The sequence below is a fragment of the Abramis brama genome (genome assembly GCF_963993115.1).
Source record: "Abramis brama genome assembly, chromosome: 2".
Classification (NCBI taxonomy): domain Eukaryota; kingdom Metazoa; phylum Chordata; class Actinopteri; order Cypriniformes; family Leuciscidae; genus Abramis; species Abramis brama.
This window is the reverse complement of record NC_139964.1, coordinates 66,580,004-66,724,182: the sequence shown is the minus strand read 5'-3', so window position 1 is coordinate 66,724,182 and position 144,179 is coordinate 66,580,004. Positions and strand designations below refer to the sequence as shown.

At 37.1% G+C, this 144,179-nt stretch overlaps 5 protein-coding genes and 1 long non-coding RNA gene across 10 annotated transcripts; 4 read left to right on the top strand and 2 right to left on the bottom strand.

The window, feature by feature from the left end:
- The first annotated feature begins 18,197 nt into the window (after nt 1-18,197).
- On the top strand, nt 18,198-29,000 carry LOC311075294 (sodium/potassium-transporting ATPase subunit alpha-1). Of its 2 annotated transcripts, XM_084102577.1 has the most exons (22): nt 18,198-18,304; nt 18,453-18,566; nt 18,678-18,737; nt 19,450-19,653; nt 19,754-19,867; nt 19,951-20,085; nt 20,924-21,041; nt 22,340-22,608; nt 22,731-23,039; nt 23,189-23,323; nt 23,403-23,595; nt 23,674-23,849; nt 24,112-24,248; nt 24,336-24,486; nt 24,579-24,747; nt 24,835-24,989; nt 25,747-25,870; nt 27,660-27,805; nt 28,175-28,305; nt 28,396-28,497; nt 28,590-28,681; nt 28,864-29,000. In XM_084102577.1, exons 1-22 carry the CDS (start codon nt 18,293-18,295, stop codon nt 28,890-28,892), a joined length of 3,075 nt encoding a protein of 1,024 aa, XP_083958703.1. In that variant the 5' UTR covers nt 18,198-18,292; the 3' UTR covers nt 28,893-29,000. The 2 variants fall into 2 exon arrangements, with proteins under 2 accessions (XP_083958703.1, XP_083958704.1); XM_084102578.1 differs by lacking the exons at nt 18,198-18,304; nt 18,453-18,566; nt 18,678-18,737; ... (6 more) ...; nt 23,189-23,323; nt 23,403-23,595 and having other exon boundaries at nt 23,684-23,823.
- Nucleotides 29,001-31,412: 2,412 nt separating this feature from the next.
- On the top strand, nt 31,413-41,706 carry LOC311075285 (sodium/potassium-transporting ATPase subunit alpha-1-like). The gene is made up of 22 exons (XM_084102566.1): nt 31,413-31,656; nt 35,504-35,623; nt 35,719-35,778; nt 35,892-36,095; nt 36,197-36,310; nt 36,393-36,527; nt 36,609-36,726; nt 36,810-37,078; nt 37,205-37,513; nt 37,897-38,031; nt 38,111-38,309; nt 38,392-38,567; nt 38,632-38,768; nt 38,856-39,006; nt 39,342-39,510; nt 39,594-39,748; nt 39,839-39,962; nt 40,091-40,236; nt 40,319-40,449; nt 40,525-40,626; nt 40,992-41,083; nt 41,464-41,706. Exons 1-22 carry the CDS (start codon nt 31,645-31,647, stop codon nt 41,490-41,492), a joined length of 3,087 nt encoding a protein of 1,028 aa, XP_083958692.1. The 5' UTR covers nt 31,413-31,644; the 3' UTR covers nt 41,493-41,706.
- A 28,820-nt stretch (nt 41,707-70,526) lies between these two features.
- On the top strand, nt 70,527-94,087 carry LOC311075304 (sodium/potassium-transporting ATPase subunit alpha-1-like). Of its 2 annotated transcripts, none has more exons than XM_084102599.1 (22): nt 70,527-70,606; nt 70,937-71,050; nt 71,299-71,358; nt 71,735-71,938; nt 72,254-72,367; nt 72,459-72,593; nt 72,666-72,783; nt 72,874-73,142; nt 73,295-73,603; nt 73,740-73,874; nt 73,958-74,150; nt 74,270-74,445; nt 74,587-74,723; nt 74,840-74,990; nt 75,081-75,249; nt 75,337-75,491; nt 75,569-75,692; nt 75,806-75,951; nt 76,076-76,206; nt 76,338-76,439; nt 76,575-76,666; nt 76,791-77,001. In XM_084102599.1, the coding sequence occupies exons 1-22, from the start codon at nt 70,595-70,597 to the stop codon at nt 76,817-76,819; spliced, it is 3,075 nt and encodes a 1,024-aa protein (XP_083958725.1). In that variant the 5' UTR covers nt 70,527-70,594; the 3' UTR covers nt 76,820-77,001. The 2 variants fall into 2 exon arrangements, with proteins under 2 accessions (XP_083958725.1, XP_083958724.1); XM_084102598.1 differs by lacking the exons at nt 70,527-70,606; nt 70,937-71,050; nt 71,299-71,358; ... (17 more) ...; nt 76,575-76,666; nt 76,791-77,001 and adding exons at nt 88,151-88,238; nt 88,411-88,524; nt 88,705-88,764; ... (17 more) ...; nt 93,717-93,808; nt 93,958-94,087.
- LOC311075337 lies at nt 71,810-72,398 on the bottom strand. Its single transcript, XR_014604475.1, has 3 exons — nt 72,260-72,398; nt 72,050-72,147; nt 71,810-71,947 (listed from the first exon to the last, which is right to left on the bottom strand). It is a non-coding gene; the product is annotated as an uncharacterized lncRNA (long non-coding RNA).
- A 14,193-nt stretch (nt 94,088-108,280) lies between the features above and the next one.
- Nucleotides 108,281-125,829, bottom strand: LOC311075314 (CD48 antigen-like). Of its 3 annotated transcripts, XM_084102620.1 has the most exons (10): nt 125,604-125,819; nt 121,688-121,984; nt 120,898-121,155; nt 116,249-116,359; nt 112,406-112,429; nt 112,106-112,138; nt 110,447-110,479; nt 110,160-110,195; nt 109,524-109,845; nt 108,281-109,289 (listed from the first exon to the last, which is right to left on the bottom strand). In XM_084102620.1, the coding sequence occupies exons 1-9, from the start codon at nt 125,668-125,670 to the stop codon at nt 109,538-109,540; spliced, it is 1,167 nt and encodes a 388-aa protein (XP_083958746.1). In that variant the 5' UTR covers nt 125,671-125,819; the 3' UTR covers nt 108,281-109,289; nt 109,524-109,537. The 3 variants fall into 3 exon arrangements, with proteins under 3 accessions (XP_083958746.1, XP_083958747.1, XP_083958748.1); XM_084102621.1 differs by lacking the exon at nt 110,447-110,479 and having other exon boundaries at nt 125,604-125,829; XM_084102622.1 differs by lacking the exons at nt 110,160-110,195; nt 110,447-110,479.
- A 15,674-nt stretch (nt 125,830-141,503) lies between these two features.
- LOC311077411 (uncharacterized protein) lies at nt 141,504-143,039 on the top strand. The gene is made up of 5 exons (XM_084105866.1): nt 141,504-141,625; nt 141,711-141,771; nt 141,840-142,058; nt 142,252-142,435; nt 142,511-143,039. Exons 1-4 carry the CDS (start codon nt 141,525-141,527, stop codon nt 142,345-142,347), a joined length of 477 nt encoding a protein of 158 aa, XP_083961992.1. The 5' UTR covers nt 141,504-141,524; the 3' UTR covers nt 142,348-142,435; nt 142,511-143,039.
- The last annotated feature ends 1,140 nt before the right edge of the window (nt 143,040-144,179 follow it).

The following is a 144,179-nucleotide window of genomic DNA, read 5'->3' as shown; positions in this document are numbered from 1 at the left end:
GACTGTCGTCATATATTTAAAGAAACGCATCTTTGCTTTGTATATGGAACAGATTATGACGCTGAAAGGGGATTTGAATCCAGCTTTGCAGATTACTTTATAATGGTAAAGGTTGGGATTTGAATTACATTATTCTGGACAAAGTCCAGACTAGAAAGCTTTTTAAAAAGGCCTGGGATGCGTGCGAGATTATTCTTCCGTCACATGTCCTGAAGCCACTTTCGTTTTCTCTTCAAGAGACAATCACGACACGGAGAACCACAGATCAATGATAAGCCAAACATAAACCACAGCCCTTTTTTTTCTTTTTTTAGATTCCCTAAAGGATGAGCCGATAGAAGCCGCGGGTCAAAAGGTCTCTCGCTGACAAAGCTCCCACAGATGGGAAATGACTTCAGAGACATGACACGATATTTACTTCCTTTATCTCCTTCACCGAGTCCCGAGAGGCACATTAAGCCAGAATCACAAAGAGTTCACATGTGTGTTTTTGACTGCGAATACAGTATAAATGTCACTGAAAGGAAATTCTGCTGCTGATAATTCTGTGCATTCATGTGTTTCCATCCCCTATAGGGCTGGGTAAAAAATATAGATTTCTTGATTTTAATCGATTCTCATTTTTACGAACCGATATCGATTCTTAAATCCCAAGAATCGATTAGTCATCCTGTTTTCAGTTGATGAATGAATGGAACATTGTAGCGCGCATCCCATCCAATAAATCACAATAATCTTTGTGCTTTGTTACTAGTGATATGAAACAAAGTCTCAGATTTCAAATTACGTCCATTTTCTTACGAAATTCCAAAACATAAATGCCGTTTTGGCGCTGTGGCGTGAGATCGCTCTGGCTCAGCTCAGGAGAAGCACATGATCTTCTCTTCCGCCTTAATAACACCAGTTACCGCGCGAAATAAACATGAATGAGCATCTGAAAGTGTGTTAAAAGATAACTTATTGAAGTCCGTATCATGTGACATGGAATCGCTCAATCAGTGTTTCAACCGTGGAAAGACGTCAGTAAAACGGCTTGTAAACAATGTCATGTAACGTCACATTTACCTCAGAAAAACCATATCCAGTGACCATAAACTCGTTAGTCAGCGAGAAATATTAACTCTAGAGAGGAGCATTTTGCTAAATATATGCACCATATTACATATTCATTATAATGTTCTTCAATATTTAATGCATGTTTGAATAAATCTAGCAAGTTTTATGACAGCCACCATTTAAATGTTTACATTTCATATAATTTTATTATTATAAAAATAAATAAAAGTGTAATTTAAGTTTGTATACAAATCAGTTCATTTTTACCTTCAACATTATAGTAGGCTAATGAAGCCTATAGGCTACAACTGACTCCCATAGTTTACAGCATTAGTTCAGAGATTTGTTAAGAGATTTTAAATTTGTACCTGATATCCAAAATAATCAATATTGAATCGAATCTGAATCGAAATCGAATCGAATTGTGAAATTTGTGCCAATACCCAGCCCTAATCCCCTATATCAGAATCTGCCCTTGTTAGTGGTATTTAAAATAATTAGTATTTTATCTAGTGTAAATTGAATTATGGATATCAAGAATTCATTTCCAGAGAATGAATAAAAGTCAAAACGGCTTTGCCATATCTCGTGTCTCATAGACTCCGCCCATCATTTTGACTGACAGTTGACGAAGCTAGTCTGTGTTGAGCTCTCAGATTCACTGACTGACACCACTGACCTTAAGCTTCTCTTTTAGATCTTCTAATCAACCGAATATTCTCCAAATATGCAGCACTATTCTCATTCACACAGCTGTGATATTGCACAGCTAGCTGGTCATATGAAATATTGATTTGAGTGCAATTGATCTTATTATGTGAGAAGAGACTTTTCCATACTTCCACAGCCGTTGTGTTTATTAGACAAACATTTAGAGTGCATCAATATTTTGTTCATTCTTTTAGAAGAAAAAGTCATTTTTAAAAATGCATAAAAGTACATCTGACAGTGCAACTGATCATATTGTGTGGGAAGAAAGAGTGTGGAGTGATACGAGAGACTTTTCCATACTTCTTTATGTTTTACATCACAGCCGTTGTGTTTATTAGACACACATTTGGAGTGCATGCATCAATATTTTGTTCATTCTTTTAGAAGAATCTAGATTTTAACTTTTAGTACAATAGACGAGCTGAATTTCACTAAAACCACAAGAGTCCAATTTTTGATTTTCGGTCTTTAAGATGAGCTTAGGACTCAGACAAACAGTCTGATTGTAGAATGTCTATTTTTTGCCAGCAGGGTTATTTCATGCTATCGTTCCAGATGAAGATATGCAGTGAGAACAGCTGCAGGACAGACGTGCTGAACAGTGAATGTGATCGCAGGGAAAGAGTCAAAAAACACTTTGAGAAAGTAGCAACACAAAATGACTAACAAGTGCCCGTTAAGAAAAAAGCGGCACAACTGATTATTACGATGCATTCTTCACTTTTAACATGCATTTATTTATAGAACAGCTGAAAACTACCATAATAAGTGGTGTTTGCTGAGGCATCACATTTACTTCTCATAGTTAGGCTTATGAAAACTAAAGAGATGATAGTGGACTTTAGAAAGAAGGCAGTTCGGCACCTTCCCCTCTCCATCAATGATCAGGTTGTTGAAAGGGTCTTCTTGGGCACCACCATTCACCAGTCCCTCTCATGGGACCTGAGATTTGGGGTTAGCCAGAAAGGCATGACTCATTTCTACCGAGCCGTCATAGAAGGCGTGCTGACCTTCTCTATCCTGTCCTGGTACGGTAATGCGACCGGTCAGGGTAAGCAACAGCTAGAGAAAGTAGTGAGCAGAGCCTCCAAGATCATTGGCTGTAGTCTGCCTACCATAGCCTCACACTACGACTCCAGAATTATTAAGAAGGCGAGAAACATCACCACTGACCCCATCACCCAGCACATTACTTGCTCACTCTACTGCCCTCGGGGAAGAGGTACAGAAGCATCATCAGCAGAACATCACGCTTCAGAGATAGTACCTATCCCCAAGCCATACGTTATTTAAACATGGTCTGAAGCTAGAACATTGAATGCTTACATTAAATTAAGTTCATGAACTAGTTGGATGTTTTCCACCCCACCACTCACCCTTACTTACCCCAGTCTTAACTCCTCATGCTTTATGAGTATTTGCCTTGTGCCTTTTGCACCAAGCACTTATGGACTGGTTCATAACCCGCTGGCACACTTAATGTGCAATATGTGTAGTTCATGTCTGTGTATTTGATGTTACTGGGGGCCATATGTGAGGTATATGTGTGGAATATGTTACTGTGTCAGTGTATTGTTGTTAATTAAGGGTATATGTGAGCATACCAAGACAAATTCCTATCAACTGTAATGTTGAAATGGCTAAATCAATTTTGAACTTGAACTTGATTTGAACAAACCACCTTAGAAACATGATCAAATAAACATGGCTTTTTCAACGTAAAGTTAAAGGGTTAGTTCACCCACAAATAAAAGTATCCATCATTTACTCGCCCTCAAGCCAGGTGTATATGACTTTCTTCTTTCAGCCAAACACAATCGGAGTTATATTAAAAAATGTCCCGGCTCTTCCCAGCTTTATAATTGGAGTGAATTCATTAAAGTAATCCATACGACTCCAGGCCTTCTGAAGCCAAGAAAAAAATATCCATATTTATAACATTATAAACTATAATCTATAATCTTTTTGCACCATATCTTGGTTTTTGGAAGCATTACTAATAATTTGGGTGAAATTTTGGTTTCTTGTCAAATATTAAAGCCCCACTGAAGTGCCTTGGTACGCGCAGCTTTGTTTGATGTGTTAAAAAAAAAAGAAAAAAACCCACCTTCCCTTTAAAACCTCACTTATCGGGCTTATGCTACTCTGATTAATGCCTGAACTTCGTATTTTGAGCACTTCTTGCGTTGTTTTTGCCTCTTCTTGATGACTCGCTTAATTTAGTCCTAATTTGTAAGTCGCTTTGGATAAAAGCGTCTGCTAAATGACTAAATGTAAATGTAAATGTAAATGTAATTTCCACTGAAACGGGAAGCTAAGGCGGGGCATGTTGAATGGCTCCTCCCCCTTTTCTAATAGCCAATAGCGTTTAGTTTACCTCACAGACTGACAGCACCATGGAAGCAAATCCGAGCGCTGATGATACGCTGGATTCAATTGTAGAGTTGTGAATAAATTCTAGCCATTTCATTCTTAACCAACGTACAGTTGGAAAACTCAAGTGTTTGAGCAACCGAACACACACTCCAACCCATATTGCTCTGTGACGTGTTAACACCTGGTTATTTATAGCATAGGGAGCGGAGCTTTAGATTCTAGAGAGCATTTGATTGGACAGAAGATGTGATGAGAAGCTGAAGACCACAGTGATGTCATAAAAATCCATCAATTTTAGAGGAAACTGTAAGACTAAGTTTTGAATGCTTACATCTCCTAAATGTGAATTTTGTCATTGGTTTGGAACATGCCAGCTTATTAATATCCTTAAGGCTAACATATTCATACTAAAAGCTAAAAAACATACATTTTGATTTCAGGGGGCCTTTAAACATGCTGACAAATGTCTATCGAACTGAACGCGCATCTCACATGTCACTTTGAATCTGTCGCTAAATGCACAAGAAGCAATGTAAGGTCGTTTTGCAGAAACATTGATCGCCACAGGGACGTTTGTCCAGTGAGCCTGCAATTCCTTCGTGAATAACTGAGATAATGCATTAGCCACTGAACTGTGTCCTCTGTATTAGAGGCTGATTTCCCCTTCCCGGTCCCCGAATGCATGACAGGAGACCGAGGCCCTCCATGCGGATCTAATCTATGAACATTAGCATGTTTGGGCATTGCAGCGTGGGAAAGTTCAATATGAACTTGTTTTAGCAGCAAAGCTGTTCAGACTTTCCGTCACAGTGGCCGTACTCTCGAGGAAATCACTGTTCAGATTGCTCGTCTTGTGTCGCGGCGTAATTTGAAAAGACATTTGAGCCTCATGGATTGTGCGCAATAATCTCAGGCATGCACAGGTTGCCTAGCAACAGCTCTCTCTCTCTCTCTCTCTCTCTCTCTCTCTCTCTCTCTCTCTTTGGCATAGTGTGATCTTGATGGCTCTCCACTGCACCTCTTAAATAAATAAAAAACAATCAAATGTTCTTTTTGTGATCATAACCAGAGAAGGAAAAATAGCTAACTGGAAAAATAAACTAACTGGATATGGAACCGTGGGGTTTAAGATTTGATGCTAAAGTCTGCATTCAAAAGTCTAATAGCTATTTCAATATGAACTCATTTCATGCCAAAAGATCTGAGCTGCTTTTTAGCTCCTATACTCGTACTGTATGACAACTATTGACTTTTGAAATTACATTAGAGCAAATCATCATATCAGAATGATTTCTGAAGGATCATGTGACACTGAAGACTAGAGTAATGATGCTGAAAATTCAGCTTTGATCACTGGATATAAATTATATTTTACTATATATTCACATAGAAAACAGCTGATTTACATTGCAATACTATTTCAAAATTTTTACTGTATTTTTGATCAAATAAATGCAGCTTTGGTGAGCTTTCAGAAACATTAAAAACCTTACCAAACCTGTTCATGAAGTGTATAAATGCACTCTTGTAATCATTGTGTTTGCCTATATTTAGACTCATCCTCCTCTTGTTCACCCATCGCTGTGTATTTCAGAGCATATCATATATTCTTCATCTGCAGGACTCAGTGAGCGAGGGGATTTCAGGCACATATTAATCTGTTACTGTGAATATGCATCCATGGTGTTGTTCTCTGTGATCAGTGACCGCAGGAGTCTCTGTTAATCGTGGTGTTAGGAGTATTAACACACCAGCGCATCAGTGTTTGATCAGTCACATTAAAATGAACCATAATCTGATTACACGTGATTATCAGTGAACCGACGACACGGTCGATCCTGTCGAGACGGTGTCACTTTATTTCTTGAGGAGTCTTTAAAGTCAACATGAAATCTAGATTGACTTCCTTTATACATGTTCTTGGTCTCATTAATATTTATTTGAGTATCAATATAATTTGTGTTCTGCCTTTTGGTATGGAAATCCTACTTTTTACGTTTCAAACATTTTCATTTAGCATTATTACACTTTTATCCAAAGACACTTATTCATGTTATCAGTGTGTGCATCAGGGTTATTATCGTCAACAAAACTAAAACCATTAAAGTCTCCCTGTAGTCAATCATTTTACCGCTTAAAACTCATCTTGGAGCACCAAAATGACATAATTAAACGATTTTTCCTTAAAAATAAAATATCTTGAATGTAACTCGAGACCCTTGCCTCATTTAGTATATGTGGATCTATGAATATGCAAATGAGCCGAGTTAGGGTTAGAAATAGAAAATACTCAGCAATGGTGTCAACTTATGAATTTACACATGGTTTGTCTTAAAGCATATTAAAAACACCACATAGACACATAAACAACATTAAAAGCTGGATTTTCACCACAGGGGGACTACATTTTGAAAATGTATATAAAAAAATTAAAAAAAGTTTTATATATATATATATATACCATTAACTGAAATAAAATATCATTAAAAAAGTGCTTATCTCATTTCAAGGTCTAGTTGCCAATGCAACATTTCTCATTTTCATTTAATTTAACTTGATGTAATAAAATAACTGAAATAAAAAAATAATATAAACTAAATAGACATATTTAAAAAACACAAAAATTATTAGAATGACAAAAGTGTACAGTAAAATTAATAAAAATGAAGCTAAAATTAAAAATCTAAAAATACAAAAGTAAAAATCTATGTAATCTATAATCTTTTGTATGAATATAAACTATATCTCAATGGTGGCAAAATAACACTGATGTCTGTGTATTAAAACCTTGTTGTTGAGGATCAGGACCAATCAATTCCTAATGGATAAAATCAATCCCACCCTATTATTTTCTTTTTGTCTAATATCCTATTCCGAACAGGACGTCGCATTACTGGTTGCAAATGTGGTTTCTATTTTTAGATCCAAAGTTGAATTGTGTAGACTAGAGCCTCCAAACTCTGAGAGTCAACATTCTCCCAGTGTCCTTTTCCCCGGTCACACACACACACACGCACACGCACACGCACACACACACACACACATGTTAATAGACTACCATCTGTTTGGAGGTGAATGCGTGTCCTGGAATGTGTCAGGGATTATCTTCTGAAACTGTTAATGCATCGCTGGCCTTCCCGTAACTTTAGCTGTTTGGAAATGACATTGTGCAATGACAACTGGCAGGTTAGTCTGAAACCCTCCAGCACAAGTAAAGGAGTGAATGAACAAGCACAAGAGAAGAAGAGAAGTGTGCCGGACCAGAGGAATGACCTCTGCAGATCCGGAGCGTCTGTGAGGAACTTCTCCTCCTCTTCCTCACGCTCTCTGGAGCTCCTCTTCCTCACGCGGGACTGATGAGTGTTTCACTGGGACTTACAGAGACAGTGTAGCAAGCGAAGGTCGTGTCCTGTCTTAGCTGTTTATTCTAAAATTATAATTATATATATATATATATATATATATAAAGATAATTTCCCAAGATCAACTGATCTGAGCTGTTCCATTTATTTATATATATATATATTAAAAAAATCATACATTTATAATACACTTTATTATAAACTGTATATATACACTCACCTAAAGGATTATTAGGAACACCATACTAATACTGTGTTTGACCCCCTTTCGCCTTCAGAACTGCCTTAATTCTACGTGGCATTGATTCAACAAGGTGCTGAAAGCATTCTTTAGAAATGTTGGCCCATATTGATAGGATAGCATCTTGCAGTTGATGGAGATTTGTGGGATGCACATCCAGGACACGAAGCTCCCGTTCCACCACATCCCAAAGATGCTCTATTGGGTTGAGATCTGGTGACAGTGGGGGCCATTTTAGTACAGTGAACTCATTGTCATGTTCAAGAAACCAATTTGAATGATTCAAGCTTTGTGACATGGTGCATTATCCTGCTGGAAGTAGCCATCAGAGGATGGGTACATGGTGGTCATAAAGGGATGGACATGGTCAGAAACAATGCTCAGGTAGGCCGTGGCATTTAAACGATGCCCAATTGGCACTAAGGGGTCTAAAGTGTGCCAAGAAAACATCCCCCACACCATTATACCACCACCACCAGCCTGCACAGTGGTAACAAGGCATGATGGATCCATGTTTTCATTCTGTTTACGCCAAATTCTGACTCTACCATCTGAATGTCTCAACAGAAATCGAGACTCATTAGACCAGGCAACATTTTTCCAGTCTTCAACTGTCCAATTTTGGTGAGCTCGTGCAAATTGTAGCCTCTTTTTCCTATTTGTAGTGGAGATGAGTGGTACCCGGTGGGGTCTTCTGCTGTTGTAGCCCATCCGCCTCAAGGTTGTGCGTGTTGTGGCTTCACAAATGCTTTGCTGCATACCTCGGTTGTAACGAGTGGTTATTTCAGTCAAAGTTGCTCTTCTATCAGCTTGAATCAGTCGGCCCATTCTCCTCTGACCTCTAGCATCAACAAGGCATTTTCGCCCACAGGACTGCCGCATACGGGATGTTTTTCCCTTTTCACACCATTCTTTGTAAACCCTAGAAATGGTTGTGCGTGAAAATCCCAGTAACTGAGCAGATTGTGAAATACTCAGACTGGCCCGTCTGGCACCAACAACCATGCCACGCTCAAAATTGCTTAAATCACCTTTCTTTCCCATTCTGACATTCAGTTTGGAGTTCAGGAGATTGTCTTGACCAGGACCACACCCCTAAATGCATTGAAGCAACTGCCATGTGATTGGTTGATTAGATAATTGCATTAATGAGAAATTGAACAGGTGTTCCTAATAATCCTTTAGGTGAGTGTATATTACAAATGTTGTTCAATTTATAAAAAAAATTATATATTTATAATTTTTTATGTGGACAGGAGCTCAGATCAGGGTTGTTATTGTTAAATAAAACTGAAACTATTAAAAATGTTGTTACTTGAAATGAAATAAACATTAACTGAAATAAAATAACATATTAACAAACTTTAATAAAACATTACATAAAATTAAAATGAAAATCTGATATCTAAAAATAGAAACTATTTATTGTCATTATAAAATATTAATAAAAACTGTAATAATATCAAAATAACACTGGCTCAGATCAGTTGATCTTGAGGTTTTTGTATTTTGTTTTTTATTATTTTTAATTTATTTTCTTTTGTTGTCGGCTGTTTCTCATTAGATTCATTAAGAGAAATAAAAACAGACTGTATACATTTATAATGTACTCTATTATAGACTGTATTCATTTCTAATATAGTTATTTATGTTACATTTATATTTTTTTTTAACATATATAACTTTAATGTAGATAGTGGGTATTGAGACATTATTTTTTAAAAATGAGATTATAGTGTCTGTGGTCTTTTTGTCTTTATCTCTCCATTACTGTCACTCCTGTCTTGGATAAAAGTGTGATTTTTCTTTTCTATGGGATAATACACAATATTTGTTTTGTCAAAACCACACAGGCAAGCCTAAGCAAGTTGAACGGCTCACCTTTTGTATCTTTTGTTTGCTCTAGTCTTCATATTGTGGCCTTGTGTTTGTTCATTAAAAGCTTTGCCTCGCCTTGGCGTGTTTGAAGCTCGATGATGTCATAAGTACATGTTTTACTAAGTACATGTTCCTGGAACAACATTCCAGTCGACCAATCAGATTTGAGGGACAAGTTTACAGTTTATGTCAAGTTTAGGCTTTAAACCAGGGCTAGGGGCTTCTACATCATTCCACTCTGATTCTAGGGATAAATTATGTGTAGGGTTAGGGATAGGGTTAGGACTAATTTCCAGGACAGGAATGTTGTTCCAGGATCAAAAATATGTGTTGAACCAGGAACATGTCTTACTTGCCAAAATCACGGTGACTACAAACACACACACACACACACACACACACACACACACACACACACACACACACATGCATTTCCCCTTCGCTTTACTCGTTTGTTTCCTCAGTAAGTCATTCAGTAACTTCAGAGTAAATCACCGAATGCAGATTATGCCAACTATTACATAAGAAGTGTCCACTCCCCCAGCTGACCGAACGTTCTGGTAAAGTTATGAACAAACGTTTGGAATGTGCACATTCATAACCAAGAAAAAGCATTTTTAAAACATTTAAAAAACTGGAGGTTTTGATATAACTTAATGGGAACGTTAGCACTGGACATATTTTGTCAGCTGGGATCTGTTCCCAAACGAGCCAGCTTGTTTCTCAGCCCTTGCCAAGCTGAGAGACTAAAGTTAGCTATTTCTCTCCGAGTTTATGAATAAAGCTGTTTTTAAGCACAAGGCTCTTTAAATGTTGAGCTACCTTTGTTCCGATTGTAAATCTGCCATGCTGTTGGGCATTGAGCGTTGTTTGTAGATGCTGTTTTTGTGGCAAAATGAGCAGTTTGTAAAACAGGAATGCCCGTCCAGCGAATAAATCCATCTTTTGAGTCTTATGAAGTGGTCAGACTTGACGTCTGTGTTATTCTGAGAGCACTTGCTAGCCAAAGCTGCCCTAACCGACTCTGAAAACGCACAATAAATGCTTTCCATGCATATCTGTGGTGCTCTGGATCTGCACCGTCTAGTGTCGAAACCTAAAAGTGCTTTCAGCATTGGCTGATTTAAGACACTGTCTGTTACAATAACCTTTTTATCATGTCACAGGGCTTATACGTCTGTAAAATTATATATATATATATATATATATATATATATATATATGGAGTGATTATGTCTAGCATGATCCTGCGTGCACCCGCAGCATAATAATACTTTCACTGTTTTGAGTTTATACATGTGTTCTTCCTTCTTTTGTAATTCTGCTTTCTTGCTGTTTATAGGTAAGCAAAGATGTCTCGAGGGCAAAACTGCTCAAGAGTGAAGCGTAATGAGTGGTGCACATACATTAGCTGGCTAAAGCATACAATAGAAGGATGGAATAATTAATAATATAAATATTAATAAAATACTTTTCAAATTAAATGATTGTACTAGATTTTAGTTCGATAATGTTTTTATATTTAATATTTTGTATTTTTAGGGGATTTTGTGGTACTACATTATATTTATGCAGTAGTTATAATCCATTTATTCACTGTTTGAGCATAGATCTGAAAAATGAAATTTCCAACTTAAACTGTCAATGATTTTGAATGCTTTGAAGAATTAAATTTGGTGTCTTTTTAAAGACACTTGTCAAATGATTGCTCAAGTGAAGTTTTAAGTTTTAAAAAGAGAACTTTAAAAGGTTATACATTTTAAAAAAATGTTGTAAAAAAATGCACAAAAAAATCTAATAAAAAAATTAAAAATTAAAAAATGTAAATAATATATTTTGCAAAACATGTTTTACCTAAAATTGCAATTGAAAAGTTCCGATGCAATTTGTAATCAAGCTGTTTTAACAGGTGTGTGTGTATATGTGTGTATGTCTGTATATATATATATATATATCAAAAACACAGTAAAAACATTAATATTGTGAAAAATTATTACAATTTAAAACAGCTGTTTTCTATGTGAATATACAGTAAAGTGTAATTTATTCCTGTGATCAAAGCTGAATTTTCAGCATCATTACTCCAGTCTTCAGTGTCACATGATCCTTCAGAAATCAATCTAATATGATGATTTGATGCTCAAGAAATATTTATGATTATTATCAATGTTGAAAACATTTGATCCCATGAAAACATCCTTTGATGAAGAAAGTTCCAATGAACAGCATTTATTCGAAATTTAATCTTTTGTAACATTACTGTCACATCTAATCTGTTTAATATATATATATATATATATATTCATTGTTAACAAAGTGGTTGTAAAGTTTTGAGTTCATTCACATAAGTGAACTCTGGCTAATTTGTGTTCCTGTAGACCAAACCGCAGGGAGTCTGATATCCTCATTCCCGTGTGAACTGATGAACATGTTTATGATCATTGTGTTCTTCGGCCAGGTGTCAAACACATATCCAAACCAATATATGAGGGTTTGCTGTGTGGAGGACTTAGACAAGTCAAGAAGTTCTGGATGAGATCAATCATTAATGGTGCTTGTAGGCCTAATGCTAATAACTGCTTATAGGGTTACACTTTAATTTTATGGTCCACTTTAGACATTTTATAAGTAACTTTGCAACTAGCAGTCATTAGAGTATTAGTAGACTGTTAAGTTAGGGTTAGGGTAAATAGAATATATAGTTGCAAAGTTACTTTGAGTCAGTATTGAGGAGCATCAAAATAAAGAGTTAGCAGATATTAAGCAGAAAGTCTACAAATACTCTAATGACTAATAGTTGACATGTAGTTGCAAAGTTACTTATAGTTAGTAGAGGGCCATCGAAATTAAACTTCATGTTAATCGCTATCAGGGCTAAAACAATTTCACCAGAGAACTTTGTCAAGCCCTTATGGGACAATGTTTCACAAAGAGTTTCGGTAGAGTGCTTTTCCATGACCCTGTGTGACATATAGTGTTTGTTGTGTCAACCTGCGAGATCTTTACTTTCACTGTCCATTCTGCGTTCAGATGTTCGTGTTACTCTTTTCTACGTTTCTGCTTTCTCCTGCTGTTTATAGGTAAGCAAAGACGTCTCGAGGGCAGAACTGTTCAAGGTTCACGGGCAAAGCGTAATGGGCGTCATGCAAATAAATGAGCAGTACAGAGTACAGATATTTAAAAGTTTAATGACAGATAATAAATAATGGAAATGGTAACATATTAACAGACATTTTAGTTTTATGTCTTATGTAAGTTGATTCATGCAGCTTGCTTTTTTGCACATGCATTTTCTTTTCCTTTTTATTGTTGTAATTGTTGATATTGTTATTCTGATTTTAAGTAAGTAACTTTGGGCAGTTTTCTTCCCCATAATGTTACACTTCCGTTCAAATGTTTTGGGGTCGGTAAGATTTTTTAAAGTCCCCCTGTGGTGAAAATCCAGTTTTTAATGTTGTTTATGTGTCTATGTGGTGTTTTTAATATGCTTTAAGACAAACCATGTGTAAATTCATAAGTCGACAGCATTGCTGAGTATTTTCTCCTTAAAACTGCAGTGAACCAAAGACAGTCTCAAAAACACGCTTTGAAATCGCTGGTGTTTCTGACGTCACAAACTACCTTGTAACCAATCAGATCAACGTGTGATCGCCAACCAGTGGATCTCTGAGCTGAGTGAGTGAGTGGAGGCGGGGCTCATTTGCATATTCATAGAACCTCGAATACTCAATGAGGCAAGGGTGTCGAGTTACATTCAAGATATTTTAATGCATGAAGAATTTTTTTCAAGGAAAGAACGTTTAAATATGTCATTTTGGTGATCAAAGATGAGTTTTAAGGGATAAAATTATTGACTACAGGGGGATTTTAAAATTAAATTGAAATTATTTCAATTGAATTGAAATCTCTCCTGCTCACCAAGGCTGCTTTTATTTGATCAAAAATAGAGTAAAAACAGTGGAATAATAATCAAATTTAAAATAACTGTGCAGCCATTACTTCGTGTCACGTGATCCTTCAAAAATCATTCTAATATGCTGATTAGCAATTTTGTAACATTTTAAATATGTTTACTGAAACCTTTGAGCAATTTAATGCATCCTTGCTGAATAAAAGTATTAATTTCTTTCCCAAACTCCCCAAACTTTTGTAGTTTCTGGTTAACGTTTTTGGGCTTATTTTTGAGTCACAACACAAGGCATTTTAATTGTTTTGCTTAAAGGATATAATTACTGAAAAGATGTTTGTTTGCAGCAAGAGGCCAGATGTAATTTAGCCTTGTGCAACATATGTTTCATGCAAGTTTATGCAACAATGAACCAGATAAAATACTATCTATCTTCATCACTAAAAATAATTTGTTTGACTCTTCTGGAGGATTTTCTAAGGGTAAGTTACTCTCTCCTCTTCTGTGTTTACACTCGCAGCGCTCAATCCCTCACAATTAGTGTCTATTTCTTGCTTTAGGCGTGTGTATAATGAGAGGATGAGAAGTGCAGCGGATGAATGTAGGTGTCTTCCCTGGAAAAGAAGAGTGGAAAATTCTGTTCAGGAACAAAGTGGGCAGATAGAGGTGGGGGGGGTGACGTCTGGTAACCTGAACCCTGGAGACACAAATCTTAGGTAAAGCTACGGTCTCTGAGAGGGAACAATGCTCTCTCACATGCGACAAGCCTCGCTCACACAATATCCCTTATATGTGAGCGAGCTGAGTGATCCGTGTCTCCGGGGACGGAGCACAGTGAAAGGACATCATGTGCTGAGTTTCTCCGAGTGTGATTACTGGTGCCTAGAATGGTCCTTTTAAAGGAGTAGCTTACTCCAAAAATCACAATTCTGTCACCAGTGCTCATCGTGCAATAGAAAAAATGTGTCAGCCGGTTGAGTGTGACCCAAACAAATCATTCATGAGACTAAAACATGTTATTAAAGGGTATTTGTTAGGCAGAAAGCAGAGTTTAGTTGTTTACGGTTGCTGAACACTGCTAATTTAGCCAGCAGTTAAAGGGTTAGTTCACCCAAAAATTTAAATTCTGTCAGTAATTACTCATGTCGTTCCAAACCTGTAAGACTTTCGTTCATTTTCGGAACACAAATGAAGATCTGTTTGATGAAATCTGAGAGCTTTCGTAACACGAGAATGAACCTCATTGGTTCTTGCGGAAGCTCAAACGTGATGCGTAACACGAGAATGAACCTCACTGGTTCTTGCGGAAGCTCAAACGTGATGCGTAACACGAGAATGAACCTCATTGGTTCCTGCGGAAGCTCAAACGTGATGCGTAACACGAGAATGAACCTCATTGGTTCCTGCGGAAGCTCAAACGTGATGCGTAACACGAGAATGAACCTCATTGGTTCCTGCAGAAGCTCAACCGTGATGCGTAACACGAGAATGAACCTCATTGGTTCCTGCAGAAGCTCAACCGTGATGCGTAACACGAGAATGAACCTCATTGGTTCCTGCAGAAGCTCAACCGTGATGCGTAACACGAGAATGAACCTCATTGGTTCCTGCAGAAGCTCAACCGTGATGCGTAACACGAGAATGAACCTCATTGGTTCTTGCTGAAGCTCAAACGTGATGCGTAACACGAGAATTAACCTCATTGGTTCTTGCGGAAGCTCAAACGTGATGCGTAACACGAGAATGAACCTCATTGGTTCTTGCTGAAGCTCAAACGTGATGCGTAACACGAGAATGAACCTCATTGGTTCTTGCAGAAGCTCAAACGTGATGCGTTACAAGAGAATGAACCTCATTGGTTCTTGCAGAAGCTCAACCGTGATGCGTAACACGAGAATGAACCTCATTGGTTCCTGCAGAAGCTCAACCGTGATGCGTAACACGAGAATGAACCTCATTGGTTCTTGCAGAAGCTCAACCGTGATGCGTAACACGAGAATGAACCTCATTGGTTCCTGCAGAAGCTCAACTGTGATGCGTAACACGAGAATGAACCTCATTGGTTCCTGCAGAAGCTCAACCGTGATGCGTAACACGAGAATGAACCTCATTGGTTCTTGCTGAAGCTCAAACGTGATGCGTAACACGAGAATGAACCTCATTGGTTCTTGCCAAACCTCAAACGTGCTGCGTAACACGAGAATGAACCTCATTGGTTCTTGCCAAACCTCAAACGTGCTGCGTAACACGAGAATGAACCTCATTCATTTTTGCACGTCAAGCATCCATGCATATGAATTTCTTTCTTGTGCTGAACACAAACGAAGACATTCTGAAAAATATGGGTCACCAAACAGATGATGGGCCCCACTGACTTCCATAGTGAGTAAATGATGACAGAATTTGTATTTTTGGGTGAACTATCCCTTTAAATATTTCATGAATGCTATGGAATACAGACCTAAGGTCTCTTTTAATAAAGCCGCTGAATTGTGGGGACATACTAGAAGTGACATACTGCTTTCTGCAGTGTTCTTCACAGAGAGCCGTGCGAACCAGAGACACTGCCTTCTTTCACAGTTGTCATGTTTACTATTCTCTCTCGTTCTCTCTCTCTCTCAGTGTCTGACATTTCCCTCCACACTCACAGCTGCGTGCCTGAGAGAGACACTCCACACGGCTTATTGCACATTGATGAGCAGAAGAGTGCACTTACAACGCTGACATTCAAATTGTGAAAATAAAGAAGTGGCAGAGAGACTGGAATCTCTCAATTTGGGGTGACACACGTGTGTTTGTGTGTGTGTGTGTGTGTGTGTGTGTGGTTCAGGTAAACCCTACATTATGAGGACAAAATGTCCCCACAAATATGGCAATATCCAAAATCCTTGTCCTTGTGGGGACATTTTTTGATCCCCATGAGGAAAACAGAATAATAAATAATACGTTTGGTCGATGTTTTTTGAAAATGTAAAAATGCAGAAGGTTTTCTATGAGGGGTCGGGTCAGTGTAAGAGGAGAGAATATACAGTTTGTACAATATAAAAACCATTACGTCTATGGAAAGTACCTATTAATTAAACATGAAAACATAATGTGTGTGTGTGTGTGTGTGTTGCACTCTCCACCTGTTGATGGAAATTGACAGCTTTGTCATCCTGAAATAATGGCCATGATGTGTGTGTTTTTTTTTTTTTTTTGGTCGAGCATTATATTATATTATATTATATTATATTATATTATATTATATTATATTATATTATATTATATTATATTATATTATATTATGTTATATTATATTATATTATGGTTTGCATCTCACGAATTCCATAATAATCAAATAACATGAAGCACCTTTCATTTGTAAAGTAATTAATTTACTGTTACATCACATTATATTTTTGTATGGGCCAGACATTATAGCATTAGATGGCCTTTGAGCAACGAGTGCCAGAGTGCTGTAATCACGTGTGCCAGAGAGATACAGTAGCCCTTCCCCCTTCACAGAATGAGCCACTTCAACACATCATCCTTTCTTTTAGTCAATAATCCCTGTGTCAGACACACCAATCATGGGATGAAGCACTGGAACCGGATCGCTAAATAATAGTTTTCGCTGTTTACGGGTATATTATTAGCTGTTACCTGATTTGATCCAGGCATTACTGTTTTCAAAGACTAGTGCACTAGTTAATATTGTATATTCTCGATTATTCAGCTCTTCTAAGTCACAGACCGCCTACTTTAGTATATAATGTTTCCTTTCGGACTGCTTCTTTAAAACAGGTTAGGTATCTATTTTAAAGCCCCATTTCATGATCCAATCAAGTTAATGAGTGCCAGACCTATAAGGAAAAAAAATATTAAAATGTAACCACTAAAATGGATTTCTGCGACTGTCAGAAAGGCTGATCGTCACTGTTGACTTTCCCACAACCCTGTTTTCACCTTGAATAACTGCACACTTCATCCCTTTCTTCCTAAAGCATGCTGTCATTAACAGGCTCCAGCTGCTCCTGGTTTTCCTGGACTATTTACCAAACAAATGGATGCAAACTCAAAAGGAAATGAGCAAACCATGCTCACTGACATATAAGTGGTGCTAAGCTGTTGAAAAGCATAAATATGGACTCAACATAATCCACTGTTGACAGAGAAAAGATAGCGAGCCGTTTACAAAACACAGACAAAGCCTATGCAAAACTCAAATTCAGAATTCTTGAGATACGTTTGTGGCCGTGTGCAAACGTAGTTTGATCTATCAGATTTATTACTGGGTGTTGAATGCCAACGGACACAATTTACTCAGTCATTCATCACTTACCTTGGAAATGGAGCAGTGGCCAAAGGTCATAAAAATAAGATGGTGCCTAATCATCGGCAAATAAATGATTCATGCTGAAGACAAATCAGTGCACAGGGAAGGTTTTTTAAATACTAGTAAATACTAGTAAATTGTTGTGTAAACTACCACAGGTCTTGTAATTATTATAGATTATTATAGTTCCTCATCTTGGTGTCAATGACATGACCTACCTGTTTGGATGAAGGTTGAATAAATGTTAAAGCTCGATGACAGCAGCCAAACTCCTCCCTAATCCCCTCAAAACTCCTCCTTGAAACAGGTGAGTTGGTGGGGTATAAATTTTGTGAACCTGGCTAGGACACACAGGAGCTTTTTGTCTCCGGAGAGGCTATCAGGAGAACGACGACATCTAAAATCCATAAGCTTTAGATTTTGATTTGGAATAAACGAGGAAAATGGGGCTTGGCGTGAGTGGACCATTTTTATTATTCTGCCAGTTTGCTTTCCTGCTCTTGTTGCTCCATTTGTTGTGTTTTTTTATTTTATCTCATGCTCTGCTTTTTTTAAATCAGAAATGTGTTTATTGCTTATGCAAAGTATTGTTATTCTTGATAGACGGGGAATGATAAGTACAAATTGGCGGCTACTTCAGAGGATGGAGCCAAAATGCCAAAAAAGGGGAAAAAAAAGCAGAAGGACATGGACGATCTTAAAAAAGAAGTGGATCTGGTGTGTATATAAGTGCATTTAGAAAATACACATTGCATTAACATACTTTTAACACTCCATTTAATCATAATGGGAGGAACTGAGATTTCAAGGCTCTTTTCATTTCCACAGGATGACCACAAGTTGACGCTGGACGAGCTTCACCGCAAATACGGCACTGACCTGACCAGGGTGAGTTTAGTGACACTTTTGGGAAATCTTATTGCATCTAAAATAATTCATATGCATCGTTTATCTTATTAAATGAGCATAAATGATTATTGTTATCATCTACCTTTAAAAAGAACAGCTAGTAAAAAAAAAAAATCATTGAAATGATGTAATATTAAGCTCTATTCTGTCAAATCAAAGCGCTTTTACTCAAACATTTTTATATATATATATATATATATATAGTCGTCTATATGACGTCTGTGTAAGATGTTAACCAGATCACAGAAGACATGTTCAAGGCAAAACAGTAGATTGTTATGTATTGGAAACAGTAGATTATATGTATTGGAAACAGAAGATTATAAATTGTAATGGAAAACTTCTAATTCAAGCACTTTCAACTTATGTAACTATGGATCTGAAACCTATGTGCCTAATATTATTCGAGCTGTCCTAAGCAAACCCGGACATATAGGGCAGCGGGTGGTGTCCGACTGTTAGCTCCGCCCCTACCTGGACCAAACCCTCTGCCCTACCTTGACCTTCACTTCACTCCAACGCCTCAAGGACAGCATGCCCCTTTCAGTTATTACACAAAATCTACCTGGAGTCTCATATTTATGTTCATTTATTTTATTTTAGTTTTTTATAAAATCCACAGCTTCTGTTTTGAGTTTGCTTACCCTACGACAACTCATTGACTCGTTTTTAAAAAAATCATTTTTGGCAGGGCTTGTCTTCTTCCCGTGCAAAGGAGATCTTAGCTCGTGATGGGCCGAATGCACTGACCCCACCTCCTACGACTCCAGAATGGGTCAAGTTCTGCAAACAACTCTTTGGAGGGTTCTCAACGCTGCTGTGGATTGGTGCGATCCTTTGTTTCCTGGCATATGGAATCCAGGCTGCCTCCGAAGACGAACCCGCAAATGACAATGTACTATGGAGCAAAAATGGTCTTCTCTTAGTTATGCATAAATAGTTAATATCTCAACAAACATAAATTCTTTGTAGAATAATTAGAATAATTTTTGCAGCTTTACCTGGGGATTGTGCTTGCTGGTGTTGTCATAATCACGGGATGCTTCTCATACTACCAAGAAGCCAAGAGCTCTAAGATTATGGAATCTTTTAAGAACCTTGTTCCTCAGGTACTGGAATTCAAAAATTATTCTGATAGACATTTTTGCTCTCACAAAAAAACTAGTCGTTTTAATACATTCTGGTTTTGTAGCAAGCCCTGGTTGTGCGTGATGGAGAGAAAAAGAACATCAATGCTGAGGAGGTCGTCGCTGGAGATCTTGTGGAGGTCAAAGGTGGAGACCGAATCCCAGCTGATCTTCGTATCATCTCTGCACATGGATGCAAGGTAAGACCTGAAGCTCATTAGAACGGCAGAAGTAATATACTCCTATACTGTTGAAAAGACTGGCATAGATATGTTGTGTTTTGAATGCTGGACGCCAGAATGCTGGTCGCCAGCAACCAGACTTCTTAAGTAGCGTAACCAGAACGATTTTTTGTCTAACTGGTTGCTAGTAGGGATGCACGGATATAAAATTTTTGTCTGATACCGATAACCGATAATTCTTTATATTTGAAAGCCGATAATCGTTATATTGGCCGATAAATCTAAATCCAAATTTTTATATAGTTTTTTAGAGCCTGAAGTCTCACCATTAAAAGCCATGTCCCAAGCACACAATTATAATGTTCTTATTATAATTTTATGTAGCCTATATGACAGACTTGCGGTGCACAGAAATTTATTTTCCTTCTTTGAAGTGATTCCAATCATATTTCAAGCAATTCACATTAAACCATCATGGCGAACAGTGCGGATCTGAAGTGTTTCAGCTAAAGGAAATAATCCATTGTTTACCAGCTTTGATATATCAGCCAAATTTTCTTATTGGGCCGATAACGATAACATATACATCGGCGGATACCGATATGGTGGCTGATATATTGTGCATCCCTAGTTACTATGCAAGTCAACCAAGGTTTTGTTGGTGAACAGGTTGTCTATGCTGGTCTACCAGCTAGACCAGGGGTGTCCAAACCTGCTCCTGGTGGGCCAATGTTTTACAGAGGTAACACAGCATTAGACACCCCTGAGCTAGACCAACACCAAACCAGTGCTAACCAGCATAAACAAGCCTGGACCAACATGGATATTCATGTAAATCTTCCTTCCTTCTGTGCAGGTGGACAACTCTTCACTCACTGGTGAATCTGAACCCCAGACTCGTGCTCCTGACTTCTCCAATGAAAATCCCCTGGAAACCAGAAACATTGCATTCTTCTCCACCAACTGTGTTGAAGGTACAATGATAAGACAGCTAAAGTTTGTTGGATAACAAAAACAATGACAGAAATATATAGCTGCAAGCAGCAATTAAGGGGGTTCAGTCACTTTAAGGCCTTTAAGCACATGCGTATAAAGGTATTATGTTTTATTTTTCATAGATGGAAAATACCATTTAAAGCCAAAACAGGGAATTTACTAAGAAAATATATGTTTTTAAAGCTTTTTAACAGTTATCGAGGTTGAGCCAAAACCCTAGGACTAGTTCGCTAAAGTAGGTTTTTGAAATAATCTCCAATATTTAACGAACAATTCGATTGACAGTGGTTGTTCTTGATGGAAAGTTGTTCTACCAGTTCTACCATGTGGTATGAATGTCGTGGGTATGTGTGAAAATGGTGTGATATACAATCCAGAGGCGCCCACAATCCCCTCTGATGGCCGATTTCTTTCACATTTCTCACAGTCCTCTAGGGCCGTGAGTCAAACAGGCCCAGAGAGTTTCGTTCCAATCGGAACCAAAACATTAACAGACAAGGACAAAACATTAACCTTGTCTGACAGATGCTCAAACATCATTGGCCGACGGTCGCCATGTTTTTGAGATACGCAAATGTCCTCATAGACAACTGCGGCACCTTGGACAAAGACACCGCATGCCAGTTTTCAATTGTTCTGACAGTTGTGTAGCTATTGTCATTTTGGGGGTTTTATTTTATTTTATAGTGCCACAAAGTGGTCAGTCGCTGCGTCCTTTTTCACATGACCACAAACTGAGCCCATACATAGGTGTACCAAGATTGGTGAAATGATCTCATTCCGTTCAAGAGGGATAGCCGTTTTAGTAAAAGTAGCCATGGACGTGAAGCGAAATTTCGATAAAAAAAAAAAAAAGATTTACAATCAGACTCCAGAGAATCTTTATGCACTGATTTGGTTCTGATTGGGCGTAAAACCTAGGACTAATTCGCAAAAATAGGTTATTCTAAAAATTTCGCCATGGTGTCAATCGAATCTGGATTCGGGGATCAAGGATTATAGTGATATAAGACAAAAGCCTGAGACAAAATGTTTAGGAGTAATGAGCCATTCCGTACTTTTGATCAGGCTGATTGGGGCAAGCTTTGGTGACGTTGTAGATGGGGTAAGTACTACTATCCCTCAAAGTTTCAAGTCTCTACAACTTATGGTTTGGTCTGCCCGATCACTTTTAGGGGAGAATACTGAACCTTGGAAATTCTAACAATACATTTGGGTTTCAGTGCGATGTGCTTGAACCCCTTATTATGTAATTAAAAGTTACAATATTCAATAGGTACTGCCAGAGGGATTGTCATCAACACCGGTGACCGCACCGTCATGGGTCGTATTGCCACTCTTGCCTCCAGCCTGGATGGTGGAAAAACACCTATTGCTAAAGAGATCGAGCACTTCATCCACATAATCACTGGTGTAGCTGTCTTCCTGGGCGTGTCCTTCTTCATTCTTTCTCTGATTCTTGGATATGGTTGGTTGGAAGCTGTCATCTTCCTGATTGGAATCATTGTCGCTAATGTACCTGAAGGTCTTCTTGCCACTGTAACTGTAAGTCAGGGTGCTTCTTTCATTATGCTTCTTGTTTAGTCAACTGTATCTACTTTTCAAATTCTTTTCTAGAACACTTGAGCCAAAAATGATTGCTGAATTTGTAACTTCATATACTGTAGGTGTGTCTAACTCTGACCGCCAAACGAATGGCAAAGAAGAACTGCCTGGTGAAGAATCTGGAAGCTGTGGAGACTCTTGGCTCGACCTCCACCATCTGCTCTGACAAGACTGGAACTTTGACCCAGAACCGAATGACCGTCGCTCACATGTGGTTTGACAACCAGATTCATGAAGCAGACACCACAGAGAACCAGAGTGGAACCTCTTTTGACAAGAGCTCTGCTACTTGGTCTGCTCTTGCACGTGTTGCTGGCTTGTGCAATCGTGCTGTCTTCCTTGCTGATCAGAGCCATCTCCCAATTCTTAAGGTGTGCTTGAGTTTCTCAATATTTATAACTTTAGGATATTTAGGGAAATATCTAGATGTTTTACCATTAGAGTGACTTTTAGAGGTCCAGCAGTAAATATATGTTTGTAAAGACTCTATTAGTAAAATAACTTAATCAATCTTTTGCAGCGAGAAACAGCTGGTGATGCCTCTGAGTCTGCCTTGTTGAAGTGTATTGAGCTGTGCTGTGGTTCAGTCACTGAAATGAGAGAGAAGTACACAAAGATTGCTGAAATCCCTTTCAACTCCACCAACAAATACCAGGTATTTTTGTTGATGTATTCTTTGGAGATTTGCAGATTTGGCTGGTCGCCCTAACAACACCTAATCTGCTTTTTTCCAGCTCTCAATCCACAAGAATACCAATTCCTCAGAGTCTAAGCACCTGATGGTAATGAAGGGAGCACCTGAGAGAATCTTGGATCGATGCTCCTCCATTTTGATTCAAGGAAAAGAGCAGGCTTTGGATGATGAAATGAAAGATTCATTCCAAAATGCTTATGTAGAACTCGGAGGTCTTGGAGAAAGAGTGCTGGGTAAAGCCACCTTATGAAGTTCCATGTGCCATAAAAAACTATGACTATGCACACTAGTGATTGTGTTCTTTCTCAAAGGCTTCTGCCACTATAGCCTCCCTGATGACCAGTTTCCTGAGGGTTTTGCATTTGATGCTGATGAAGTGAACTTCCCCACTGAGAACCTGTGTTTTGTTGGCCTTATATCCATGATCGATCCTCCTCGTGCTGCTGTACCAGATGCTGTGGGCAAGTGCAGGAGTGCTGGAATCAAGGTGTTGCTTCACCTTGATTCAAGACTGATGGCTTGATTATATTGTACCTGTATTAAAGTAAATTAATCAGATGATCAAGCATTATATCTTCTATCGCAGGTTACTTGTGACCATCCAATTACAGCTAAGGCTATTGTAAAGGGTCTTGAATCAAGATGTTGTTCTTGATTCAAGATCAACAGTTTGAATATGTTGCACCTTTGCGCTCTTGTTGCAATGACATTCAGTTAATCAAATGTTAATTCAGAATCTTCTATTACAGGTTATCATGGTTACTGGTGACCATCCAATTACAGCTAAAGCTATTGCAAAGGGTGTTGGTATCATCTCAGAAGGCAACGAGACTGTGGAAGACATTGCTGCTCGTTTGAATATCCCTGTTGGAGAGGTTAATCCAAGGTAAACTCGCCATCTCAAACAAAAACTTTATGGACAACACATTTTAAATTTGCTGTAGATGTCTGCTAATGCAAAGTGTGCCTCTAGAGATGCTAAGGCCTGTGTGGTCCATGGTGGAGAACTGAAGAATATGAGTGAAGACGAGTTGGATGATATCCTGAAACATCATACAGAAATTGTGTTCGCCAGAACTTCTCCTCAACAAAAGCTGATCATTGTGGAAGGTTTTCAGCGACAGGTACCGTCCGAGAGTTATCTATACAATCCTAGTTGATGCTAGATGATTTTACCCAGCAGGGACCATTTTAATGGATTTTTTTCTCTTATCAGGGTGCCATTGTAGCCGTAACCGGTGATGGCGTCAATGATTCTCCTGCTCTGAAGAAGGCTGACATTGGTGTGGCTATGGGTATTGCTGGATCTGATGTTTCCAAACAGGCTGCTGACATGATCCTTCTGGACGACAACTTTGCCTCAATTGTCACAGGAGTAGAAGAAGGTATGACATGTTATTGGAAACTTAATTGACTGAGGAATTATTATGGTTTCTTTAAGACTTATTTCTAAAATGTGTCTTCAATTTTAGGACGTTTGATCTTTGACAACTTGAAGAAGTCCATTGCCTACACCCTGACCAGTAACATCCCTGAAATCTCACCTTTCCTCTTGTTCATCATTGCTAATATTCCTCTACCTTTGGGCACAGTCACCATTCTCTGCATTGACCTGGGAACAGACATGGTAGGTGAAAGGACACTTTTTTTGTGTGTAGAATATTGTACAGTATGAGAATTAGGGGTGTCAAGCATTGAAGGTGCATATACAACTGTTGTATAGATTAGTTTTCCACTTCTTCTTTGGGTTGGCAGCCTTAGAGCCATATGGTAAAACATATTAAAATTTGGTGAACTGATTGATCATTTGGATGAGAGTTGACCTGAGCTGGATGATGACATGACTGTTTTCTGCAGTCGAACTGAACTAATTTCTTAATTGATGAACTTTACAGATATTGAACTGAACTGAATCAACACTGAACTGACTTCTGATGAACAATGATACTATTGTCTAGCTACTTTACAGCAGAATTTAATTCTATTTGCATCATTGATCGTTATTTTCCTGTTCATCACTATAAACAATCAGGGCTGCGTTTCTCAAAAGCATTGTGGGCTCAGTTGATCGAAGAGACTTAACCATGTTAAGTTAACTTAATCAACAGCTCAACGTTTGACACACATTTTTGCTAATAACTTGTTATTCTATGTTATTCTATTTCTTCTGATTCATTGGATCATGGTTTCCACCATCTTTAAAAGAAACCAACTTACAGATCTTCCCCAACTTTTTCTCAGATAATCGTATGGTGATGCCAATGAATAGCATCCCAACTAGGAAATGTGGCCTTATCTTGGCAATGCATGGATGCATAAAATGAAACCTTGTAATTGTCATGGCACTTGCATTGCATTTGATTTGTTTTTTAATGTTTCCACAGGTTCCTGCTATCTCATTGGCCTACGAAACTGCTGAAAGTGACATCATGAAGAGACAACCCAGAAACGCTCAAACAGATAAACTGGTGAATGAGAGGCTAATCAGTATGGCCTACGGTCAAATCGGTAAGAGCATGGTTATTCTAAGCAGATGTTTATACCTGTTAGCTCTATGTTCATTCATTGACCTGGTTTTAAACAAGAACTTTATTGTTCTTAAATAATGTTAACTATTTTACTCTAACCATAGCATTTAAATGAATTATCATGGATGCTCAACATACAAAATATCACCAATAAGCAAAACACACCTTTGATGGTACTAATGCATTGCAGCAGTCTTTGTTACTTATTAAGGGTGTGTTCACACTTTGCATGTTTGGTTCGATTAAAACGAACCCTGGTGCGATTGCTGTGTTAGTGCTGTTCATCTGAATAAGTGTGAACGAACCGTGGTGCGCACCAAACAAGAGGGCCGAGACGCTGAAAAGATGGGTCTCGCTCCACTTCCAAACGAACTCTGGTGCGGTTCGACTGAAATATGAACGCAACACGGATCAAATGTCACAAGGACCCTAACAAGGACAGAATGCTCAAGCATACCTGTTTTTTCTCGTCATAGTCGTGATGTTGCCCATCACAGTTCAGTACAGGCATTAGAACCGCGTCTCATGTGTGATGGAGGGATTCCTGGCGCTGTTTTGATGCCTTTACACATTTTATAAGCTCTCAGCTGGTCAGAATACCATCAATTGAAGGCTACGCACATACAACAAGCACATTTAGCCCAGCACACAGCATTGTTTTGGATGTTCGGTAAGTTCCGTCTCGAAATATACGACATCCCTATGCCTTTAGGTTCAGTATCTTTAGGTTCAACGTTAAAATGCCAATGTGAACGCTAGGCAGACCAGGACTAAATGTTTTTTTGGTCCGGACCAAACAAACCAAGCGAACCAAACTACACGTGTGAACATACCCTAAAGCAATAATCCCCAAGAAGCAGTGGTTTACAGTGAATTTATGGCGTTGTGAGCAGAGCCGGACAGTAACTGAGTACATTTACTTGAGTAAAGTACTTAAGTACAATTTTGAGGGATCTGTACTTTACTCGAGTATCATTTTTGGGGAGTACTCATGACTTTACTCAAGTACATTTGAGAGGAAAATATTGTACTCTTTACTCCACTACATTTCTATCCGTAACTGTGAGTACCCGTTACTTCTTCTAAAAAAAAAAAAATCGCATCCCGGGAATGTGCCAAGCCGTGGCCCCACCTCGCCAGACTATTTCAATTTTCTGAACAAGTTAATGATAGTTTTCGCTTCAAGTGTTTGCTGTGTTTACCAATGTAAGCACTGTGGCAGCAGTAATGCAATATTTAGAAAATGTACTCTTGTACTCTTGATACTCAGGTACTTTTAAAAACAAGTACTTTAGTACTTTTACTTAAGTAGACATCTGACTGTAGTACTTTTACTTGTACTTGAGTAAAATTTAGCAAGGGGTATCTGTACTTTTACTCAAGTAATGTAGCTGTGTACTCTGTCCGCCTCTGGTTGTGAGGCACGGCGCGGAGCGAAGCTTAGCTGTTCTAAATTCACTGTAAACCACGGCTTCATGAAGCACAACCAGGAAGAGTGGCTATATCTTTAGCACATACAAATTGTCAACGAAACTTCGTAATTGTTAATTATGAACAGCGCCACCTACTGTTTTTTTAAAAAAATCCTAAATAACTTAATTAAAATGAAATGCACTACAATTTCAAAAATAAATGCTAAGTATTACATAAATGCATACAACAAACAAACATTTGCAAATTTGCATTTAATTGCAGGTTATATACAATTACTTTAATCTATTGTCAGACCCTCCTAATTTAAATTTTAATGTCATCATACATATTTTTAGGTATGATGCAAGCAGTTGCAGGGTTCTTTGCCTACTTTGTAATTCTTGCCGAGAACGGATTCCTGCCCTCCGATTTAATAGGAATTCGAGTCAACTGGGATGATAAGTATCTCAACGACCTGGAAGACAGCTATGGCCAGCAATGGGTAGGTGTCACAGCTCTATAAATCAAAAACTTGTATTAAACAACAAATGCAGACATCCCACCAAGCAAAAACGAATTTCCGATAATACCAGGTGAAAATGGTAATATTTCTTGGCTGACCAATTGTGATTGGATCACCAAAAACGCACCTTACCCAGACCGCAACATAGTTTCGTCCAGATACGGCCTGGATCTGTGTCGACACTATGTTGCTGTCTTGGTAATACTAGATGGAAACAGGGCTTCTCTCTCTCATGCTCGATTTCAGGGATCTTGTATATAATTTGCAATATATCAATATGCGAGATGGGATGTCTGCAAATGTGAATTATCAATCATGTTAATATTGCTCATCTGTTTATATTCCTAGACGTATGAGCGCAGAAAGATTGTAGAGTTCACGTGCCATACGGCATTCTTTGCCAGTATTGTGATTGTGCAGTGGGCTGATCTAATCATCTGTAAAACCAGAAGGAATTCCATTGTACAGCAGGGAATGAGGTATGTAAACAAAGGGTCCAGACATAAACGTGTGTAATATGTGTTATTTTAAAAGGCCATGCCATAATGTTCACCACTTTTCTTTCATAGAAACAAAATCCTTATCTTTGGACTGTTTGAAGAAACTGCTCTGGCAGCGTTCCTGTCCTATTGCCCAGGCATGGACGTTGCTTTGAGAATGTATCCTCTCAAGTAGGTTTTTTTTCAAATTGTAATCTTTATTTTTTATAACATATAGCACTGTGGAAAACCATTAACCACCTAACATTGTTATTATGATTTAGACCATGTTGGTGGTTCTGTGCCTTCCCATACTCGCTGCTCATCTTCGTATATGATGAAGCTAGAAGATATATCCTTAGGCGGAGCCCAGGAGGTAATAACAGACTTCGACATTGATATCAACTATGTTTGCTTTCATTTTAAAGCTAAAGTATCTGTTAACGCTGGATTTTAAATGGGACTTCTGATAACTTTCCTAACAGCGTTTTGTTGTTTTTCAGTGCTTTGAGAGATTAAGAATGAACTGGCTCTAATATCTGTGCTGTTTTGTTTCAGGCTGGGTGGAAAAAGAAACATACTACTGAAACAAGAAGACTTTATGTCGCAAACATATGCAAGAAGACATTCGTTTTGATATTTCCAAAATGATACAGAATCTGGTCATTTTCAATCAATAAACCTGTGAACTTACATTGAGTTTGGTTTTGTGTCTTCAATGTGCTCTATGAATCTGAAAAGATGCAGATGAAGTGTTGATTTATATGAGCAAGATAGCATGATTTCACCCACTCATTTTCTTTTTATAGTTCTTGGTAACCTAAGAGTATTGACTGTGAGCATTGTGTCTCTACTTTTTAAAATAAAGGTCCCAAAAGGGTTTTTTCACAGTGATGCAATAGAAGAACTGGTTTTGGTTCACCAAAGAACCTTTCAGTCAACAGTTCTTAAAAGATCCATTTTTTCTTACACTCTTAAAAATAAAGGTTCTTATGGAGCCCCTAAAATATTTGTCAATGCTTTTGCATTCTCTCGCAAACCGTTTTGCGCTCCCCCGAGAAACTTTGTGTTCCCTCGCAAAAAAAACTTTTGTGCACTGCCGAGAAACTTTGCTTTTACTCGCAAAGACGTAAAGATAGAACGCAAAAGCACTGACTTATTATTTCTCTTCCCATCTTTTTTTTTTTTTCATCACCATGTCCCTTTAGGCGCTCCGTAGTAATGAAGAACCATTAACATCCATGGAATCTTTCCATTCCATAAAAAGTTCTAATTTTTTAAAAAGGTTCTTTAGATTTTTAAAATGCTCTTCACACTTAGAAAAAAAAGGTTCTTTTTAGAACTGATCGCTGAAAGGTTCTTTGTGGAACCAAAAATTATTGTTCTATGGATCACTGCACTTTATGGTTAAGCATAAAAAACATTTAAGACATTTAAACATAAAAGAGTTAAGCATAAAAAACATTTTAATAAACTAAAGGACCTTTTTTCCACTATAAAGAAACGTTAGTGGTTCCATGGATGTTAAAGGTTCTTCATGGAACCAACGATGCCAATAAAGAACATTTATTTTTAAGAGTGTACAAATCACTGAAGCCAACAATCAAATAATGAACCTCACAGAGACATAAAATGTAAAACCAGAAAAATCACATTCCTGATAGGAAAATTGCTTTAATCACTTTATTGATTAATTAAACTACTGTATGTCTTCTTCAGGTGTAAAAACACCAACGGTAGTGGCTGTCTCTAGTAACTGTAATCAGTTTAATTTAAGAACAATAGAAACTGATGCAATATTCCATCATGATTAAAAACACTTGTGATGATGACATCATTGGGCTTACTAGTGATTTATCTCAATCTGACACATTTCAAAACTCCTCTCTCAGAGAAGCAAATGCTCAGTTTCAACACATTAATGCTCAATACCAATTTATCTAAAAGCAAAAGTTAACTAAGCAACAAGAATTTCAAATATGCGTTATTGACATTTCAGAAAAGAAACAAAGGCACAGCACGTGATCAGGCGCATCAGAATTCACTACTATCACTAGAGGGCGTACTTCTAGTCTAAAATTAGGGGGTGACATGATAGTTTCCATGACAACACATTTATAGGCTAGAGCCCACAGCTTGTAAATAAAATTCAAGATATTTTTAGCTCCCCTACTTTGAAGGTGCAGTCTCCAACAGGCGCCATTTCAACCGGTCAATTTCCATCATCAACACACGCTATACATGTGTTTAATGAGCATAATCCCTCTAATGAAGATAATCCTGAAAAACATACATAATGACCATGAAATAAGATCAAAAATAGCCTGACAAATTGAGCTCAAATTAGTGTATGGTATCTTAATACTATATTAACCCATATAAATGAGTAAATGCAACAACATTCACATTATTTACAGTGAACACAAGCTTTTTAATTTGCTAAATGTATTTTTCTAACAAAATTGCACTAGTATGTAGGTTATAAGACAATGAAAAACCAAGCAAGTCGTGATTTTTAGACTGATTAACACCATGAACATGATTACATTCGCTTTTCTAAGCACATACCACAAGTAGAAGGCCATGTTAATAGTTTAACAGTAAATAGTTCAATACTTTTTAACTGATAATAGTAAATAGTTTAATACTTTTAAACACATTTTAAAACCAGGTTTGCATGCAACCATGTAGTGATTAAAGAGATGAAAAATCATAGATAAACTGGATTGTAGATGGTCTGGTACATGCTGGTAGACCATCTCAGACCTGCAGTAAACCAGCTAGGTGGTTAAACTGGTTTTCTGAACATGACCAGCTAGAAAGCATGTTGTAAAACACAGCTATAATCTCAAACTGGATTTTCTAACAGGGTTGTAACTTTCAAGAGATTTCAAGGGGCTTCTTATAAGTACTTATATACTACCGACATTTCATAAAGATAAGATCAAACAAAAAGAGTATCTTCACTCTGATATGGAGAAGAGATTCATGAGCATTTTTTCAACGCGATCAAAGTTCAGAGGTAAAAGTCTGACACAATCCCCCAGGCCAGATCTAGCCTCCCCTGCAGACCACGCCCCTTTCCTCCGCGTTACCATGACAATCCGGGCAGACGTCACAGTGAAAAACCCCACTGTATATATAAGCATTGAATGTTCAGAGACTGTAACGCGGCTTGGATGCGTGTCCGGGTTGAACGACAAGTCCAGCGGTGACCAAGGAAAAACAGCCCAGAAAAAAAGGAAACGGGATTGGGGACTTTTAATTTGTTGTTTTTAAAGAAAACTTGGATTTTTCTTTTGGAAACTCAGGTGGTCGTTTTTAACCAAAAGAAGCAAAATGGGACGAGGAGTAAGTGTGAACGTGTTTTGTCGTTTAATGTTTAAAGGCTGTTTTGGAATTTCCGTGTTCAAACAGGTTGTTTCAAAGTAATTCGAATGTTTTGGTAAAGAGTTCCAAATGGCTTCCCAGAGCGCGAGACTTCCGCAGTTCGAATATTCAAATTAGTTGGTTTAAATGAATGAAATGTGCGCGAGGGTTCGTCTAAACCATATAAAGTCTGTATTCTCGGATGGAGCAACAGGTTTTAAGTCTGTGGCTTTAAAAGAGAGTCAAGCACCCCTTTAAGACTTTCTTGGTTCAGTACAAAGATTTCAGGAATGTAGCAGACAAACTTCCTCCTATATGGCCGCGATGTTGCATGGCCTGTTTGTCGAAGCAGATAAAGTCAGTCTCGTGACTTTTATATTGCTGAGCTAATAAGAGAACAGCTAAGTGTAACCCTTATGTTTAGCAGCTCTGAGAAAAATCTTCAGCTTTTTACCTTTACTGTACATCTAGCTTGGCCGACAACGTGTTTCTGACTAACGAAACCTCGAGATACATTGTAACAATTCAACCGCGCGTAAACCTAGAAATGGAACGCCGCGTTTAGTTTAAATATTCGGTGTAGATACATTGTTTCAAAATCTTGACATACATCCACTTCAGAGTCTAAATATCCCTTTAAAACGTTCCAGATGAAAGAGGTGTGTATTTAAAAAAATACTCGACATTTTTAATTCAAGAAAACACTAACACGTGTATTGCTCGTTTTAAACTACCCGTATACTGAAAGTCTCAATGTATCGTTTAACCATAAAATATGACTATTCATGCAACTCCTACACAAGATAAACAGTTAACTCCTTTTACCACGTAAAAAAATGTAGTAGTTAAATGTAGTAGTTTCGTCAAACTACTACATTTAAAACTACGAGATAGTTTAAAAACCTCTAAATGACGAAACGCGACGCGTAGTTTAACTATTTGAAGTACAAATGTAATGGCGTGATGTTGTGGTTCATGTTTTGTCTCTGACCGTACAGTAATGCCAAGTAAACCATGCCACATTTGAGGGTGTAGCTGACACGATAAAGTTGTCTCGTTAGTGGACTAGTTCTCACCTTTATCTCAAGCTGAGTAGGTTCAACAAATGCTTGACTTAAAATAAATGGGGGCATCGTTTTTGTGTGTCTTGCAATCAAGGTAAATGGATATTAATCGCTGTAAAATATCTCATATGCTTAAATTTCCATTTCTCTTTTCACATTCAGTCATAGTCTTATGATTTGCTTCCTGTGGGGTTCATTAACTCCTAATATGATTCCAGTATGCAGTGGCATTGCATAAGAGCTGAATACCACTCCCTAATGTGAGGCTCTGAGCACCAGTGTAAATGTAAATTATGTATTCAGTCCCAGGATGCTTCATGTGTTGGAGAGCAAACGGCCATCCGCATGTTTCATCTGGGTTTGGTGCATTGAGCTACGCCCCCAGCCCCATTAAATCCCACCGCAATGGGGCAGATGTCTCGCCTCTGCAGACACAGGGTTGTTGTCTTTGTGTACAAAAGACCGAAATGAAATAACAGCATTTAGTCTATTTTGCGATGTGGGTCATATTGAAATAAGAATGTGAATTGACATATATATATATATATATATATATATATATATATATATATATATATATATATATATATATATGTGCTAATTTAACCTTTTAAAGTACTGTAGATGGCATTGTATGGTAGTACCAAAAACATATGCCATGTTACTGTATTCATATACATAGTATTTAAACTATACTGTACGGTACTTTGAAGTTAGGGTAAAGTATTGTTTCATACATAAATGTTAGTATACGGTGTGTTTTAAGACCAACATCAGGTGTTGACCACAGCTGTGTAGTCGCTCTCCCGAGTGTGTATATAAGCTAAGACTGACATTCTGTCTCCCAAGGGTTTAACATTCTTTCCATTCATCGGTCACTCTGTGTTAGTGAGACCTTTTGTCATTGACAATCCTATCTGACAGAGGCTGCCGACCCCGACAGGCTGTCTCATGGCCCCCTTACCTTTTTTGGTACTCTGAGTATAGTAACATGCGTTAAACTCCATTCTAAAACGTTGTTTTTCCTCCACGAATGGAGAAAGAATGCATAGATGTTTATCTTGACATTTTAAAACTGCATTGGGGTCCAACAGTCTCAGACTACATTGAAAATCTGTAATTTGCCACTTTTTAGAATTTTGAAAATGTTAATATCTTTAGGCGACTAGTTAAATGAGTGTCATTGACCGTGTGATCCTTCAATGTTCTTCATTCATTGAAAATCAAGATGCGCTTTGGAACGTCTCAAATCATGCATGATCATCAGGTTTTATTAATGAATGTATAATACCATAAATGGTCACATTTTTGAGAGAATTTTCTATTTATTCTGAAGTTTACAGTTTTTTTTTATATTTTATTTTTATGCTAAAAAATATAATCTTTGATGTCATGTTGGGTATTAAAATGCAAACTCTTGGACCCCACTGTACTTTTTTGTTAATTCTCTATCCGTGCTTCTAAACTGAAATGAGCTTATGAAAAGCTGTAGTTTAGCACTAATTGACCTGTGACTGGTGTGGAGGAGTTTGTACACCATGTTTTCTTTTCACCCTCCTCTGTTCATTCGCCACTTCTGAAACAAAGAGTGTTGGGTCTGACACGTGACTTAACCCATTCACAGGTCTAGAGGTGTGGCTCTGTTTCCAATGGCAACAGGGCAAAGTCCCAGTATGATAGGACTGATATGCATGAGCGAACTGATTTTGGCTTATGTGCAAGGTAGGACCATTGTGACCATTTATGAGTTGGTTCTGCCATGGTTGATTAATCTTTCACCCTCTGGCTCATTTTCTTTCAACCTTTTGACATTTTCCACACACATGTGCATATGCATATTGAACCTGATGACTAGGCATAAGCAGACGAGAAAGAGCGCTGAAGTAAGCTGTCATGTTCAGTTGAGCACTACATGTGTTGAGTTCTTTGTTTGTGGCCACTTGCATCAGCTGTTGCTTTCATGTACAAAAAAACCCCCAAACCAAATAGATTTCATGCTGAGATAAATATCATTCCTAAGATGATCCGTAGTCATCAAAGATGTCAGTTGCATGTTAATGAACTGTCTATGATGCCACAAAGTTAGATAGTTTGATTAGATTAGATTGTAGTTTAGATATTTAATGAAACTAGACTATCTTTTACTGTCTTTATGTGCTCATACATGCTGTGGACTTTCTCTTTTCAGTATACTGAAAAACATATAATTGCATATTTATTCAGTAAATTGACACATCGTTTTTCAAACAAAGAGCCTGTTGATTACTGAGCTGACTGAAAATGACAATCAACTTGGTTCAAATGCAAACTAGCAATCACATGCTTTATACTTTAGTGGTTCATTTAACGGCTCATGTGCTTGCCTAGACAATGAGTCACCTATTGTATTCACAGAATGCTGTTGTGATAAGAACTGTTGCTTAACACTAGTAGAGGTCACTTGGTTAATTTTCCTTCAAGTTAAATGTTAATTACTACACATTCGGATTGTGCAATCAGCACTACGTTACCGCTTGCTAATATTTTACATGCATCTCTTGCACGCATAAGTTGGATAATACCAGTTTCTTGTGCATTTACAAGTCTATCCTAAAAAAACAATCCCATCAATAATGTTAGCAGTTAAAAGTTACAGTCTTGCATCACACTTTGTGATTTCTGAATTGATTTCACAGATTAAAGTAGTTGCATCCCTTTTAAGAAAAATACTATTGTTAGACCGTGCACAGGAGATTTAATGTTTGCTTTTGCCTGCTCCACCACAGGAAGGTCGAGAACAATATGAGCTGGCGGCCACCTCTGAGCAGGGGGGCAAAAAGTCAAAGCCCAAGGGCAAGAAAGAGAAGGATAAAGACATGGATGAACTAAAAAAAGAGGTGGACTTGGTAAGTCCGTTTAGTGATTCAAAACACTTGTTGGCAAAACTATTACAGTAGTCTTTGATGAGATGGTAAAATGTTCTTATTTTGCACTGTTGTAGGATGATCACAAACTGTCCCTGGATGAACTCAATAGGAAATATGGCACTGATTTAAACAAGGTAAATCTGATTCAGTACGGATTTGAAATTAAAGATTGACTGTTTTTGAAGTGTAATAATGGCATAAAGCTCTCAGGCTGGATCTTCATTGTCTAACCTATCTCGGTCTCCAGGGATTGTCATCCGCTCGTGCTAAGGAGATCTTGGAACGTGATGGACCCAATGCTTTGACTCCACCTCCAACAACCCCAGAATGGGTCAAGTTCTGCAAGCAGCTCTTTGGAGGATTCTCAACTCTCCTGTGGATTGGAGCCATCCTTTGTTTTCTTGCCTACGGCATCCAGGCAGCCTCCGAGGAGGAACCTGCCAATGATAACGTAAGGAGAAAACCCTGTTTGTGTTTCTTAAGGGTATGCCTTTTAAGATTACATTGTTGTTCTAGCAGTACCTCTAATGCCTCCTCTGTTATCCTGTGCAGTTGTATCTGGGTATTGTGCTCTCTGCTGTTGTGATGATCACTGGATGTTTCTCATACTATCAAGAGGCCAAGAGCTCCAAGATCATGGACTCTTTCAAAAACCTTGTCCCTCAGGTACTGGCAATAATCCTTTCATATTATCAGGATCTTTTTATTTTCTTTAGTGATGTTAAGTGAATTTCCACTTTGTCCGTAGCAAGCCTTGGTCATCCGTGATGGTGAGAAGAGTAATATCAATGCTGAAGAAGTTGTGATTGGAGATCTGGTGGAAGTCAAAGGTGGTGACAGAATTCCTGCTGATCTGCGCATCATTTCTGCTCATGGATGCAAAGTGAAGTACCATTTTAAATCATGGTGAAATGTCTTCTCCATTGGCACATTCCATCTCTACAAGCAATCTTGTCCTTTCCAGGTGGACAACTCCTCCCTCACTGGCGAATCTGAGCCCCAGAGTCGTACTCCTGACTTCTCCAATGAAAACCCACTTGAGACCAGGAACATTGCATTCTTCTCTACCAACTGTGTTGAAGGTACAAAAACATGAAGCCTTTTGGAAGTCAAATTTGTGTTTGTTAAAAGTAGCCATTTTCATTGGAATTTGTTTTGCTTGTAGGTACTGCCAGAGGGGTCGTCATTAACACTGGTGACCGCACTGTCATGGGTCGTATCGCCACTCTTGCTTCTGGTCTTGAAGTTGGTCGCACTCCCATCTCTATTGAGATCGAGCACTTCATCCACATCATCACGGGTGTAGCTGTCTTCCTGGGCGTGTCCTTCTTTATCCTCTCTCTGATCCTTGGATACTCTTGGCTGGAAGCTGTCATCTTCCTTATTGGTATCATTGTTGCCAATGTGCCAGAGGGTCTCTTGGCTACTGTAACTGTAAGTGCCAGAATTGCAGTTGTGTAGTTGCAGAACAATAACAGCTTGGATTATTTGTAAAATCAAATATAGATAAACCGCTTTATCTATTTATCTAAAACTCTTTAACCTTCTTGTTTTTTCCAGGTGTGCTTAACTCTGACTGCCAAACGAATGGCAAAGAAGAACTGCCTGGTTAAGAATCTGGAAGCCGTGGAGACTCTTGGCTCGACCTCCACCATCTGCTCTGACAAGACTGGAACTTTGACCCAGAACCGAATGACCGTCGCTCACATGTGGTTTGACAACCAGATTCATGAAGCAGACACCACAGAGAACCAGAGTGGAACCTCATTTGACAGGAGCTCTGCTACTTGGGCCGCCCTCGCACGTGTCGCCGGTCTGTGCAACCGTGCCGTCTTCCTTGCTGAGCAAGAAAGTATTGCAATTCTTAAGGTCTGTGTTGATACTTTGTCATACTGTAAAATCTTTTGACAGATCTTCACAAAGTAGTTTTGCATGTTACTGACGCCATTGGAGAGTTGTTTACTATTTGCTAGCCACGTTTGTCTGCTTGTGCTTAGTTTTGCTGTTGGCCTCCAGGGATTGTTTTAGCGACTTGTGCTCCCTTGAGCTTTTGACTGGAACACAGTGTTTCCCTGTAAACACCCTCCAATTTCTGCCAATTCTGACTTGTTTTGTAATGGGACTAATTTGTTGGACTGTTACCTCAAATTAAACTGCATTGCTTGCATTTGCTGCAACATCAAAGCAGTCTTTCTTAACATGCAACAGACAGACTGTTCCTTGTTCTCACACTTTCCTGTTTCCTCTCACAGAGAGATGTGGCTGGTGACGCCTCCGAATCTGCCCTGCTGAAGTGTATCGAGCTCTGCTGTGGATCGGTGAAAGAGATGAGAGAGAAATACAACAAGATTGCAGAGATCCCATTCAACTCTACCAACAAATATCAGGTAAAGCCATCTCCTGCTTGGGGCAAGTCTTTGGATAAATTTACGGTGTCTAACGCTTTCTGTCTGTGGACCTTTTTAGCTATCCATCCATAAGAACATCAATAGCAATAAAACTGAAACCAATCACCTGCTGGTAATGAAAGGTGCTCCTGAGAGGATCCTGGACAGGTGCACCTCTATTTTGATCCAAGGAAAAGAGCAGCCACTTGATGATGAGATGAGGGACGCCTTCCAGAATGCATACTTGGAACTTGGTGGCCTTGGAGAAAGAGTACTTGGTAATTTTGCTTTTTTTTAATGCCGTTTCTAAACTATGTATTCCCATTCTACGCTTTCCTTCAACATGTTGATTCTCCACAGGATTCTGCCACTTCAACCTTCCTGACGAACAGTTTCCTGAGGATTTCCAGTTTGATACAGAAGAGGTGAACTTCCCCACTGAGAACCTGTGCTTCATTGGCCTTATGTCCATGATTGATCCTCCTCGTGCTGCTGTACCAGATGCTGTGGGAAAGTGCAGGAGTGCTGGAATCAAGGTACGTCATAGTCATTGCGAATAACTGCTTGTCGTCTTGAAGAAACAACTTCTAGGTCTTCTAGGTTATCATGGTTACTGGTGATCATCCAATCACAGCAAAGGCCATTGCCAAGGGAGTGGGTATCATCTCTGAGGGCAACGAGACCGTTGAAGACATTGCTGCTCGCTTGAACATTCCTATTAATGAGGTCAACCCAAGGTAACGGGTTCCTCCTCCTTGATTTGAATGTTTTTGTTTGGATATTTATTGCGTTTAGTTTTTCATTTCATGTAATGTTCTTTGAAGGGATGCCAAGGCTTGTGTTATCCATGGTGGTGACCTGAAGGATCTGACCCCTGAGCAATTAGATGACATCTTGAAGTACCACACAGAAATTGTGTTTGCCAGAACTTCTCCTCAGCAGAAGCTGATTATCGTTGAAGGCTGCCAGAGACAGGTTAGTCGTCATTACGATCTCAGAGCAATCAAAACTTCACCAGGTTGTTTTGATAAGATAAGAGGTAAATACTTGACCTGGCTAGTACAACTTGACCAGTTTCCAGCGTCAAATAACTTCTGCCCACACTGAACATATTTGAAGTCTAATATAAAGCTATGAGAAGCAGGATTTTGGATCAGTGAGATTTAACTGTTGGTGCAGCAACCCAGCATGACACAACAGCAGTAGAAACCAAAGGATTGACAAAATGGCTTGTTGCATTCGTAGTTGGTTAGGACAAGAACTTAGGCATGTCGTGGCATGGTGTAAGATTAATTTGTGTTTGTCCACAGGGTGCCATTGTAGCCGTAACCGGTGATGGTGTCAATGATTCTCCTGCTCTGAAGAAGGCTGACATTGGTGTGGCTATGGGTATTGCTGGATCTGATGTTTCCAAACAGGCTGCTGACATGATCCTTTTGGATGACAACTTTGCCTCAATTGTCACTGGTGTAGAAGAAGGTATGATGTTATTGGAAACTTAATTGACTGATGAATTATAAAGATTACTTTGACTTAATTCTCAAATGTGTCTTCCACTTTAGGCCGTCTGATCTTTGACAACTTGAAGAAGTCCATTGCCTACACCCTGACCAGTAACATCCCTGAGATCACCCCCTTCCTCTTCTTCATCATTGCCAACATCCCTCTTCCTTTGGGTACCGTCACCATTCTCTGCATTGACCTGGGAACAGACATGGTAAGCACCACAATTGACTAGTAATTATTTCTTTGATTGGTCAGCCAAATCACGTTCTTGCATAAATGCCATTGTCCTCTTATCTTCAAGGTTCCTGCTATCTCATTGGCGTATGAAGCTGCTGAGAGTGACATCATGAAGCGTCAACCCAGAAACCCCAAGACTGACAAACTTGTAAATGAAAGACTCATTAGCATAGCCTACGGTCAGATCGGTAAGAGTTCATATTTTATTAGTATAAACGATCATCTTGTGCAGTGCCTTTTCTCTGTGTCCCTGTTGCAAAGCAGTTGCATAAAGAAGTTGGATGATTGAATGTCCTTGCTTCTGCTTTCTCCACAGGAATGATTCAAGCTCTGGCCGGGTTCTTCACGTATTTTGTCATCTTGGCTGAAAATGGCTTCCTGCCATCGTCATTGCTGGGCATTCGAGTGTTTTGGGACGACAAATACATGAACGACCTGGAGGACAGTTATGGCCAGCAATGGGTGAGTGTTTTCAATCATCCAATGTTCCAATCATTCCGCTTTTCCACAGTCCCGTCTGAACTCATGTTCTTGGCCATCTTAGACGTACGAGCAGAGGAAGATTGTGGAGTTCACATGCCACACAGCCTTCTTCACCAGTATTGTAATAGTACAGTGGGCTGATTTGATCATCTGCAAGACCAGAAGAAACTCAGTCTTCCAGCAAGGAATGAAGTAAGTAGATGGCCAATGATTTGTCCTAATTTGATTTGCCCAAAACGGATATAAAGTGTCTTTTGTTCTTTGCAGGAATAAGATTCTCATCTTTGGACTGTTTGAAGAAACAGCTCTGGCTGCTTTCCTGTCCTACTGTCCAGGCATGGATGTTGCCCTCAGAATGTATCCATTGAAGTAAGTCTTGCAATATTTTGGGGTCATTTGATGGATATTTTTATTAAATGTAAGAATAGTTTTTTTTTTTTTTTTTTTTTTTTTTGCATCAGGACAGTTTATGCAACACATTTAGCCATTTATACCATGGTGGCTTTACGGTTTTATTTGTAAAATTTTGTTGCGTTAATTTACTTACTAATATTTTCCGTGCAAGTCACTAAACTCTTGTGTTTGGTGACACTCAATGTTAAATGAATTTTGAGGGGAAAATGTATTTTGTTGAGAGAGTTAATCGAGAAATTGTAATGCTAAATGAATGCATATCAAACAGCTATAGTCTAGAACAGGTGTGATTTGTAATTTTGGTACGTTTTCTTCTCCAGACCAAACTGGTGGTTCTGCGCCTTCCCTTACTCACTTCTCATCTTTATTTATGATGAAATCCGAAAACTTATCATTCGACGCAGCCCAGGAGGTAAGAGAATATTTAATCGCACCATGCCTCAAAACATCGGAGATCATTTTTATTTGCATAATGAGATAAATCTTGTTTTTCAAAACCTAGTTAGTATTTTTAATCATTTAAAGATTACTGTTGACTCCATCTGCCACCTCGGATGGATTTTTTTCATGTTGCAATGCATTCTGGGATTGTCTTAGTGAAGAACATATGTGATTGAGCCCAGTGTTTGACTTGAAATGCTGCCTAGGTCACTAGGTTTTGGTAAAGAACTAATGTTTTTCAGTTCAGTTAATTGAAGTTGATGCATTTACAAGAACAGGATATACAGATTAGAGTTTACATGCATGCAATTGTCCTTCTAAACTAATTTGAATTTTGTATCTTTGTCATAGGTTGGGTGGAGAGGGAGACCTACTATTAAAGCATTCAGTCTGCATCACACAAGTTTATTTGCATGGTTGTCTCGCTGCTCGGAATTTTATCCTCCGTAATTTGGATGTTTTTATATAGGGAATGCTTGATACAAACACTGAGATCGTGAATCAAGACATTGCGTGCCTTGTTTCCAAAGCCGGACCAATTTTATACATGTTTTTAAAAGTGTTATATAAAAATAAACTTGCAGTCAGGTCCCACATTTGTGTCATTTCCTTGTTTTTAATTTATAAGTTTTGTTTTAATGTGGAAAGTGCTCGGAGCTTGAGTGCATGCCCAGAATGCCCCTGTTTGTTTGGTACTCTTGGTGCTTTACCTTTATATGTAACCCTTTCAAAAATGTACCATGATAACCATAGTTTCAACCAAAATATCAACAAATATCAATGTTGAAGCATTTATTGTTACTGCTGTAAAAGTAAAAAATGCATGGAATGTCGTTAAAGCAATGGAAGATGTTTTCAGAAAACCCAATAATAACATTAATCATAGTAACTTTGGTGAAAAAATTATGATGTGGTTACCATGGTAAATTATTATTATTTTTATTTCTCTAAGGGAAACTTCATTAGTTTGTGCACGAGTGTTAAAAATGTTGGGAAGGGAAAGAAACTCTTGCCTTCTGTCCATTTCAACAGCCTCAGCTACTGAAAAATAACATTTTCCACTGCAATATCCTTCTTAATGAGAGTGGGTGTGTTTTAAACGGGTTTGGAAAGTGTAATCCGGGTCTCAAGCCTGGAGGAGACTGGAGATCCACTTCTCTCCACCCACTCTACTGAGATCTGGCACGGAAACGCGTCCAACAAGGTTCCAGTCAAAGTATCTCGAGTCAGAATCACCTGAGAGGACAGGGAAAGGGATTGACCAATTCAGCTTTTACTTTATTATTGACTGATACCAACTACTAAAACAAAAAAGTACAATGGCCGATATATGTAGAATCAGTTTTTGCTTTTGACGCAATATCTAAATAGATCTGATCATGCAGTACAATAAAAATATGCATTGTGAATATAATTTAATGTTTTAGCCATCTAAACAGTAATGCATTTCATTTCTTTTTTGGAGGGCTTTGTGTAACTTAATTCTGCATGTTACGTAAAAAGTTGAGTAATTTATGCAAGTAATGCATTCAATTATTTACCCGTCCTGTCTTGTACTCTGATGAACACTTGTAAATGCATCTTTTTTCTTTTTTTTTAGAAAGATGCATGGATTGTTTATTGACTTAACATTGAATAACTGATCAAGTAGATGAGTAAATATCGGTAAAACCAATAATCAGTGCATATCTGCATACAAGTATTCTTAAACAAATCTATCCTCAATAATTTGGAGCAAGTAGCATGAGTCTTCAACATCGTGTTTTACCTTTCCTTGTTCTCTCTCTCTCTCTTCGGATGATGGCTCCGGGTTAACAGCTCAATCTCCCTGAGGTGCATATCTGTTTCCCAGGGAACTTTGGCTGGGGGCCATGCTGTGAAAATGCGGTTGGGTGGGGTTGAGACTGGAGGGGGATTGTGAAGTTCAAACCTGGATGAGCTTGAATCTTTTTCTGTTGAGTAACAGCTATTTTCTATCTCTCAAATGAGGCTGTTGAAACTGCATTTACCTTCCATGTGTTTTATTTGGGTTCATAGGATGCCGGTTGATAGTTTAATTACCCGCAATTAACTCGCAGTTCATTCCATTGCCATTTCACGGAAAGATGCGCCATTAAACCTGATAGCATGTGTTCCCTGTGTTTTGAAGTATCCGCTCCACCCGCTGAGAAAAGCTCATTTTGTGCTTTTCCCTGAGACGCAAGCTTATAACAAGCTGTTTGACCGTTTTCATTCAACTTTTCCAACGATTACATAATGTACAAAGTCTGCGTTGAGGCACAAGGACAGTTTTTAATCTATTAACTAACTGCCATTCGCTCCAAGTCAAAGTTGCTCATCAAAAGGGTGAATGGCGTGAAATCATCTGGGACTTTCAGTCCAAAATCAAAAGAAATTAAATCTTGCATAAAGAAAGTCCTAATTTTAGGACCAGTAATTGCGCATTGTTTTCATGAAAAACAAAACAAAAAAACCCCCTCTTTTCTCAGTTCTCAGTAGCTACTGTAATTCTCTTTAATTATTACAAAAATTCAGCTGTAAGTATTTGCATTCACATACTGGTGGAATTTATACTGATTTTAATAAAATAAAAGTCCAATACAATCTTAATGGACCAGCCATTTCTACATGATGTAGTATCGTTAATATTTCCCCTGATTTAACGTTATGCTTTCTGTTAATGAATCATTTCCATTTTTCCCAATCAATCAATGGCAGATACTGGTGAAGTATTCTCTAGGGTGAAGGGTCAGGGCAAGGTCAGTGCAGACACAAAAAGAAACCAGAATGAATCCAATTTTTCTGGAGTGGGACAATTGCATAACAAAGGCGAGGAGAGAATTTTGTTCAGTTTGTACCAGCCATGTTTATTCATGTTGTGTTGCTGCATGATTTTTGCATGACTTTCACATCACTTTGCATTTAAAAACTAGGTTGTTCCCTAATGTGTTTGGTTTGTTAGGGAGTGAAAACCATTTTGGAGAGCCTGCAAATAAACTCTCCTCAAAGCAACTGAGACACCGGCTTTAATGTTTGAAGCCCCCTCAACAGTGGACAGACATGCATGTCACAAAAATCAAATTAAATCCATTATGGATGAAGCTTGTTGATCATTTTAGCCCATGTTTGTTTAAGCAGAACCCAGATGTGATTGTATGAGAATGAAGACTGTTATGACGAAACCAATAAAGCAGACTTTGTATCATGTATCAGCTATTTCTGAGTGTGTGTGTGTGTGTGGACAGTAAAACAAGGGCCCTGGAGTCTCGTGCATAGTCAGTTTGCTAATGCACATTCCCCACTAACTTCTGCTGAGAGCCTTAATGGAGCGTGTCGGAGCCTGGGATTGGGTTTATTTTACGACACGTTCAGAACAACAAACTCGTGCACATCTTTAATAATAGAGTGAGTAAACAACACCACAAAACAGCTTTATCTGGGTGAATATGTGAGAATGTCATGCCATAAAGTACTCCATAAATATCTTCCCATCTAAACATGGAAAAAGTCACAAAATTGGCTCAAGTGAAAAGAGTCTCTGTGCTGTTCTGGTTTCCTTCACTGCGTGCCTGGGATTTTTCCACCAACAAGTGCATATGGAAAAACCGATGAACACGCTGCCATGACTATAAAAAACACACCATGGATCCAAATGATGATTTACAGCACAGTGTTGTTTTCAAGTTCACTTTCTATTCATCAAGAATCCATTAACATGCATCCTCAAGGAAATGATTGTCGGTCGCAACAGGGCTTAAACAAGATCCATGAAACTGTTTCTCTCTGATAAAGTGAAGCAAAGACAAAAATGAATCCAAAAGCATCCAGCTGCAGCACTTCATCAAACTTCTCTATGCCATTTTGAGCCTGGACTAACCAAAGCCTCTATTGAAACGATCAGTCATCTGTCCCAAAAGAGCCACTTGTGTGAGGAAAGAGGCGTTTAATCAACATCTCCACAAACCATCTCTTGTGCTCGGGGAGAGGAGACGTCAGTGATGTGATTTAGACTGTGAAAAACGCTTACAATATCATAAGGCAAGTTTACAAGTTCAAAATATTGAAGGTAATACTAACATCAACCTTCTAAAGCAGAGATGAGCTGCAGTTTCAAGCTCTTCCTGTCATTGAGTCTTGATTTAATTAGAGCAGTCTTGCTCCAGTGCTAATTACAAAGCCCACACATCCCATTAGAATTTCCAATGAGCGCTTTCTTTCATGTGCAGGAGTCCAAACAAACACACGCAGGCACTTAAGGAGGATGTTTCCTCTGCTCACATCAGCTTTGTTTTAATACTGCATAAAATTAGACAGTGACCGATATACTATATCTTTAAACATGATTAAAAAAACTCAAGACTTTTGAATAATATATTCACAAGCACATTTGCTTTGTTAATTTCTCCCGCTAAAGGACCCACTGAGGCAAATCAAAAGCGTGATGGCTCAGTCTTTGTAATTTGGCCAAGTGCAATTTCTGAGAACCCTCTAAAGGCTCTCTTGGAATCAGTTTTCATCCCGCAATTGAAAATGAAATGTGATTTTAGGAGCATTTCCAGTGGCTGCTGGGGGCAGTGAAGCAGAGAGATGGAGTCTGAGGGCCTGGAAGCTCACGAGCAACACTGCACTTTTATTTCTTTTGTTTTCCAAAAACTAGCTGTCTATATAGGCAGCATCCTAGCTTAAATCATACCTAACTGAAATTAATTGAACGCTCACAAATAGCACTTTTCATACAAAGCAGAATTTGACATACATTAACGATAGTAAAATTAAGCATAAAATATAAAACAAATAGGCTTTTGTGAAAATAATGAAATAAAAAAAAAATGAAATTTTCCCTCATCTTTCATCTTGAATCTTTTTTCTTTCTTTTTTTTCCGACAGAGCTTGTCAAAGTGCATTCTGGGATTGGCTTCTCTAATTCCTGCAAACTCGTCGCTTTCGTCACTCGAAAATCGTTGTTCTAACGTTGAAATCGGCCATTCGCGTGAGTTTTTATTATATAATGTATATTTGAAGGTATGGAAACTTGTTTGAACCATGGAATAAACGTTTAAAAAAATAATTGCAACTTTTTATCTCACAATTCTGTATTTTTTTTCTCACAGTTGAAAGTTGCATTTTCAGCTGAATTTGGGGAAACCACTTGAAACATTTGTTGTGTTGGGCTATTTCAATTAGTTTTGTTTGATTTGTTCATTGCAAACATCTGAAAGTCTGTAAATTTTGCCAATAAACCTGATTTGCAATGGGGGTTGAATAACTATGATTACAACTGTATAATGTCGCAATTGTGAACTATTAAGTCAGTTGTAATTCTGACTTTCTTTCTAGCAAGTTTATATCTTTTTGAGGAAAAAAAGAGACTGATTTCTCAGAATTGCGACTTTATATCAATTCAAAATTCTGGCTTTATAACATGCAATTGCAACTTTAAATTACGCAATTCTGACTTTATAACTCGCAATTCTGAGAAAAAATTTAACTATAGATGTAACTCGCAATTGCGAGAAAAAAAGTTAGAATTGTGAGATAAAAAGTCCAATTACCGTTTAAAGTTTTTTATTCAGTGGCGGACACAAGCTTCCATATCCATATGAAGGAAACTGACTGTTCAGAAAAGTTTCGATGGTATTTTCTCTTCATTTTACGTCCATATGTTGTGTTTAAAGGGGTGGTTGAATATGATTTCACTTTGCTAACTTTAGTTAGTGTGTAATGTTGCTGTTTGAGCATAAACAACATCTGCAAAGTTACAACGCTCAAAGCTCAAAGCAAAGGGAGATATTTTATTTTAAAGAAATTGCTTTTTAAGGACTACAACAAACGGCTGGTAGAGACTACACCACATTCCTCCAGGGTTAGTGACATCACTAACCCTAAAATTTACATAAACCCCGCCCCCGGGAATGTGATTTATAGATTATTATGACAGAATATGCTAATCAATGACTAGAAGATAACTACACATCAGCTTCATAAATTCACCAACTAACCATTCAGAAATGTCCTGTTGCTTCTACATGTTGTCACTTCTTCTTGAGTGTCTCCATCTTTCCGACTTCGGTTTGAACATAAAAAGGCTAAAAGTTTTAGAAATTTTCAGTGCATGTGTGTGTGAGGTAAAAGGACACAAGCTCTTGAATCTCCGCCTACTGTGCCAGGAGCAGTAGCTCATTTGCATTTAAAGGAACAGACACAAAAAAACGCTGCGTTTTTGCTCACACTCAAAAATTGACAACTTTAACATGCTATATAAAAATATCTGTGGGATATTTTGAGCTAAAACTTCACACACACACTCTGGGGACATCAGAGACTTATTTTGCATCTTGTGAAAAGGGCATTATACCACCCCTTTAATAGCGCAGCGCTGCTTTGTGTGACTGCTGTATTTCTGCTTTTCCATAAGCGCCACCTACTGTCCGTCTGCCATTTTTGTTCCGAACATACATGCATAATCATTTTATTAGGCTGAAATGTTTGGTTTACCATTTTATAAAACTTTAAAACTATATAAAACGTGTTTTTATCATAACATACAGCCTATTTGAAATCATAGTTTTCACAGTCATTTTACAGTTTAGTATCTTATCATAGACATTAGTGTTGTTTCAAAACACAATTAGTAGGCTACCTAAACAATTCTATTCTAATATTAAAATTTTCCAAAATTATTTCAACTTCCGATTCAAGAAATGTTTTGAAGAGAATTTCCAAGGTCTGCTCCATGCATGCAATGCTGCGTTCAGATTTTCATGTCAAAAACTCAAGGCGTAATTCACAATTAAAATTAATATAAATTCATTAAACCATTATGAAAGATCAGCCTCACTCCAATAACTTTTTCCTCTGCTTGCTTTTGTGGTGAAATCAACACTAAAATGCATAAACTCAACAGAACTTCAGCAAGTTGCATCTCTGGAGAAAAATCTAAAACGCAAGCTCTGCGATGAAAGTCCGTGTGTTTAATTATTGCTCTGTCCTGAAACCAGTTTTCACAGTCCCCAGATTCATGAATCCAAACCAAATCAAGGTAAAGTTACATGTGCGCTCTGCTCTGTTAATTGATCAAGAATGATTTGCCATGCGAATGCACACTGAAAATGATTGAATAGAGAAGTGAATATTTTTTCTTCCCCGTTTGTGGTGTTGTCAGAGCTTAGCACATGAATAATACATGAGGCAAAGTGTGGCACTGATATTTTATTAAAATATCCCCAGCCTTTCTGATCCATGAGCCGCATGCATGCATGAGACAAACACACCACACACAAACGCTTCAAACACACGCAAATAAAGAGAGACGATGATGGATGGTTGCATGTGAGCATTGGCTGATAATGGCAGAGGAAGGATGCAGGTATACTCGTTCCCTACGGCTAGATGCTGTGATGTTCATTTCTCACAGACAAACAGAAGGCAGATGCTTTGAGCTTCAGATACCTAACAGATGCCAGGCTTCAGCTCTGACAAACTGCGGAGCTTTAGTAATATTAGGTTAGAGCGGAGGAGAATACAGTCATGTGAGGCCATTGTGTTGTGCATGATTTTACCGGGAGTTTCTGTGAGAAGACAACATGAGAAAGCTTGGATGTTCTGAGTGGTTGCTAAGGCATTTCTTAATGGTTGCTATGCAGTTACCATGGTGATATGAGTGGTATCTGAGATATTGATTGATAGTGGTTGGGCAGTGCTAGGTTGTTGCTAAATGCTTTTTTATGATGTTTTGGGTGGTTTTTAGGATGTTGCCAGATGGTTGTACACTGCTAGGGGGTTTATGTGGTGTTTTGAGTGGTTGCTGGGGTGTTGCTAGGTGGTTGTGATGATGTTTTGGGTGGTTTCTGGGATGTTACTAGATGGTTGGGCATTGCTAGGTGGCTTCTAGGGTTTTTGGGGTGGTTGCTAGGGTGTTTATACGTGATTGTTATGATGTTTTGGGGGGTTTCTAGGCAGTTGTACATCGCTAAGAGTTTCTGTGGTGTTTTGAATTGTTTCTGGGGTGTTGCTAGGTTGTTGTGATGATGTTTTGGGTATTTCCTGGGATGTTACTAGATGGTTGGGCATTGTTAGGTGGTTTCTATGTTTTTTGGGGTGGTTGCTAGGGTGTTTCTAGGCAGTTGTACATTGCTAGGGGGTTGCTGGGGTGTTTTGAGTGGATGCTGGGGTGTTGCTAGGTGGTTGTTATTATGTTTAAAATGGTTACTTTCTAGGATAATGCTCGGAGGTTGGACATTGCTAGATGGTTTCTATGGTGTTTTGGATGGTTTCAAGGTGGTTTCTATGATGTTGCTAGGCGGTTGCTTGGAATAATTCAAGTTATGTCAGAGTTTACTTAAAATAATTTGTGTTAGGGTCAAATTGACACCCAAATGGTTTCAATGAATTTGACAAAAATGAACACTGAGGAATCATGTAAAAACATGAAACCTATCGTAGCTTGTCAGAGACTAAACATATAAAATGTGTGAGAAATTTTCTGTTTCTAAAATTTATAACTCTATTGTTAGCGGTCATTTGACCCACATATTTATGTTCATAATTAGCTGCATAGACAAAAAAAAAATTAATAAATAAATATTTTTTTTAGCATGACTGATTGTAGTGACTCTCTGCACACTGAGGTGTAAATAACTACAAATAAGTACGTTATATGTAAAAACCCATCAACCAAAAATATTCTTTCACAGAATTATTATTATTATTTTATTTTATTTTTTTTAATTTTTTGACAGCAAATTCTTCTTGGATGATTCAGAAGTTGAGCAATGCATAAGTTCTCATGTATTTTTTATATTTTAGCATTTGACAAGCTACAAGTTTTTCTTTTTCTTTTTTTCTGACTGGTTTTGTTTTTCAAAGTGTTGATTTTTTGGTGAATTGCATGGAAACCAATAGATGGGTCAATTAGACCCCTAACACAATCAACTTTGTAAAGTCTTTCCAAAACACATGTATGTGTAGAAACATTGCAAGTGCATTCATGACCGTAAATGAGAAAAAAAGTAAAGGAATAAATAGTTTTCTTAGTTAGTTAATAGTTAAAGTGTTTTCTTAAACACTAAGTTTGAGAGATAAGAATTGTAATGCTTCATTTAGCCAAAGCATCTTTATATCCTTTCTTGACATTTTTTCTCTCAAATATATTCCGGATTTGCTGTTCCCTGAATCTTTTTTCTTGTCACTTACGTGCTGCACACGGCCATCACCTTTGATCGCTCCTTTGAGGATCACCCTTCAGTTTTTAGTCAGTAATTATCCCACACACCATCTGCCGCTGAACATATGACAAGGTGTTGGGGATATCTTGGCCAAACCATGAGACTGGAGTGGAGAAACATTTTCACATTCCACAGAGCGGCTATTTTTAGGCCGATGATCCCCTGGGGAAGCTTGTTGGGCTTCAGCTCTGTAGGTCGGGTATGATTAGAATTGAATGAGCAGCCCACACGAGACCACACACACACACACACGTGCTGTTTTTTTATTTTCATTCAGTTTGGAATAATTACGATTTTTCAGTGTTTTTGAAAGAAGCCTCTAATGCTCACCAAGGCTGCATTAATGTGATCAAAAATACAGTAAAAACAGTGAAATATTATTATAATTTAAAATAGATGTTTTCTATGTGAGTATATTGTAAAATGTAATTTATATCCTGTGATCAAAGCTACATTTTCAGCATCATTACTCCAGTCTTCAGTGTCACATGATCCTTCAGAAAGCATTCTAATATGATGATTTATGCTCAAGAATTATTATCAGAGTTGAAAACAGTTCCATTTTTGTGGAAACCATGATATATATATATATATATATATATATATTTCCATCATAAGTATTTTAAAATATATTTTTTTTGCAACATTATAAATGTCTTTACTGTCACTTTTGATCAATTTAATGCATCCTTGCACAATAAAAGTATGCATTTAAAAGTAGAAATAGTTTAAGCACCATTAATTCCATTTAAATTCCATTTAAATTCCATTCAAGCTAACAAGATTAAAGTACAGCAGCACTAAAAGCAACAGCTTTACTGCATCCTAACAGTCCTCTAAACCCCAGATTTGCCAGGCCAGAGCATATGCCCTGTGATTTTGTGTTCCCTGGCCTATGGCTGCATGAGTGTAAGTCCCTGGCATTAAGCCTGGCATCTCCACAGGGTCCCAGCGCACCGCACCGGTCCTGTCAACACCCGCCCACAAATCCATCAGGCCACACCGAGAATACTGGGTCGAGGCGCCTGAACGTGTGCCTGCCCAACCCTTTGAGTCACAGATTCACAATGAATAAATATTAATTCGTTGCATAATACGTCGGTCCGCAATTTGCATAGTGTGAAATTTGAAATTGAATGTTCTTTTCAGCAGTAGCTGTTCAAAAGAAGGCGATTATACTTGGAATAGAAAAGAAAGACAAAGAAGTGTGAATGAATAGCACTGGTTAATATGATTATCCAGCAGGAGGGATTTTGTCAAGTTCTATTAAATCCTGTTTATTGTGTCCGATTAGACAGACATAACTCCGTAATTCACCAGCTGTGAATTTTAATGCTTTTCTTTCAGTGTTGTCGTTTATCATCAGTTGATTTATTAAGTTTCTCTCTGTGGGGTGGATCATTATTCGTATTATTGCTATCTGTGTTGGTTCCTGTTGTGCATGTGCCGGGAAACAACACGTGTTCCGACTGAACAATCTGGGATAATGCTCTTTGGTTTCATCAACGCCCCTCCCTCTATTAACACTACCAGATCCCTGGGTTTTCCTGCAACGCTGCTGCTGTCATTAAAATGTTGTGTCAACATTATGAGAATGTTGTGATCTGCAGTCATTATACCAACCCATGTATTATGCACAGTCGTTCTGCTTTTGTACAACAGATGTCTCTTGTACACCCGCCCATACACTGCCTACAGGGTAACTGAGATGGATGTTAACGTATTAACCTAGCCATGTAAACATGCATTTAATGGATGTCTTAGGCTATGTTTAGACTGTCAGCAAAAATCTGATTTTTTTGCATGTCTGGATTTTATCCAGATGTGTTTTTGAAAGTCTGGACTGCAAAAAAAAAACACATTTAAAAATAAAAATAAAATAAAAATCTGATTCAAACCACATTTGGAGGTGGTTTGAATTGCAATTTCATTCAGATTTTTACAGATGCATCTCAGGCCCTGTTACGTTTTTGGTCGATCGGATCACAAGAGGACGACACTAAATACAAGTGTAAACGGGGTGTAAAACGTTTTGAGCTTGTTCCGGCCACTTCCAGAGGTAGTCGAAAACATGAAACACCGGATTTTGTTCAAACAGCCACAAAAGACGCCTACTCTCCGCCGACTGATCTAAAGCGTAAACAATATGAGAAGGATTTAAACTTGTCGGCTGAAGACCCAAGTTTGGTCTCGTCCAGGCCCTGGTCATATCTAGGCTTGATTACTGCAATGCTCTTCTGGCTGGACTTCCATCATGTGCAACTAAACCTCTACAAATGATTCAGAACGCTGCAGCTCGTCTTGTCTTCAACGAGCCCAAAAGGGCCCACGTCACTCCTCTGTTCATCTCTCTGCACTGGCTACCTCTCGCTGCTCACATCAAGTTCAAGGCATTGACGCTTGCTTACAGATCTATCACAGGCTCAGCTCCCTCCTACTTTCACTCACTCCTACGAGTCTACATCCCTACCAGAAGCCTACGGTCGGTCAATGAGCGACGTCTCGTGGTTCCATCACAGAAAGCCACAAAATCACTTTCCAGAACATTCTCATTCACGGTTCCATGCTGGTGGAACGCTCTCCCGACCCTCATCCGGGATGCAGAATCCCTGACAACATTCAAAAGACAGCTGAAACTCATCTCTTCCGTGAGCAAAAAAAAAAAAATCCTTTCCTATAATCGTCCCTTATCGGGCTTATGCTAAAACTTTGTATTTTGAGCACTTCTTGCATTGTTTTTGCCTCTTCAAGATGACTTGCTTAACTTAGTCCTAAATTGTAAGTCGCTTTGGACAAAAGCGTCTGCTAAATGACTAAATGTAAATGGTTTGAAGAGGAAAACGTACCAAGCAAGCACAATGTTCTCTTGATTTCTAACACTCACTCACTCGTTCAGCTGGTCTTGCGGCTGTCAGAGCAGAAACTAAAGCTGATGCTCTCCGTGTGTTTTTTCGTCGTCTCTGGACGCATTCATACTGTGTAAATTGTTCGAGCTTATTTTAGATCGAAAGTACTGAAAAACCCTATACGTTAGACCCTCCCCTCGAAGAAATCATAACAGAAGTAGTTAAAAGTGGACAAAAGAGAGGGATTAAAACACCAGCTGTAAACACAGGACTTCAGTCTGGATGCTCCGGCTGCTCAAATCAGATTTCAGATGGTCTTCTGCGTCACTCTTAACACGACACACAACAATAACGCCAAGTGACGGAAATGCCAGACGTATTTATACAGTATTCAAACGGTATGACCAATCATTTCACAGCATGAGTTTTTCCTGTGTGACAGATAAGTTGGTTATGTTTGGACACAAATCTTATTTGATCACTTGCAGTAATACTTGTGGAAAGGTCTGCCTGAACAGATCTGATTTGAGAAAAAAATCAGATTTGCCTGAAGTCTGAACACAGTTTTCACTGTGTTTTATCTGTTCGTTTTTATGCGCCGTGTCAAGTTAAAAACAACTTCAACTGTTAAAAACTTGTAGAAGTCTTAATAGAAATGCATTAGCCAATACTGGATGCTAAACGTAAGAGAAATGGCAATGCTTCTCTGAAAGGTGAATTCAGTGTTGTGCAACAAACAACGACAACAACAACAACAACAAAAACATCCCCCACCCCACTACACAATAATGGTTGGTTAGGTTTCACGTGGCAAGTCTTTTGTGTGTTGAGCACATTGCATTCTGGGATACAGTACACATGTTTTACTAAATATAGTAGGGCATTTCATGCATGCAGAAATACTGCAGAAATAGCACAAGTGTTGTGTGACTGGATGACAAACGCTGAGCTAATATTTATTGAAGCTGGCGTTAAACTCAATTGAATTCTGTTTAAATGCATTAGTTGCTGGGGAGAGGTCATTTTCCTGTTCAAATTATTGTTATCCTTGATGGATGTCATTGTCAATAACGTGTTGTACAGTTTCTCATGATATAATGCTGCACGGCAGCTGGTCTCCATCCACAAGCTCATTTTCTCCTCCCTCAATCTCGCATGGCGTTAATATTAATGACAGCTAAGCATGTGTTAATGCTTTGTATTTATAAAACAGATCTTGCTTATCCTCTCGTATGTGTTGCCATATCGCATGCAAATGTGTTTCCTTCTCGACCAATGCACCTCTCAGATCGTTTAATGTGCGTCTTAGAAAATCATCAGTCATGTTGCACATTTATAAAAATGAGAAGTTTGAAATGATCATGATGCAATCCAGAAGCAAGAGCAGCTGCTGCTGTGCCACAGTAATCAGTTTTTCTATGAAACTCATAGAGCATATCCCACGATCGCCTATAATAGAACATCATATACACAACTAAACAAATAAACATCTTCCCTTATGCTGCCGAATGTGTTTTTTCATCTCTGCAGGCGAAAACAGACGAATCCCAGAGAGACGAGCCGGACTCTTGCCACACCGCAAGGTACAATAGTGTGGAGTTATAAATCTGCTGGATTAATGAGTGTAAGATTCTCCCAGAGGAAGGTTTTATTGCTCCACTTCATTACTCAAGAGACTGGAGTTCTCAGTTAAGCTTTATTTAGGAATTAACTTGATATGTTTCTCTTAAGAACTTTTGGTCTGGGAAGAAACCGATGAGAAATGAAACTGAAAAACTGGGAAGAAGGATAAAGTATCTGATTGCTTTATTCTTGATTTGCTCTCCATTTAATCTCATTGGTGTTTTACACTTTAGACCCCTTAGTGCCAATTGGGCATCGTTTAAATGCCACGGCCTACCTGAGCATTGTTTCTGACCATGTCCATCCCTTTATGACCACCATGTACCCATCCTCTGATGGCTACTTCCAGCAGGATAATGCACCATGTCAGAAAGCTTGAATCATTCAAATTGGTTTCTTGAACATGACAATGAGTTCACTGTACTAAAATGGCCCCCACAGTCACCAGATCTCAACCCAATAGAGCATCTTTGGGATGTGGTGGAATGGGAGCTTCGTGCCCTGGATGTGCAGCCCACAAATCTCCATCAACTGCAAGATGCTATCCTATCAATATGGGCCAACATTTCTAAAGAATGCTTTCAGCACCTTGTTGAATCAATGCCACGTAGAATTAAGGTAGTTCTGAAGGCGAAAGGGGGTCAAACACAGTATTAGTATGGTGTTCCTAATAATCCTTTAGGTGAGTGTATATATTTCCTGTGGTAATATAAATCTATTGATCTGATATCCCACATCTTATGTGGATTTTGTGCTTTATGTTTCTTTATTAGTTTGGGCTTCTACCTTAATGGGTGATGTTTCGCCACACAACCGCCACTCCTTCAGAGTTTTATTACATCAGTTTTTTTTCTCCTGCTTATGTTTCAGCTTTCATAAGTCCATTTGTGAAATTCACAAGATTCATTTAGTGAAAGAACTCCTGAAGTCACCAGTGTATGTAGTGATGTCGGTCTGCTGGTTTGCCCCCATTAAAGCTATAATATGTAAGATATTTGTAATAAAATATCCAAAAATCACTTGCACAGTGTGATATATTTCCTGCAGTTGTGTACTTACAATATCCCAAAAGTTCCCAAAGATTTTTAATTTCAGAGAAATTCCCATTTTAAATAATGGCTCGTCCATGTTCACTTGTCGCCTGTCAATGACGTAATATCCGCGTTATCCCTGGTTTCTGCTCGTACTGCCATAGTAACCATGGCGACAGATGTGGACAACTGCGTTACGTCAAGCGGCGCGCTCACGCTGTTGTTGTTTCGTTCAAACATTATGGACTAGACTTTGGGACAAAAGGAGAACTAAAACAAGGATAAATATCAGCATGGCGTTTTCGAGATGCCGAGAGCTAGCATCCGCGGCTAACTTTCACTTAGCAGAGACGTGCAAATGTAGAGGTGAGCAAATGTACATAAAACTAATCAATGTTATATAGCTCAACATGATGAAATGTTAGAATATGATCAGTGTGTTATTCTAATGTTGATCTCGCTCACTGCTAGTCTCATACAGACAAACTAACACACAGAATAACATTATAACTTTAACACACTCAAATGCAGTTTAGTGTGATAGTGTAGAGCAAGTGAAACAGCGCTGCGTTACCTCACAAGTTTCATTCGTCTAATAAGCTGCCCTGTGTGAGCATTAATTCAGCACTAGAGGGTTTCACTCATCCATAAACATTATTAGATCCATCAGCATGACGGCAAGTTCCATAATTCCGTTCTCGCAAAGTTATGAACAAAGATTCTTCCAGTAACATGAAGTTCAGAGTTATCTGGTCTTTTATGATGTTCTCAAAACGTTAGCACAAAAATATTATTTATTCATCATTTATGGAATGTGTTTTCTGAAACATTTTAGTTGGACTTTCATTTAATATGTTAAACTGTTACAACTAGTTTCGGAATGTTCAGAGAACATTCAAAAAGTAACGTTCCATAATGTTTGCTGAACGATAAAAAGGAAAGATCCCTTAACGTTCGCATAACCAAATAAAAACTTGTTCGTTTTTAAAACTGGACATTTTGAACGTTTATGGAACATTCATAACCTAATGAGAACAATAGCAAAACGTTCTTAGACCACTTTTGTTAGCGGACTTTTCATTCACAAAATGTTCTCATGGTGTGAAAAAAATGATTTTTTAGAACTTTTCACTGAAAGAACCCAAAATATTGTTCTTCTATGGCATCAGAAAACCATCTTTTGGAACCTTTATTTTTATGAATGTATCTAGACTTTTGCACATGCAAGCAAATTCATGTAAAAGTAAATATAAAAACCATCTTTGCCTTCTGTTTATGGAGTCACTCAGAACAGAAAATGCGTTCTAAACAATATTGCTTCAATGCAACATCTTAAAATGTAACTAAAAGCTTTTCAGTGCCCAGAAAGTGTCAATCTGCAGAGCAAAGAAATCCTGCTGATTGCAGATGAAGTCATATATCTGACAGCGGTCCTCCTCTCGATATGGGTGTTAGTGTTGGTCCCTGGAGAGCCGTTCACTGAGAAAAGTGCAGTACACACACACACACACCATGATGAACGAGCCAATGAAAGCAGCAATAGCCTCAGGAGCTGATGGAGTCGCAGACGTGTTCTTCAGAGATCTTGATCTTCACTGCTCAGAAGTGTAGAAAACCTTTCAGGTCCACCAAAGAAAAAAGCCTGTTATCTTTTGTTAGTATTGGCTTCTTCTTGATCACAGTATAGTGTTCAAATGAAATCTGAATATTATTGAAATTAATGCAAATAATGTAAATAATAAATGCAAATGAAGTGAAGGGAAGGCCTAAGGTCTGTCACAAAATTTGATGGAATTAAATCTTTCATCATGAAATAGAAACCTATATAAATTTACATTGCGACATTATTTTCATGTAAATTTTCAACTCCAAAACATTGTGTGTGTGTGTGTGTGTGTATGTATATATATATATATATATATATATATATATATATATATATATATATATATATATATATATACACACATACATACACACACACACACACACACACACACAGAGATAGATAGGTAGATACTACAGTACTTAGGTTGGCAGAGTAAGGAGGAGGGGAAGCATTTTTGTTTATTTAAATAAAGCTGAAATTAAATAAAATATGAATATTGGATGAAAAACATATACAAAAATTATGTGTTGCCATGTAAATGAACTGAAATAAATGAAGTTGAAGTAGCTACTAAAATGAAAAATAAACCAAAGCTAAACAAAATTAATAAAAATGACAAAACCACATTCAACTTAAATTGCTAAAATTCAACTTAAAATGAAAAAGAAAATATAAAAATAAAAGCTACATTTCAAAATATGAATAGATACTATAGTAGCATATAAATAATAGTAAAATCATGCTGGAATCAGTCTCACACACACACACACACACACGTGTTGTGTTTACATGTGAGCGCGTGTTAAAAGACAGAGATTTGATTCAGTATGGCTTGTTATACACATGATGATCAGTGTTACGAACCTCAATCACATGAAGACCTACATCATGGATTACTATCCAAATGCTTCAGTTTTTTTATTGATATGGTTTTTGACCGAACTATATTGACCCCACTGTAGGCTATTTGGTTCTGAAACGGTAAAGCTCAGTTCAGGAGATTAACAGCTTAGAATGACAAGCTCTGTCTTTTCAGGCCATCGTCCATTAATATAAAACGCACCAGCAGAGATCAGCGTCAAATCCTGACTGGAAAAATACATGCTGGTCATGCAACCGAATTTCCAAGTAATCAACAAACAGCATAAGCTCTTTTTCAGCTGACATGCCTGATGTTTCTGATTGATTCTGAACGACTGCGTCAGCGTGTTAAAGTTACATCACATGTGGAAAATCTCATGGAAAATGTTACTGTGGAAAAAGTCATGGAAAATGTTACTGTTTAACAAAAATATGTTCTAAGAAAGTTTTGCTATCGTTATGAAAACGTAATTTCTGAATGTTCTCTGAGTTAAAAAAAAAAATTGTTTCAAAAACACTTTTTCTTGGTTATTTGACCGTTAAGTGAACATTCCATTCTATAATTGTTGCAAACATTGCTGTAATGTTACTTTTGAATGTTCTCTGAACATTCTAAAACAATTAGTTACATTTAAAAATGTAACATGTGTAAATGTTTTTGTTCGAACGTTTTGAGAGCTTTACCAAAGACTAGATTTGAACAAACATTCTATTAACACTTGTTTATAAATTTTAGATAAATTTTAGTGTTAGCCAAAGTTAATTCCTCTTTTATTGCTCTTTTATAGCTCATAAGTTCCAGTGAAGTATCAACGGTGTCTGAGATGTTTCTCTTCAAATTCGGATTACTTTCATCTCACTGCTGTCTGCAATATTAAAGAGATCTCACTTTTCCTAAAACATCTTGTCCCTCTGTGTTTTGAACTCAGTTTAGTAGTCATGCAACGCCTGTGTGTTCATGAAACTTCAGGATGGATTGTGAACCGTGTGTCATAATTCTCACCGTCCTGCAAACTCTGTCTAGCTGAAACGCTGTCGCAGCTCACAGCCAAACAAACACAGCTTTCAATCAAATCTTCAGTTAAATCAATAAAGGGATAGTTCAGTAAAAAAATAAACATTCTGTCATTGTTTATTCACCCTTAAGTTGTTCTAAACCTGTCTGAGTTTATTTGTTCTGTTCAACACAAAAGAAGATATTTTGAAGAATGTTGTTGGTCCCCAGTGACTTCCATAGTATGAAAAAAAATAATCAATGGAAGTCAATGTGGACCAGGAACTGTTCGGTTTTCTTCTTTTTTTTTCTTTTTTTTTTTGAGGGTGAGTAAATTATTATTATTATTTTTTTTTTTTTGCAGAACTATCCCTTTAATCCTAAAAATGAGCTATACACCTCAAGTTTTACATGTTGTTTTCAATGACCTTGTCAAATGGCACGGCTCCAGCTTTGTCCTCTTGCCCTTGTTTCCGTTACGCTCGTCATCACTTCTCTCTTTCTTTATGAGCCATTGTGGTTGACCTCTGAGCTCTGACACCTTCTCACATGGCTGTGAACAATGGAATAGTTCTTAAAGATTCCGAAACATTCCATTTGTTGCACAATCCAGCAGTGCTGAGCCGGAGAAACGGATTCCCACGTCAGCAGAGAGAGAGAGAGAGAGAGAGAGAGAGAGAGAGAGAGAGAGAGAGAGTCAGGCACGTTTATCTCAAGACTTCAGAACATTACAGACACATGAGCTTCAGCCAGGATAATAACTGGGCACTTTTTGGCTTTACTTTTTATTACAACGAAACGTAATAGTGTTCATAAAAAAGAAAATTCTGTCATTATTTACTCATGTTGTTTCAGACCCATATGCTCCTGTTTATTTTAAAGAATTGTCACAGTTTTTCCCCACCAGAAACAGTTCATAGTGACGTCTGTCAAGCTCCAAAAAGGATACAAGTTTTCCAAGTTACTTCCTTACAAATATTGGAAAATCTGTCTTTATTTATTTAAGAATTAAAGAAAAAATTAAGAAAAAAAAAATCATAATAATTATAAAATATATATAATATATACACTACCATTCAAAAAGTTCAGATAAAAAAAAAAATATATATATACAGTGAGGAAAATAAGTATTTGAACACCCTGCTATTTTGCAAGTTCTCCCACTTAGAAATCATGGAGGGGTCTGAAATTGTCATCGTAGGTGCATGTCCACTGTGAGAGACATAATCTAAAAAAAAAAAATCCAGAAATCACAATATATGATTTTTTAACTATTTATTTGTATGATCCAGCTGCAAATAAGTATTTGAACACCTGAGAAAATCAATGTTAATATTTGGTACAGTAGCCTTTGTTTGCGATTACAGAGGTCAAACGTTTCCTGTAGTTTTTCACCAGGTTTGCACACACTGCAGGAGGGATTTTGGCCCACTCCTCCACACAGATCTTCTCTAGATCAGTCAGGTTTCTGGGCTGTCGCTGAGAAACACGGAGTTTGAGCTCCCTCCAAAGATTCTCTATTGGGTTTAGGTCTGGAGACTGGCTAGGCCACGCCAGAACCTTGATATGCTTCTTACAGAGCCACTCCTTGGTTATCCTGGCTGTGTGCTTCGGGTCATTGTCATGTTGGAAGACCCAGCCTCGACCCATCTTCAATGCTCTAACTGAGGGAAGGAGGTTGTTCCCCAAAATCTCGCAATACATGGCCCCGGTCATCCTCTCCTTAATACAGTGCAGTCGCCCTGTCCCATGTGCAGAAAAACACCCCCAAAGCATGATGCTACCACCCCCATGCTTCACAGTAGGGATGGTGTTCTTGGGATGGTACTCATCATTCTTCTTCCTCCAAACACGTTTAGTGGAATTATGACCAAAAAGTTCTATTTTGGCCTCATCTGACCACATGACTTTCTCCCATGACTCCTCTGGATCATCCAAATGGTCATTGGCAAACTTAAGACGGGCCTTGACATGTGCTGGTTTAAGCTGGGGAACCTTCCGTGCCATGCATGATTTCAAACCATGACGTCTTAGTGTATTACCAACAGTAACCTTGGAAACGGTGGTCCCAGCTCTTTTCAGGTCATTGACCAGCTCCTCCCGTGTAGTTCTGGGCTGATTTCTCACCTTTCTTAGGATCATTGAGACCCCACGAGGTGAGATCTTGCATGGAGCCCCAGTCCGAGGGAGATTGACAGTCATGTTTAGCTTCTTCCATTTTCTAATGATTGCTCCAACAGTGGACCTTTTTTCACCAAGCTGCTTGGCAATTTCCCCGTAGCCCTTTCCAGCCTTGTGGAGGTGTACAATTTTGTCTCTAGTGTCTTTGGACAGCTCTTTGGTCTTGGCCATGTTAGTAGTTGGATTCTTACTGATTGTATGGGGTGGACAGGTGTCTTTATGCAGCTAACGACCTCAAACAGGTGCATCTAATTTAGGATAATAAATGGAGTGGAGGTGGACATTTTAAAGGCAGACTAACAGGTCTTTGAGGGTCAGAATTCTAGCTGATAGACAGGTGTTCAAATACTTATTTGCAGCTGGATCATACAAATAAATAGTTAAAAAATCATATATTGTGATTTCTGGATTTTTTTTTTTTAGATTATGTCTCTCACAGTGGACATGCACCTACGATGACAATTTCAGACCCCTCCATGATTTCCAAGTGGGAGAACTTGCAAAATAGCAGGGTGTTCAAATACTTATTTTCCTCACTGTATATATATATATATATATATATATATATATATATATATATATATAATTTTAATCAGCAAGGAAGTATGAAATTGATCAAAAGTCACAGAATTTCAAATAAATGCTGTTCTTTTAAACTTTCTATTTATCAAAGAGTCCTTAAATAAAATATATCTTGGTTTCCACAAAAATGTAAAGCAGCAGCACAACTGTTTTCAACATTGTTAATAATCATAAATGCAGAAAATCATGATTTCTGAAGGATCATGTGACACTGAAGACTGAGTAATGATGCTGAAAATTCAGCTTTGCTCACATGATATAAATTACATTTTACTATATATTCACATAGAAATATTACTGTTTTTCCTGTATTTTTGATCAAATAAATGCAGCCTTGGTGAGCAGAAGATACTTATTTCAAAAACATTTAAAAAAATCTTACCGACCCCAAACTTTATATAGCCTATATATGTTCTTTTCTTAATAATATGATTGTCACACTTCAGATGTAGGCCAAAATGCAAACAGTCATTCACACACACACATAAACACTCTTTATCAACAGCTCAAGAACAGATTATCTGGCTATTAAATATCAGTGTCCAAACGAGCAATTACTGTAAAATAACATTCTAGTGGAGATTGAGATAATCAGCATTCACATGACTGAAGCTCGAAATAGTGCTGCAATTATTTAGTTCATTTGAGCTGAACGGATAGAAATCCTGTACAGCAGACATAATAAAACACCAGATGGATGAGCACACTGGCACACACACACACACACACACACACACACACACACACACACACACACACACACACACACACACACACACACACACACACAAACAGAAATGAACCAGGCGACTGTACCATCACCAGTGTTCATCTGTTTATTAACTAAAAACACAATGTTTTAATCTTTTTGAACCAGTAACTTGAGATTTACTAACATCCCATTGGGCCCATGAGTGAAGCCGCATAATAACCCTGAGGAAGCGGATCGTCCAGGTGTGTGTGTCTGTAACTCGTGCATTTGTGGAGTTAAAACAAGACGACGAGTAACATGGTTCAGAGAACGCCCTCACAGCAACACAATGCAGTCATTCTTCTAAGTTAACTGATGAATGATGCACTGGATTCTTTTCAGTGGAAGAACCTGGAATAATTGTGTCATCCATCTCTCAGCTCGAGTGCAAAGAGTTCCATCTAGTGGCGGGAAATGAAAACACACCTAAAACTCACATTTGTGGGAAACAGCGCCATCTGTCTGTTGAGTTAAGATCGGACGCTTTTGTAGAGAAAATGTTTGGTCAAAAACAAAAACAAGAAAGTTGTATACTCACAAAGAACTCTTTATTTAATTTTTGTTATTAACTTTTAAAACAGCTGTTGTTATGTCAGACACACAATCAACATATTTACACACAGTTTGACAATCTGTCAGTTCTTCGCAGTGTTTTCCACTAGGGTGAGCTACAACCAATCCATCAGGCTTTTGGCTTCTTCATCTTTATGTTTTACAGCATTTGGCAAACCAGCGTTTGGTGCATTAATTTCTCCATCTGAACTGAAACGCCTCTCCTTCACCTCTCCATTCCATCCAGATATTAACTGCATAATTTATGAATGCCTTTTGAAAATGAAATGGACTTCTTAGTTTGTCTGCCTTCCACTCCTGCATGAGTTGAAACTCAAAGAAAGTATATGTTAATTGTTGTTTATGCACAGTCTGCAATATAATATGAATATATAAGAATTAACAATGTGCGTAATTTGTTAATAAATTATTTGCAATATTTTATGCATGCAATATACACCTTTATAATGTGCAGTGGCTTTCTTCAGAAAAACAAAAACACAATAATATAGTGTTTTACTGCATTATGCATGTACATGTTTTTTTCTAATGCAAAAGTTTGAGATCGTTAGATTATTTTTTTTCCCGTTTTATGTTGAGATCACAAGAAAAAGACAAACAATAAGCAAAATAATAATGTCCTCTTAGGCTTCCGTACCAGTGAAGCGCCACGCCACCCAGTGGATAGTTGAAGCATTGCACCACACAATTATCATCAGTCCTGAATGTGTTGTGGATGATTGCAGCATTAATGTTAAAGTGTCCAGTCCTCTTCATCTTCACATCAGCAGGAGTTTCAGATAAAAGTCTAGAAGATTCTTTTGTTGCTTTGGTTCTTTTCTGCGTCTTCTGCTTCTCCAGTAAAACACAAGTTCAAGTGTTTCTCCAAGTATTTTCTAGAGGCCAATTCTCTAGTTCTTCATATTGCGGAATATTTATGGTAAAACAGATTGCTGCTGAACAATGACTTCCTTTCAGTATTTTGAAATGATAAAGCAATCAGTTTGCGGCTGCATGGGAAGAAATTCTCAGTATTGCATCAACAGCTGATTTGTCATTTTGCGTATCATTGCCACAACATTTCATTGTTTCTGAATCATGCGTGGGGTCTTCATAATGCAATTTCTGTGTTTTTCATGTAAAAGTTTTCTGACTACTGTGGGTGTCGATTCATTTTTAAAATGAAATCTCTGACCTTTGACAATGTTCTGTTTCCTGAACAAAACCGGTCAGACTCGGAACATATGTTTTGCTCTTTGTACCTGTCAACCAAATTAGTCATCGAAAATCTGCTTTCACCTCCACACCGGTCACCCTGAACCGCGTTTAAGATCAAACTCACGACTAAAACAAGGAAAACATGATGTACAATGACTCAGAAATCATCCACATTTCTCGGTCAATGCAAGAAACTGCTCATGTGATTCTGTACAGTCAAATTTTGTTCAAATGTGCTTTAATTTTTTGTGCTGATATTCTATTAATTATCAAAAAAATAAAATAAAATGCAAAATCTCTTTTTCTTTCTTTTTCATATATGTGGAAAAACCTTACCATAAATCTGTGGCATGTTTTAATTTGCATTTTGGATCATTGTTGTATTTACAAATTAATTAATCTAAATTTAGTAAAAGAAGTCTTGCTTTACAGTATCCCAATGATTACGTTTTTTTTTTAATGCATTATTAATTATGTCTTGTAATGCACCTTATAATACACTTTATGGACTCATGAAAGATGGTAACCACAGTTATAATAGATTATAATATTTATGTTACTCCTTTAGAAAGTATAATGCATTAAAACACATGACAAACAACCATTAACAAATATAACAAGGCATCTGCAAATATTATAATGCATTTTAACTTTTGTTATAATTATGAATACCTTTATAATGCATTATGCATAAAGGTTTTAAGTAAAGTGTTACCGATTCTTCCTTTGACTCTCAAAGACTGATTATGATCAGCATGTCAGTACATTTTCACATTTTTTAAATTTTTTATTGTAGATCTTCTTGACACTTTTATTATTTTGTACAGATAGTAGGGTTATGACAGCAACTGATGGTGGACGTCAGGTTTTCTCAGGACATCTGTCAGTCAAACTCTAAGAGAAATTCTGAGAAATCTTACGAGATTTTCAGAGACAGCTCAAAGAAAGTATGGATTATGGAGTGTGGCGACATCATGATGGGTTTGAACATGTGACCTCTGGAACAAGCAGCATCTGTAAACATAAGAACATAAAAACACACAAGCGGCTTTAAAACCCGTCAGTCGCACAGCAAACATAACAAAAAGAAAACAAAAACACGTCATTTCTTTTTATATATATTCAATAATACAAATGTCCAAAGATATATTGCTAATATACTGTATTTAAACAAATACTTTTTTATATATAAAAATATTTATACAGTCCAAAATCTATTTATATATTATAATGCATTACCCAAAATGTATTATAAAATATGATGTGTATTTTCAAGTTCCTTCAAGTATATTTTACCATTTATTTTAGCTTTTTTTGTTTTTTCTGCTTTAAGCTGTGCATACATTTAGAAATATATATTGGAAATATATATATGATTTTTTTTTTTGGGGGGGGGGGGGGGGGGGACTTACTTAACGTTTCAGTTGACCTCTAAAATCCTCCCTCTCAACACTTTGATTTGACATTATCAGAATCCTGTTATCTGTTGTCTAATATCATAACTGTGTTCGCCATAATTCAGGTTGCATTCAGTGAATTGTTTTTCAAAATTAAATTGTTGAAGTGTCACTGAATCAAACATTTCCTCACTGCAATAGTACAACAACAAAAAATCTCATTTCATACAAGGTCACTGTGAAGAAGGAATTTAACCCTTTATCATTACATTTAATAATTGTTTTCCAAACAGATTCTTTTGAGGTTTTGTGTTGCCATAACAACAGTGACAACAGCTTTTTATTTTTCTAAATGTTGTTATGGTGATGTCTGAGTTCGAATACAATTACAGATGATTTTACAGGCTTTTTACAGGATTGGGATTGATATTAGTAAGACATCTTTGCTGTTCTGTTATTTTCGTCAGATTCTCATGATCAGTTTTTATGTTCACTAAGCACCAATTGAAAATAAATGAATAAAATTGGGTCTTTCCATTAATATTTCTGCATATACTCATACTCATATTGCATATATTTGAGGAAAAGTGCAGCAGAGAATGAGGGATGAGAAACAAAGTGAATTGATCTCAACCAGGAGCTATACATCTATAAAAGTTATATTAAAATCACTTAATTAAAATGTCGATCCTAGATTATTATAGTACAGTGAATAAACTGCCATCATATTACTTGCTCTTGATAAATCAGTTTCAATCAGGAGAATTGTGACACTTTATTTTGATGGTCCACTTTCTATAACTGTAACACTCTGATGCATTTTTGACCGAAATTTTTTAATTATTATTATTATTTTTTATTTCATTGAAATTGTACAAAACTTAAAGATTTTAAAGGTAAAGATATAGATTTCGGCACTTGCCGTGAGAACACACACACACACACACACACAAAAATAATAATAATCATGGACATGATTTGAAAAGGTTAATGGTCCTGAAAAAAAATGAATGTCATCTAGTGGAAGCGTTTGGTACTGCGGCCAAGCAAAATCTTAAAGTTAATTTTTTGAGATATCAACCTCAAATTTAGAGCACAACTTGTTTAGATTTATGGCTTTGATTTTCTCACAGTTTTAGAGTAAAATGTGTTTTGAAAATATATTTTTCATATAAAAATCGAAAATGACATCTTTGTGCATTTTTCATAAAAATAAATGTATATTATTATTATTATTATTATTATTATTTTACTTTCTTCACTTCAGCAATAATCTGCCAAGTGTCTTTAAAAAGAGACCAAACTGAATTCTTCAAAGCATTCAAGATTCATACAAGTTTAAGCTGGAAATTTAATTTTCAGGTCTATGCTCAAAAAGTGAATAAATGGATTATAACTGCTGCATAAATATAATTTAGTACCATCAAATCCCCTAAAAATACAAAATATGAAATAAAAAACATTATCAAACTAAAATATAGTACAATCATTTCATTGAAATAATAAAAAAATGGGTAATTTTTTGACAAACACACAAACAGGACCATAGAGTTAAGTAATTAGTATTAGAGTATTGGTAGACTGTTGGGTTCGGGTTGGTAAAATAAGTTGAAATGTAGTTGCAAAGTTACTTCTAGTCAGTAGAATATCTAAAGTGGACCATCGAAATAAAGTGTTGCCTGACATTTTAATCTTTTGAAATCTCTCAGTGCACCCACTCTTTTATTAAATATTTATTAGTTTGATTTGTTCGTCATAAATACATTTTGAGAGGAAAAGGAGAGGCCAGTGCTAGTGTACATATTCTTTTACAATGCCAAGAACAAACTCTGTATTATTCATCCGAATTCTGAGTATTACAAGAGCGCTTGTTCTGTTAAATCACAAACTCCTTCGGTGTAATTCTGCCTCTCAGAGGCTGGACTGATTCTTCAAACGTCTACTCTAACCCTCCTAAAGTTAATAAGTGACTTTTTTATAAGAAACAAAAAACAAACACACTCAAAATATCAGTTTATGGCAGCAAATATGAGGGAACAGAACATAGCTTTGATTGACAGGACAGCAGAACCAGTTTTAGGCAGAGCAGGTCAAAGGTTAAGAGTAGACTGAAAGGAGTCATATTCTTGATATTTTAATATGAGACTTTGATGTACAGTGTAAACATACTGTAACTTTCAGAACTTCCTGCTCAGTCCAAAAGGAGCATTTATTGGGCTGCAAATCCAGCTAACATAACTAACATAAGTGGACTCCTGCTAAACATAAAAAATACTAAAAATATTTATAAGACCAGCTTTTAACCAGCGTTCAGCTGTTACTGTGCACTATAAAGTTTGTTATAAAACTGCACCTCCCCATTTGACCATTTATTTTTCTATCTTTGTCACGTCATGAAATTATTTATTACTTTTAGGGTGTTTTTTCCCCTTTCTTCTTTGTGTTGACAGACACAGTATGTGGAATATTTGTTATATTTTGAAACTAAAAACTTTTCCATGAAAAGTAGCATTTTATATTACAAATATAAATTGTAATAAAAAATATAATAGTTTTAAAAAGACATTTATGTCCAATTAGATGTTCTTAAAGGGTTAGTTCACCCCAAAATTTTAATTATCCCATAATTTACTCACCATCAAGACATCCTAAGTGTATTTAACTTGCTTCTTTCAGCCACACACAATCAGAGTTATATAAAAAAATTATCCAGGCTCTTCCGAGCTTTATAATGGGAGTGAATGGTACCTGAGATTTTGAATCCCTGAAAAGCTCGTCCATCCATTATAAAAGTAATCCATACAGCTCAAGGGTTTAATAAAGGCCTTCTGAAGGCCTAAATTATGGGAAAACTTTCGTTTTTGGGTGAACTAACCCTTTAACTCACCTGCTATTGGCTATAATCATATATGCCATTTCAGACATTTTCACTCCCTCTATAGCAAAAAAAGTGTAAATAAAACTGTAATTGCATAATTAAATCAAATTAATTTCTGTCTTGATCAGTAACAAAACTATTGATGCTCATTTCCGCCCTGGAATAAAAATAACAAAGGTAATTGCAACATTTTTATTTTACAATTTGAAAGAAAAAAGGCAGAATTGCAAGTCATAAATTCACAAATGAATATAAAGTGTTTTTTTTTCCTTCGTGATTTGTGAGATTCCAGCAGCTCGCATTTGTGAGAGAAAAAGTCATAATTATGAGAATAAAATTTGCGATTACCTTTTTTGTTTTTTATTCTGTGGCAGAAACAAGCTTCCATATAAAAAACACTGTTCCACCTTCACTTTTTTTTTATTTAAAGGTTTAAATGCGAGCTAAACTTTTGAAGCATAATGAAGGACATTGGCCTATAAGCTCTGTTGACTGGCAACACACACTAAACGGTTTACAAAACACAGACAAAGTCCATCCCAAATTCACAGTCACATTGATTCTTCCCACATATAGAATCAATGTGATTCCACAGACACGGTCATGAATTCCTTAACAACACTGGATTAAAGGTCATAAAATTGGGGAAGCTTTATTATCAAGCTTTGAAATACCAGCGTACACCAGCATGCATTTCCATGCAGGTCCTCGTTGGTTTGTGGTTGTTTAGTCCTGGTCTTGCATGTGGACCAGCATAGCCATGATGTACTGGTAATGCTGGTCAAAGCATGTTCTTTGCTGGTTAACCTGGTTAAGGAAGACTAGTGTGATCATCGCCTGCATTCAGAATATGCTGGTGATCAGCCATGCTGGTCTGTTTAACAGGGAACATAGAAATCATTCATAAAATAAGATACAGACTTTACATTTGATCTAATACTCCTATGTGTATATTGAGTGCTGACTTGATCATTTTTTTTATTTTTATCCTACAGCAAGAAGGGAAGAACATAAATAAATGTTTCAGCTTCAAAGGAGCCATAAAAAATTGGACTGATATTTATCAGATTGAACTGTTTGTTCAGTTCCAGCTCATTCCATCTCTAGCAGGCCTGAAGGCTACAGTAAAGAAAATGAAAGTTATCATCATATTATCTTCTTTATTTCATGGAAACCAAGCTGTGCTCTTTGGTCTGATTGTGGAACTGATCTGGCAGCTTTCCTGTCCAACTGTCGAGGCACGAATGCTGCTTTACTAGGAAGTACTGCCGTTGAACATGTCTAGACTTTTGCACAAAAGCAATGGAAAGTGTATGTGTATATATATATATATATATATATATATATATATATATATATATATATATATATGATCCATTTGGAACATCAGAAGAATAAAATGATCAAGCAAACTGATTGATGAAACCACCAGAATCGATATATATATAAAATTGTAACATTAATAGTAGTTCATATATACCAGTCTTTCTCATGGGTGTCACCAAAATGACGTGCCTGTAAGGATGAAGGTTAAATAAATGAAAGGTTAAAATAAAAGGTTAAGGATGACAGGTGCTAAACCCCTCCCAAAATTTCCCAGATCTCCTCCCCAAAACACAGGTGAGTTGGCAGAATATAAATTTTGTAAACTTTGCTTGGTCACACAGGCACTTGTGTCTCCAGAGAGGCTTCTGGAATACAAAGCACCAGATTTTGGGTTGAATTAATTAGGAAAATGGGGCTTGGTGTGAGTGGACTATGGTTATCTTGATTATATCTTCTGAAACCACCAGCATATGTTACATCTGGGATGCTGGTGAGCTGGTTGGTCCCAAACGGGAAGCTTAATTAGCTTCCCTGGTCAACAAGCTTCACCAGAAAGACCATGCTGGTTGATCAGCGTTACAGACCGGCGCCAAACCAGCATAAGCCAGCATGGAAATTCATGCCGGTGTATGCTGGTCCTTTCAGCATCAATTCTGGTGGTTTCATCAATCAGTTTGCTTGATCTTTTTCTTCTGCTGAAGTTTACCTTTGGCTCTGCTCTGATCAGGTAATGTGTTTTTATGTTTTATAGACGGGGAACGATGACTACAAACTGACAGCAACTTCTGAGGATGAAATCAAAAAGGCCAAAAAGGTGAAAAGAAAGAAGAGGGATGTGGATGAACTGAAGAAAGAAGTGGAACTGGTGAGAAATGCATATATATATATATATATATATATATAACAAATTAATAAGTTATCTATGACATGGAGGCAATATAACCTAATGTTAGGATGATCTGTAAACTATAACCACCCAGAATACTTTCTCAGCTATACTCACAAAACTACATTATTTCATTCTTTTCTGCATGAAATATTATGCTGGCCAAATTTTTTTTAAATCGATTTTATGTGGAGAATTGAGATGCAAGATTTTTTTCTCTTCTGCAGGACGACCACAAGCTGACATTGGATGAACTTTCACGCAAATACGGCACTGACTTGAATAAAGTGAGCAGAGGTTTAGTGAGACTTTGATTGAAATTTGATGTATTACTGCATTTTGTGTTACTCTTTATTCATACATTTTGCCTTCTTTTTATTTAATATATAAAAAGAGATAAAGAAATGTATCTTTAAAAAAATTGTTTTTAATGTTAATGAATGTTTTATGTTAAGCTTAAGATACCTAACCCTTACCTGTAAGAAAAAATAAATAAATAAATAAAATAATTACTAGCCGTGAAGTGCATAGAAACCCGTGTATGTGTTTTCAAATTTTGGTGATTTAATTTCAAGCAGCCTACAGTTCTAAGTTGAAACTGTGTTATTTATTTTTTTGTCATTTCTGTATGTTTAACTACACAATGTTCATACCCTATGGTAGGGATTGTCGTCTTCTCGTGCAAGGGAGATCTTAGAGCGTGATGGGCCGAACGCCCTGACCCCACCACCCATGACTCCAGAATGGGTCAAGTTCTGCACACAGCTCTTCGGTGGTTTCCAAACACTGCTGTGGCTTGGTGCAGCTCTTTGTTTCACGGCATATGGAATCCAGGCTGCCTCTTCTGAAGAACCAGCAAATGACAATGTATGAGAGCTAAAAAAAAAAAAAGAAGAATAAAAAAATGCATTATATAGTTTCATTTAAATACATTTATATGTATGCATTTAGTAGAAGCTTGTATCCAAAGCGACTTACATTGCTTTCAAGGTACACATTTTTTTATTGGTCCATGCATTCTATGGGATTCAAACCAATGACATTGGCGTTGCTAGTGGCATGCTCTAGTGTTTCACCTACAGAAATGTAAAAAAAAAATTATATACAAGTAGTTCAATGTCAATTCAATGTAGATTATCATACACTTTGTGCCTTTCTAAAAACATAACTGTGGTTTTGCAGCTGTACCTGGGACTTGTACTTGCTTTTGTCGTCATAGTCAACGGATGCTTCTCATACTATCAAGAATCCAAGAGCTCAAAGATCATGGAATCTTTTAGGAACCTTGTTCCTCAGGTACAGAAATTGTGTCTTACAAAACATTGCATGTTCAAATGTAGCTTTCCCATGGCACAAAAGTAGTCATTGTTCTGTTCTGGTAATGTAGCAAGCTCTAGTTATGCGTGATGGAGAGAAAAAGATCATCAGTGCCGAGGAGGTCGTTGTAGGTGAACTTGTGGAAGTCAAAGGTGGAGACCGAATCCCAGCTGATCTTCGCATCATCTCTTCACAAGGATGCAAGGTAAGACCTGAATGTCAAATGTGATATATCCTAATAGTACCTTTTTATGAAACTTCCCTTCTACTGTTCCAGGTGGACAACTCTTCCCTCACTGGCGAATCTGAGCCCCAGAGTCGTACTCCTGACTTCTCCCATGAAAACCCTCTGGAGACAAGAAACATTGCGTTTTTCTCTACCAACTGTGTTGAAGGTACATGAAAAGTTTCTGTAGAATGTTGAATACAATTGCATTTTATAGTATCTGTGGACAAACTAAACAACTAAATTGCTTGAACATTAGGTATTGCCAGAGGGATTGTCATCAACACCGGTGATCACACTGTCATGGGTCGTATAGCATCACTTGCCTCCAGCCTGGATGGTGGAAAAACGCCAATTGCAAAAGAGATCGAGCACTTCATCCACATTATCTCTGGTGTAGCTGTGTTCCTGGGCATGACCTTCCTAATCCTCTCCCTGATCCTTGGATATGGTTGGTTGGAAGCAGTTGTTTTTCTGATTGGAATTATTGTCGCTAATGTACCTGAAGGTCTTCCTGCCACTGTAACTGTAAGTCAGGGTGCTTCTTTCCTTATGCTTCTTGTTATTTAGTCAACTGTATCTACAGTACTTTTCAAGTCATTAAATCCAGGTTGTATTTTAGTATGTCTGTGCCAAAAATTATTACTTGACTTTATGTATGTTTGCGTTTACACATGTAGGTGTGTCTAACTCTGACCGCCAAACGAATGGCAAAGAAGAACTGCCTGGTGAAGAATCTGGAAGCCGTGGAGACTCTTGGCTCGACCTCCACCATCTGCTCTGACAAGACTGGAACTTTGACCCAGAACCGAATGACCGTCGCTCACATGTGGTTTGACAACCAGATTCATGAAGCAGACACAACAGAGAACCAGAGTGGAACCTCGTTTGACAGGAGCTCTGCTACTTGGTCTGCCCTCTCACGTGTTGCTGGCTTGTGCAACCGTGCCGTCTTCCGTGCTGAACAGAGCCATCTCCCAATCCTTAACGTGAGCTCCTGCTAGCTATCTTTATATCTATATGAGCAACATGAATATATGCAAGGCTTGAGCAACTTATACAATTCCAACAGCCAATGTAACTGTTATTGTGAGTGAAAACTTTGTTCAATTAAATCTTTTGTAGCGAGAAACAGCTGGTGATGCCTCGGAGTCTGCCTTGTTGAAGTGTATTGAGCTGTGCTGTGGTTCAGTCACTGAAATGAGAGAGAAGTACCCAAAGTTAGCTGAAGTCCCTTTCAACTCCACCAACAAATATCAGGTATTTTTGTTGATGTGTTCTTTAGAGATGATGATGCAGATTTGACTGGTCGTCCTAACAGTACCTCAATATGCCTTTTCTAGCTCTCAGTCCACAAGAATCCCAATTCCTCAGAGTCTAAGCACCTGCTGGTGATGAAGGGAGCGCCTGAGAGAATCTTGGATCGATGCTCCTCCATTTTGATTCAAGGAAAAGAGCAGGCTATGGATGATGAAATGAAAGATTCATTCCAAAATGCTTATGTAGAACTCGGAGGTCTTGGAGAAAGAGTGCTGGGTAAAGTAATCTTATGAAGTTCACCTGTAAAAAAATCACTAAAGTTATGACTGCAGAAAAATATGAACACAGCATGTGTGAATTACTGCATGTATGAATAATTCTGTTCTCCTTCACAGGCTTCTGCCACTTTAGCCTCCCTGATGACCAGTTTCCTGAAGGTTTTGCATTTGATTCTGAAGACGTGAACTTCCCCACTGAGAACCTGTGTTTTGTTGGCCTCATGTCCATGATCGATCCTCCTCGAGCTGCTGTACCAGATGCTGTGTCCAAATGTCGGAGTGCTGGAATCAAGGTGTTGTCCTCATTTGAGATCTACTGCTTAAATATACTGTGCCTGTATTAAATTATTCAAATTATAATTACTTGTGACCATTCAATTACAGCTAAGGTTATCAATTCAAAGCAATTTAAATGAATGATTTTTCCAAAACAGGTTATCATGGTTACTGGTGACCATCCAATTACAGCTAAAGCTATTGCAAAGGGTGTTGGTATCATCTCTGAAGGCAACGAGACTGTGGAAGACATTGCTGCTCGTTTGAATATCCCTGTTGGAGAGGTTAATCCAAGGTAATCCAAACATCCCAGCCACCTAAAACAAAGCAATGTTTTCAGGTTAAAAAATATAAATGGTGAACAGCACTGGAATTGCTCTAGATGTCTGCTAATACAAAGTGTGCCTCTAGAGATGCTAAGGCCTGTGTGGTCCATGGTGGAGAACTGAAGAATATGAGTGAAGACGAGTTGGATGATATCCTGAAATATCACACAGAAATTGTGTTCGCCAGAACTTCTCCTCAACAAAAGCTGATTATTGTGGAAGGTTGTCAGCGACAGGTACCGTCAGAGAGTTATCTATCCAATCCTAGTTGATGCTAGATGATTTTACCCAGTAGGGACCATTAAATGCATGTTTTCTTTCATTAGGGTGCCATTGTAGCCGTAACTGGTGATGGCGTCAATGATTCTCCTGCTCTGAAGAAGGCTGACATTGGTATAGCTATGGGTATTGCTGGATCTGATGTTTCCAAACAGGCTGCTGACATGATCCTTCTGGACGACAACTTTGCCTCAATTGTCACTGGAGTAGAAGAAGGTATGACATGTTATTGGGAACATAATTGATTAAAGATTTATGAAGGTTACTTTGAGACTTTTTTTTCAAACATGTCTTCCACTTCAGGCCGTCTGATCTTTGACAACTTGAAGAAGTCCATTGCCTACACCCTTACTAGTAAGATCCCGGAGATGTCACCCTTCCTCTTGTTTGTCCTTGTGGGTATTCCTCTTCCTCTGGGCACCGTCACCATTCTCTGCATTGACCTGGGCACTGACCTGGTAAGAAAAAGTACTATTAGTGTAGAGAACTTTAAATTATGTAGTCTATTTTTAATTTGTATTAATTGTGGTCACAGATTCCTGCTATCTCATTGGCATATGAAAATGCAGAAAATGACATCATGAAGAGACAACCCAGAAACGCTAAAACAGATAGGCTAGTGAACGTGAGGCTAATAAGTATGGCATATGGTCAAATCGGTAAGAGCATTCTTACCAAAACTGAGAGGTCTGGATGTTTTGAACATGACATTGATTAAAAATCTGTAATATGGGCAATTCATTAATTTCATTGTCATTGCTTTCCTTTTTAGGTATGATTCAAGCAGCGGCAGGGTTCTTTACCTACATTGTGGTTATGGGTGAGAATGGATTCTGGCCCAGTTATCTGCCAGGACTTCGAGTTGGCTGGGAAGACAGATCTATCACTGACCTGGAAGATAGCTATGGTCAACAATGGGTAAGCATCAAATTTCTAGCAAAAAAGCTTCTATATCATTTTATGCATTTGAAAAATCAATCATATAATTTATAGTATAGTATAAACATACCTTTGTTCTTGTGTGTTTTGTTGTCTGATGCAGACCTACGAGGCCAGAAAGATTATAGAGTCCACATGCCACACGGCATTCTTCATTAGTATTGTGGTTGTGCAGTGGGGTGACTTGATCATTGTAAAGACCAGAAGAAATTCCATTGTACAGCAAGGAATGAAGTATGTAAACAAAAGGGATGCAAACGAGCTTCAAAGAAGCCATAAAATATTGGTGGATTGTTTGTTCAGTTCCAGCTCAGGGCCGGTCACCTCTAAAGCCTTATCATAATTGGTTATTTTTTCTTTCCTAGAAACAAAGTCCTCATCTTTGCTTTTTTTGAGGAAGCTGCTATGGCAGCTTTCTTGTCCTACTGCCCAGGCATGGACGTTGCTGTCAGAATGTATCCTTTAAGGTAAGCGGACATATCTATGTAATGGAGATCTTAATGTTGAGATCTTTTCATACTGTATGCACTGACTTTGAAAAGAATATAAATGGGATGTTAGAAATGGAAAATAACAGTTAAAACTTGTGTTCTTTTATTTAGACCATTGTGGTGGTTCACTGCCTTCCCATACTCACTTATTATCTTCATCTATGATGAAGTCAGAAAATATATCCTACGACAGAATCCAGGAGGTAATATCAGAATTTTCCTACAGATGTTGGCAGACTTCATTAACCTCAACGGAGTTTGTTGTATTTCATTACATTGAGAGATTAAGAATGCACTGGCTCTAATATCTGTGCTATTGTGTTTCAGGCTGGGTGGAACAAGAAACATACTACTAAAACAAGACGTTCAATTGCAAACTCATGTTAGGAGACATTTTTTTAAATGCTCAAAATGATACAGAATCTGGTCAATTTCAGCAAATAAATGTTAAATAATATGGAGCTGAATTTGTGTGTGCGTTTTATTAAACTGAAAATAGAGAGATAAAAATAGTGAACATGCACAAAAGGTTACAGTGAAAAAATGAAAGAAAAAGAAATGAATATCTCTCTCACACACACACACACACACACACACACACACACATATATATATATATATATATATATATATATATATATCAGTTGATCTGTATGAATGATGAGATGCAATAGGATTGATAGGATAGCATAAATTAAAATCCATAATCCTTAGATATTGAGGTGCACCATAATGGTGTAGTTACATAATCTACCAGCAGGGGTCTGTTGCTATGCAAGGTCTATTTAAATCATACCAAACCAAACCAAAAGTTAACATTTAAATAAATATGATACAAATAAAAAAATGTGTATGTCTATAACTGTCTTTTTAATGCAGAAAAGGTTCACATGTTGATTCCCATGCACAGCTGAGAGAAAACAAGACTCATTAACAGCAGCAAAGTTTAATGTGACTAATTGCTGCATTTATCAGACACTTTTATGCTAAGCACCTGTATTCAGTTTACACGTATCAACAGTTTATATCTATCTGTACTTGCATTCTCTGGGAACTGAACCCATGACCTCTAATACTGAGAATTCAGGTACTTCTTAGTATCATGCGGCATTGTGAGAGATGTTTATACATATCAGTGAAACCAGCAGAACATGCTGAACATCAGTCACACATTACATTATAAAAACATTAGTTCCACAAAAGTGTGCCATGATGTCATCCTCAGCTGTGTTATACTACTAAACTTTTGTAGGAAGTAATGTTGGCATGGGGGCTGTGAGGCTCTGTTGACTGACAAAACAGAACATCGTTTACAAAACAAGAAGGTCCAATAAAAATTAGTGCGTAATTGTACCCATTTATCAGATTTATTACAATTTAGTCGTTCATCACTTACCTTTAAAATGGACAAACGGCCAAAAGTCATAAAAATAAGAGAGCATCTAATTTTTTAGGTAAAAGTCTTTCATAAATACAGACAAAAGAAATACTCAAAACATATATTTGCATACGAAATAAGTGCATGAATTTACATAGGAGGGATATTACTTTCAATATTAGCAAATTGATATAACAAAACATAACTGAGACGTGATGATTAAAGATTAAATTAACGTTAAAGATAGATGACACCTGCCAAACTCCTCCCAAATTTTCCCCAAATCCTGCCCTTAAAGTAGGTTAAGCTGACAGGGCAGGCCTATTTTGGACACACAAGGATTTGTGTCTCACAGTGGCCGACAGGTTTCCTATCCAAAGAACCACATTTGAATTGAAATAAGGAAAAAAGGGCTTGGTGTAGGTGGACTCTGGCTGTCTTCCCTGGAGTTTTTCTTCATTTCTTACCATTTGATGTTTCATTTGTTGTGTAGATTTTTTGCTATTGCCTCTACTTTTTTAAGGGGTCAGGTAAGGTTACAGTTTTATGTTTTAAACCAAGTTTTATGTATAGGTAAAGTTTCACTTTTGACAAAGGAGGCATATACATATATGCTTTCATAGGAATCACTGTATCATGTGCTCTGTATCATGTTATCCAAAGTAGACATGACAGTGATGAACAGAATTTTCAGAATTTTTCAGAATTTTTCATGACAGAAAGTTGATTCTGTAAGTATTGTGCCTGTAATAAGTGTTTTGTAGGTTTCTTTGGATAAAAGTTCCTGCTATTAAAGTGTAGGTGTGTATAACAATGTATAAAGTTTAGGCTACTTACTGCTATGTTAAATTACTACATTTTATTTAAATCTGCTGAGTATGATTTCTGCACCACTAGTGACAACCAAAAGAATTGCAAAAAATAGTGGTAAACAGAATTGCATTGCTCAGCAAAATTCTGCATCAAAACACATGCCACTGGTTGAGCCAATGTCACAGAGAGAAAAAAAAGAGATCAAAGTTCTCTATTTCTGTTTGGTGCCACTAGTGGAGCACGGCAGGTTCAATACATTTATTAAATATTATAAATCAATTTATTATTCCATAAATGTATAAAAATGAGTTGCAGGTGGTCAAGTCAAAATATCCAGCTCCTGAGATCTCTCACATCTGACGGACATGGAAAGTATTGAATGATGCATTGTATAATGTTCTCTTAACATAAGAAAAATGTGAAATTAAAGATTCAAGAAAGTGAAGTGAATACTCACTGCTCTTACTTGCTTGTGGTTCAGGCTGTGTCTCTTCTTGACTGATCTGCTGATGAGATGCGGCTAATCCATGATTATAAGGGAGATCTTTTCTTTCCCTTGATTAACAGGGCAGTAGATGAATATAGAATAAACCGATGGTTGAAGAAGCATTCTGTATCTCCACAAATGGCAAGAGGATGATGGGGACACCACACCCTGCAAACATCATCATGTACTCCGGAAGGATAATAGTTGTTCTATCTGTAAAACAAGACAAAGCTAAATAAATCTTTTTTTTTTCACAAACAAAAAATTAGGTGTTTGTCGACTCAAATAGTGTTAATGTAGGCTAGTATCATGTAAAAGCAACAGTTTTTTTGGTTAGCCTAACTATGGCATTGTTGAAACGCTTTATTCACAGTCTACCATTATTAATGTATTCCAATGAGAAATCGCCTCATTATAGAAGCTCTTCATATTATATGAGTGTAGCCTACATTATTAAAGCACTTTTTTTTTTTTTAAATGTTACCCGCCATTGATAAAAATTTCCATTGTTAATGAGACAACACTTCCCCACCATTGATGGGTATTTCCAGCTTTCAGTGTTTTCACTGCTATACAGTAGGGGGCGTTTTGAGGCTCTTCTGAAAGAGTACAGAATCTCCGGATCAAAACACAGGTGAACAAGAAGCAGATGCATATGTAAAATAACACGTTCCTCAACATTAAACAGCATATAAATCAAAACTGCCTAATGTTACTGAATGAAATGTCGATCCAGGACGAGCTACAGGACTGTGAGGCTTTGGGAGTGTTGATGGACTCAATCTACTTCATCTGTGTTTTGATCATCATTCTGAATTTGATCCGGACATAGTCTTTGACAAAACAAAAAAAATGTTTTGCTCAAAATGGTGCTTTAAAAAAAAAAAATATCAACAAGCTTTGATAAAAAAAGAATGTAAAGATAGAATAAAACGGTTTTTTTTGTTGTTGTTGTTGTGTAAAAGCAGAGGCTCTGTTCTTTCTTTTAATATATATTATGTTAAGATATTCATACAAGAAAATGTTATGAGGGCCATGAAAATTTTCCTGAAAATGATTAAAATGCTGGTGGTGGCTGGGAACTTTCTTTAAAAACATTTACATTTACATTTATGCATTTGGCAGACACTTTTATCCAAAGCTTTTCAAGGTACACATTTACATTCTTATCACTTCTGGCACTGGCGCCAAAATGCTGGTGGGGAAAGAGTTAATGGAGGTAAGTGTATTTGACTTCAGTTATTTACAAATATTAAAAGATGAATTAAAACCCAGAACATTAGCAACTTTAAATTAACCATTAACTGGCATATACGTTTTATATAAACAATTTATGACACAAACAGTTAAACACAAAGCATTTGTAAATGGTGTTTTATGTAGTGTCCAATAAATCTTAGACTTCATTAAAACTGGACACATGCTAATTTAAATAATTTCATAACTTTGCTGCTAACTAACATAAGTTAATTCTCAAACAAGCCAATTAATTTATCTGAATCTCATGTTACCTGAATGTTACATATAACATCAACATAGTGCCTAACAAGTTTTACAGCTTTCACACCAAATATTCATTAGCAAATAACGAATTATATATTTAAACATGCTAATCACTTATTAGCTAATTTCTTACCTCAGAACTGCGCAATTTCTTTCCTTTTTAAACAGTCAATCAATAGATTCCGTTCCACAACTAACCTCCAGGTTTGTCAAACTCTTTAAAACCTTCTCTGATATATAATTTAACACAGCATATTTATAAAGAGGCGACTATTTGAAGCAATAGCGAAACTGATCGGCAGTGAGACCGTCCCTCAGACTGACCGTTAACATTTAAACTGAGTGAGCGCGCGAAGTGAGAGAGAGAGAGTGATAACAGATCTGCGCTGCATTCATGTAAATCTGAATTAAAGAGGGAAAGGCGGCAATTTCGATTATTGAACTATTAACATGAATAATGAACTATGATCTTTTATAATTACCAGGCACGTGCACACATAGACATCAAAGGGGGCTTGAGCACCTGCCCTTTTTATTCCTGGAGAGAAAGTGCCCTTTTTTCTGGGGTGCTTTTTTTTTTTTTTTTGAAAAATAATATATATTTCTGTTTGCGCACAGCTTCCCTGTCAAACAAATATATTTTTTGAAGAATAGTACATCTAAATATCAGGTCAGGAGTTCTGAAGCGCTCCCTCTCCCTCTCCCCCGATTGTATTGCTTCCGCTAAAGAAAATAGTACGCTCCGTCTCTACGGTTAGAATCCTGTGAGTCCATAGCAACGCTCTGTTTTTCATGGCAACGGTCTGTTATACTCCGCACAGCGGTCTGATATCAAGAAATAACAGACCGCATTCTACATTGGAATTCAACCAAGCCATGTAATAAAATAAGTTAATAAAATAAGCATATATCACCACCAGGTGATATGCTTTAGTTATTTTGTTTATCCTATTTACCTGCATTGCCCTGTTAATTAGATGCAAATGTGCGCATTTTAACTAGTTGACGCCTAATTTGCATACAGAACGTCCCCAGTTAATGACTTAAATCAAGAGTCTTTCCCCCTGAAATTTAGAAATCTAAATTGGTGAATTTAGAAGAAATCTACAGATGCAAACAGATGGAGGATACACTCTAAAGAACGTAGTAAATCTGAGTAACTGCATCTGGTACATTAATAAATAAAACTGAGTAGAAATAAGTTAACATTAAACATTAAAAATAACAATATTTATAAATTAACTTTTTATTTATGAGTAATTTAACTTTTTTTATTTCCTCTAAACCTTTATAAATAAATACATACTTGACATTGGCTTTTATTGAATTTTTACTCAATTATTTTGGGAAGTTTAATTTTAAAGTGTTATGTATTCCAAAATAATTAAAACGATGTAGTGCCTTGTGCAAAAATAAACAAATTATTAGTAAAACACGCCCCTCTGCTTGATGCAGTTATTTAGGTTATTCTAAATATGAAGAGTTCAGATGAAAAAGCCTCTAAGTGCCATCTGAAACTTCCTTATAATGATCATTTTTATCAAGCTTGTATGTTTATGTTCACTTATTTCACATTACTGGCAATGAAAATTACCTATTAATTGTCATTTAAGTTAAATTACTGAACTTGAAAAAAATGCTCATTTTAGAAGAAAATTTCAGATGTCACTTAGAGGCTTTTGCATCTGAACTCTTCATATATACTTGAAACTAGTAGCATAGAAAATGTTTTCAAAACATGCACATTGTGGAATGGTTTGCTTTGCTGCTCTATAAACCTAGTGAATACTAAGGAGACCATGGTTTCTGTGTGAACGGATTATTTTGTAGACATCTTTTGAAAATGAAACAATTGCGTGAGTTTGAGGAAGATAAAATTAACTTTTTTAATTAATTTTTTAAAAAGGAAGTCAGAGTTATATACTATATATAGTTATATAATATATATACTTTTTTGTTTAAAAAAAAAAAGAAAGAAAAAACGTAATTATGAGAAGTGCCCTTTATTTCACTTGAGCCCCTGCCCCTCAAAATGTCTGTGCACGTCCCTGATAATTACATTGAGTTTTTGCAGCAGTTAAAAAAAATAAAATAATTCGCCAACATGTTAATTTAAGAGGTTAGGGTGCAAACCTCCTGATTCTTCATTTTCTCACAAAATATGTTTTTCCTTCCCTATCACTCAATGAATGTCAACACTGTCAAATAAAGTAGCCTATACAGTCATATCAAATATTTATTGTAATTATTATTATTATTTTTTACAAAATGTGTGATATTCAAAACATTATTATAAAAATATAAAAATAATGATTGAATATCACACATTTAGTTAAATTCAGTTGTTTTTTCATGTCACTCAGAATATCATAATGACGCTGCTAATTTGCATAAATTAATAATAAATTGTGTGTTATCTGAGCCCCTACCTTTTTTCTTTAAGAAAACATGTTTATTTTTGTAATGACCTAATAAATATAGGCCTATAGTTCAGGATAAATATAAAGGATGAATGTATGGGTCAAATTATAAATTGTATCTCCTCTCCTCATTGCTTTTACACACAACACTTGTGTTCTGCAAAATAAGAACAAAATGCCAAAACAAACAAGTATTTTTAATTAGTGGCACTAAAAGGTTTCACACTAATTGTCAGCACCCATTCAGCTCTCTCAAAATCAAAATGCACTCTCTTTACTTTCTTAATTCACATTTCTGGTCTTATTGTTAAAGATCATCAGTGCATGAGTTCTCGTACACAAGTATATATAAGTAGGCTAGTCGATGTATTCATCAAAGCAGAAAGCTTTTCTACTACATTTGTGGTTGTGATCTTAAAATGAAAAATGGGGACTTCCCAACCACAGCATACACTCTAAAAAATGCTGTTTTTTTTCAACCCATGTCTGGGTAAAATATGGACAAACCCAATGTAACTTAAATATTTAAAGCAACGGTTGGGTTTGACCATATTTGACCCAAACATGGGTTGAAACAACCCAGCATTTTTTTTAGAGTGATGGAAGGAATGATAGACAAGCTTCCTCTTTTTATGGCTTACTTTTTTATTCAAAATCTTAATCCAAACAAAAGTTATTTTGTTCGATAAAGTTGTTACAAACAACTTGTTCGATAAAGTCAACTCATCGTAAAATTTGGTTATTCATTTTGCCTCTGCACTGTTTGGCCTCGTCATATTTCCTTTCTATTTTGGTGTGTGAAAATTTGTTTGTTTCCTGAGCACACGACTCACACGTCACATGAACTTCTCTCTTTGCTGCTTTAAATATTTAAATAATGCCACTGAAGTTTCAGAATGTGTATCAAACCGTTGTAGGGTCTCTTAGATGAGTTCAATCTGATAATTTTCGCGGGTGCAGCAAATATGCTTAATGTTCAAGGTCCTTTCAGCTGGAGTCACTCAAGTTTTCCTACTGATTCAGTTGAATGAGTCTCTTATCAGATGCAGTTAGAAATGATTAAGTAAGTAGTAAATGTAAAAAGGTATTTCTGGTAATATATTTGAGATGATATATCAGATAGCATGCCCCTAAACCAAAGGATCACACATGTCAGTTGGTGGCTCTTCCTGTCTATAGTGGGCGGTTCCTTGCCAGCATAAGCTGCACTATGAAACATCCTTTGTGTGGTTTAGTCAACAAATACTTGAGTAAATTGTCCCTCTGTTCATGAGGCACCTGCTTTACTATCAGGCAGCAAGTTTGTTGGATATTATGTCCTATGTTAAACTTTTCCCAGTAACCTGATATGCAGGTAGTGTTGGATATCAGATGTTAAATATATCCCGAGTTAGTTGGAGTTGCAGAAACTCAATGGCGTGTCTGATTAAAACACATGACAAATACTAGTCCTTTGCTCTCTTTTATTTTAAGTTCAGGATGATTAAGTCTTGGGTAATTCACATGACTTGAAGTTCATGGATTCACATGATGTAAATGGACAGGAGTTAACGGATGGACAGGATGAACAGGATGGTCTTAAGTCTACAAACAATACAATAAAGGAAATCAAACTCATATAATTCATCAATAAGCATAACATATATATATATATATATATATATATATATATATATATATATATATATATACACAAATTCAAACAATACAATTGGCAAAACAAACTTAACGCATCAAGGACTCAAAGGACATGGTTGGTGTCCATTCAAACACCCACACCTCACCAATCTACTTATAGACCTTAACCAGGGGGTGTATGGGTAATGTAGTGTACTAGATTTGCTTGGAATTGTGGGATATGTAGTACAAATATATATAGGAAAAAAAGGTAAAAGTAAAAAAAGGGGCCAAATTCACAACAGGTAGACTGCCAGTCTAAAGAGGACTCTTTCTGACTAAAAACAGTGTGTTTGCAGCAGATTAAAGGCATTTTGTTGATGCATCACTGAAGCAAAAGAGCCTAAGCAACACAAGATGTCACTTTGTATATGAAGTGCATGAACCATTAATAGATGCATTAATGAGTCATTTGACACTGCTCGACCTTTACGACTACTTTCAACCTGCTAAGGTTCCTATCATTTATTCACTCCCAGCATTTGAAAAAGACTCCTCCAATGTCAGTAAATCTGCCCTTTCCAAAAAAAAAAAGAGTTGCCTTTGCCTTGAGGAAAGGTTTAAAAAGCTTTTAAGTTTGAGGTTTCCTCAATGTTGAGGTTAAATGATGGATCACTGATCTGATAGGGAAATGGCCATATTTAGCGACTACACTCCTTAAAGCTACACTGTGTAATTTTTTAAGTTGATTCTTAGCAAAAAACACTTTGTTCTTTCAAAATGATATGTGCTCATTAATGTGTAATTACTTCTACCAACTAATCAAGTATTCTCGTAAGTGTAGAATCTGCCATTTAGAATACATACGAGCGAGTCGCTTGAATGGCGGCAGCCATGTTGCGCCTCCATCTTGAAAATACATTAGCCAAAGAGGGACATACCTGGAAATTCAAACTTCGCCTTTCGCGTTTTTACACTCAGTGGCACCGTGACGAATGCGAGGGGGAGATTACTCGCGACTGCCGGCAGATTTGAAATAATACAGACACCATAGGAGTTAAAACGCCCTCGGAATGGGAGGCTAGAAAGTAATATTCAGTTGGTAGTCATAAACAATTTCACCGCTAGATGGGAGAAAATCCTACACAGTGTAGCTTTAAAATAAGTCGGTTCTCCCAGCGATGCCATAGATGACCCTCATGACCCTCAGATGAACTTCAGTGATCAGTGAAGGTTTGAGAGTTGGTTTGTGGCCTTTGTTTTTTTAAGAGTGCACATACTCTACGTATATCTCAGCAGAAAGCATGCTTTGACTCATGCTTTGGATGTTTGGTGTCTTGCAGTCTCAAATACATGGTGTGAAGAGTTGAATAACCAGTTTTAAGAAAAGCTGTTTGTCATTCTAAAAGAAAGACGTGCATTTTTCAAACAGATGGATTGTTCATTGATCTTGAGAGACATTTGCAATGAAACACAAAGCAATACATGCCAATTGCGATAAAGAAGGAGCAAAATTTAAGGGGCTTGACAGAAAGATGGCATTACTATAGCAATGTGTTGGTGCAAAAAAATAAAATAAATACACAATAACCACTAAATCATGATACATTGATCTGGGGCTGCTACTCTTGCCATTGTTACTTTTGTCCTTTGTGTTATCATCATTAAGATCTCTGTTTGTGGTTTAAATCTTGTATATAGTTAATAGCACCTAGTGTAAATAGTGTGTCTGCAGGGGGTTGGAGCATTTTCTTTGAGGTTATCTTTTTCTCCTGGGCTTGGTTAATCTGGGAGGGAGGGAGGTATGACAGTTTTAAACTTAAGTTATTATTTTGGCTTGAGCAAGCCAAGACCTGAAGCTTATTTTCTCCCACTTATAGTAAAATAATGGGGGGGCGGGGGGTATATTTGAGATAATGGTTGGAATGGTTTATTTATGTTACAGCCTGTCCCATCCAGGTCATAATACTCTGATAGAAATGCAAAATGTTGGTTCCGGTACCCTTAGATGTGTGATGCTGCTGGTGAAATATGTGTGGACGTTTAAGGCAGTTTGAAGGACATGGGGGCCATGAGGCTCTTTTGCATTGAGGACATTTCAATATATTTTTGACCTGTATCCATTTGAAAAGTTATTCCTCCAACCCTACCTAACCAAACCCATGAGAAAAAAAAAATGAAAGAAAATACTCTGAAGTAATACAAGATGTAGCCTACAGGTGTGAACAGACTTTGTTATTAGCCTCAACAAAGAGTGTTTTCATTCTAAAGCAAATATGTCTGTTTCCCAAGAAGAAAGTTGCATTGTAAATGACAGTGATTACTTCCATTTCATAACAATATTTACTAACATATATTTTCTAAATAATAAAAATCTGGTCATTTTCAGCAATTAAATGGAGCTGAATCTGCTTTTTGTCTCTGAAGTTCTTGCAAACAGTAAATAGAGGTTTGTGAAAACAGTAACCCAAACCATTTTAGCCATGCACAAAAGTATAGTTACAATTGTAATGTGCAGAAAAGCAAGATATAAGATAAGATAATAAAATTCATATTCTAAAAGCATGTTGGCTTTCAGAAATGTGATGAATAGGTCTACTGTACTACCAATAAATGAAACCAGTTGAAAATAAAACATTGTGTTCTAACGTTCACCTTATATTATCATTTAGTTCAATAAATCCTTGATTAAATACCACAATATTAGGAATTAAAATCCATATCATTGCTGATTTTAACAATTCTTTCCTTTTTTGTGTGTGTGTGAGACAGAGGCCACATGTAGGGTCTTTAGAAATTAATGAAAACTCAAGAGAGAAATTGTCCCAATTGTATTCAAATGCAAAGCGATGTTTGCAGCACCCTCAGATGTGTGATGTGGACTAAACTTTAAGGCACTGTGAAGGACATGGAGGCTGTGATAGTCTATTGACTGACAACATTTAGCAAACCTTTTTTAACATTAACATTGACAAGGTCCTATAGTCACAGTCTGAAATTTAACATGTAATGATAGATTCTGACCATTTACAGAAGCAGTTTGATTCATCGGATATTGTTGGCCACAGAACACAATTTACAAAGTCGTTATTTACTTAGAATGAAAATGAAAAAAATGGTCCAAAGTTATAAATATATGGTAGCGTGCAAATATAACCATAGAAATATGTCTTAAAAAGCAAAATACTGATATCTAAACAAATAAGGGTGTGTATTAAAGTGAAAAGCAAGTTATTTATCACAAGTTATTATTAACAAGCCATAGATCTATGGATAAGATAATAGTTAATAGACCAGTCCTTCACCCGGGTGTCATAGAAATGACCTACCTGTATAAATGAAGGTTAAGTAATGTTAAAACTAAATGACACCTGACAAACTCCTCCTTAATTTTCCCAGAACACCTCCCCATTAAACAGGTGAGATGGCAGGGTATAAATGTGTGGACCTGGTTTGGACACACAGGGACTTCTGTCTCCAACAGCCTCCAAGACAGGGGTACTAACCAGACATCATTGGATTTTAGGTGGACATCAAGAAGAAAAATGGGGCTTGGGGTAAGTGAACTAAAGCTGGATGCATCGCTTAATTTGTTTCATTTTACTGTCCAATTCTGCATGTTTTCCATTTGTTCAAGTAGATTTTCTGGGGGGATCTGGTAAGATGTTGGTGTTTTATATATATATATATATATATATATATATATGCATATTGTTTTGTGCTTGACAGATGGGGAATGATAAGTACAAATTGGCAGCAACTTCAGAAGATGGAGTCAAAAAGCCCAAAAAAGGGAAAAAGAGCAAAAAGGACATGGAGGAACTTAAGAAAGAAGTGGAACTGGTATGAAATTATTTTACATTTTATTTCATTAAACACAAAAATCTTTTGAAGTCCCATATTACCCTTGCTTTAAAAACATTTGTATATTATAATCCTTTCAAAAACATTCATGGTTTTACCATCTAGTGTAGTCTGAAAGTGAGGTAACTTGAGATTTCAAACATCTTTACTCTTCTGCAGGACGACCACAAGCTGACATTCGATGAGCTTATTCGAAAATACGGCACTGATCTCTCAAAGGTGAGTAAATGTTTAGTGACACTTTTGGGGGAAAATATTAATAATGCATTATTCTAGAATTATTCACATATTTTTATTTTGAGACATTTATGTAAAACAAATTATTACATTTTATGGAGAATTGCTTGCCTTTAGTTAAAAAGAGGAACTGTTAACTTGGCTAGTACTTTTTAGTAATTTCATTAATTTCATGATAGCAGTTACTTTCAAGGCTTTCAACTTTTTTTAAATATAAAAAGTAATGGATCTGTAGCCATCTGCATGTAATATTATTATTTGTGAGCATTTGTTTTCAACGTGCCTTTAATATTCAATTTTCATACCTTGTGGCAGGGTTTGTCCGGTTTCCGAGCAAAGGAAGTCTTAGCCCGTGATGGACCAAATGCCTTGACTCCACCTGTTACGACTCCAGAATGGGTCAAGTTCTGCAGACAGCTCTTTGGTGGTTTCCAAACTCTGCTGTGGATTGGGTCCTTTCTTTGCTTCTTTGCATATTCGATCCAGGCTGCCTCTTCTGAAGAACCGGCAAATGACAATGTATGAGGAAAAAATGTTTTGTCTTCATTTCTACATTGGCATAAATAGTTCATGTCAATAAACTTAGTTGCATAATTTAGACCCCTTTTTTAGGAAAGTGTTTTATTCATTAAAGATCTGAGCTGATAGCCACTGTGCTATTGAGCAAGGTACTTAATATGAGGTTTCTCCAGGGGGGATTATCTTCCTTATAAGTATTGTGTAAACTTTGGATGAAAGAATATGATTAATGAATATTTACATTGTTTTTTGCAGCTGTATCTGGGACTTGTGCTTGCTTTTGTTGTCACAATCAATGGATGCTTCTCATACTATCAAGAGGCTAAGAGCTCTAGGATTATGGATTCCTTTAAGAACCTCATTCCTCAAGTATAAAAACGTAAATTAATTTTACCTCAGAAATAGCTTTCACAATGTACAAAGGATAGTTATGTTAATTTATTGTCATGTAGCAAGCCCTGGTTGTACGTGATGGAGAGAAAAAGGTAATCAATGCTGAGGAGGTAGTCGCTGGCGATCTTGTGGAGGTCAAAAGTGGAGACCGAATTCCAGCTGATATTCGTGTTGTCTCTGCACAAGGATGCAAGGTATGAACAAGAATTGTATGGCAAAAATAATATGCTTACTGCAGTAAATGAGTTTTCATGAAACATCACCTCTTGCTTTCCTTTCCAGGTGGACAACTCTTCCCTCACTGGCGAATCTGAGCCCCAGAGTCGTACTCCTGACTTTTCTAGTGAAAACCCCTTAGAGACAAGAAACATTGCATTTTTTTCTACCAACTGTGTTGAAGGTACAAAATTACAATATCTATACAGCAGATGTGGACAAAACGATTGACTAAATTCTTTAAATGCAATAATGCTTAAACATGACAATATTCAATAGGGACTGCCAGAGGGATTGTCATCAACACCGGTGACCGCACAGTCATGGGTCGTATCGCCAGTCTTGCCTCCAGCCTGGAAGGTGGACAGACACCAATTGCTAAAGAGATTGAACACTTCATCCACATCATCACTGGTGTTGCCGTCTTCCTGGGCGTGACCTTCTTAATCCTCTCCCTGATCCTTGGCTACAATTGGTTGGAAGGGGTAATTTTCCTGATTGGAATCATTGTCGCTAATGTGCCTGAAGGTCTCCCTGCCACTGTAACTGTAAGTTGGAGTGATATTATGTTCACATATCATTTTACACACATTTCAAAATTCCTATGATTACTTGACGTGTGCTTACTCATATAGGTGTGTCTAACTCTGACTGCTAAACGAATGGCAAAGAAGAACTGCCTGGTGAAGAATCTGGAAGCCGTAGAGACTCTTGGCTCGACCACCACCATCTGCTCTGACAAGACTGGAACTTTGACCCAGAACCGAATGACCGTCGCTCACATGTGGTTTGACAACCATATTCATATAGCAGACACAACAGAGAACCAGAGTGGCACCTCATTTGACAAAAGCTCTCCTACTTGGGCTGCCCTTGCACGTGTCGCTGGCTTGTGCAATCGTGCCGTTTTCCTTGCTGATCAGAGCCATCTCCCAGTTCTTAAGGTGTGCTATAATAATATCTCTATTTTAGATGTACATTGACACTGCATCCATAGGCTTGCAACTTCTAGAGTTTCAGCAGTGAATATGCATTCTTAGTTGTGTTATTTAGAGTGGCAGCTTTTTCTTAACAATAAAATATGTTTTGCAGCGAGAAACAGCTGGTGATGCTTCAGAGTCTGCTCTGTTGAAATCTATTGAGCTGTGCTGTGGTTCAGTCACTGAAATGAGAGAGAAGTACCCAAAGTTAGCTGAAGTCCCTTTCAACTCCACCAACAAATATCAGGTATTTTTGTTGATGTATTCTTTAGAGATGATGATGCAGATTTGACTGGTCGTCCTAACAGTACCTCAATATGCCTTTTCTAGCTCTCAGTCCACAAGAATCTCAATTCCTCAGAGTCTAAGCACCTGCTAGTAATGAAGGGAGCGCCTGAGAGAATCTTGGATCGATGCTCCTCCATTTTGATTCAAGGAAAAGAGCAGGCTATGGATGATGAAATGAAAGATTCATTCCAAAATGCTTATGTAGAACTCGGAGGTCTTGGAGAAAGAGTGCTGGGTAAAGCCACCTTATGAAGTTCACCTGTAAAAAATCAAGTTATGACTGCCAAAGAATATGAACACACAGAATTGTGAATTACAGCATATATGAATAATTCTGTTCTCCTTCACAGGCTTCTGCCACTATAGCCTCCCCGATGACCAGTTTCCTGAAGGTTTTGCATTTGATTCTGAAGAAGTGAACTTCCCCACTGAGAACCTGTGTTTTGTTGGCCTCATGTCCATGATCGATCCTCCTCGAGCTGCTGTACCAGATGCTGTGTCCAAATGTCGGAGTGCTGGAATCAAGGTGTTGTCCTCATTTGAGATACACTGTTTGAGTACACTGTGAATATTACATTTGATGACAACGCTGAATCTTCTATTACAGGTTATCATGGTTACTGGTGACCATCCAATTACAGCTAAAGCTATTGCAAAAGGTGTCGGCATCATCTCTGAAGGCAATGAGACTGTGGATGATATTGCAGCTCGGCTAAAAATTCCTATCGGGGAGGTGAATCCAAGGTAAACTTGTTATTTCAGCCCCTTACAACAAATCTATTCCAAAATTCAGCAAACAAAAGTTTTGCATTTGCTCTAGATGTCTGCTAATGCAAAGTGTGCCTCTAGAGATGCTAAGGCCTGTGTGGTCCATGGTGGAGAACTGAAGAATATGAGTGAAGAACAGCTGGATGAGATCCTCCAACATCATTCAGAAATTGTGTTTGCCAGAACTTCTCCTCAACAAAAGCTGATTATTGTGGAAGGTTGTCAGCGACAGGTACCGCCAGAGAGTTATCTATTCAATCCTATTGATTCTGGATGATTTTACCCAGTAGGGACCATTAAATGCATGTTTTCTTTCATCAGGGTGCCATTGTTGCGGTAACCGGTGATGGTGTCAATGATTCTCCTGCTCTGAAGAAGGCTGACATTGGTGTGGCTATGGGTATTGCTGGATCTGATGTTTCCAAACAGGCTGCTGACATGATCCTTCTGGACGACAACTTTGCCTCAATTGTCACTGGAGTAGAAGAAGGTATGACGTTATTGGGAACTAAACTGATTGAAGTATTATCAAGGTAACTTTGACACTTATTTCTCTAACATGTCTTCCCCTTCAGGTCGTCTGATCTTTGACAACTTGAAGAAATCCATTGCCTACACGCTGACCAGTAAGATCCCTGAGATGTCACCCTTCCTCTTTTTTGTCCTTGTCGGTATTCCTCTACCTTTGGGCACCATCACCATTCTCTGCATTGACCTGGGCACTGACATGGTAGGGATAAGATGTCAATTTAGTTATCTTAATGAAGAGAACTGTGAAATATGCATGTATTAATTTTTACCTATTTATTCCTACAGGTTCCTGCTATCTCATTGGCCTACGAACCTGCTGAAAGCGACATCATGAAGAGACAACCCAGAAACGCTGCAACAGATAGGCTGGTGAATGAGAGGTTAATCAGTATGAGCTATGGTCAAATTGGTAAGAGCATGTCTATTCTATACTGAGCACCCTTGGTGTTCATTGCTGGTTGTTTCTTACGTGTCTTCATACTTAATTTATAGGTATGATGCAAGCAGTTGGTGGGTTCTTTACCTACTTCGTAATTCTTGCTGAGAATGGATTTTTGCCCTGGGATCTGGTAGGAATTCGAGTTGGCTGGGAAGACAGATTTCTCAATGACCTGGAAGACAGCTATGGCCAACAATGGGTAGGTGTCACAGCTCTACCAAACCTGACACACTTGAAACCAACATTTCAATAGAAATATCAATCTTTTATATAATGCTCTGTGTTTTTACCTGTCTGATTTAGACCTATGAGCGCAGAAAGATTGTGGAGTTCACATGCCACACAGCCTTCTTTACCAGTATTGTGATTGTGCAGTGGACTGATTTGCTCATCTGCAAGACCAGAAGGCTATCCATCCTACAGCAGGGAATGAAGTATGTACGCAATGGGCTCGGCGTCAAACAAGCCATAAAATATTAGCCTGATATCTATCAGATTGAACTGTTTGTTCAGTTCCAGCTCATGGCTGCTTATTGTACCTCTAAAAGCCCAGTTTGGCCAAATTATATTTATCCTAACTAGATTTATTTTTCTTTCATAGGAACAAAGTCCTCATCTTTGGTCTGTTTGAGGAAACTGCTCTGGCAGCGTTCCTGTCCTACTGCCCAGGCATGGATCTTGCTGTCAGGATGTATCCAATGAAGTAGGTGAAATCTGAAAATGAAACGTTTGAATTTTTACATGACCTTGAAAAGGCCATATTGCTAATTGATAAACCCTGTTTTTGTTTTGTCATTTAGACCAATGTGGTGGTTCTGTGCCTTCCCATATTCACTGCTCATTTTCATCTATGATGAAATTAGAAAATACCTTCTTAGGAAGAACCCAGGAGGTAAATTAATTTTCATTATGCATCTAATATTCCTGTTTCCCAAGCAGAAAATTACAAAAAATACTTCTGTATACAAATACAGTAGCTTGTTGTATTTTATTCCTTTTATCGATCAAGAATGAACTAATATTTGTGCTGTTTTGTTTCAGGCTGGGTGGAACAAGAAACATACTACTAAAAGAAGAACACTTTCTATTGGGAAGATGTGCAAAGAGATGTATCATTTTGAAAATATCAAAATGAATGTAAATTCAAGTTAATAAATGTGTCATTAAATGAGCTGATTTTGTCTCTAACATTGTTTTTATGAAACTAGACATTTCAAACAAGGATCCAAGTAACAAAAGTACATGTAGTTGCATTTAGCAGCATAGCATGATATAATCCACACTCCTTGCATCATAAGAATATGTTTCAACAAACCCTTGAATGAACACCAAGACAGATGAAAGCAATATTTAAAATAAGCATTTTCTATGTTTAGCATTTAGCAGATGGCAATAAGGAAGAGTGGTGACCACAATTACACGTTTATTTACAATGAAGTTTTTGCAATTTCGGTCAACATCTATTCATTCGCACAAATGAAATTGCTTTTCAAAGTCAAATGAAATTGCTTTTCAATTTCATTTGACTTTTGTTCACATAACGCTTTGTATTTCTGTGAAATATTACTCTTTTTTTTAAAAATCATTTTTATGACTAAGAAAGACACTTGAGCAATAGGTTGAGTTCATGTGGGATTTCTGAATAGCTGGTTTGGATTTATGAGTAAATAAGGAATAATGTCTGTGGTTAATTTTACTTGAAACATTCACGATTTATTCTATCGCATCAAGTACACAGTCAGAACTCAGACAAGAATTTTTAAGCAGCTGTTTTTCTTTATATCGAAGTTACTAACAAGTTTCTAAATCAGGGGGCGAAAGGTGCAAGTGCACTTAGGTCATGTCCGAATCTACTTTCGCTACTTTAACGACGGGAAAAATGGTCGGCGCTCCCGGCGCAGGGTTGTCTCTATTCTCTTAATGAGTAATGGGTGTGTTTTGGGCGTAACGTAAACCAATAAACCAATCAGAGTCTCATCTCCCACTCCCTTTAAATCCCAGTTGTGCTCACGCCATGGCGGATTCGCTATTTACATGACGGATTTGATAGTGGAAAGACTAAACGCTTTCTTCAGAGAGGAAATGGATCTGCTCATGTGCGAGGATCTTTATGTACACAATAATAATCTTTTACATTGTAATTCTTTTATTTTTAATATTTGACTGGTTTGTGTGCTGCTGCGCATCCATAATCATCCATAATAAGCGGAATGTACGCGCATTGTGTACCTGCCTATAGGCGCATATTACTAACGTGCTCTTTAAATAACAAAAAAATATTGCACCATTGACTTAAGACCAGGTTTCAGTTGGTCAATGGTTCAGTCTATTTCTGTTGCCTCAAAATAGCAATGCGCCAACAATGCGCCAGAACACACCTCGTTTTTTTAGACCAGCACACCCATGGACGCACAAATGGGCGCAAATGCATTTGCTATTTAAACAAAATGGCGCAGGACGTGAAAATGATTGGTAACACTTTATTTTGATGGTCCCTTTTGAACGTGCTGTTGACTATAAGTAACTTTGCAACTATATGTCAACTAACTTTCACTGGAGTATAAGTAGACTGTATGCTTAATATCTGCAAACACTTTATTGTGATGTTCCTGCAACAGACACTCTACTGACTATAAGTAATTTTGCAACTACATGTCAACTTAATCTAACCCTAACCCTACCAGTCTATTAATACTTAACTAACACTCTAATGAGAGTTAGTAGACACGTAGGTGCAACTTTACTTATAGTCAACAGAATGCGTTAAAGGGACCATCAAAATAAAGTGAAACCAAATTATTACTTAGACGGGCTGAAACTAGCAGAAAAAACATTTGCGTCGCGCTTGACGCTGCATTGCTCCGGGTGTATGATAGGGCCCAAGGACTATTACAAAAATTAAATGAGGCACAGGGACTTCTAGTAACACCGGAAATAGACCGATTCGCTAATCACCATCTGTGACGTGAGGTAAATGTCAAGGCAAAGCAAGCTCTCACATCAATATTTTTTCATGCACTTGAAAAGAGTAACACACTGAAACAGACCACAAAGGTCAAAATTGCGTGAGGTAGAAGAGACTTACCTATAGATGCAAAGCGAGTGAAGTTGACATTTTGGCGGCAAATGTTTAACGGGAAACCTTAATTTAAAGGAACACGCCGACTTTTTGGGACTTTAGCTTATTCACTGTATCTCCCAGAGTTAAATAAGTCCATACATACCTTTTTCATCTCTGTGTGTAAGTCTGTTTGACGCACCCACCGCTAGCCTAGCTTAGCACAAAGACTGGATGTAAATGGCTCCAGCTAGCATACTAATCCCAATAAATGACAAAATAACGCCAACATTTTCCTATTTCCATGTAATGATTTGTATAATCACAGCGTGTACAAATAACAAGGTACTATGAGACACAGCCATCTTCTAACCGTATACCATGCTAATGAATTGGAGAGGGGAGGGGCAGTTTTCATTTTTTCAGTCATATGGAAATGTAATAGTGGACACACTGGAGATTGGGAATCATGCCCAACTATCCGTGGAATGGCGGAGAACAACCTGTTAGCAGCAGCAGCAACACTCTTCACTGGTGCTACTTACACAGACATTGCTGATTTGGGCAGGGCTTTTGAACCTTCAGCTGCCCCATAAAACCACCAACCACTGCATACAGTCCAGCTACCTGATTCCAGTTATCGCAGAAGAATACAAGAAGCAGGAGGACACTATAAGAGCAAGACTCATCTGCCAGACTCTGGATGGTGAGGGAGTGCAGATCTGCGGAGATGGGAGAAGTGATAGCCCAGGCCATTCCTGCAAATACACAATGTATTCCTTCATGGATGACTCCACCAATAAGATTGTAACATTTGAGTTGATTCAGGTAAAAAATATCAATAATAAATATAATAATAGATCCAAAACTTCAGTCATTGTTCTAAAAAAGTCTTATCAGAAATGTAATCAACAGTAGCCAGTAGGCAGTATCCCGTACTTGTTCCCTCTAGGTGACACAGGCCAAAAGTTCTGTTGACATGGAGCCAATGGGTTTCAAAAAAGGACTGGAAAAGCTCCGAGATGAAGGGATCGATGTAAAGGTTGTCACAACCGACAGACATCCCTCTATCAGGAAAATAATGAGGGAGAATTTTCCAAATATAGTACACCAGTTTGATCCATGGCATATCGGAAAAGGTTAGTCTATTGTTGTTAGTGTAAGCTATTGTGCACAACTGATACTTCTGCTGTGCTGTCTGGGGGTTTCTCTGTGTGTCACAATTACCATACAGAACAAGCATTTCCTGAACCACACTGTTGTTATAATGCTCTTCCTTATTTTAATTCAGGGATAAAAAAAAAAATTGGTTTTGGCATCCAATCGCAAGAACTGCATGGACCTTGCTCCTTGGATAAAGAGTGTGAGCAATCACATGTGGTGGAGCTGTAGCTCATCAAAAGGAGATCCAAAGGTACACAATCATACAGTGCGTGCAGAATGATTTTCTGATCATATTTTTTTTCCAGGCACTTTTTTACCAATTTTAGGTGTGCATAATTATTAGGCATGTTTTCCTTTACAGATAACATAAGCCACAAAAGAGATTTAACTCGGACTTAAGTAAAAAATTATTAAATCCCCATGAGAAGATCCCCATGCTCACACAAAAATCGCTGCAAAAGACGCTTTCCAACAGGTTTTATCGTAGTTTTTGTCCAAGTTTTTTTTTGTTTGTGTTTGACAAAAACTACGATAAAACCTGTTGGAAAGCATCTTTTGCAGCGATTTTTGTGTGAGCATATCAGTGAACACCCCTGACCACTCGGTGAGTTTCACGTCTTTGTAAACAAAAGTTTAATGCGTTTTTTGGAAGGATTGTTCCAGTGCCCATAGGCTGCCATTCTGTAGGTGGGGGGGAGAAGCGAAAGAAACCTAAAATTCTCGGGACAGCAGCATGTGTCCAAATTTTAATCTTAACCGTTCTATTTCATCAGAAACGATCTGTAAACAGGGCTTTAAGTGTAAAATACCAAACTTGTCCTTTAAGGCATGACCATTGGAAAGTGAAATACTCATTGGGTCAGCAGGGTCGGACAATAACAGGTGGAGAAGAAAAGACACGTTAACTGCAAAATAATTAAGAATTAAGGTGAAGAATTAAGTGTGAAAGCATCAGAAACCCTTAAGTCTCCAGCGCCACCCTTTTCCTGAACTGCAACCTACCTGGAGTCTCCAGAAGTGCAAGGTGACATATTGAAAAGGCAAAGTCTAATATAATATAATATAATATAATATAATATAATGCACAGTGGAATGTCACTGCTGGCTTGCACACATCACCATCTATTTTACTTATTAGGGTCTATTTTTGTTCAAATGAGTTTTTCGTCCTGTATGTTATGACAATGCTGAAATGATTTCTGCCTGTGCTCTAATGTTACTGTCAGGAATAGCTGAGACGATGACTCTGTGGGGTCCATCGCTGGGAAGAAGATGGCATAGAACAGTAGTTCCCAAACCTGTCCTGGAGGACCACCAACACTGCACGTTTTCTTTGTCTCCCTAATCAAACACACCTGATTCAACTCATCAGCTCATTAACCCATGTGATAATGAGCTGGTGAGTTGAATCAGGTGTGTTTGATTAGGGAGACAAAGAAAACGTGCAGTGTTGGTGGTCCTCCAGGACAGGTTTGGGAACCACTGGCATAGAACATAAATGCTGCCAGCGGACGAGCAAAGGAGGAAGAAGTGGTTGGCCGAAGACTCCCCTGCCTACAAGGCCCTTTATGAAGTGGTCATGAATGCACGCCTATACTGAAAGACCTGGAACAAATGGCACTGTTCAAACACACAGGCATGTTTATCAAACACTTCACAGCTAGTGAATTGGCTCCTTACATTTTAGTTTCTGTGGGAACTATTTCTGTGAAACTGGTTTACAATGTATTAGGTGGTAATATTGTTATGGTCAGTAAAACAGTGGATTCAATTCACCTTATTTTTAACGGAAATACGGACGCAGCCAGTTGACGGTATTTTGTGCGAGACTTCCGGTCAGGCACTTCCGGTCACTGGCGAGCTCACCGTAGCGGTTAATCAAACAAGTATTCATAACAACTAACTCATCGTTATGGCTTCAAGGAAGACCAGGATTGTTTGTGCAGTTAGAGGTTGTCATAATAACTGGTACAAAAGAAAGATTTACTTGGCGTTTCTGTTGCGTGACGTTTTCTATGTCTCTGCACACCAGAAACGTGTCTGACGCGGCGCTGCTGCTGCCTGGTGACATATGATAAGCCTCATTGGTGATATATTCGACATATGGGGAGAGAGTTGTGGAAGGCCTATATGTTAAACATAAATATATATAGCAGCAAAGACAACGTCGGCAGTATTGACGCAAAATAGGCTACAGAATATTTCGTTCTGTATTGACAGGTGCGATATTAGAAAATCAAAATAATATTTTTTAATTGCATTTATATCTGCACTTATGTTTCGCACCTTGGAATGCTTATTTGTGTGTGTGTGTGTGTGTGTGTGTGTGTGAAGTTTTGAGACAGTCCCTTAATTTGCTTGGCGAATGTCTAACGAATGTCCAACATAAAACCTACTTTACCGCACCCTTCGCCTGTGGTTAAAAGCTTTACATTTGAAGAAACCACCGAAACGACCGTATGTTTGTTCTTTTCATTTCGTGAACACAAGACCTACAGAAGACCACCCGATACCAGAAAAGTGGCTGGGCTATGAAGTCTCAATAAAAAACTCTAAGGAGAAACAAAATCATAGTAACCCCTGTATAAAATCTAGTCATAATGGCATGATCATGGCGTTTATTTTGTATGATTTACAATTATTTATAGCCATCTACTTATTGCTATCCTGTGATTTGGTTGCATTCTGATGGCATTATTAATACATTTGACATGACAAAATACCTCCATATATTAGTCCAGCGCTGGCTCGACCGTGTTTAGGGCGGTGCTGAAGGCGCCGGCGAAGTTGGCAGTCTGCCAGCTAGATGCATGAGTGTTTTCAACCAGGTCCGGTACCCGCACTGGGTGAGGCGGGGCTTTAGATCTTTGTTGTATTCATCTGTTACGTTATGTGTAGCATTTTTCTGTCAATTCTGCATAATCCTTTGCGATTGATATCGTTAGTTAGCCCAGGGAAGCGAGGAAACGGAAGTGCCGCACAAAAACCGGATACTGGACCCATGTTTACTTCCGCGTTCGAAAATAAGGTGAATAGCAAGTAAAAGCAGTTTATTGGAGATAAAGTCAGCAGTAAAGTAGTGAGTAGTCAGATGCAAGTGTCCAGGAACAATCGCCCTTGGTAGCGCAGGGACGCTGATGAACAACCCGGTCTCTCGAGATGGTGAAGAGATGAAGGATGTCCAATGCGATCGCCGCAGAGACTCTGGGACCATTTACATTTAGCAGACGCTTTTGTCCAAAGCGACTTACAAATTAGGACTAAATTAAGCAAGTCATCATGAAGAGGCAAGAAACAACGCAAGAAGTGCTCAAAATACGAAGTTCAGGCATTGTTCAGAGTAGCATAAGCCCCATAAGGGAGGATTTAAAGGAAGAAGGGAATTATTATATATGTATGTATATATATATATATATATATATATATATATATATATATATATATATATATGTGTGTGTGTGTGTGTATGTATATATGTGTATGTATATATATGTATGTATGTATGTATATGTATATATATATATTTTTTTATATATTTTTTTTAATCAATCAATCAATCATTTATTTATAGAGCACATTTAAAACACAACCGAAGTTGACCAAAGTGCTTTACAAGGAATAAAAGAGACACAAAAATAAAACCACATACATAAATACCAAACAAGACAAAATGAGATTTAATGAGATTAAGTGCTCATGGAAGAGATGGGTTTTCAGCTGTCTTTTGAAAGTTGTCAGGGATTCTGCATTCCGGATGAGGGTGGGGAGAGAATTCCAGAAGATCAGAACCTCCTTGGAAGAAGGCAGAGTGAAGAGAACTGGAATACCAGAAACAGGTGCAACACAGGAAACTCGAAGACAGATGGGAGACAAGAACACATACGGGAAACATCCACAACGATCTGACAACACAAGACGAAAACTGAGAGCATAAATATGAGCCGCTGATCAGATGCAGCTGGCGCCGTAAATCAGCGGTAGTGAACAGAGACCGCACCCACATGCACACACAACAACACGAGGCGAGAAAGAGTCAGTGAAGTCATGAACCGGGACAAATATTGCACCACAGACAATGATGGACATTACATAAAGCCAATCTTCAACAGATCATGCACACGACTTGTAATCTGTGTTCCATGTATTGTTTATACAGTATTTTCTAATTTGTACTGTCTTTATTTCTGTTTCACCAGGACAACTTGAGGTCTTCCATAATGCCCTTCTCAAATACTGTCCCAAAAGATTGCACTTTGAATATGCATCAATGCAAAAGCGCGAACAATGTTGGCATTCATGGACCATAACGAGAACCACCAAACACAACGAGAACAAGCAAAAACAGCATCTGGTAAGTGCTAAAAATATATTATATTGAACACTATATCCTCCTGATACTTCAGAGTTTTTAGCAATACACATGTCAGTAATGATCTGTATGTAATTTATCGCCTAAATATATAAATGACCATATTTATCTTTTACAACATAGCACTTCTGCTGGTATAACTGGCATGAAATAATATAGCCTTCAGATCAGAATCATAACAGACCAAACTCCTCAGTCTTTCTGGTTTTCATTTCAGGCCTCCAAAGACGCACGTGGTTTTCCAAAAACAATGGATTGCCAGACCTGTCAACTAGGAAACAACACAGACATTCAGGAATGACATGATGGATGCAGAAGGCTGGATCCATGTGTGAAATACCAAGACCCCTTATCCCATTTCAAAGTTCCCCGTTTGGCTGCTAACATCGCCAGAGTCTCAAAACCCTGGAAGGAGGATATCATTGCCGGACACACATCAAGGTTCACAGGTCCAGACTCACAATGGTATGATATGGTTATAAATAAATAAATGGTCGCCCACCCTGTTTTTCATTCTGTCACCACTGCCACCCAAAGTGCCTTTTTTGTTATTATTGTTGTATATTGTTTTTGTTATTGTTGTACAGCTGTTGTAAAATAATTAACAATATTTCTCAGTTTGTGATTTCTCTCGTTCTCTTATCTCTCCTGTGCTAATCTGCCTCGTGTAGGCCGACAAGTTGTACAGTAAAAGGTGTTCAATCTCATACTGACTACACACCATGTGTTGTCAATAAAAATGAAAAGACATACGTGTAAAGTGTAAAAATGACAATAAATAAAAAGCAAATCAAGGTTTAACATATTTTCAAGATGAAATAAAGCTCTGCTGTCTTGTAAGAGGTCAAAGGATGGGACCTGTGTGGGCAGTAATGTTGTCGCATATCTTTATTCAGAATCAGATATAGTCTATGCAACATATACAGTAATACCAACACAACAAAATATGCAACTTTTATTCTTGTAATAGATTTGAATATCACCAGTTTATGAATTGCGTCAACAATTGTATATGATAAAGACATGTAGTATAGGCTAATTACTTTATGCATGATTGGTATTGGCACATACTCTCTTGAAATCCCACAGACACCAGTCTCTGAGAGATATTTTCTTCGAATGGCACCAACCACACATGATGGCAATGGTTTACGATTGCTTCTACCCAAAGTTTCTCCCTTCAGGGCACACTCCCAATACTATGCAGTAGGACACCAACCTGTATTGACTAAAGCCTGGAACACACCAAGCCGACGCTGACGAACTAGCGCTGATGAAAGCCGACTGTGTTGTCGCCTCACGTCGGGGTAAAAAGCTGCACTTGAACACACCGAGAGAACTACTGCCGACTGTTAGCTAGCATGCGCGTTCTGCGCCTGCGTGTGAATGAGACAACTGTCTATTTCTGCAGATATATTAGTCTTTATTCGTCATTTAAAAAGGGAAACCGACGCTGCCGGCTGCAGATACACAAACTGTAAACAAAGCAGTGCGTGCTTACCGTTTTGAATATAATCCTGTATAATTCCACTCCTCTCGTGTTAATATTCTTCAAGGAACACTCAGGTAAGATGGCGTAACATTAGAACAGCGTCTACCTGTACCGTTTTGACTTTGCTCGCTGTTTTGCTATTATTCTCGTGCACTGACTCGTTCACTAAGCTGAACAGCCAATCAGAGTTCCCTCTTTCACCGACGGCCCGACGCCGATTCAACATGTCGAATCGGCCGAAAAAAAGCTGATGAGGACCAATTTCAGCGGAACACACTGAGGAAACTTAGTCGGCCGACGCACATAAACTGCCCGATGGCGACCGTCGGCTTGGTGTGTTCCAGGCTTAAGAGCACAGAAAACTTTGTATGAATAGCTAGGCTACAAGATAAAACCACTTACTTGGTGGACAGCTGTCCATTAGGTTCACTCGGCATGGGGCGTTTCTTCCAGTTGATCGTCACAACAAAAAATCGACAACTGCCAGGATAGGTTGGCATGTTCCACATTTACACCACCAGTCCGTGTTCGTTCTGATTCTCCCCTCGACCTCAGTCTGTTCGGCATCTTGTCTATCAGCTTCCAAAGTTTGTAACTCCTCGCCTGTGTATTCTGGTTCTGGATATTTGTTTGATACCAAGTAAAAATCCTCTGACAATTCCTCAAAGTCAGCCATGATCACCAGTCACATTCGCTACTAGCTAGTTAGTCACGTTGGTTTTGTTGACGGAAGTAATAACTGTGCTGCGCTAATCACTCCGCAGAAGTAGCAGTGCTTCGCCTTCTGAGAATATAGTTCCCAGTATGTATACGGTTAGAAGACGGCTGTGTCTCATTTGACCTTGTTATTTGTACACGCTGTGATTATACAAATCACAACATGTAAATAGGAAAATGTTGGCGTTATTTTGTCACTTATTGGGAGCAGTATGCTAGCTGGAGCCGTTTACCTCCAGTCTTTGTGCTAAGCTAGGCTAGCGGTGGGTGCGTCAAACAGAGTTACGGCACGCATGGAGATGAGAAGGGTGTGTATGGACTTATCTAACTCTGGGGGATACGGTGAATAAGTTTTATAATGGACTCTTTAAATTGACCTTTTTCAGACTGTGATGACGCGTTTAAATGGTCACCCGCAAAGTTTTTCATATTTAATTTTTTTTTTTTTAAATGAATGTACATTCATAACACTATGCTTTGTTATACTATCTGTGCATCAAATTACAAAAAAAAAAACTAGGCCTATTTAATGCTGCTGTGGGAGTGGAGGTCAAATTGACATCTTTCTCTCTTTCTGACTGCCTTTATCAAATCTCTCTTTCTTTCTTTTTTTTAACTCTTTTTGAAAGTTGTGAAAACCCGATTCAGGAGTTTTTCTTTTGCTATTAGCAAATGGGAACACCAAAATATATATAATGTAGTCTCTCATTCACTGCAATAGAAGTTTACGCAACTATGACGACTTCCGCTTCTGAGAAACCAGAATTGTTTTTTTGATTTCATAAGTGTGCTGTTACAATCTCTACAGAATGTTTTAATGACAAAATAAAAACTTTAAGCAGAGATTTATTCACTTTTCACTTCAGCCTAATCGAACTGTCATTGAGGCACATGTCCCTTCATTAAGTGTACTGTATAAAATAACATGCATGATAAAATACAAGCAATCAGTCGAGTTACTTGTTAATAGCTCTTTATAAGGAAGCAGCCTATCTGTACAAAGTCCGAACTACCAAACAGTGCAAATGCTCTTTTTTGCAATGCAATGCATCTAATCTTCTACAACAGACTACTTCTTGTTCAGCCTATTTCTTTGCTCAAAAGGCAGGAAACGAACAGACACAAAAAAGGCAACAGAGGCATGAAACAACTTGAAAACAACTTGTTCTAACAAATTCTGTTCTATTGGGGAAACGGATAAAAAAGGCTGTTAACACCTTGTCATACATTTCATTATACTAAATCATTATCATAAAAAAAAAATGCTGACATCATGAAGCAACATAAAAAGCAACTTTGCTTATTGTAAAAATGTCAATTCTGTCATCATTTGCTCACCCTCATGTTGTTTCAAAGCTGTACGAAGAATGCCAGGGTCCAAACAACACTGGACCACACTAACTTTCACTGTATGAAAACAAAATATATTTATTTGTGTTCCACGGAAGCAAAGTAATACAGGATTGGAACAACATCAGTGTGAATAAATAACAGAATTTTTTATTTTTGGATGAACTATAGCCTAAAAAAAAACAAAAAAAAAAACTGTTGTTGTAAATAACAATGAAACATGCAACTATGAATTTCTTTTTTCACCATTCCTTAAATGGCAAATTTATTCAAATGTAATACATATTTGGTCAATGCAACAAGCTCATTATAAGACATTTTCTTCTACTCAAAACCCCCTTGCAATGATTGAATATTACATATTTTGACCGGGCTGAATGGGAATTTACACAAGCAAAATTTAATTTAAAATAGTGCCAAAAGCAAATTTTTTATAACTGAGTCAGTTTTCAGGAGTTTATTTTTATAGTCGTATGATGACCCGAGAACTTCCTCAATTCCTTTTTTAATCCCTTTAGCAACAGTTTGTTGGGTTAGTGTTTCTCTGCAGTTCCTTTTTTGAAGAAAGGAACACACAGAAACATAAGACTGTTCATTCACAACATTTTAGGGATAAAGTATGAAATTGTTATACATTCAAATACCAGTGTATCTTAAAACATACCAAACGCATCTTATAAACCACAAAGAGGATGTCTAAACGCTCTCCTTCGGTAGAAAGACGCGTTTCCTCGATGTCAATGCAATCAGTTATTGGGGAACTTTTAGATTTTGACATGAAAAGGGTTCCAGCGAAATTATCTATATTCAAAACACAATGCATGCATGATAACAAAAGCAGAAGAAATAATTTACACTTTAAATTATTGTGAATAAAATAATAGATACAAAATAGTGATATAATAAAGACAAGTTTTATATAAAGCAGAGATTATACACAATATAAGAATTTATTTAACAAACCAAAAAAGAAACTATGATATCATGAGTGAGCGATGCCTGAATCAAAACCACACCCTAACACTAAGACAAAAGTCCAAGAGATATGGGAGTTTCCAACTTGGCCAAAAAAGCTGAGGCCATGAAATGGGAAAATGTGAATCATAATTCTAGAGTCATGCTTCTAAATGTTCTTAAAATTCCAGAAAGACCTAGACACAAATTCTAACTTGCAAATATAAAATAAAAAAAGAAGCATTTGGTTTGCTTAAACTGACCTAAAACGACATTTACGTTACATACACTTTGTTGAAAATTGTTTTTTTTTCTTTTCTTAAAATTGCTCTCAAACCCTCACAATAAAAAGGTGTGCAGAAACTTAAGTTCAGAATTCATTTGAATAGCATTCAGGGCTCACCAAGAAGGAACAGAAAGAATGCTTTCAAACCAATAAAGTAATCAGCAAGGTTTTGCACATCATTTATGCCATAATTTCAGAGCTGTTTCTGCCAATTTATGACATCTAATTAAGGCACTGTCTATTTACACTGAGTGCAAAAACAAAAGCTATTTTTAACTAGCTCCGCCCACCACTGCTCAATTTACCTTTAGTACAAACAGAGTATTACTACTATTTACACTTTGTGATTACCATTGCTATTACTGAGTGCTATTTGTACTTGGTCAAAACATTATATACACCTATTTGCACTCAGTGTAAATAGAATCCACGCTTTATTTTACACATACACCAAGTCAACACTGGACATGTGTCGCATTAAAAAAATCAACCTGGAATGGTAAATGGACTGCATTTATATAGTGCTTTCACAGACCTATGGCCACAAAAGCGCTTTGCATTTAGCCTCACATTCACCCATTCACTCACTCATTCATACACCGACGGCGGTGTCAGCCATGCAAGGCGCCATCCAGCTCGTCGGGAGCAGCTCGGGACACTTGGTCAGGTGGAACCGGGGATTGAACCACAAACCTTCCGGTTTGTAGACAACCTACATGAACCACTGAGCCACTGCCGCATTCTGGATGCAAAAGGATTTGGACCAGGCTCGCCAGAAGCATTGGGTGGAACCCAGTGTGAGTTAGAATAAGCGGGTCACTCTTAAAGCTACACCGTGTAGGATTTTCTCCCATCTAGCGGTGAAATTGTTTATGACTACCAACTGAATATTACTTTCTAGCCCCTCCCATTCCGAGGGCGTTTTAACTCCTACGGTGGCCGTATTATTTCAAATCTGCCGGCAGTCGCGAGTAATCTCGCATTCGTCACGGTGCCACTGAGTGTCAAAACGCGAAAGGCGAAGCTTGAATTTCCAGGTATGTCCCTCTTTGGCACATGTATTTTCAAGATGGAGGCGCAACATGGCTGCCGCCATTCGAGCGACTCGCTCATATGTATTATAAATGGCAGATTCTATGCTCACGAGAATACTTGATTAGTTGGTAGAAGTAATTACACATTAATGAGCACATATTTTGAAAGAACAAAGTGTTTTTTGCTAAGAATCAACTTAAAAAAATTACACAGTGTAGCTTTAACAATTCGGTCCATTCACTATCGCCTTCCCGGTCGAGAGACGTTCAGGTTTGCAATCGCCACGTAAATCGCCAATAAGCGATATACTTCAAGTGAAAATGAAGAACGAAGCGGTGTGACGTCATTTAAAACAAAATCAGTTTGTTTCGGTGAGTTCGACACGGCTTGCCATTGCGAACTTTCTGGAAAAGCTTGCTCCAGTTGGTAAACACCTTCGAAATAATATTTGGTCTGTCGCCATTACAAATCATTAATTTAACTCATTTCAGTCCGTCAAGGTCAGACGCCCGTGAGAGTAAAAACATGAACTCACCAGAGTCGTTTTATGGTAGAAAATGTAATTGTACTTTAAACAGACAGACAGTTTTTCATGTTTAATGCAGTACAGCTGCTGGACTTCAAGCAATCTATAGTATAAAGTGCTTTTTACATAAACGTGACGTGACTCGACTCGACTAGAGAGTTGAATTGCAGAGCTTGTGCAAACAAATCCACATCGCTATGATCAGATGCTTTCTCAATTGCTGTTTTCTGATTTTTTTTTATTTTTTTATTTTTGTTATTGAGAAGAAAGCGCACAGCACATATTTACACATTCATCTAAACATCGCCCTCAGTAGTGTGAACGGTGTTGGATGTTCGCTAACAGTATACCAGTACTCACGTATTTTGAACTTCCTTTTACCCCTAAGCGAAGAATACATTTTTTTTTTAAAAAAAGTATATCAGAGCTCTTTTGCAGAGCCGAAGTTGTGTTGACAGCCTTACGCCATTGCAATGCCTTGCTTCAATGGACACGCCCAATATAGACAAGGTGCAAGTGTAATAGGCACTGCATTTACATCCAGAAAAACTATATAAATAAAGGCATATTAACATCTAGTTACAAACAGCTCCATGCAAGTTGAGAATTTGTCAATATAAGTGTTAGTATAATTTAGCATTAAATCTCATGTCAGCTGTGTTGATCTTTGTCCACTGACAGAATACATCAGATTTTGTTCACACAACCAATTCAAATGTGATTAGCTATCCGATATCTAGTACAGTTTGATGGGGAAAAAACACTCCCTACCGTAACCCTTAGACTTCTTCTTTCAGATCAGGCATAGATGAGCGCATCTTGAGTTAATAAAGCTTCGTCAACACTGCATTTAAATCCACTCCTTTCCTGATCGTCCAGTGGACACTAGTGTCCTTGAAGTTCCAGGAAGCAAGAGGGTAGTGGGAACCAGCACAACCAAAAAGGTTTTCACACATAAATTTGCACTATATTGCTTGCACCATCCTGCCTGCTTGCTTCTGGAAGTCACTTCAATGTCAAGGATTTGGCTAAATGCTGTGCTAAGACGATTTCCTCAAACGCAGGTTAACACACAAATACTGAAACTGACACAAACTACGCACAGATACAACTGATTTGCAAACAACAGTGTTGACAATCCAGTCTAAAGATCAGATTTGGAAAAATAAAAAAAAATCCCTGCAGTGTGAACACTGTAGCAGAGGGTTAATTTATGAATACATGAAAATTGTTTAAAACTACTAGTTTTGAATTTTTAAATTATACAATGCTGACTGCTAATTTTTGAAAAGCAAAGATTGTCCATGTGAAAGAAGATTTGCATGTCGATAAGATAAAAAAAAAAAAACACATTCTGTGGATTTGTTATGGTTTCTCCAACAAACTCTGCAGACATTTTCACAGAAGCAGATGTGTCCATTTCTAGAAAGTAAAATAAGCAAGAAGAATTTGTTTAGAGCAGCAAAAACAGGAACAATGTCCTGAATAACATGCTGACCTGAGAAGTAAAGAGCTAGATTTTGATCTTGATCAAATTACTTGTACTGAAATTAAAGATGACATAGCATGAACTTCAATGAATGCTCAACTTTGATTTTAAACAAGGTAAATCAGGCTGTTTCAGTCCAGAAACTCACTGATGTGCAATTATCTTACCATCATTATTTTGCTTATGGAGCTGATTTTACTCCCATCAGAAGCGGATTATTCTCTTCTGGTTTCTGAGGCGGATTCTCCCCTTCTGGTTTCTGAGGCGGATTCTCCCCTTCTGGTTTCTGAGGCGGATTCTCCCCTTCTGTATTCTGAGGCGGATTTTTCCCTTCTGTATTCTGAGGCGGATTTTTCCCTTCTGTATTCTGAGGCGGATTTTTCCCTTCTGTATTCTGAGGCGGATTTTTCCCTTCTGTATTCTGAGGCGGATTCTCCCCTTCTGTATTCTGAGGCGGATTTTTCCCTTCTGTATTCTGAGGCGGACCAACTATGAAATCACAAATATAAACAAACAGGAGTCAAGGACAGCTAATAACTAAGAGTGGCAAAAAACACATCAGATTCAGAGAAAGCAGATAAAGGAATTATAAACATTGCTATGCTTGTCAACATTTTTCCAGTGTCTTTATCATCATCATAATGTGATGATATAATTTACTTTTTAGAGAACATGCAGTAGAATTGTAATTGACAAAGAGAACAAACCACTGTTAATACAAGTAAAATTATGTCCATCTATGTAAAGGACTACTGATGTAATTATTTATCTGAGAAACCAACAGTTTTTTTTTATAAACTTACCAACGCTGTAAACAGTGCCTTCTACCGTTTCGTCACCTTGATGTTTAAACAAATAATAAACAATCACCCATAAAATGAAATACAACTCGCTTTTATATTATGCTGACAGTCCTTAAAAGTTGGAAGCGAACTGATGCCTTGGTGCTCAACTAGTGATTAAACTACCTGGAATCCCTCAGTTAGTAATGATTTATGAAAGAATAATTGTATTAAAAACAACTCCAGAACAAACCATAATCACATTAGCTTTACTGAGAATATACCATAGATTTTTTATTACATCTTACCGTTAATGTTTGTCTGTGTTAGTGTATACTGTCCTTTAGTAATATCAGTGAGAAAGAAAGAAGATCCATGAGTTTATCATGCACAATGGTACAGTGAAAGAATTACTACTAATAAACCATATATATTCATTAAATATAACAAAAATGTTGGCCTAAATGCCTACTCATAAACAAATAGATACATACAACTATGTAAGGGATAATGTAGAGCGAGGCGGTTGTTATAGCGAATACAACCCCGACAGTCTTGAATCAGCCTGAAGGGGTTGTATTCACTATAACAGCCTCGCTCTACATTATCCCGCTTATTACATGGCTACCCAGCAAATAAATCAATAATTTGATGCAAAATATTGATTTAAAAAGGAGTTTATTGATTTAAAAACGATTGTATTGCTTCCGCTAGAGAAAATAGTCCGTTCCGTCTCTACGGTTAGAATCCTGCGTCCATAGCAAAGCTCTGTTTTTCATGGCAACAGTTGTGTTATACTTAGCAATATTTCTTGATAACAGGCCGCATTCTACATTAGAATTCAACCAAGCCATGTAATAAAAAAAGATAAAATCACTTTTTAAGGTATATCTTTAAAGGGCTTTATTTTAAGTCCTCTGTCCTCACTGCACCATGTTGCATCTGTGCTGTTTATGTATGTGATACCATGATCCATACTGTATCTCTGTAATGCTGACTAAAAGTTTTCTGGTAGTTTCAGTGTTTTATATTCCTTAAAGGGATACTCCACCGTTTTTTCATATTAAACTATGTTATTCCCTTAACTAAGACGAGTTGATACATACCTCTCTCATCTCAGTGCGTGCACTTAATCGCTCTAGCGCACGGTGACACTTTGAAAGCACTTAGCTTACCCCAGTATATTCAATGGTATCTGACAGCAATGAATTTAGAAGTGACCAAACACATAAACGTTTTCACTATTTAAAAACAGTTACACGACCAAGTATGGTGACACAAAATAAAACATGGCGCTTTTCTAAGCGGGTTAAAAAGGATAACTATAATGTATGGCGTAATAGCACTTTTGCAAGTACTTCGACTTGGCGCAGTAAAAAGTCACGCCTGATCCTCTTTCCACTATTGACAGAAGTGAGAGGAAGAACGTTTACAGAAAAACAGTCCTTAAATGTGACCCTGGATCACGTCACCAGTCTCGAGTCGCACGGGTATATCTGTGGCAATAGCCAACAATACATTGTATGGGTCAAAATTATAGATTCTTCTTTTATGCCAAAAATCATTTGGATATTAAGTAAAGATCATGAGGATATTTTGTAAATTTCCTACCGTAAATATATAAAACATTTATTTTTGTGAGTGAATGCAGCACAATCTTGAACATAAATTGAAAACTTTAAAGGAGATTTTCTCAATGTTTCGATTTTTTTGCACCCTCAGATTCCAGATTTTCAATAGTTGTATCTCTGCCAAATATTGTCCTATCATAACAAACCATACACCAATGGAAAGCTTATTTATTCAGCTTTCAGATGATACATACATCTCATTTTAAAAAGAATTACCCATGTACCCATGTTTTGTGGTCCAGGGTCACAAATGGTTGACTAATTGAAATAACGATGGTGCTGGTGCTGTATATTTAAGAATATGCTTGAAATAAAATATTTTGGAAAATGACATACCTTTTTTCTTTCCATCTAGACATTTCAACAACCCTGAAGAGAGAAAAATTGTTAATAGTATTTACATGTGTACTGAATGACCCCTTTCAAATATTTGTATACTAAATTACAGGTTGGGCACAACTGACACTGAAGGTCCTTGCACACTGAGTCCGAAATTTCCAGTGGCTCTAAATTGTCAAAACACCTCTTAAAATGCTTGCTGCAGATGCGAAAAAAGCAGAAAATCGAACCCGATCCGGACGAAAGTTTCGGACTCAGAGTGCAAGGACCTTTACTCCAAAACGAATAAAAACTTACCGCCACAGATTGGAGAAACACAATCTGGTGTGAAAACAAAAACAAAAAAACAATTAAAAGTTGATCAATTTAACAGACAAAGGGGTCACAGAACGTGTTTTTGCACTTTCCACAAAAAAGTTTTTTATTTTAAAAGCTGAACTTCTTTTAACAAAAGAAAGTACATACAAAGTAATGCAGTGAAATGCACAAATGCGTTCTGTGTAAACAGCCCCTAAAAGTAGGCCTACTGTACAGTATAATTTAAAATTCAGCATGTTAATATTCTAATATGCGTTCTAGCACTTCAAATTATTTCTAGCATTGCACACTGAATAACCAACACGTAGAGCTAAAAATGTTCACAAGTAGAATGCAATTAGTTTCCTTGTAAAACAGGGCTAAAATTAGAGATGAACACTTGCTTCTCTATGCTTACCCTCTATTTTACAACATTAACAGCACTATAAGTCTAAATTGTAATGAAATCTGTCTCCAAATACACCTTCACAATAATCGTAAAGCTTGCAGAAATACACTACTGAGTGACTACATAGCGGTTAGTGTTTCCCACAGGATTTTTTGAGGACATTTTCAACAGCGACGAGACACCAAAAAAACAAAATACAAAAAAAACTTGTGAACGCGCATCGGAGACTGATACAGAAGAGAAGAAATGACTGAATAAAGTCAATATTTTGTTTGTTTTTCACAAAAAGTATTCTCGTCGCTTCATAAAATTAAGGTTGAACCACTGTAGTCACATGGACCCCTCCTGCTTGTGTGGTTTCATCAAAAATATCTTAATTTGTGTTCCTAAGATGAATGAAGGTCTTATTGGTTTGGAACGACATGAGGGAGAGTAATTACTGACAGAGTTTTCCTTTTTGGGTGAACTAACCCTTTAAATGCATCAATCTGGTGCAGTTTGAGAGTTTAAAATTAGAAGCTTCAACTCATGTTCAAAAGTGAACAGAATAAACACTCAAATGTCTTTTTAGTTGTGATATAGTATTTCAGATGTTTTAGGAAGCCAAACATTTAGAATATATTAATTATAATAGATATAACATTATTATTACCACCATCATCCCTAAGACAAATGCACTGTAAATAAATTAAATAAATAAAAAATCCATAAGTATATAATTTTACTCCAAAGTAGGAAATTACAAGCGCGCTGATCGCATGAGCAAAATCGCAGCCTTTTGTGATTTGATAAGGGCACTAAGAAGGGATGTGCACGAATATTCGAATTTTTGAATATTCGATCAGTAATTATTATTCGAAAAATAAAATACTATTCGAATTTTATCAAATTTATGAAGCCATAAATGCAGTGAATCCCTGATAAATCCCAAGCACTAACTCGCAGTTATAATTAAATCCTCTGGGTGGCGCGTGTTTAACAAGTTGTTTGTATTTGATCACTGCCTCGCGAAGTTTGGAATTACTAGTTGAAAATGATGTTACTAAATTATCTTACAGAATCTGAGTTATAATATCATCAACACAATGAGAAATCACATGAAATCCAAACAGCAGTCGACTCAGGAAAGACAGCTGTCCATCACTGCATCACGACTGCAGGTAAGCGCAGCTGTAGCGCGAGTGATCCGAGATGATAACTTATCTAATAGCAAAATGATTTTGAGACATATTCTTCCTTTAAGTTTCGTTGAGGGAGAGGTTTAAGGACAGAAAACGCAAAGTGCTGTTAGAAACTTAGAACTAGAACACCGTTATCTTTGTGTCTCTGAAACGTCTGTCAGCGCAGCGCGTTTTCTCTAGGGCTGTACTGTCCTAGTCGATTAGTCGATTAATTGGTCGATACGTTCTGGTTCGACCAAAATTCTGATTGGTCGATTTTCTGCCGCGTTTATTTCATCAGTTTTGCCGCGCTGAGGCGCGCTCATTTCATCAGGTGGAAAGCACTAACTGCTAATGGGGGTGTTTTCAGAGTACCCTTGTTTCACTGTAACAGTCTGTCTTCAAAACACCCCCCTTGTTTTCACCTTTTTTGGATTAGCCCAACCCAAGAGAGAGCGTCGAGCGTAGAAGGTTTGATGCTGAATATTATTTATTTAATTGTGAGAGCGTTTAATAGTCAGTCCTCTTCTAACATGTCAACAACAAAGAAATCGACAGTGTGGCAGCATTTTGTTAAAATTGATAACAGGAAAAAGGTCGAATGCAAAGTTTGCAAGCAAGTTTTCCACAGCTCGACGACAAACATGACATATCATCTAAAAGTGGTAAGCTCACTTGTCTGCGTTAGCTTGCCCTGTGTGTTTTGAGTAGGCTATATGAACATATCAGAATTTGCATATTTCAATGTTTTAGTGTGATAACCTAACTTTTTTATTTTTTATTTGGAGCCTAATGCGCAATTGCGCTGTGCTGTTGGTTGTGTTAGTTTTGAGCCTAGGATGCTTTATTTTTCAGTTATGCACTTTATTTCGTTTCTGCTCTTGATCTGGTTTGTTTAATAAATATTCTTTTTTTATTAAAGTGGACGTGCCTTTTGTGTTTATTAAGAGTAAAAGCTTTAAGTTAATAGTCTATTCGTGTCTCAGCTGCGAAGCTGAGCTCATGTTCAGCCTCGCTCGGTGCGAGGACATGCACGGTGAAATGATAGTGTCTGACAGTTATAACTTATTATTATAACATATGACAAAAATAATTGTCTAAATTATGTTGCATATTCCTCAACAGTTCTTGTGATGATATCACTAGTTGACAACATAGTACTATTTTCGGAAATCAAGCTATGATATTGCGCAGGTGCACGTGATGCAGCGCTGTCAGAGCTGACAGACTGGAGTGTCAGACTCATTTCAGTGCAAAATAATTAGGTCAAAAACGATTTAATATACTGCAAATAGCCTACTAGTTGTTTATGTTTATTTATAATTCATTTAGGCGGACAACAAGGCTACCAAGTACTGCGCACAGTGCGCATCTAATTAATTTAACGTTTTTTTTTTCCTAACGTCATTTTTAGTCGATTTTAGTCGATTTTTAGTCGAAAATTTCAGGACTTCAGTCAACCAAGATTTTCTTTGGTTGAGTACAGCCCTAGTTTTCTCACTCGAGCATAAATTGCTGGCGGCGCCCCTGCATGTGGATATTATTGTTTTTCTCAACATAAAAGTGAAACAATATAAACAGGATAATCATGCTGACTCGAGTGTATGTGTACGTTCTGTACGATATCTGGCGCAGTCTGCTACTCTGCTTTATTAGGCTTTTTTTTTAGTTCGCGCTGCTTGAGCTTAAATCCTTTTTTTCTTTATATTTTGTTTACACATAGGCCTACTGTTTAATGTTTTCAACTAAAAGAAAACTTTAACATAATATTGTAAGCTTGTTGTGTATATTGCCTAATCGTAAGCTTGTTAAGAAATGTTGACAAAAACTTTTTTTAAAAATTACTTAAAAAAATAACGTCTTTTTCATTAAACGTCATTTAAATAAACGAATATTCGATTTTTATGAACCCGAATATTCGAATGCAATATTTTGGAAAAATGCTCATCCCTAGCACTAAGCCAAATCACGCTTTTGATTTTAGCTCATTTCATAGATACTTTGCCAAAGTAATAGCACATACCACAACGTTAGAGACATTTTAGGTTTTTATGATAAGTTTAACAATATGTTCATGATCCATGAAACTGTGACAGATTAGATTGGTGGGCCGCCAGAGTCCAGTTACTAAATGGGAAACACTGCGTTGGATAATTGCAAGAGAATCTACAGACTCAAGCTTTTAGACAGTATTACTCCTTCAAAAAGAAGAAAATAACATCAAAAAACACATACTGTATCTTAAAAGATATAATAACACAACAGGAAACCTACCGTGAAAGGGTGGGCAGACTTTATACAGGACTAAGAAGAGGACGGCAATCACGACGATCGCGACGATCACGGCGATCAGTGCTTTCCACCCAGCTCCGCCATCTGATCCAGCTGAACAAAAGAACACAAGAAAGAAACATAAATACATCTACTAAATTACACAAGTGATTCATAATGCACTTCATAAAGGACTGCATAATGATCTCCAGGTCAAAACTATCAGCAATCACAGAAATCAATAAGTGTGATATATGACAACTAATGTTAAGCATGTTAATTTAATGGTCAATTTTGATTTAATACTGCTTAATCTATTTAACAGGGTTTTAAATGATCAAAACACTTAGCAAAGAAGTCCAAACTGATCACACACCACAATACCGGTTACATCACTTGCCCACCAACATATCAGTATTTTCACTGCATTTGTGTTTTTTTTTATTTATATACTGGGTAGAGAAACCAAATGAATATGAATCATATTAGTTGGCTTAATTTGTTTAGTAAATATTTATTTCCTTCAGTTATTTTCATGCTTAAGCATGTTAAAATGTATTGTAGCCTATGTGCACATTTAGAGATGCTCCAGCAGGACTCATTGCTGAGGATTGTCTCAGTGCAGGGCTCGCAAAATTTCAAAATCGCTGGTAGCCCTTCGGGCAGGCACTCTTCAGATTTTGGTAGCCCGAAATTAATTTTACTAGCCCATATAAAAAGACTACAATTTTTAATGCAGAATATTGGTTAGGAGTCAAAACAATGAATCAAAAACTTTTTCAAAACACAAATATCAACAAATATGCATCTGGTAATAACTGAACTGAAATGTGTGTGACCAGTATGGAACATGAATCAGTCATGTCTGTGGCTCAGCCCCCATTGAGGGTATGATAAAAAATAAGTAACTCTTTAGTTTAGGGTCTAATACTCACTATTAACTTGTTTCATTAATATGCAGATGGCAGGGTTTTTTCATCACTGAGGTCCCGAATGTGAGATATGCTAGTCAGGGGGGTCGGGGGCACCCCCGAGAAAAAATTTATTTCTCTGATCTACATATGTGCATTTTAAGATGTTTTGAAAGCCAAAAAAAAAGGATAACAATAGCTTTAAAACCATGTAAGTGGGCAGCTGATTATTTTTATCTCCTCATCAGCATCACACTCCTATTCTCTTTGTTTTTCTCTTGCTCTGTCTCTTCCCCTCCTAAAGCTGAGCTTTGACTGATATAGGCTTTTCATTTTTGTCTGTCAGTGAAGTAAACAAAGGGTCAACTGATTGATTTATGAATCATTTTCTCAGATGCATTAATTTACTGAAAGCTACTAGGAAAGCTAGGTAGCCTAACTAAGTTTATTAAATTCATTCACAATATGTTCACATTCATTATTGATCTTATTCCTAATACAGGGCCGTAGACAGGGCTTTATAATCAAAGAGGTCCTACATTTAAGGTTATTAGGGGGTTCAAATTTTTTATTTCTCTGATATGTGCATTTCAAGACGTTTGAAGGCCAAAAAAGGATAAGAAATAGCTTTAAAACCATGTTAGCAGGCAGTAGATGATACCTGCTCTTACTTCTTATCCATCACTCTTTCTTTTTCTCTCAGTCTCCTCATCTTGCCCTGTCTCTTCCCCACCTAAAGCTGAACTTTTTTAATTTACTGAAGGCTACAAATTGTATATTAATTCTCAAAATGTACACATTCATTATTCATCTTGTGCCTAACATGAAAACGGCTTTGTTAATGCTCTGTTAATGCTCTCCTCACAATGACAGTAAACTAATTGTCACATTACATAGGCCTATTTTCAGTTCAAAATGGCGAAATTCGACAAAAGTATATTCATTTGCCTGATTATTTTTGTCATTCGTTTCACATTTATGACCTAAAAAAGCTGTCAAATATGAAATGTTTAGTTTAGCTACTTACATCTTCTCGCACTTGACCGTAAACTGAAGCGTCGAGTCGCTCTGATCAAATTCGCACTCAGCAGCTTCTTGTGAACATAAAGCCCGCCTACTTTGATTTGATTGGTCATCTAAAATTTTCTGACATTGACGAGCACCACAGACCAATGAGTGACAGACCAATGAGACTCAGGTGAACACACACAAACACACACACACACCCTGTCCTCTGTTTCTGACGTTCGCTCTGCCGCTGCGGATTGAAGATGAAGAACGCGCTGAATCTGATTATAACAAGACTGAAGCGAACACTATTTCAGATAGCCCGTCGGGCAGGCCGGTTATGCATTTTGGTAGCCCGACTGGAAAACACAATAGCCCCGGGACGTCGGGCAGGCGATTTTGCGAGCCCTGCAGTGGTTCAAATGTTTAAACACCAGTGAAATATCACAATTGTCTTTTCCAATTTTGATACTACAGCAAAAACTACTAGCCTAATTAATGTAAAATTAAAATATTATTAAAGACAAGTAAGCAGTCAGTAGTAAAATAAGAACAAATAATCAAATTACAAATCGCACAAATAAATACAATAACACAAAGAAAGGCTACAGATGAAAACTGTGTATTTTTTTCAGGTAGGTCTAACAGCAAGTTTTCAGGGACATGATTTGAATAAAGTAATCAAATGTGAAATAATACAGCATATGCATCACTGTATAAATTAAATATAGATGAATCTTTATAAAGTTACAGAAGTAATCCAGTCAATATCAGTAAGTGATTACTTTGTATTTTGTAGTTTGATTTACAGTAAAAAACACAGCAGCAGGTTTATTGGGCTGCTGTCCCTTTAAGACCGACTAAACGGATCCAATATAGCCTGCCTTACTGTACATGGTTTTCTTTGTTTACGTTCATTAAGATATAATAAACTATTGTTTACCAGGACACTCGCCAAGACAGATTTTTTACATCATTTTGAGTGAATTTGTCCGTTCAAGCGCAGGTCGTGAAAGAGAATTCAATTCAATTCGCACGCTGTCTGAGGCAGCTTTCATTGCGCACGCTTCGGATGATTGTGTTCATGAAACTTCTTGAGCTGCAAACTTCCTGTAATAATGTAGGGAATCACTTGTTATACTGAGTTCATGTTTTACTTGCATATACAATTTAATTTTAATCTGGTATCGGTGCATCCCTAATAAAAATAATTGAGTTCAGTTAGAGAACAAACACTACAGTTAAAAAATTAACGTGTCTGCTCAATTCATATGAGCCGAACGAGAGTCACAGCACAGATCAGCAGCAGGAGACAGTGAGGAGCTGACTGACAAGACGTTGGCGGAAGATTTAGTTTCAAATCAAAATGTAAAAGCGCCTATTTAAGCGAGTTTGTTGTACTGTTTTGTTGTTGTGTTTTTCATTCAAAGTATGAAAAATTATTATTCAAAGAATAATGGCGAACCCACCATTATAGAAGATTTTATTATTTAGAAAATGAGTAATTTAGCAATCTGCCGCCACCGAATTGCTGTTAATTCGAAATTCTGCTGCACAGGCATTCATAATGGTGTGTGTCCACTGGCGCGGAGCGAGTGTGTGTTCGCGCTCAACTTCCACAGGAATGAAATGAAAACACTCGCTCTGCTCCGCACCGTTATGAATGCCCGTGCGGCAGTGCGCATTTTACTTTTGCTTCCGAATTTCTTCACCGTCACATCCCTACTGTTTACTGTGCTATTATACTAAATAGCCTGCAAACGTAAAGTACTGTTTTTTTGTTTTTTTTTGACAAAATGTTCTCACTCTACCATATGTCTGAATCTATATTGTAGTTGACCTTTTTTGATGGGTGAATTACTGTAAATTTACTGTCTCGACTACTATGGTAAGGCCACTGTTTACGGTATACAGTACGACATAATACTGAAATGAAAAAGATCTATTTACAGTATTTGACAAATGGATGCAAATTAAAAGTTTAATGTTCATAACATTATGAACATGATTTTTTATGTAAATGTTATTTATACATAGTATCATTTGGGTTTTTTTTATTGGCAGTATTTTCTGATTTACAGGGTAACAAACGGAGATATTAATAATCCCCTCTGATAATGTCTTTTCATTGAATATATCAACAAAATGCAAAAATAATTTTGAACCTTGTTTTTTTCAAGGGTCAGATTTGTCACTTCAAAATAAATGCAAATTAATGCATATTTAATTATATATAGCCTCATTAGCATATTTAAAAATACAATTACAGAAAACTTGCAATGCATTTTTTTCTCCTATTCATGTGAGTAATCAACTGGTAAAGTTTGATGGTGATATCTGTAAGGTAAAAATTTTACCCTATTCACCTGTAGTGTCTCGCCTTAAGTAATAAAAGGGAATCAAAGTCACCCCCAGCCCCAAAATATTTTTTTTCTTGCTGGTCCGAAAAAATTATCCAGTCCGTGACTCAAAAACCGTAATATGATCTGTGAGTTTTGTGATCCGTTGAACCACTATTTGTTGTCCTATAAAATAAATTTCACTTGCTTTAATATTTTATATCTAATTCTAATGCAATGACATTCAGACAATTTAAGTGTGATGTGGGTGCCCAAACACTTGTGAATGTAAATACAACTTCTGAACAGAAGGAACATCTCAGCACCAGCTAAACATAAAAATTATTGGGAATCTCAGGGACTTTGCTCTATAGTAAGTTATGTTGAGTCTTACCTTTAAACAGATCTTTCTCTAAGACCCGTTCACTGGTCTTACTACCTGCTTTATTCTCTAGTGTACAGGTGTAGTAGTCGTCTGGATTTCCATTTTTTTTAACTGTTATGGACTCTCCTTTTGGATTGATTTTCGAACCCGTCAGTGTTTGTCCAGCAGAATTCCTCCAGATGATTTTTTCACTGTACTCACATCTTAAATACACAACACCAGGGTCATCACTCTGCTCTACTTTAATCTTAGGTTGGGGGACCGGCTCTGTGAAAGAAACAATGAAAAAGTCAATGAATGTTCAGTCCACAGAGAAAACAAAATATGATTTTTTTTTACTATTTTAATAAATTGTTCATTTAGACGTGTACCATGGTAGTAGTACCTTAAAGTACGGTAAATGCCATAGTGCATGAATATCAGTACCATTGTATTGTCACAAAGTACAAAGATATAAGATTCAGATACCATCACTGTACCATGATTCATTGTACTCCATTTCCAAGTTTCATAGTTTCACCATGTTACTAGTCATATGTCTTAAGGTATTTCTATTGTATTCCAAGAAACATCACAGAATGCCATGGTACTGCCACACATAGTTTTATTTTTTGTCAGCATAATAATAATAATAATTGTTGTTACATTTCAATTTTATTAACCCTTAAACAGATTAAAAAAAAACTATGGAACAAAGTAACACTTCTTATGCTATTACAAAAAAAACTTTATAATAATATGATAATAAAATAAGGCTTTTAAAAAGTATTTCAATAATCAATAATCAATATTCACTCACCTATTAGAGTCAATGTGAATCTTTGTGCCTGCTCTTTACCGCTGATGTCAATGGTATAAACTCCACTATGTTCGACTGTTAGTTTCTTAATCGTGATTTTTCCAGTCTTTGTATCAAGAGTTGTGATGCCGTTGAATCTCGGATTCGGTGTTTCAGTTAATCCGTCTTCCCATTCAATCGCCTTAACAGTTTCACCATCTTTAACGTGTTTCCATGTGATGCTGGAGACAGAAGCAGGAGGAGGATTATCTGGACCAAAGGAAACTTCACCACCCAGTGCACCCACCACATCTGTACCTAATAATTAAAATATGAGAGAGTATGTTAGTCAACATTCAAAAAACAAGTCTCATATACACACACACACACACACACACACAGAAATAATGTAAAAGCTTCGCACTGAGACCTAGTGTGTTTTGCTTTACTTTTTTCAACCCAAGTAGTAACTAAATTTAATGTTTCATATCTATTTTTGTTTTCCTTTAGCCCATTTCTGTTTATGTATATGATATTCCACATAATCAAACAAAGATTAACAACAAAGGCCACATTTGGTGGTAATCTTTGTCTGTTCAAATAAAAAAGCACATATATTTCAGAAAAATAAACTTTCATGTCTAAGCTTTTACAGAGGAAGTCGACACAATACATTCTGCATTCTGACATTTTCTTTCTCAGTCCCACAGAAATCACAATTAACATCTACATCAGTACAAACCCCGAGAAAAAGTGTTTTAACAGGGTACACTAAGTATTTTAAAATGTACTTATCCCACCTTATTTTCCATGCAATATTTTTTAGGAAACCGTGCATATTTCCACTCATATTTAGATTGCAAATATGTTTTTGAAGATACTGGGCTGTATTCTGTTAGAAGTAACTTCCTAATAAAGTAATTATTCCATCTACTATCAGTGATAATAATAATAATAAAATAATAATAATCAATCCTTTAATTGCAACATCAGGTCTAAGACTCACACTCTCCTTATTCACATTTCCTTTAAACAAACATTTTAAACCGGATGGTATTGCATCGAACACTATACAATATTCTTGAAGGATTATTGAAATATTATACATTTGAACTAGGGATGCTCATTTCGATTAATTTTCCCGACCGACAACCGCCGCTCGTTAATCGATTATTAACCGTTAACTGATAAGATTATAATATTGAATTGACAGCCGATCTCACTAATCATAATCCGCCATTTTGTCCGACAAAGCAGTCAGGAGAGATAACGTTAGCTAGCAGATTAACATGGGAGGATTTGAACTTGAAAAACGGAATGTACTGACCCATTTCCGCGGTTTAAAACAACATTCCTTCTTATGTTCATTCATAACTTATTTGATGCTATAGAAGGAAGAGATGATCGGTTCACGAGAAGCTTTAACGGATGCTCTACAGCAGGGGTCGGCATGTAACTTTGGCCGCGGGCCAAAATTTTTTTTGTTTCCATAATCTCACATTCAAATGTCTCTAACGAAAAGAAGGAGATTAAGTAGCCTATAATAATTATAAAAGCTATACAAAAAATTGTGTTCGTGTCAGTATAAATATTAGGCTATTTTAACATTGTAGCCTACTGTCAGCAGAGAAAAAAAATGCCACAGAAAAAAATTATGAAACAAATAACATAAATTAAATAGGACAAAGCCTATCACTCAAATTTCTAAGCAACATAAACGAAGATCATATTGCCCTACTGACAAATGAAGGCTATTTTCTGCCGAACTATTTCAAACATCCTTGCAAAAAAAGAATGTTGTTGACTGACAATGGTTTCAGTACCAAACAGCTCCTCAAAGCTAGGTGTACAGGTGGTCAGAATTAATTGCGGATACGCTGTCAAAAGATGTCGGGAGTGGGCTATTGTCAGTCAGACCGCACGCTCCGTCCAAAGTACACCAGAGTTCCGAACGCAACCGTCTTTTGACGCGCGAATGGATACAAAGTGGTCAAGCGTATAACTAGACGCGGCAGGCGCGAATTTGACGCGCTATTCGCGTTCGGTGTTAACGCACCGTTATACTTTAAAATTTAATCCCGCGCCGCATGATTCCCTACGGGCGTTTCACACAGTGAGTATGCGGCGGTGAAATCGCCGCGCGACTACGGCTTTTCTCAAGTAGTGGAAGAGTTTTGTGCAGCATTTAGGACTTCCAAAATAATCCGGCGGGCCAGAAAATATTGCTGGCGGGCCAGTTTTGGCCAGCGGGCCGCCAGTTGTCGTTCCCTGCTCTACAGCGATCTGTCAGACTCATTTAAGAGCCACAAAACGGTATGTAGCCTATTGTATCGTTTAAATTTATTTTAAAAAATGACCAAATTTGAAAGGTGAGACTTTGTTTAATATGTTTAATATCAGAAGTAACCGAAAAGTAACCTGGTCTGTCCTGTCTGTCAGCATGTTGTCAGTCTCCTCTCTGCTCCGCGATGTATTTTTCACTGCGTGAGAACATGGTGTACGTGAGAGCAGTGTAGCTTGTCGGACATAGCGACAGTAACTAAGGGGGGCGGGTCTTTGCGAAGGGTCAATTGCATTAAATACAAATAAAATGGAAGCGTATCTGTGACCCTTTAAAAAAAAAGTTTTTATCAAAGGGTTTATTTTAACGTGCAAATTGCAAACAGCAGCATACAGAACAGATCAACAACAGAACCTGGATTCAGTTTAAATTTTCACGCACCTGCAGCATTTCTGACAGTGAGAGAAAAACAGAATAAAATAATAAAAATAAAAAACAAAATAGGCCTACACTAAATATATTTTTTAAACTTAAATAATTAAAATTAAGATGACAAAAAGAAAACACTGAATCCGTTTGTACAAAGCTTTAGAAAAAAACGGCAATTTTTTTTCCCGTTTTTTTATTTAAAAAAAGCAACATCAACGTGATGTGAGGTCAGTCTGGAGCGCAGCCTGTTGACAGTTAGACCCGCGGCAGAAAACACCCTCTCCGATGGGATGGATGTCCCATCGGACGGGAATACACAGGTAACGTCTCGAGACGTGTGTGGTTGCGCGTGTCGACCATAGACTGTAAAAAAGGTGTCGACGCGCTCCGTGAGTTAATAAATATATAAGATATAAAGTATTTTATTTTTAAAACATGCAGCAAACTAAAAAAAAAAAAGAAGATAAAAAAAAACTTTTAAACCGTTTAACTGATAGTATTAATCGGTCAAAATTTTTACATTCGGTTAACGGTTAAACGGTCAATATGAGCATCCCTAATTTGAACAAATTCTACGTTGGTATACAGAGGATCATTTTCATGAAATAGCTCTTTAACAATACCATTATCAGACAGTCTAAATGTTATATGCCTGCTATTCCAAATTGTACAATTGTTTGGAGAAAGATTATGTTTACATATAAGTATCCAAGGGAGTAGCACCGGTCTGTAAAAATTACTTCATCTATCTGGAATTATTTCAAAGTTCCATTGCAAGAGAAAAGCCACCACCCATGTTTCACAGATTAGAAGAAGCAAGTCTTAGTCCCTCGCCGGCTAACGCTAGTTTCTGGTGATCACTAAACGTCAAGAAAAACTTACTGTTTGGGCATAGTATGGTATCGAAATATGTAATATAGATGAAATACATTTTGAGAACACAATATACAAATATAAATATTATCGTTTATTAACAATATTAACTATTAACGACACGCCTTTTGTATGGGTGTGCGTTAGGCCTTGACCTGTGGCTAATAACTAAAACAATAATAACTAGGCCACGCCGTGAATTTGGTTATCTAAAATACACCGCAATCATTTGGTATTTGTAAATTGGCCTACAATATTATAATATATTTTACAACTACGTTAAACGGCTAGAAGAGGCCAACAACGTTTTATGTGTGCTATCATAGCTCGAATGCTAACGGTCACATCGCGTACCTGAAACGGCTCCTGAGGCGATGATCACACCGCAGATGACGACCAACAAGTTTCGACGAAGCAACATCTTTATACAAAGTACACTTTAATGCACTTTACTGCTATATTTCACGCAGGAAGTATCCAGGCCAGGGACACACCCGAGACGCCAGGACAGAAAGAACTGAGCATGTGAGGAAGAACTGAACGAAACCGAAAGTAAAGGGCGCCCCGCCCGTTCAGACGTTCCGCGGTTTAATGTTGACATCTAGTGGCCATAACAACAGTACTAATCAGCAATTATTTAAAATAGAAATCTTTTCTAATAATATAAATATTTACTATCAATGTTTATTAAATTAACACATCCTTGCTGAATAAAATTATACATTTCTTTCAAAATAAGAAAGAAAGAAAAATTACTGACCCCAAACTTTTGAACGGTTGTGTATATTGTTACAAAATATTTCTATTTTAAATAAATGCTGTTCTTTTTAAACTTTTTATTCATTTTATTCAAAAGAATCCTGAAAAAAGTATCATGTTATATATATATATATATATATATATATATATATATATATATATATATATATATATATATATTAAGCAGCACAACATATTAGAATGATTTCTGAAGGATCATGTGACACTGAAGACTGGAGTAATGATGCTGGAAATTCAGCTTTGATGCAGGATATAAATTACATTTTAAAGTATATTAAAATAGAAAACCATTATTTTAAATTGCGATAATATTTCACAGTTTTTACTGTATTTCTGATCAAATAAATGAAGAGGCTTCTTTTTAAAAAACATTAAAAATAGTAATGTTTGCAAACTTTTGACCGGTACTGTATATCAAATATCTACACTTATTCTAGCACAATGTAACAATCCCATATCAGACAAAAGCAGGAACAAAACGAAACAAGAAAACAAACTAAAATTTACGGTGCATGAAATATCTCTTCATATATCTTCAAAAAAGAAGTACATTTTTTATTATTAATTATACTTAGTGATTTGATTAAATGTTCTACTTTGCATAAGAACTCTTTAAAAGTAGGTATTTATATTTATATTTTTCGCATAAATAATATGAAAGTTAACAGTAGATTTAAAGTGACTTGTTTCGGTTTTCAAAAAAATAATAAAAAAATAACATCCTTAATGTTAAAAAAATACAATTAATATTAGCTTTGGAAATACAATAGAAACTCAAATCATTCCAGAAAAGTGATGAAACATAACAAGAAGAAAATAAATGACAAATGTCTTCACTTTCATTTTTACACAGAAGGTTCGTATACACTGTAAAACCTGATGAGTTAGTTCAACTAAAACCATTTGAGGAAACCGATTGCCTTAAATCATTTAAGTTTATTAACTCAAACAATTTAAGCATAAAAAAATATCTGATTTGTGTCCAAGTAACTCAATAACTTATTGTTAAGATAACTTGGGTGTTACATGTGGGTATATTGAACCGTTAGTGTGTGTGATTTATTTCCTTTGAGTTCATAGGTGGAGTTTTGAGAAGGGATTTTCCCTGCACTGCGGAAGTGAAGTGACGTCATGGGAGTTCCTGCTATTTGTGACCCTGGACCACAAAACCAGTCTTATGGGTATTTTTTTTAAAGGCACAATATGTAACTTTTTTGCTTTAAAAATAGCAAAAATCACTATATCTATGTTATATATTTTTTTTTTTTGTGTACTTACATTATCCCGACTGTTTCCAACAACTTTCAAACCAGGAGAAATTTTCATTTAATTCGAAGACACAGGACGTTTCTTTATTTCCGTTTTGTCGCAGTCAATGGCGTCATATCCGCGTTGTCCCTGGTTTCCGCTCGTGCTGCCATGGTAACCAGAGCCCTCTGATAGTAACCAAGACGACAGACGTGGACCACTGTAGTTCGCAATGTCTATCTGCACGCTGTTGTTGTTTCGTTCAAACATTATGGACCATGGCAAGCAGACTTTGGATAAAAAAGGAGAACTAAAACGAGGATCAATATCAGCGCGGTGTTTTCGAGATGCCGAGAGCTCCCATAGACAGTATATAAACGAGAGCTCCACGTCCGAGACTTCGACCGCTCCTACATGTACTTTATTAAACAGGTGAGCACATTTACATAAAACTAATCAATGTTTTATAGTTCAACAATGATAAAATGTCAGAATATGATCTGTATGTTATTCTAATGTTGATCTAGTTTACTGCTAGTCTCATACAGACAGACTAACACATACATTTCAACACATTCAAATGCATTTTAGTGTGCTAGTGTGTTAATGTTAGACCAAGTGAAACAGCGCTGCGTTACCTCACAAGTTTAATTTGTCTAATAAACTGACCTGTGAGTAGTAATTCTGCGTGTAGTTCGGTAGAATTAAATGTCCATATTCCTTTTATATCCGCGGGACTCGCGTCGCGTGTGGAGCTGATAGCTGTCTCTTAGCAATCCCGAACTGCTTCATATCACAGTCATGATAAAAGCATCAATGTATTCAGTCATCCATAAACATTATTAGATCGGTCGGCTTGACGTTGACGACAAGATCCATAATTCTTAGCAAATGTTGCGTCATCAAACTACGCCTTTGTTATTGTAAATAGGTTAGCGACCCCTAGTGGAGAAAAAATCCCATACTGTACGTTTAAATTGAGATTTCTACATCATCTGAAAGCTGAATACATAATCTTTCCATTGATGTATGGTTTGTTAGGATAGGACAATATTTGGCCGAGATACAACTATTTGAAAATCTGAGGGTACAGAAAAATCAAAATATTGAGAAAATCTCCTTTAAAGTTGTTCATTTATGTTGGCGATTGTGCAGCATTCACTCACAAAAATAAATGTTTTTATATATTTATGGTAGGAAATTTACAAAATATCTTCATGGAACATACTTAATATCCTAATGATTTTTGGCATAAAAGAAAAATCTATAATTTTGACCCATACAATGTTTTGTTGGCTACTGCCACAGATATACCCGTGCGACTCGAGACTGGTTTTGTGATCCAGGGTCACATTTAAGCCATGATGGTGTTGATGGCGTCCTCTCTCTCTCCGCCTCTTTCACCTGATTGTCAGCTGGGGGTTTCTCGCCTTTGCCTCGCCTCGCCATGCTGGAGCGATCCTAACGATTGTTTTCTTGATTCTAGTTTATTCTTTAAAACCAGGTAGTGGTGTTATTTTCTTAGTACACTTTTTGTTATTTATTTAGTACAGCGAAGGTAAGCAGTTGCCCGGAAGATTCACCCGTTACAGTTCTTTTCGGGAGCTAGGTAAGATCTCTCCTGGAACAATAGGTGTAGTTAAGTGTTCCTGTTTTCTTGTAGCTGCCCTACCTGTGTTGTTAATTTATGATTATTGTTTGTAAACAGGTGCTTCATTGTCTTTTCATTAAAGCCTATGGCGTGATTGACGTCAGAAACGCTACCCAATCGTCTGTGATTTTTGATATGTTCGATCCTTGTCTGTTGTGTGATTTAAATGAGCCAAATTAGATTAAGGGCCGTAACATTGGGTAAATAAAGTTAATAGTACTAATTCCATTCAGTTAATATAACTTAAATCTATAAAGTACACTGTAAACCCGAATAAGTTGGCAGAACTCAAAACATTTAAGGCAATCAATTGCCTCAAATTTTTACGTTCTGAAATTCAAAGTTTAAGTAAGCAGAACTAGCAGATTTTTATTTTGTAGATAAACATTTCACGTTAAGAACAATTAAAATGTATGAGTACATTAATTCATACAATTAACTTAAAACTTTCATGTAATGTCAATGTGAACTCTTTTATTAGTATAAACTTAGTTAGCTTTAAAAAGCAAATCTGCTAACATACTAATTTGCTAACATATTAGCAATAGTATGTTATACAGAAGCACTTGCTGTATGAGCGCAACAATATAAAGGGATTATTTGCTCTCAGATCAAGCTGCATGCACCACTTGCCACCATGATGGTAACTATCCTAAAGCCAACATTAACAGAAATTCTTCTAAATTAGCATAACAAAACATTAATCACTACTAAATCTCACACTTAACATTAATCTTACACACACACACACAAAAAAAACAAACATTATATTGCACTTAATTTTAGCATTTACTCTCCCTTTCGAGTGCCATCGGGAAAACGATATTGCTGTGAATTTCGAGACTGAGAAAGTTTATTATTACATTCTTTAAAAGCGAAACGCGTCAAATATAAACTGAGAGAGTCATTTAGATATGACTCGGGGGTAAGGGATGCTTTCATCAAAAACATTATAAAGCTTGCAAGAATTTATCAAAGAATTCAATTCTTTAAACGGGACAGGATATATTCATAAAACTTTCACATGACAAAACATCCCAATTATAGGGTCAAATAGATCAGCAACAAATATTAATACAATTTTATCATTGAACCATTTCTCTTTTTTTTTCTTTTTTTTTTATCTATTTCTAATTTAAATATCCAGATTATTCCAAAAGATGTCCACATGTCCATCTAAACACACAAGCTGTCAGATTTTTGATCAATTTGCATTGATCGTTGAAATTAATACATTGCAGCCATAAGGACCGCTGTAACTGCAAATGAGGGAGAGATGAGAATAAATATAGGCTATTATTTATTACAATAAAGGTAAACTATGTTTGGTGGAAGAAAAGGAGGACAGTCGTCTCCAGCTGCAGCATTACAGTGACAACACTTCAGGAATGGGAAATAAACATTTATCGGTAACACTTTATAATAACGTTCAGTTGTAAGTCATTAAGTGGTTAGTTAATGATGAACTAATCAGTTACTAAACATTCATAAATGATTAATAAGTGATATGTTAATTATTGTATGTATGTTTTGTAGATTCAGTTATAAGTCATTTACATTCGATTAGTTAATGATTAACTAATCATTTACAAAACATGAATATGCGTTTCATAAATGTTTAATAAATTATGTTTTTTTTTGTATGTATGTAGCAATTAGAGGGTGCAGAAAGTGTTGTAAATGCCTTGTATACACGTACAGATCATTTGTAACAGGTCAGTAACAGAGTTCAACACGATGTGTAAACGCATGAATAAATCATTTACAACACTTTCTGCATCCCCTAATCTAAAGTGTAAACTATTCATCACTTGTAAATGTGTTACACATCATTCGTAGATTACCACTTCAAGAATCAATAAGGCATAAGATCAATGAATCGTATCTATGAATGATGTGTAACACATTTACAAGTGATGAATAGTTGACACTTTAGATTATGGGATGCAGAAAGTGTTGTAAATGATTTATTCATGTGTTTACACATCATCTATAACAGGTGTTGAACACTGTAGTGTGTAGTGTGTAGTGTAGTGTAGTGTTGTATAAGTGCTGACTGGTGAGGGTATAGACAGCTGTCTTCTGTACTGTATAGTGTGTAGTGTAGTGTAGTGTGTAGTGTGTAGTGTAGTGTAGTGTAGTGTAGTGTGTAGTGTAGTGTGTAGTGTAGTGTAGTGTAGTGTAGTGTAGTGTGTAGTGTGTAGTGTGTAGTGTAGTGTAGTGTAGTGTGTAGTGTAGTGTAGTGTAGTGTAGTGTAAGTGCTGACTGGTGAGGGTATAGACAGCTGTCTTCTGTACTGTATAGTGTGTAGTGTAGTGTGTAGTGTAGTGTAGTGTAGTGTGTAGTGTAGTGTAGTGTGCACTGCAGTGTAAGTGCTGACTGGTGAGGGTATAGACAGCTGTCTTCTGTAGTGTGTAGTGTAGTGTAGTGTGTAGTGTGTAGTGTAGTGTGTAGTGTAGTGTGTAGTGTAGTGTAGTGTGTAGTGTAGTGTGTAGTGTAGTGTGTAGTGTGTAGTGTAGTGTAGTGTGTAGTGTAGTGTAGTGTGTAGTGTAGTGTGTAGTGTGTAGTGTAGTGTGTAGTGTAGTGTAGTGTAGTGTAGTGTAGTGTGTAGTGTAGTGTAGTGTGTAGTGTAGTGTAGTGTGTAGTGTAGTGTGTAGTGTAGTGTAGTGTAGTGTGTAGTGTAGTGTAGTGTAGTGTGTAGTGTAGTGTAGTGTGTAGTGTAGTGTAGTGTGCACTGCAGTGTAAGTGCTGACTGGTGAGGGTATAGACAGTTGTCTTCTCTGAAACACATGGAGTCTTTAACCACTGTGCACCTGATGTGAGCAAAACATACCAAAAAAATGTAACATCATTTATTAAACATTTATGAAACGCATAGTCATGTTTTGTAAATTATTAGTTAATCATTAACTAATCAAATGTAATGACTTATAACTGAATCTACAAAACATACATAAAATAATTAACATATCACTTATTAATCATTTATTAATGCATAGTCATGTTTCGTAAATAATTAGTTAATCATTTACTAATCACTTATGACTAAATGACTTGTAACGGAATTTACAAAACATACATAAAATGTTAGTATATCACTTGCTAATCATTTATGAATGTTTAATAAATAATTAGTTCATCATTAACTAACCACTTATAAATTACTTACAACTGAACGTTATTATAAAGTGTTACCAAGGCAGGAGACATTCTCTCCAGACGGCACATTGATTTCAGCCATTTTCTCCTCTTCTCAGTGACCGTTGAAGCTTTATTTCTCTCCCGTTGTGGTATAGTATTCTGTACCCGTATAGTATTCTGTAACCCTGAGGACCCAGTTAGTATGCCAGTAGTATGCCTGATCTAAATCTGTTCTCGCGATAACTTGTAGCTAACGTGAGCTGTTTAAGTGTTATTATGTGGTAGCTTTATGTAGAATGCTAAATCCCGCTGCTATATGCAAGGTAAGATTGAATTAAATTTTATATTGTATATGTAAAGCGTGTATATTCTATAGCTAATATTTAAAATCTCAAGTTGCGTCAATAGCAGGAGAAAGACCGCGAAATTTAAAAATACTACTCTTATTGTGTCACGAAATGTAAATTTAAGAGTTTTTCAGTCGAGAATGTAGTTATTTTAATCTCAAATATGTTGTTTGTTTATACAGATAGTGCCTATTTCAAATTTTGATCTGACGTTTTCGGAGATGTGAGATCCAAGGAATTGTAGCTGAAATGTAGCCATTGATGCATGAGGTCCACTATAGTGGACATATGATTAATCAGATTTCTCTCCCAATCTAAAATCAAAACTTGGAAAATGTAACTGGGTCATTATACGAAAACGTGTCATTTCCCACTTTTATTGTTTGATTTTCAAAGTACTGTTTTGAAAATCTTTAAAGGGATAGTTCACCCAAAAATGAAAATTCTGTCATCATTTACTCACCCTCAAGTTGTTCCAAACCTGTATGAGTTTCTTTGTTCTGCTGAACACAAAGGAAGATATTTTGAAGGATGTTTGTAATCAACAGATCTTGGTCCCCATTGACTTCCATAGTAGAAAAAAATATACTATGGTAGTCAATGGGGACCGAGATCTGTTTGGTTACAAACATTCTTCCAAAACTATCCCATTATTTTGCATCCTCTGATTGGATCTGGGACATTTATCCGAATCCAGAGTTTCAAGAAGATCAGATAAACTTTATTTTTTGACCCAAAAAAAATGACAGGGGTAGGCCTTATGGGTCAAAAAAAAAAGTTTATCTGATCTTCTTGAAACTCTGGATTCGGATAGAGGGTGCTGAGGCGCAGACAGGAGTGCAAGATTGGAGGCTCTAGAGCCTTCCAGAGCTGAGATATGGAGATTCCACGAAGCATTTGTTACACTATGTAAAATAGTGGTTTCGCGGACAGTGGACAGTGTGCTTAGTACAGTGGGGGTGGTTTAATTAACGAGAATTGATATCACACATGACGGGAGAGCAAAAACACATAAATGTCCCAGATCTAATCAGAGGATGCAAAATAATGGTTTCACGGACACTGCATTTTTATGCAAATCAAGCACTAAAATGACTTGAAAATGAGTGTGATGTGTTCAGTCGAGTGTTCTTAGTACAGTAGGGGTGGTTTAATTAACGAGAATGAAACCTTTAAACACCAAACTTTTCCGCCCGCTCCAGGGGGCCGTGGCGAGATGGAAAATGGCGCCCCCTAGTCGATCGGCCCTTTCTAAGCGGTGTCTGCGAAACCACTGTGGTGGTAAACGCATTCATTTAATGGGTAGGTGGGAGTTTTAGAGAAAAGTCCCAGGGGCCCCAAATTTGGCACGATGACCCCTGGGCCTGCCCCGATCGACATACCGAAAGCGCCGGTCTGTAGAGCGAAGGCAAAAATATTCCCTAACCCTAACCCTAAAACTAACATTTTCAGCCACTAACATTAATTGGTGAGTTGGAGTTTTATAGAAAGGTCCCAGGGGCCCCAAATTCGGCACGGTGACCCCAGGGCCCGCCCCGAGTGACATACTGTACCAAAAGCACAGGGCTCTAGAGCAAAGGTGAAAAATTTCAGCCGCTATTGGGGATGCGAAAGTAGACTGACTTTGGTGGCAGCGATATCTCTGGAACATTTCTCATTTGCAAATGCCTTTGCATTTATTTAAAATGGAAAAATTTATTTATTTATTTAAAACCTTTTCAAAAAGTAATTAATATGTCAGTAACAGGGTTGACCAAACACACACATTTACATTGGTTATATGAAAAAAATAAAATACATAAGATGGCACGGCACATTTTCCTGAGAGGTAAGGAGGTAAGGATCTACTTCATCCAAAAAGGTGCTTAAAGGGATGATTAATCAGATTTCTCTCCCAATCTAAAATCAAAACTTGGAAAATGTAACTGGGTCATTATACGAAAACGTGCCATTTACCACTTTTAATGTTTGATTTTCAAAGTACTGTTTTGAAAATCTTTAAAGGGATAGTTTTGGAAGAATGTTTGTAACCAAACAGATCTCGGTCCCCATTGACTACCATAGTATATTTTTTTCTACTATGGAAGTCAATGGGGACCAAGATCTGTTGATTACAAACATCCTTCAAAATATCTTCCTTTGTGTTCAGCAGAACAAAGAAACTCATACAGGTTTGGAACAACTTGAGGGTGAGTAAATGATGACAGAATTTTCATTTTTGGGTGAACTATCCCTTTAAAGATTTTCAAAACAGTACTTTGAAAATCAAACAATAAAAGTGGGAAATGACACGTTTTCGTATAATGACCCAGTTACATTTTCCAAGTTTTGATTTTAGATTGGGAGAGAAATCTGATTAATCATATGTCCACTATAGTGGACCTCATGCATCAATGGCTACATTTCAGCTACAATTCATACTTATACTGTGAATATTGTTTTCGAAAACACTTAATCTGCAGTGAATTTTTTTTTTACTGTAATTAAATGTATTTGGTATTATTAGAATGTAATGTGATTATATAGTATGTGACTTGTAATGCATTACTTGACTCGTAACATCAAAAAGTAATCTGATTTCATAATGTACATTATTGTAATGCGTTGCTTTACTCGTTACATCAAAAGTGATCTTACTATGTAATGCATGTTACTTGTAATATATTACTTTACTTATAAATGAGTTATAAATGAGAAGAGTTATAAATGAGAGACAACTTCTTAATGAGTTTATGTCTTTAAAAAGGGATCTCTGGATTCGGATATGGGTGCTGAGGCGCAGACAGGAGTGCAAGATTGGAGGCTCTAGAGCCTTCCAGAGCTGAGATATGGAGATTCCACGAAGCATTTGTTACACTGCAAAGCCCTTAAGCCCTTAAAGTGATGAAAAAGAAGAATGCAATAAATAGTGTTTGCATTAAAGAAGAATATGATTTACAAAACAAAAACACAACCAAGCCCCTTTAACCTTTCAATATTTTTTGTTTAATACTATGATTATAATTTTTATTGTTGTATTTGTATTTCTTTTATGCACCTGTTCTGTATATTCTAATGCAAAGATGTAATGATATTGCCATGACGTTTGTACATTAAAAAAAAAAAAAAAACTATTAGAGATAACGTTTTTTTATCATCTACAATATTTTTGCACACATCGAAAGGGCAATATATATATGTTACACAGGTTTTTAAAAACAATTTAATGCGACTCATCAATAAAATATTGTCATTTTTAAAGACACTTGAAAATGACCAATGAGAATGCCTCATCACTTTTTTTTTTTAAATGCGGGACTATATATACAATTGTCATGTTTCACAGGTCCCTTTCGTCAGAAATTCTACCAAGTATCTCTGCGAAAATTACATCTTTTGGACATCTGAGCATCTCTCTGGACAGTTTCATCTCTGTGACCAAACATCTCTGGACAATTTCATCTCTGCGACCAATACATTTACCTTACTTAATTCAAAAATACAATTTAATTATCAATTTAACTTCACATTAATTATTGTTTTTTTCCCCCTCTCATCAACCAACATCTCAGTAAGTATATCCATCACCCGGTGTATTTTAATAATGTTTAATTGTAGTTATATTTTAATATTAACGTAATTATCGGCCTGTAATATTTTTTACCGTTATAGATACTTAAAACTAAGTTCATAATTCTTGCATGAGCATGATTTTCTTTTGGAAAAACTATTTGCAATGTTATAGGCCTAATACAATTTGGACGAAAGTCTTTGTTGCCGAATGAAGAATTAAAAATTAAAGGCCTCAGCTCGTGTAACGTTAACGTTATAGGCACTTGCATAAATACATCAAAACGAGTTTGAGCACTTGCGCATAGTTGCATTGAATATATTAATATATATATATATATTAATAACTCGTGCTATCCAAGTTATTTTATTTTTTTCTGTCATCCTTTAGCTAGCGTTACATTGATCATGCTATTAAAGCAAATGGTTTTACAACATTCGAGCGCGAAAAGACACACACGTGTCCTGACAGACGCGCACCTTTGGTGCGCACTGCGCAGCAGTTGGCAGTCGGCAACGCAGGTCTTAAAGGGACAGCACCCAATATAGCTGTCTCACTCGAGGTCAATCAAATAACAATGGGAACAGAGAAAATTACTCACAGCTCCTAACTAAAGAACCTTTGTAGCTTTAATAAGGATTAATTTATATCTAATTTATAAATTATGCAGTGCAGAGTGTTTGATCGCTTTATTCAATTTCTTTGTTTTTCCCATATTTATCAAGACATCAGTAGCTGTATTAGTATCAGTGATACTGGCCTTCATTTATATAAAAAAATGTCATTAAACAAGTATTTAAAATATAATGTCTTTATTTAGTTATTTTATGTTGTTTCTACATTAATCTGGAGATTAAATGTGAAGTTATTAAATGATAAAATATAGTAAAAACGTATAGAAACTTGGGTAACACTGTATAATAACGTTCAGTTGTAAGTCATTAATAAGTGGTTAGTTAATGATGAACTAATCATTTACAAAACATTCATAAATTATTAGCAAGTGATATAATAACATTTTATGTATGTTTTGTAAATTTCGTTACAAGTCATTTACAAGTGATTAGTAAATGATTAACTAATTATTTATGAAACATGACTATGCGTTCATAAATAATTAATAAGTGATATGTTCATTATTTTATGTATGTTGTGTAGATTCAGTTATAAGCCATTTACAATTGATTAGTTAATGATTAACTAATCATTTACAAAACATGAATATGCGTTTCATAAATGTTCATTATGTTAAATTTTTTTGTATGTTTTGCTCACATCAGGTGAACAGTGGTTAAAGACTCCATATGTTTCAGAGAAGACAGCTGTCTATACCCTCACCAGTCAGCACTTACACTGCAGTACACACTACACTACACACTATACTACACACTACACTACAGAAGACAGCTGTCTATACCCTCACCAGTCAGCACTTACACTGCACTACACACTATACTACACACTACACTACAGAAGACAGCTGTCTATACCCTCACCAGTCAGCACTTACACTGCAGTTGCAGTACAGTACACACTACACTACACTACACACTACACTACAGAAGACAGCTGTCTATACCCTCACCAGTCAGCACTTACACTGCAGTTGCAGTACAGTACACACTACACTACACTACACACTACACTACAGAAGACAGCTGTCTATACTCTCGCCCTCACCAGTCAGCACTTACACTGCAGTTGCAGTACAGTACACACTACACTACACTACACACTACACTACAGAAGACAGCTGTCTATACCCTCACCAGTCAACACTTACACTGCAGTACACACTACAGTGTTCAACACCTGTTATAGATGTGTAAATGCATGAATAAATCATTTACAACACTTTATGCATCTCCTAATCTAAAGTGTAAACTATTCATCACTTGTAAATGTGTTACACTTACCTGTTACAAATGATCTGTATGTGTATTCAAGACATTTACAACACTTTCTGCACCCTCTAATTGCTACATACATACAAAAAAATAACATTATTTATTGAACATGTATGAAACGCATATTCATGTTTTGTAAATGATTAGTTAATCATTTACTAACCACTAATACTAAATGATTTACAACTGAATGTTATTATACAGTGTTACTGAAACTTGAGTGTTTATGATTGCGATCAATCGCACTTAATCAGAAAAAAAGTGTATTTAATCTAGATAATTTTTTGGATCGATTGACTGCACAATTAATACGTTTAATCAACCTAATATCATTACTTTTGCTTTGCGTTAAAGTTATGTTACAGTTTGCGTTGCATGCTGAGGTGAAGGAGTACCTGGAGCGTGGAGTTTACCAAGGGAACGCCGACACCGGACAGAAGAGAATTGTCAGGCGTTCTGCTAAGAAGTTCATTGTGCAGGGGAAGTAGAAAAAATATCATTGCCTTTTAATGTGTTATGTATTCTGTAATTTACAGTATCCGCTACGTTTGCTTATGATAAAACAACTAATTTTATATAATATTTTCTTCAATAAATAACATGATTTAAATACGGTGTGTTGCGTTCCCTCACATTACCTCTTTATGTCTCTAACACACAGGTGGACATCTTTATTACAAGACTGCAGACGGATCAAACCGTCTAGTTGTCATGGATGAGCAACAGAAGGAACGAGTCCTTCGGGACTGTCATGACAGCCCAGCTACAGGTGGGCATCAGGGGATAACAAGGACATTTAATAAGATTGCAAGCGCATACTACTGGAAAGGCATCTTTCCGGACGTCATGAAGTGGGTAAGATAATTCGCATGTAGCCTCTTTAATAGTCGTGTCCTCAAGATCCTATGTTGAGTTTGCGACCCCTGATGTAGTTGTACAAAGTAATGTGTTTCTGTTGTTTGTGATGTTGCAAACACCTACAAATTTGTTTTTTAGATTGCCCAATGTCCACAGTGTCAGTGTAATGATACTATTAAAACAGTGGCTCCAGTGTTGCACCCTATCAAGGTCACTAAAGCCTGGACTGTAATAGGAATGGATTTGATGGGACCATTTCCAACCAGTCCTCAGGGGAACATTTATGTCCTCACAATGACTGACCTCTTCTCCAAATGGGTTTTCGCCAAATCCCTGAAGTGTAAGACCGCAGTTGAGGTGGCTACAGGGGTCTTACAAGCATTTAATGCATATGGAATAGTTGAAAGAATAATCACAGACCAGGGGAGGGAGTTTGTGAACCAGGTTATTATTATTTAGTTAAGAAGATTTTATTATTACATTTTTTGGCTATATGTTATAAGAATCTACCATGTCTTGCATACCTTTTTGATAACAGCTAAATGAGGACATATTTAAGGAATTGGGTGTGAAGCAGTGTGTCACGTCAGCTTACCACCCTCAGTCAAATGGACAGGATGAGAGGACTAATCAGACTATAAAGAGGTCATTGTCAAAGTACTGCAATGACATGCAGAATGACTGGGACGAAAAACTGGAGGATGTGGTGTATGCCATCAACACCTCAAAGCAGGTGATTGGAACTGCTTAAAAAAGAAATTATTATATGCAATTGATTATGTAAATGTAATTTGTTGAAACACTTTTTTTTAGGGCTCTACAAAGTATACACCATTCTTTTTGATGTTTCACCGGCACCCAATCACGCCAGAAGTTCTAAACACAAAGGTAGTGTCTGAGACAGATTGCTTTGTAGCAGAGGATCCGAATATTGTAATGCCCACACGGATAGTAGAGGTGACAGCAGTACAGGAAAAGGTAATTGTCTGTAGCATGAACTATAATTAAGTAATAATTCACAGTATTTAAGGTATTCTATTAAGTCTGTTTATTATACATTACTTTCATAAGGTGCGGGATCACATTGAAAAAGCACAGGGGAAGCAAAAGGCGGAGTACGAGTCCCGGAAAAGAAAAAATGTGAAATCATTTCACATCCACGAAGGAGAGGAGGTACTCAAAGCAAACAAAAGAAAAGAGGGACGCAAAGGTGGACGTTTAGAGGGGAACTGGACAGGCCCTTTTGTAGTCAAAGACATTACCGGAAAAGGAGTTGCTACACTTGAAGACAAATCAGGCAACATTCTCCGCCAGAAAACCAATGTGTCCCAACTCAAACCATTCCTGCGGCGTGACATTAACCTGAATGGTGAGAAAGGCAGTACATTACAGTAGATGGTCCACTTTTTGAAGTAAATGTTTATGGCAAATTTAAAATATTACATATACAACCTTTTTCAGTGAATAGTCATGATGACCATGATTCTTACTGCCTGAAGACAGACATGGCAGGAGGTGATGCATCACGCACAGGTATGCTTTATTTGATTTGCTTTTAAAAAAGTTGAATAAGTAACTTTGACAAAGATTTGTGACTGATCCAAACGTGTTTACAGAAATTGAAAAAAAAAATCAGTTTTCAGTGGATCGCTTTCACATCTTGGAGCTAGAAGAGGTAAGATGTCAAATAAATGGAAGTCTGTTATATAATATATAATATTATATATGTAAAAAAATTACAAAGCATTTTTTTTTCTAGGAAATGTATATGAGAATTTTGAGTGAGGAAACCGACAGAAAGCGTCCACTCATTCAGCTTCCGAGATGCCAGGCCACAGTTGAAGATTTCGAGACACTGTGTCCACAGAAGAAAAGTTTCCCATGGCTGAATGACGACGTTAGAATTTTAATTTGATAACATTTTTGAGACATTTGTAATAGCTCTAATTAGTCCCGGTTTCCAGAAAACGTTCAAACAAAAAGCTGCAAAAAGGGCCAAATTTTATCCCAAAATTTCACTGTCTGCCCCAATGGAATAAATGCTTTGTGGAATCTCCATATCTCAGCTCTGGAAGGCTCTAGAGCCTCCAATCATGCACTCCTGTCTGCGCCTCAGCACCCTCTATCCGAATCCAGAGTTTCAAGAAGATCAGATAAACTTTATTTTTTGACCCAAAAAATTTAAATTGCTAGTACGCCTTATAGTTTTTTTGGGTCGAAAAATAAAGTTTCTCGGATATTCTCGAAACCGTGGATTCTGTTAGGGGGTGCTGAGACATAGACTTGAATGCATGATTGGAGAAATTTTGGGACTCAAGCGAGCCCTCCATATGCGTCCAATGGCAGCTTATTTGTATGGTCATTTGTACACGAACCTCCTATATGTACTTCTTATATTATTCAACAACATTTTATTGAAATCTACTATTTCTTTTAGATTCTTGACACAAGGATTGCACAGCTCTGTAAAGCACATGGTGGAACTGCTTTACAGGTGCACACGTTCGTTCTCTGGTGGCGATCCTTCACTATCAAGAAACATGTGGATGACAGTCACATTTCTTGTCTGAGGGTAAATGAAAATCTATTAATTAAATTTCAGTGGCAGGGGACACATTTACTTACTTATTTACTTAAAAATATTTTAAAGGACCTTGATGAGAATGACACAGTCCTTATTCCAAGAATTGTCGGTGGACAGAGCCCCGAAAAGGGAAACCACTTCATTTTGTGGGTATGTGTGGCTAAAAAAATACATTTTTATAAATGGAGGTGAGGGACAAATGGGCCTCTATGAAAAACGAGGTGATACAGGGAGAAGATCTGTGGCATCTGAGAAGATATCACGCATCATCAATGGCAGCATATGCTGTTCAGCATATGACGTATAAAAGGTATGTGTAAAATGAGTGTCCTCATTCATATCAATCAGCTTAAAAGTTTAATAAATCAAGTAAATCGATGATTTTTTAAATTTAGGACAGTCGAGGAGGTGGAAAAAAAAGGAATTTGTTCTCTTGTCAGTGATGCTGAAATTCAGGTACATATAAGACTTTACAAAATTTAAAATGGCTAGATACTGTTTGCTATATGCAATATTTTTTTCAGGAGTTGTTTCAAGGAATTGTGAAAGGCTCGGTGAAACCCACGTGGAACAAATGGTGGCAAATGAAGACTGAGAAAATGGCAAAACCTAAGAGCTTTCATCCAGCCTTGTCAGCACATGTTGAGGAACTTTTAGGACACATCGACAACATTGTGTTTGAGCAAAAGAAGGACAAAAAGCTTGAACATATCGACCTTGTAATGTGTGAATTGATTCCTGAGGTAAGCATTTTATGGGATCGTGTTGGTACAAATAAGTACTCTAATTTTTTATTTCACCAAAAAAACACATTTTCTCACCCTGGTATCATTTGATAATATGTTGGGAGAAACTGATGGCTGATTTTTATGTTTTGGTTAACTAACTCATTAAACTAACATTAAGTAATTACTTTTTTTATCTTTTGTTGTACAGATCAGCCTTATAATACTGAGACGAACGGAAGGTTTCAGTCACTTTTGGGCTGATATATCTTATCTTGTGGAGTGTGTCATTAAAATGGCCTTTTAAGCCAGTCCATCCATGACACCCCTAGGTTCAACGAGCTAACTACGTCTGCTGCGTTGCACCTTTGGGCTTGCATATCAAAGCAAAAACAGTGAGTGATGTTCCATAGCACTAAGGACTGCAAGTGTACAGTTGCATGTGACATGTTGTTTGTGTGTTTTTACAGAGTTCCTCAAGTCAGTCCATGACACCTAGTCCAGCCTCCTCACCTACCAGGTCACGACCGCACCATCTAAAGGGGAAACTGACTGACTGCATCATCTAGGCCTTAGGATGGTTCCACAAAGAATTGACTGCACATACAACATGAATTTACTTCAAACTAAAGATCTGACTTTACATACAGCAAAAGACACTGCATCTATTTGTGTCTCATTAGCTCTCAAAAAACTTTAACCTTACAGTTCATTAAATATTTTAACACAGCTAACTCAACATTAATTGTTTTTAAATCTCCACAATGTATAGCCAGAGGACTATCACAAAAGTGTTTAGGAAAGTAAATACATACTAGAGTATGTTTGTTTAAAGCTGCTTTGTATTGTTGTGTATTTTAAAAAGCTCTATAAATGTCCTAAAACGATGTGCATTTTGCTTGTAGTTTTGTGTTAATAAAAATGTAATATATTACATCTCATAATTCAGTTGAATTCATTATGTATTGTATTGTGTAATTTAATTAAATTTTTATATAAGTTTTGGTTCTCTCATTTTATTACATTAAATGTTATTGTGTTGTATGATGTTCTGTATTAAGAATTAATTCTGACATAAATCATATGCATTAGTACACAAATGACATGCTTGTAATAAAAAAGCATTTTATGCCCCATTGCTTAATAACAAATAACTTTGTCACAAAACATACTTTAAAAATGTTATTTCTTTCAAATAAAAGATTATTATATGAATTAAGGGGTTTGATTAATTACATTAAAAATTGTGATTCCATAATTTTATTATACTGTTCTTTAGTCAAGGCTAGATTTAATATTTAATATTTATACCCACAAAACATAGCTAGCATTCTGTAATTTATTTAAATGTCTAAACTGGTAATACGAAAAATAGTAATATACACAAATAAGCATTATTTTAAGAATATTTTAATAAATAAAAGTGTACAAAATAATTACATAATTATAATTGCATTACGAATGGCTGTGAATATGGTAAGGCAGTATCAGTGCAGTATAAGCTCAGGAAAAGCTCATAGCACGAATCACGATCATCGGATAACGTTAGCTGTATGCTATGCTATTATCTAAGCTAACTAAAAAACACTACCAACGAGAAATGTTTAATTTCACAATCTATAGCTTCGGTTAAATACTAGTATATGAAACGTATACTTTAGAATACATTAAATACATTAATGATTCGTTATAACGTAGTACAAACGTCTTCTATAATAAAGTGATTTTGTATGATTTGTAACCAGGCACTAAAGCGATTACCCATAAAACGGGCTTTGAGCCAATCGGATTGCTTGGGTCCTCAGCCCGGACCCATTTCTTCAGCCGGACCCGATTATTCACCACACCGTCACCAGCCAATCACCACAGGTAAAAAATCCACAGAGTGAATACATGGATTTCTCGGCGACGTCATCACTGCTTGCGCACGCAACCATGAGGCAGAAAGACCTTCGGTCTTCGTACTGGAGTAAAGGGTTTAGTAGCAAAGTGGTGGTGTTGTCGCTAAGTCAAAATACCAAGGAGTTGTTGCGTAATTTATTTACATGCAGGTCTATCTGTTGTTTTATCTGCTCATTTAAATTATACATGTTGCAAGTAATTCCAAATCTAGGCAAATGGAAGAGTGGGACAGAAGGA

Excerpts from the sequence above, each read along its gene's own strand:
- LOC311075294 (XM_084102577.1), top strand. Across the intron at positions 23,850-24,111 it reads GCAGGAGTGCTGGAATCAAG|GTTATCATGGTTACTGGTGA; the intron begins GTGTTGCTTCAC and ends CTTCTATTACAG. Across the intron at positions 24,748-24,834 it reads TGTCACAGGAGTAGAAGAAG|GACGTTTGATCTTTGACAAC; the intron begins GTATGACATGTT and ends CTTCAATTTTAG.
- LOC311075285 (XM_084102566.1), top strand. Across the intron at positions 36,727-36,809 it reads CTCTACCAACTGTGTTGAAG|GTACTGCCAGAGGGGTCGTC; the intron begins GTACAAAAACAT and ends TTTTGCTTGTAG. Across the intron at positions 39,749-39,838 it reads TTGACCTGGGAACAGACATG|GTTCCTGCTATCTCATTGGC; the intron begins GTAAGCACCACA and ends CTTATCTTCAAG.
- LOC311075304 (XM_084102598.1), top strand. Across the intron at positions 91,138-91,220 it reads ACTCCACCAACAAATATCAG|CTCTCAGTCCACAAGAATCT; the intron begins GTATTTTTGTTG and ends TGCCTTTTCTAG. Across the intron at positions 92,887-92,969 it reads TATGAGCTATGGTCAAATTG|GTATGATGCAAGCAGTTGGT; the intron begins GTAAGAGCATGT and ends CTTAATTTATAG.
- LOC311075314 (XM_084102620.1), bottom strand. The coding sequence starts at position 125,670 with ATGTTGCTTCGTCGAAACTTGTTGGTCGTCATCTGCGGTGTGATCATC. Across the intron at positions 121,985-125,603 it reads CGCCTCAGGAGCCGTTTCAG|GTACAGATGTGGTGGGTGCA; the intron begins GTACGCGATGTG and ends TTTAATTATTAG. Across the intron at positions 112,139-112,405 it reads TGTTTCTCCAATCTGTGGCG|GGTTGTTGAAATGTCTAGAT; the intron begins GTAAGTTTTTAT and ends TTCTCTCTTCAG.
- LOC311077411 (XM_084105866.1), top strand. The coding sequence starts at position 141,525 with ATGAAAAACGAGGTGATACAGGGAGAAGATCTGTGGCATCTGAGAAGA. Across the intron at positions 141,626-141,710 it reads CAGCATATGACGTATAAAAG|GACAGTCGAGGAGGTGGAAA; the intron begins GTATGTGTAAAA and ends TTTTAAATTTAG. Across the intron at positions 141,772-141,839 it reads TCAGTGATGCTGAAATTCAG|GAGTTGTTTCAAGGAATTGT; the intron begins GTACATATAAGA and ends TATTTTTTTCAG.